Genomic DNA, 144,179 nt, shown 5'->3' with positions numbered 1-144,179 from the left:
GATTGGATAATGGATTGTGGATTTTGAATTATGAATTCACGAAATATACATTTTTGAGAAAGATTCTTCTTTCAAAGAATTAAAAGTAGAAATAGAAATATTGAAGTTTGTCTTTTTGTTTAAAATCACGATTGCTATTTTCAGAATAAAAAAAAAAATCCAATCAAAGAAAACTTTTTCACAGGGATTTTTAAATTTATCTAATAATTGTAGAGATTGTACAATTGAAATTTAATAGCAATAGCTACGTGGAAACTTGCTTCGTTGTTAATGCCGTTCGAAAACATATCGATTGCCGAGTATAAACAAGAGGAAAGCAAACATCTAAAGAACATTTGAAAAAAAAAAAAAAAAATACAACTCAATAATCGTCCAATGAACGAGCTAAAAAAAAATCCGATTAATTAAAAAAAAAAAAAAAAAAAGTAGCGAACCGAAGCTAAAGAAGAGGTGTTCCCAATTGTGAAAACAAAGCGGTGTAAAAAACAGGAATTCCTGGTATAAAAAAAAAAAAAAAATAGCGGCACAAACAACGATCCCTCATCCTTCTCCTCCTCCTCCTCCAAAAAATAAAAATAAAAAAAATTCCAGGAGATAAATCCAACAAACGATCCGAAAAACCTTGCCTCAACGCATCGCGGCGTTTAAAAGGCAACTTTCTCAATCATTCAAAAGCCCCGCAACAACCACCTCTTCCCCTCTAACCTAAAATTTCATGCGGCAACATCTCTAGTATGGAAACTAGCTTTTAGCTCGCGGAAACATTCGTTTCGTTTCGCTTGTGTTTTCGCAACGGCGCAACGCGAAGAATCGTTTTCACTCGGGAGAAGAAGAGGTGGAACGCGATAACAATGGCGGATGATCGATGACAGCGAAGGAAGGAGAAACAAGCGTTGTGGAGGGCTCCCCCCTCCCTGCCTCTTCTCCGTTTGTTTGCGAATAATCCGGCGTCGTGGCGCACCTTTGTACAGAGAATCCGCAAACAGGGCCGCTCTACAAACTGAGGAATTCTGGGTGTGACGCGGAAAATATACACACCTCTCATTAGCGAGACTTGTAAATTATTAAGTTGAGTAATGGGTTCATTTTTTTTTCTCTCTCTCTTTCTCTCCTTTCTTTGTTTCCTTTTGTAATATCGTGAAAATTTTACTTGATTATTCCGATTACGGAATGAATTGTTGTGTTGGAGCGAATAATTTGAAATAGAATTTGAGTTTTTTTTTTTTTTTATATTTGTTTAATCGTTCAAGCATTGTTTTGAAAATATAAGGAATATAGATTATATACGTTCTTTATAAATCTACGGGAAAAATAAATATTATTAGAATTTGTCTACAAGATAATATAAATAATTCGTTTAATTAACGAAAGATAATACAAAATAATATTGTACGCAATTACGTAATTGCACGTATCTTGTTTTCTTCGTCGGCGCAATAAAAGGAGGAGGAGATTAGTGGTTGGAGAATATGTATTTAAAAATTCATGATATCAAGCTTGAAATGGAGACAATAATCCCCTTCCTCGTCCTCGAGGAAAAATACACGGACGAGAGAAAGAGTTTCGGATGGAATTCAGCTGTCTGACTTGTCGTTGACTCGTTAGTGTCACGGGATAATTGGCCGGAGTTATTTAACGGAGCCTCGCTACTGAAATTTTGACTTCACTTATTATTAATGGATGTTATCCATATGTTCTTCGTGTTCCTGTTATTTATTCGAACAAAGTTAATATAGAAGATAAATGGACGAGACACTATACGTTATATGAAGCTAAATAATCTAAATCATTTTAATTATTTTCGTGAATACGTAAATTGATTCCGTCGAGAATATTTCAAGAGATATTTAAACAAATGAATTTGATTTTTTTTTTTCATACATTCTTGAATAAAGAAAGGTTTTGTATTACATCGATCTCGTTTGCATTTGCATTCAAATCAAATAGCACGTTCTACAGATAACGATTGTAATTTATTATTCTTTCTCGACGCTTATATAAATGAAAAAAAAAAAAATTGTAACAGAAATAGGAGAGAAGATATCTTCAATCTTCAAAGATAAAAGATCAAGTTTCGAGACTTGGTGGTACATCGAGGTCGCTGTAAAGCTTTGAAAATATCACAGAAGTTACGCGATGACCCGAGAGAGAAATTGGCGACTAAGGGTTGCTGGGGATATTTCGCGATAAAATGTCGAAAGTTAACGAGTGGCTTTGTCTCTGGGTCCATTACCGTATTAGACGGCCGTACGTTGGTTAAATATACGTCGGTTCCCTGTTTCCCTTATTTCGTGACGTAATGCCACGAGAAATTGGGTGGAACGCGATAGAAAGCAGTTTGTCGATCGATCGCGAAACTTTCGAATTAATTCCTGCTCGAGGACCAGCAATCCGCTGCGACCTCTTTCAAAAGAATCTCGAAAATAGAAAATTTCCTCTCCGTTTGAACGGTTGAAAAATTTCCTTTCCAAACCCGTAAAACCGTATTCTCCACAATCAAGAATATATAAACTCCATCGATCGATTAAATTACTCCAGATTCTAATATTTATCTCGCGAAATAACATTTATCTTACCAATGACGTATACAAAGAACCCATAAAATCAAGAAATCCTTTCCCAAACTTGTGAAAGAAATTCAAAGATCAGAAAAATCGACGATTAACATTGCTACTGCTATTCTTCCAATATTAAAAAAAAAAATTCCCTATACCACTGAATCCAACCCAGGACATATCCAAATGGAAAAGATCCCTTTGCCCAAGCGATTCGTCTCACGGAACAGAAGGGGAGGGGCGAAAGTTGACGACGGAATAATTTATCGTTCCGGATCGAACGTTTCCGGATTCTCTCGAGCCGCAATCGGGCGGCGTCTCCCCTAGGAAAACGAGTTTTCGGCCGGATAAGATCGTTGCCAGTCGCGTTCCATTAAATCACGGCTTGCCCCCGATTGCGCCTCTACTCGCGCTTTCCACTCTACTTGTTCTCCGCATCGTCGTTGCACGCGATTCCGTTCGATCTGTCATCTTAACTGCGCTGGAGAAAGTCTCTCTCTCTCTCTCTCTCTCTTTCTTTTCTCTGGCCCAGGAGGGCGCCACTTGTCCCACCGTGTTCCGCCATCTTATTCCCCGCCAGGGGAAACGAAAAATGGACGAAATGGGGATACGCGCGTAGGCAATTACGCTCGAGCGAGCTCCCGGAATAATTCCGAATTTCGAAGGAAGTTCGACTTAATGGACGATGAAATTCCATCCGCGGTACATCCACCGGTTTTTGAGATATACAATCGGGGGCCGAACTCGAGGCTGCACGCGTGTTTTTGAGCAATGAAATTGGGTGGAGGGGGAAGGAGGGAGGGAAGTTTGCCGATCGTACTTGGTGGAACTAATTGCAGTCGGTTGTTAATGTTCAGGCATCTCTCTATTTCTGAATTTCTTGCTTTGCGAGAAGGGGAGGGATCGTTTGGAATAATAATAAACTAAACAACGCGAGCGTTGTTGTACCTAATCGTGTAAATTTATTTGTGAAAAAGAGAAAATTGAAAGGATGGAGAAGTTTGAATAAAGATGAATAATTTTGGGAATAATGTGGAAGAATTTTTGAATTTGTGAAGTGAAGGATACTTGCTGTTGTAGTTGGAATGTATAATATTTTGTGCATGGGTGATATAAAGAATCGTTTTCAGTCAGTTTTTATTTGATTCGTTAATTTGTTAAATTATATTACGAAGTTTGAAACTCGAAAGAAGTTAAAGCTATATCATAAATTACTTTGGCTTTTCACTTACAACGTATCTTGGAATATATGAATTTATGACGGTTTTACAACAAGTATTACAATATATACTGTACGTATTCATCAAGGGGTTAAAGAATTTTTATAGCTTTTAAGGATAATCCTGTGAAATTTATATCCATAGGGATATAATTTTCAGATATTATACCCTTATTACAAACATACGTCCAACTCGGTGAAAACTTGTTCAATTTGCAATTAGAATTGAACCCAAGCCCCTGCAAAGCGCAGTTCATCCTCATTTTCGTATTTCGTAACAGCAATTTAATCCTTATAAAATTCTCACTCACTTTAACAATTATTCTTTCCTACATCTTCACAATATTTCTACATCATAACATACTCCATCAGCAAAACAGTATTGGACAAAGTATAATAATCCAATAATAATATAATGATATCGCAGCAGGATATATTTGCACGATAAATAACTCGAACGAAATTGTACCGATACAACGGATACAAACAATAGAAACATTTATACATTATTTATCCAATAATTACATTTTCGATAATGTATTATTAATGTATTCGTATTATTCCTCCAAAACGAATCATTCGTCCCGTGCAAAGTAGTAACGCAAGTACTTTCCATCCATCCGCCAAAACGATTCGTACAACCATATACAATAAAATTTCCTCCTCCGGGAAGTATTCGATTCAAAGATAAACGAGCGGAATTAATCCAGCCAAGAACTACTAGCTACTAGCGCAAAACCGTGTATGCAGCACGAAAACCGTCATCCCTCCTCTTTGAAATATTCATTAAATCTTTCATTACTTTGATGAAACAATGTTTCACGCGGCAAGAGACGCGGCCTTCCCTTGATTACAAACGAGTCGGAATGATTTAATAAACGTAATGTCGCTCTAATCCCGCGCAATCACCGCGACCTCGCGTTGGCCCTCGAGGCGCGGTTGTAAAGTAAAAACCGCGTATACGACGGAGGGGGGGAGGGGGAGGGGTATACAGGTCGTTTCGCGGAAAATAACGAAGAAATAATAATAATAATAATAATAATAAGAAAGAAAGAGAGAGAGAAAGAAATTCTTCGATCCGTTCGATCGGAAAACTGTTATTTTCGTGGATCGAGACGTGGCGGCGAAATTATTAACAGACGAGAGATAGAGAGAGATAGATAGATAGATAGAGATAGAGAGAGAGAGAGAGAGAGCGGTTATTTGCGCGACAAATATTTGCGGATCAAATATTTGGCCGAGCTTCGGTGGAAAAGTTAGAAAAATAGTGAAATAAATGGCGTTTTGTGTAAATAGCGGCGTGTAAAAATGGCTCGCCTCCCCCTCCCCTCCCCCATCCCTTTTGTGAGGGAATCGTTTTGCCTTATGTGCTTTTTCGCTCGGTTACAAAGTGGATTCGAACGGTTTCGAATCGGTAATAAATACCGGTTTGCGGCCCACCCGGACAAATAATGGGAAAATATTTGAGTTTCGAGTTAATTAGATGTGTTAATTCGGCCCGCGATGGACGTTGGATGGGATAATGTGAAAGTGGACTTCGATCCCGAAATATGATTTCTAATATGATTTTCCGTACTTGTTTGTTTCTCTTCCATTTGTTTTCGATCGAGAGTGAAAGGATTACGTTCGTGGCGGAATATGGGATCTCTTTGGGTAAATCATCAAATACTTTTCGTTGTTTCTTAATTATTCTTCTTTCTCGAGCTATTATATTACATTAACTTTCGAAATATTTTCCAGATTTAAAGGAAAGGAAGTAAATATCGGGGAAAGAGATATTCCTTAGTTTTTTCGAAATCTTCCCGCCATTTTATTCGTTTCAAAAATCTCGACGATTGAAGCATATATGTCTTTTCGTCTTCTTTCAAGTCACGCAAATTTTCTAAAAAAAAGAAAGATCATCAGAAGTGAATTTCGTGACGCAAAATTTACAATAGAGAATCGTATTTCAAAAGATACGATTTAAAAAAAAAAAAGAAACGAAAAATTTTCGTATTCGACAAATCTAATAATCCCTCGCGCGAAACGATTACGTTAAATCTGATACGCGCTGAACTCGCACGAATTTCCGGATCCATTTAATTTTCCTTTCCTCGCCCCCGTTTTCAACGACGACCTAGAGTCCAATTTCTGGCGACAACCTGGGTCAAGTTGAAGTTGACCCCGATTGATCGAGGCAGAAGCCTCGTCACTGTTTCTACAGTACAACCTTGTGTCGCGGTTACATAATTTATGCAAAAAGCTTGAGCGGCCGTGGACGATTTTGCAACCAGTCAAACCTGTTTCTGAAAACATGAATAGTAATGGGTAAAAGTTTTAACGAAATGCAACAATATACCCTGCGAGAGTTAAGTGTATTAAATTTCGACACGAGAGAACTTGGTTTATTAACAAAATTTTAACAAATGTATAACACATATTCCAGAAGATTTCTATGCGAAATTCTGTTAAATATTTAAGCACGAATGCTTAAAAAGTGTATATTGTAATAAATAGTCATTGTAAATCGTAAGATATTTATTGAAAATAATTGTGCTTTTCGAGAGATGTAAAATGTATAATATATCGAATATATACGGAAACGTGGAAATTTAAATTTCCATTTTTATCGAACAACAGCGCAACAGTAACAAAAATTAAAAATTAAACCAGATAGTATTTAAAAAAAAAAAAAGAAAACAATGTATAATATTTCGAAGAAATTCGCAGACTTAATTAACTCGGAAACCAAATTGATGAACTCTACTCTGCTGCTTGAATTTTTCCGTTTTTAAATAAAAATTCGCGATTCCCTTTTAAAACATTTTAAAAAACATTTTAAATATATATAGATTTATTTGGCCGAAAACAGTTTAACTTCTAATTCTGTACTCTGGAATCGCGAGTCGATGAGCCGGTTTATCGTCTACTTCCGGTTTACGTAACACACTGTCCCAGTTTTATCTTTGGTAGATCGGTTTCGTGCGGAGGCTGTGCGTTAGTTTGGTCTCAGTTGATAGTTCGTGTTCGTGGTCGACCGTGGAAGGATAGGAGGCGACTAGTTTGGTGTGTGCATAGGGATCGATGGGGTTTCGACGGTGTTTGGAAAACGTGGCGCTTAGACGGAGTTGAGAGGGAGTGAAAGGAAGAGGTATTCAAAACAGCGATTAAATAGGTTCTTTAATTCTGTTGTAAGTGCGATACGGTGATGAGAATGAGTTGTATCATAACAATTGTCCAATAACGTTGTGATTAGATGATCCTCTTTCGAGTCGAAAGATTTGTTTAAATATTCTTCGTTGAATCGAGTAAGTATTTACGTTTCTTTAAAGATTAAAAATACTCGAAATGGATCGACGTAATTACAACTTATTACCGTTTAATCTAGAAACAATTTTCAATTTTCAATCTCTGATTTATAAACAATACGAAATGCACGATGTAAAATCGCGTGGAATACAATTGGTTGAGTATAATTATATAAGAATAATCGATGTATGAACGCACGTGTATTTCTTTAGTTACATTTGTACTCGATAATTAGAAATATATTTCTCGACAATGATTTGAACAAGCGAAATAAAGCTTAAAATTGATATTCATAAAGTTGCAGGATACTGAATAGCTTAGATCAATCGATGTTTGGCATACATGTGTATATATGTACTTCTCCTGTTTGTGCTTGACAATCAGGGCCGAGGTATAACATTTGTGTCCGCTAGTAGAAATAGACCAAAATTAACAAATCCCATTCGATATTATGATTTACGTAACACTGATTGACTAAGGATAGTACAAACAGAAAAAAAAAGCGATTAAACTCGAACAATAAGTAGAGAATAAATAATTTTTTGGACGTAGATATATTTGTTAAATATTTTATAATATTTCTTTTCTTCTTCGTATTCGAATATTCGAAATTTTCTTTATATTTGTATTTTCATCAATTATTTATCTCATCACCCGGTACATGATTAGTTTAACCCATCGATGGATTTTACAATGTTGACGTATATATCGTGTATAACATGTTACCATCGAATCCACGAGATTACACGTAACATGTCCTCTGCATTATATTATCCTATCGATCCTAGGGTTCCCTAGATTTTACTTATAGAATAAATGTATATCGGATTAAGTAAACTCTTTCTCCCTACCCACTCCCCCCTTGCCCCTGTGAACGAAAATTGGAATCGAAGCGATAGCTCTTGATCCAGACCGGAAGCAGGCTAAAATTGGTTAAAATTGCTTGAATTACGAAACGTGGTTTCGATCACGATAGACTAAGCTGAACTCGATTAGCGAGTCTAAGTGGAGCATGAACTGGACCCGTGTCCCACTTCACAGTGTTTGAAATTTGCTGATCAATTGAACAGGAAAAATCACGTGTCGGGATATCGAGTGTCGAACATTTAGTTACTACTAGTAAATTTGGTGGTAAATTTAAATTTTCTTTTATATATATATATCTCGTTATTACGAAAAATAATTTCTCTGTTTATTTTTTTCATAGATTTGGAATAAATGGAATGGATCAAACTGAGATAAACTCTTTGTGCAATAATTAACTATCTATTAAAATTAGATAATTTTTTTAAAAGGAAATCGTAAAAGTAAATTTTTTCTTAATCTCGTAAAGTTCAAAATGAATATCTTCTTTAAAATTTTCCATAACATTTGAACATTTAAATGTAGAAATTGGCAAACCAGTAATTCCAAAAAATCAAGTAAAATTTGGAGTTGAGAAAAGTCTTAAGAAGTCTCGAACGAAATCGAAGAAGATCTTCTCTAAAACGTGTTTCAGAAACTTCTTCTAAGGAGTATTCCCAGACAGATCTTCAAAATTTTTCTGAAGAGAGAGGAGCAATTCCTAAATCAAACAAACCTTAAAACTGCCCACGAACCAGGTCGCCTCCAACTTCCGGAACACTCCCAATTCCCATCTGTAATCGAAATATCAATTTATGCTCGTTATAAATCATCCATCCGCTTGATACATTCGAGAGGAAGAAGAAATAAATAAATACACGCATACGAATCTTTTTTTTTTTTTTTTAAAAGAAAAGAAAGAAAAATTGGTTAAAACGTAATTTTAAAATTAAATTCCTTTACGTAATTTTCCTTCATTTCCATATTTTTCAAATATTATTTTAAACATAACATTTCATCAAAAGATGAAAATAGAAAAATTAGATTAGACGCCTTCTAAAAGGATCTTCCTTTCTTTTCTTATAAATGTAATCCCCATTCGTGAAAAATCCTCTCTCTCTTTCTCTCGATTCTCCATTATACCAATTTTTCGAAATAATAATTCCAAAATGAATAGAAATCACTAGATACACATCTATTCTTATTTATTTATTTGCCAACGAAATAACCCATATAATAACAAAACTCGTGAATATATCGTATCGTCCAAGAATGAAATTTTTTTCCAAGATGCAATACGAATTTCATGATAGAAAAGGCGGATCGTGTGTCATCGATTTCTCTTAAATATTCGTCCGTACAATTTGCAATTCCCTTTACGCCCATAATGGCGGAAGGAGGTGAAGGAGGGTGAGTCGGGTTAAAGTTGGAAATTATTTAGGCTGATGCACGATCACGATTTTGATTTGCGGTCGTCGTCGTCCCGACCAGGGGATTTCGGTGCGCTGGCAAAGGCCTCGTGACAGAAAGTCGATAGGAACGTCGCTGAAAATTAATGAGCCAATCGTGTGTACCCCACGCCGCTCGAGTCCCTGGCATAATTAATGATCCCGTTATTTGTAATTTCTTCGGTTCCCATTGAGCCCCTCGTCGCTTTTCCCTGACGCATCCTGCTTCTTCTTCCAGGGAAATGGATCAATTTTGCCTTGATCGAGGGGGAGGGGGTGTTTGGATATAAAACGAAAGGATTGGATAATTACGTCGATTTGACAAATTTTATTTATGGATGTTATTTAATATGAAAAAGAGGGAAGTAAGAAGAAAATCAAGCATTTGAAGGATCGAATTATTTCATGGTGATTTTTGTTGTTGAGTACGAGAAGAGTTTATCAGGGAAGAGTCTTTCGGTATTGGAATTCATTCTCTTTGATACGATTATTTTAATATTTCAGCCTTCGTGAAATGTGATCGTTTTTAATTTTAGAATATATCGAAGGAAGATTGTATATTAATAAAAATTCGAGTCAAAAGGGATTCTATTGTTACGAGTATAATTATTTTGTAATCTGGAACATACATTTTTTTTTTTTTTTTTTTGACAAGTACGATTTACTCAAGTTGAAAATTAGCATGGGATAATGACAGGTTTGTAAAATGTTGAGCTCGAAAGAGCCTAGTAGTTCACCTGTTCACCTCATGAATTGCAAAATTTGAACCGTAACTCTGTTCTAGCGGTTGCACCACGAAAGTATTATTCATCGCCTTTGCTCACCTACATTAAAGTTCGCTGGCCAAAATCCTAACGTCTGCAGACTTTCAAGTAGAAAAGTATCGAAAAAATTCTTTGTTTGTTTAAAGCCTCACGCTCGAGAAAGCTCCACTTTAAATCGCTAGGAATAGATCAACTTTGCTTCTTCCATCGGGTGAGTGAATAAGTTTTTTAGATTTGAATTTTTTCTCTTATGCTTTTGAAATATAATCAAAAAGAATCGATCAAATCCATCCAATTTTCCACTTATGCATTATATTCTTCGATTATAATTTCTTTTTTTCTTTTTCTTCTTTTCGTATCGATTTAATCTCTCGTCTTTTTAGTAGCCCCGCGAAAATTAATGTTAATTAGTGATTATAATTACAAAATATGGAAATTCTATGTATATGCGTGTAATTAATATATAATAATATTCGATTCGAAAATCGAAAGTGAAATTTATATTTATAAATTTATACGAGGATCAATTCTGAAAAGTATAAATCGATGGAAAAATATTATACATATATATCAAGATAATCGTACACGATCTTCTTCCAACAGATATATTAAAAACAAAAATTCTTTTTTCTTTTTTTCTCGAATTTTTTGAAAAGAAAAAAAAAATGGAGGAAATACATCGAGAACCCAAGTAAAATTAAAACAAGAATTATATTATTGTTCCCAAAACAAAATTAATCGCAAGAACATTCAATATATTATCCATTACACTCGAACAAAAATAAAAGAGAGAAAAAAACTACAAAAAAATCTTTCGTTATCGATCATTACCTCGTTCGATGGGGAACAAAGGCACAATTACAAAAGGAAGAATTCGTGCCACATTGTTGTATCCAATGTTGAATCCAGAAGGCCGCCCGCCCCCTGTCACGCGTCGAGGAGCGGTTGGATCGACTTGGACGTGGCCGATTATCGATGATCGGCCACGTCGTGGCCATTGACGCGTGACACACGCGGGTGGAGTCGCATTGTTCTTCGTGCAGGCTGGGAGAGGCCTTAATTACACCGCCGCTCCTCGTATACGTTTGATTTGCGTGGCCGTTACGTTAATTACGCGCGGACAGCTACACGAGTTGAACGACTCGAGCGAGCCCCTCGAATTCCTAACTTATTTTTATCTTATCTTATGTTCTATCGTTAATTTTTATTTCGTTTTTTTTTTCGTGAGGAATTTAGAGAGTAACATTTTTTGAAATAAATTTTGAGAAGTGTAAGAATAAGTTCTATTTTCCTTACTTAATTTTAGTTTACTTAGTTTTATCATTCTATCGTTAATTAATTTTTATTTCGTTTTTTTCTTTTTTCGTGAGGAATTTAGAGAGTAACATTTTTTGAAGTAAATTTTGAGAAGTGTAAGTAATAAGTTCTATTTTCCTTATTTAGTTTTATCATTCTATCGTTAATTAATTTTTATTTCGTTTTTTTCGTGAGGAATTTAGAGAGTAACATTTTTTGAAGTAAATTTTGAGAAGTGTAAGGATAAGTAGTTCTGTTTTCCTAACTTATTTTTATCATTCTATTAATTAATTTTTACTTCGTTTTTTTTTTGTGTGTGAGAAATTTAAAGACATTTCTTGAAGTAAATTTTGAGAAGTGTAAGAATAAATAGTTCTATTTTCATAATTTATTTTTATTCTATCGATAATTAATTTTTTCGTGATTTAGAGAGTAACTTTTTCTAAAGTAAATTTTGAGAAGTATAAGAATAAGTAATTCTGTTTTCATAATTTATTTTTGTCATTCTATCGATAATTAATTTTTACTTCGAATTTTTTCGTGAGGAACTTATTTTAGAGAGTAATACTTCTTAAATTAAGTTTTGAAAAGTGTAAAAGTTGTGAGTAATTCTAGATATAATTTCGATTAAGAACAGATTTTAAATTGAATTTTCCGCCATTTTAGAGATTCGAAGCGTTCCAACCCGGCCACTTGACATCCGTCGCACAAAGTTCTACGCAAAGCTTAACACGGAACAAGCGAAAACGGATGCAGCCCTTAGGGGCGCGAAATCTACGAGAACGAGCCAACCATAGTTGAATCAACGCCCATCCCTTTCTCGTTTTCCCACCATTTTCTCGCGCCAGGATCAACCGCAGTTCATCGTGACATCGCTGTGACCATTTAATGTTCATTATTGTAACGAGTGATCGTTCCGTTCCGTTTCGTTTCGTTTCGTTGATAAATGATCTCGTTGCGGTTTATATTCCTGCCCTCCTTCCACATTTTGCCAAATGAATTCTACGCGAAAATATGCGCCATTGCCGGTTCGTTGTCGTTCCACCCTTCTTTTTCTCCCCCCTCGCCCCGTTAATCGCGCGGCTTTCATTTTGTTCGGCCGTTGTTGGACGGATGGGGCACGTAGTAGTTTTTTAACATTTAGTAGCCTTGAATTTTAATTCCCGGTTATTTCACGGTGGCGCTCCCGTTATTTGTTTTTCCCCCCCTTTTTTTTTTCCTCCTGTTTTTCATCACCCTTCGTTTCGCGCGACGATGGTATTGTTACGGTCGTGTTGACGATACGCGGGGGTGATTCTGATTTGAATATAATGCGGAAGAAATTGAAGGAATTGAAATATGTTGCGGATTGCTGCCCTCGAAATTCAAATTCTTTCTTCTTTTTAATCTTTTCCCGAAATTCTTTCGAGATTCAATCATCTTCGATCAGTGATTCTACTTCTGTATATCTCAATGCGTGAGAAATTTTATTAATTCCCTTCAAAAATTGAAGAAAGATAATTCAAAATTCCAATATTCAAAAAGAAAAAATGCAATGCTCGTCAATTGCATAAAAAAAAAAAATTCAAATTCTTTCTTCCCTTTAATTGTTTCACTAATCACCTCTGATCAGTGATCCTACTTCTGTACATCTCAATGCGAAGGAAATTTTATTAATTCCCTTCAAAAATTGAAAAAAGATAAATTCAATATTCCAATATTCAAAAAAAAAAAAATGCAATGCTCATCAATTGCATAAAAAAAAAAATTCAAATTCTTTCTTCCCTTTAATTGTTTCACTAATCACCTCCGATCAGTGATCCTACTTCTGTACATCTCAATACGAAGGAAATATTATTAATTCCCTTCAAAAATTGAAGAAAGATAAATTCAATATTCCAATATTCAAAAAGAAAAAATAGAAATACTGCAATGTTCATCAATTGCATAAAAAAAAAATTCAAATTCTTTCTTCCCTTTAATCTTTCCCCGAAATTCTTTCGAGATTCAATTGCCTCCGATCAGTGATCCTATTTCTGTACATCTCAATACGAAAGAAATTTTATTAATTCCCCTCAAAAATTGAAGAAAGCATGTTAAACAATTCAAAATTCCAACATTCAAAAAGAAAAAGTACCAATACAATGCTCGTCAGTTTCAAAAAAAAAAAAAAAAGTTTTTGAATATCAATGATATATGTATAACTCACAAAATTCCATAGAATTATTTATCTATTTCCAATTCGTTCAAGGACAAGATCCAATCAGTAAAAAAATCCAGATCGAAGATCGATTCGAAGCATGGAATGGCGTCCACTTCGAAAGGGGAGGAGGGAGGGAGTCGTGGATGAAATCGTTTGGTGGATTTCGCATTCGTGGAAGAGGGACTCGTTTCGCAAACTCGAGTCGAGCCCCAATAATTCAGAGGCAAATTCTATGGTGGTTCTATGGAACCAACTGGTGGCAGGACAAAGGCCGGACAAAAGGGTGACCAGGATTGACCCTGGCGAAACTTCTCTGTCTCCTGGTCCTCTTGCCTGTGCACCATTTCTCGCTCTCCCATTCTTCTCTTTCCGGGTGCAACTGCATGCATCCCTGTCCACTTGGGGAACCAGGGGATGAATGAATGCGTGCAGCTGCGGTTGAATTAAAAAGTGAACGATGGGTGAGGGAACTGTAAGAGTTGAGAGCGGTGAATAAAGATTCTTGAACGAAAGAGCTCGAAAATAGGGAAGGGGAGGGGTTGGATTTTTTATTTTTTTATTTATTTATTTATTTTTTTGTTTAAGAATGATTTACGATATAAAATTGTTTCCAGAGAGTTACGAGATAATTGCAATTCCACTTGGCAAAATTTGCCTATTTTATCGGAAGACGGTGAGAGAAACAAGGTGAGAGAGCAAAATGGCGGTGTACAGAGGCGCTATATTTAAAACCGCACGCAAATTAATGCCTACCAGTTGGCGAGCAATAAAGTGCGGCTTAAGCGAGTTTAGGAAGCTTGTAACCGTGTTCTAACCTATTCACCCTAATTATGGATTCCGTTCCATTGCCTTTTACCTTCCTTTTTTAATCGTTTAACCTCCTACTTCCCTTCAGCTTCGTTTAATTAATATTCCTTCTCCGGTCACGTCGATTCCTTCCCTCCCTCCCTCCCTCTCTCTCTTTCAAAGAGGAAAATTACATTTCCATTACTTTATTTTCAACATTCTCCTTCTTACTTTTTCTTTGGAAAATTCGAAGGGAATAATTTGAATGTTTCTTATCTACTTATTTGTATTTAAAAATTAACAGGAATGATTGTATTGTTTTTTTAAAATTATAAAATACGTAAAATAAATTGGTGTAATAATATTCAAGTTCATTTAAACATTTTGTTACGATATATTTTGTATCTATAATTCCCTTGAATCGAAGTTCTCGTTAATACGTAAAATTGTTCCTGCAAATTTATTATATATATATATATGAAATATATATATATTGCGAGTTGGTGATTCCCTAGTGAATTTTTCTTCAGAGAAAACAATCTTCTTCCTCCTCTTCTTATGCAAATTTACAGAAAAATTTCTGGAAAAATATTTCGCGCGTAACAAACACGATCTTGGTGATATAAAATAAAGCGAAGAGCAGATACAGGTTCGTAAATTACGATTAATCGATTCTGCGGCGAGATTATCGCGATAATTGGACAATGATCGAGCGGTGATTCAGTGGAGCGAAACGTTGCCATTTTTCCTAGCGCAGTCTCTAGTTTTCTCTTCTCGTTTCTCTCTCTCGATTTGAAGTTTTTTTTTTTTTTNTTTTTTTTTTTTTTTCTTTTTCCCTCCCAACATCTGCTTCTCCTTCCTCTCGTCGAGTTAGTTAATTTAAAATGGAATTATGTGCAAACAAAGGTTGTGAAATTTCCGGCAGTGGAAAAAATTTTACGTGAGAAAGCTTTGGATTAAATTGAAATTAGGATCAGAAAACTCTATGGATGTTCGGAAAAAGGAAGAATAAAGATACGAGGATATTTATTTATAAAACAATTATTATTTTACGAAGTAACGATTATTTCAACAAACTCTTAAAAAAAGAAAAATAAATTATTCTCCGATATCACAGTCGATCAAATAATTTTCAGAAATAATTCTCCAACTTCGTCCCTTAATTATCTATACGTGAAACACACCAAAATATTCGACAAGCGGAAATAGAAATATTGATTTATCCGGAAAATTAATATTCTCGAAGGGGGGATTTTATTATGGCGAAACTCTCTCCTAACCAGGATTCGAATTTTTCCCTTTTTACAGACAGGCCATCATGGACGTTGAGGCAGCGCTGCTGGAGAACTCTCCAACACTGTCGACGATCTCGTCGGATTGCACCGACACCACGTATTCGGGGCCGGGCTCGCCCTATTCCCCGGAATCGCCCATCATCGTCACCTCGTCGTCCTACAAGAAAACAAAGGATGACGAGGTCACGCCTAGACCGACACCCAGGCATCCACTACCGCCCAGGAAGCCCAACTTCCGGATACGACCGCCCTATCTCATGATTTGCATCAGCATCATAGAGGTGAGCCTCGAAAATTGATTTACTTTTTCATCCTCCATGAAAACGCTGTAGATTTTTTATCCGTGGATAAATTTACCGATCGAGATCGAGGTGAATATATATATATATATATATCATAAGTTTTTATTTAACATCAGAACCAAATCAAATTTAGTTGTAAAAATTAATTGTGTGCTTTTGGTAAAATATAGTATTTTAGAAGTTATTTTAATCACTTATTCATTTATAATAAATTTAAGTAATAAATATAAATCGGTGGTTCTAATGTATAAATATATATAATCTAATGTATGTAATGTAATTCTAATGTATAAATATGTATAATAATATATTTATACATAAATATGTATAAATATGTATAATGTATAAATCGGTGGTATAATGTATAAAAAATATTGCAATTTATTAAATATTATAAACAAGTATTACTTTATTAAACAAGTAACATTATACGTATTTTACATATATAGATTTCTTTAGGCACATTTGTGCAACATTCAATGTGCTAGTTTTTTTTTGTTAATCTTCAAAAAGAGTTTTGGTAATTTTTAAAACAATTTTTATAACAATGGTATGTAATCCATATAACTACATAAATGGTTTTTTTTTTAAGGATACGAAATTAATGTGTCAAAGAGTAACTAGGAGATTTGAAGTAGGAATAATTACGACAATTAAATTTAATTTGGGAGAGTGGATGTGTTTTTGAATAGTTCGTAAGACTTACAATTGGAGATAGAGTGTGGAAGTTAGTTGTGGGATGTTTTTGAATGGGTTGTAAACTGCAGGTGTAATTTACGAACCGGGATGAGAAAATTAATTTGGACTTGGAAATTGCTTGGAATGATTTATGACTATTGAAGAAATGTATCGAAATTTAATTTAGATGCAAGAGGTAGTTTTCCAACGGTTCGTGTTTCGAAAATTAAATTATGAGAAGGAGATTTTTTTTTTTCTTCTTCTTCGTTTATCGTGTTTTAAAAGGAAATACGTGAAATTAAATATTAATCTTTTGATGGAGTTTAATTTCCAGAAAGCGAACTATTTAAATTCCTTCTGCTTCTTATATCGAGATAAATGGATCCAGAATTTTAAAAGGAATTTCTTCGTCTTAAACGTTTAATCGTTAATAACACTTAAATGTAAAATAATAAGGATATTTTTCGCCTTATATAGCTAGAAAGCTTGTCGTGTCTTCTTTTTTTTTTTTTTTTTATTCTTTAACGTTATTAATATTCAATTAGTAATTGATCATCCAATATCTGTAGATATTTCTTTTAATATATCCTTAAAATAAATTTTTCTCAAAATTGATCATTTCACCTTTTATAAAAGTATATATAAAAATATTCTTTTTCTCCAAATTATTGACATTATCAAATAATCTTATTTACATATAGTTTCGAAACAAAAAAATTCTTCCATCATTCTCTTTCAAAAATCATTTTCGAGATTGCACTCGAAATTACATCGAAAAGCATCGATATATATATATAGCACCTCAAAAAAAAAAAAAAAAAGAAAAAAAACTCGTAATATCATGCAACTAAGGATATCTCGGCTAAGAAATTTCGATTTCGCGTCTGTACCGACTCGTCCAACCTCGAAAAATTTCCCATTAACCGAGCTAATGCGTCGTTGAAGCCTGTTGAAGAGACCGATGTGGAATCCGTCTCAATTATTCGCACGAGTTCACGAAGGAATATCGTCGTGCCGGTAGATTTCAAGAAACTCTGAAAGAAACGAAACGAAACGAAACGAAACGAAACGAAACGAAACGAAACGAGGAAAAAAAGAAAGAAAGAAAAAGGAGAACGAGACGAAGAAGAGGATGAAAGAATGATAAAAAGAGGGAAAAAACAGAGACAGAGAGAGAGAGAGAGAGAGAGAGAGAGAGAGAGAGAGAGAGAGAGAGAGAAGAGGGGAAAAAATGGCGGGAGGCAAGACGTTCCTCCATGCTCTCCTCCTTACATCTTTTCTACCTTTTTCTAGTATATATATATATATATATACACACACTTCTTTCCTTGGACTTTTTCCCTCTGGCTCGATAATAATTCCAGGGGAGCTTATTCGAGCACTTCCGGGGGATCGTCGGCACGAGGAGCGAACGTGGCGGATAAAATGCTACGGGAGGAGTTTAAAGCCGCCAACTTGAATTGCACTCTTCTTTTCTTTTCCACCGGGCAAAGTCTCGTGCAATAAAACAGAAGTTAACGGTGTCGACGGGAGTTAATGAAACGAGAAAGGGGTGTGGAGGAATGGCGGCCACCGAAAGGGGTGGGGAGAGGCGATTCGAAGATCGGATTTCGGGCAGCGATAATCGGGCAGAATTCGAGACGAAACGATTATTTTACCGAGGGATGTTCTTGGAACGATTATTGCCGTTGTTCTGAATTTGCTCTTTCCGAGATTATTGGGGATAGATTTGGATATTGGGAAAATTAAAGATAGGACGAGTGATTCTCGCGTAATTTGGGGGAATTTTTTTTAAACGCCAAAACCTTTTTTCTTTTTTGATTATTATCGTAAACCTGTATATCATTGTCTTTAATTCGAATTTAATCTTTTCAGATTGGATAAAAAAAGACAAGGAACGATTTGGATATTGGAAAAATTATTTTAGAAATTTAAAAATAATGTATATATTACTACAGTACGAATAATTTTAGCAAAATTAATATCGATATTTATTCAAAAGTGTAATAACAAATGTGTATTGTTATCAAAAGGAAAAAAATAAAGTTTCGCAATTCGTCATCTTGAATCTTAACCTTAATTACACACTTTCGTGTGAAGCAAAGAATTTGGCCAAAATCGAGTAAAGTCCATGCTCTTCACGCGATAAAACGGCATTCCAACGATCCGAGGCAACGAAGTAACGGCTCTCTCCGGTAAAAGCGGAGCGGCTGATTCGTCGAAACGGGAGTTGGGATCCAATCGGCGTTCACGTCCAGTTTCGCGCGATGAAACGTGAACGATAACGTGGTGTGCGGGCCTTTAATGAAAACGCTGAGATAGCGGAAACGGCCGCCGAAAAGTCGACTTCCGTTCCGCTGATAATCGCACGCGTGTTTGTGTTCCCGTGTTTTCTTCCAGCATAACGGAACGCGCGATAAATCGGGAACAAAAGTGCAGAACTGTAAATACAGCTCGTTAGAGGAAAAAGAGAGCTCTGATAAATCGGCTCTGAGAACTTTGTGGAAGGAGAAACTCTGGTAAAAGTGGGTTTTTTTAAATCGCGATTGAAAAAGGGCTCAGCGGTTCTCAACTTGCGATATTTCTTCGCTCTTATGGTATTGACGATACCCGTTTTTATCGACTCGGTTTTAATTTCGATACTTACATTTCCTTTCACGCGATAAAATTTTAAAATTTGGAATCCTATTGGTTTGGCTGGAATGAAGTTGGTTATCGCGCTTTTATTCTTGTTTAATGTCTCTTTTATTAAATATACGAAGATTTTTTTTTAAGAAACTTGAATAACGATGAAAAATAAAAAAAGAAAATTTACGAGTCGGTTACAGTAATCGATATCAATCTCGGTTACTGCCGCCATTTTATTTCCTCGGAGCCATGTAATAAAATGCGCTATATTCGAATAGAAAATAAAATTGTTTCTTTGAAATTGTATGTAAGTAAGATATTTTATTACATTTTTTTTATATAGAAATAAAAAATAATTGTAGATCTGTATTCACAGTTGATTAACAAAAGTATTTTATAATAAAATTATAAAATGCATATTTTTAAATATATAACTTCTTTAGATCGAGTTAAACTTTTTTTTCTTGAAATACAAATTGAAATTATAATACATATATTTATACATTATATTTGATATATAATATTTCACGGTATAAATTGAAATTATAATATAATTATCGATAATAATATTATAATTAATGTGGAAATTGTGTTTGAAACAGAATATTTCGGAGAAATTCTATAATAATACAAACTCCATGATATCGATTTCTACGTGTTAACAATCGTGTTCAACAACGAAAAAGCTAGAGCTAGGTAAAATAATTCAATTTCGTCTTTTGATAAAAATATATCTATCTATGTACAGAACAAGTGTAAAATTTTATAGTTGGACAGAGGGGTGAAAAATACTATTCCCAAGTCGTATCCGCTTGTTTCCACGGTATATTCGATAGTTTATGATTTATTTAATGGGAGAAACCATTTTTCTGGTACACGACCAATCCGTATACTTTATCGTTCGTTCCCGAGTGATGCAATATCTCCGGCAACCCTGACCAATAGCCTCTGAAAGTGCATTTTTTCCCCGCCCATCTAAGACTGAATCTTTCTCGTTGGAAATAAAATTTCACGATACGAAACGGAAACGAAACATAGAGAAGAACGCGGAAACTTTCTATTCGATCATCCGCAGTTACTTAAAAGATTGGAGTTGAAATTACGACTTTAAATTCCATGGTTGGATAATACGTTTATACGGGTTAACGTGAAAAGATGGATAATTGTTTCAAAGTTTTTTAAGTTTAAGAAATAAATATAAATGATAAGAAAAATATAATGATAATGATAATATTATTTTACAGGATATTTTTATATCCTATAAAGGTTGGTATATAAAATATTTATTTATTAGGTTATATTAGCAATTTTAGGTTTGGGTTAGATGTAACGAGATGCAGATTGTATCGTTCTATTTTTATCTCGTTTCGTCTAATGCAAACATAATAATTTAATAAAACAACTGATATTCTTTCGTATTAACTTTTTTATTCGTTTTGATTTTTAGAATTGACTCTTCACAGATATGTTAACACTCTGTGCAATATCTATTATTATTACATACATTGCAAGATTACGAATTTAATGAATACAAATCGACGAGTTTAAAGGCTAATAAACAATAAATAATTTCCAAATAATTCGTTCGTGTAACTTCTAGAGGTAATCTATTCGAACGAAATCATTTATAAAATATCCTTTCCATTTATTGAGATGAATAAATTTTCATAGGACATAGGGCACGTCAAAACATCCACGAGAACATCAATACTTTTTTTCCCTCCATTTTTCATTTCTTTTTTTTTTTTTCTCCTTTTTTTTTCAGCTAAAACTGGATCGTTGTCAGAGGCATATAGTTGTCAGGCTAGAAACACCTGTCGTCATCGAACCATTTCTCTCGATTTGACCAGATTCTGATTGGCTGAAATTTTTCGACCGATCCTATCATTGATAATAAAGCCGAAAATTCGTATATACACAGTAAGCATTGAAGCGGATTTGATTAAAAATTATGGAACGGAAGAAAATTTTTCATTATTTAAAATTTTAATTCTTTTTAACAGCTTATTAAAAATCTTCTGTATAAAACGTATAATATAGTGATGGATTATTAAAACGTTATCAAATATTTGCATTCTGTTTCTCAAGAATCTTAGAAGAATCAAAAATATTTATAAAACGATTAAAAAAATGTTTGGTTTCTGAATATATAAATTAAAGGGATAAGTGTGAAAAAAGACCAAATATAATAAACCAAATATAAGTACATAAATACATCTCAGGACATTGTTCAGTTATTTATAATCAAGAAAAATTATTAAAAAAATTGATCCGATAAATAGCTTAAAGAAATAAATATATAGAAGATAAATATAAAACAGGTAAGTATAATAAATTTAGAAATTAGAATTAATTAAAATGATTAAAAAATGTTTTGTTCTTGAAAATATAATATCAAAATAAAGTAAATATAAAGGTGAAAATAAAGGTAAGTATATTAAAGTCTAAAAATTTGATACCACTTCCTTTTTAGTTACATTCTCCTATAAAAAATCAATTTGAAAAAACTTAGTCAGATTTTCGATTTCGTATTAGGAGAATATAATAAGGAGATGGAAAAATTTTTTGACAAATTTTAAATTTAGCAATTTTTGGCCAAAAATACGATTTTGTATTAGGAGAACATAAGTTAAAAGGAGATCTTTTTCCAAGAATTTTTCCAAGAATTTTAGCAGTTCCTGGAAATAACATCAAATTCCTAGAACTTCTATAATTCTTGGAAATAACACAATATTCTTGGAATTATCGAAACTCTTGAGCGAACGAAATTTACAATTAATTTTTCGTCTTTGTTTTAGAAGAACATAAGTTAATAGAAGATTGCTCACACTAATTTAAACACCATGAGAATTAGACCGATCAGCAACATGATTCTCAAGAAGATTTATTCATCAGCAGCCCTTACATCAATGAGATTCAGCATCTTCAAGTTGAAAATGAAGTGCCAAGACAACATACAATCAGGACCAACCAACATATATATAAATGTGATATAGTTATATAAATATAAATTATATATGTAATGTAATGTAAAATAATTGTATATGTAATGTAAATTTAATATTTAATAAACATATACTGTACATATATTTCCTATTTTTTTTTAATTTCTTCCTTCATTTTCCTATTCCTAAAAAATTTCTCGTCCAAATTTGCGACTTTTGAACAGGAGAATATGATATGCAAGGAAGTGGCACGAAAAAATTTCAACAGAGACCAATTTCTTAAAGTTTCTCGTCCAAATTTCCGACTTTTGAACAGGAGAATATGATACGCAAGGAGGTGGCACGAAAAATTTTTCGACAGAGACCAATTTCTTAAAGTTTCTCGCCCAAATTTCCGACTTTTGAACAGGAGAATATGATACGCAAGGAGGTGGCACGAAAAATTTTTCGACAGAGACCAATTTCTTAAAGTTTCTCGCCCAAATTTCCGACTTTTGAACAGGAGAATATGATACGCAAGGAGGTGGCACGAAAAATTTTTCGACAGAGACCAATTTCTTAAAGTTTCTCGTCCAAATTTCCGACTTTTGATTGAAATATTTATGTTATTATGATTATTTTTTGAATTTGTAAAATTATTCTAATTGATATTTCAAATTATTGTAAAGAAATTAATCTTATGATGTAAAGGAATTTTTAATAATTTATGTGGGATTTTTTTTTAAAGCTGTAATATATGGATTATTTTTTGATTTTAACAGGAAAAAGGGAATATGGAATTTATAATGGTAGAGGATGAATTGATAGGTATAAAATATAAAATAACATATAAAAAGAAAAATGAAAAGCTTTATTATATAAATGCTTGTACATATAGTAGTATACATACATCTATACATATAAATATACTTCTAGATAAAATCAATATTCATATGTATAATATTTTATGATTTAAAATAAATATACATATGATGAAATTTTTCTTATAAAAATTTTATAATAAAATGATATTTTATTAATTGAACAATTTACAATATACTTAATAATTATTAGCATTTAGACACGAATATATTTAAGAATAAAATTCGAATAATCAAAGTTATACATTAGAGTAATTTTCATTCTTAATAATTTTTCAGAGTTTTATTCTCAAACATATTCGTGCTATTACAATTAAAATACAAAATCTTATTACATATTCTTATTCTTACATTCTAATATATATTATATATACATATATACATATTCTTAATTATTTCTTAATTACTTATATTCTAATTGGCTTCACTTCATCTGAATTCGCATCACAGGTGATTTCTCGATAATGCAGCGTCTTTTCTCTCGCACGATGTGTCAATTATCATTCATAATAACACGAAGGGATATTCAGATCGTTCATTATTTAAAGGCTGACAACGGCGGTGGTTTATTCGGCATTAAACAAGCAGTTTTGATTAATTACCATTTTGCTCGCTCGAATTTCCATACGGGAATGGAATTAATTATTCGCTAGATTGTTCATCGATAATGCGCATTCGAATTTTTAACTCCTTTGCACGGGGGATGGGTATTTTCATCCAGAAACGCATTAACGTTCTTGTTTCTCGTGGTAATGGCAATAATTTGCAAATAATTTCGTCGATAAAAATGTTCGCGACACATTTTTCTTCCTTTTTTTTTTTTTTTTTTTTCTAATAGGCAACCAGTTGAAGATTTGTGCTTTTTCCATTACTGCTGTGCTCTCCTTTGATGCACGTTTGAGCAAATAAGTGACGATTATTCGACGATATTTATGATAAATTAATTAATTTTACATGCTGTATAATATTGATGAAATGAAATAGTGTATTGGATTATTGGAACAATAATTTGCAAGCTAGTTTGAATATTAATTAGATACGAATCCATCTATTGTATCAGAAACAAATTAAAATGTTTAATTTATACGTAAAATTATTAAATTGATTTAAACATCTTTCATAAATTCACAATAATGTAAAATTCCTTTACTTAGCACCATCCAACATCCTGCAATCATTATACAATTAAATTTTAAAAAAAAAATACAATACAATTGTAAATATGAACATTCAATACATATTAAATACTTACCCCTAAAAATATTTTTCTTGCCAGGAACAAATATTTAAATACAGTCATACAACTTTTTCTCTACAATCCTTATTCCTTTAACATATCATCACATCTATGGTAATAACAAATCCATCGAAAATATTTCGTTAAATTCCCAATACTGCCAGATAAATATTCAATGTAATATGTACTGTGTACTATGTACTGTGTACTGTAAAGAAACTAAAACACAAAGCGTTTCTTTAAAAAAGTCAAAAAACTCACCTTGCACGATTCACCATTTATCGGTGAATTATATTCATGGTACGCCAGAACACGAGGCAATGAAATCGCATTCTGGATGACGACAGATAGCCGTACACTGTCTGGGAGACGAAGCGATGCTGCGCAGGTGGTTGGTCTACGACCCCCGTCAGAGGGTGCAAGGATGGAGGTTCGCCTCGTATATGCTGCTGCACTCGAACGCGCTTCACCTTGCGTTGAACGTGGTCATCCAGCTGGTGCTGGCCACCCCTCTCGAGGTGAGTTAATCAGACTAATTGCCTACCTTTGGCTGGCCACCCTTTACGGCGACCTCCCGCAATGTGTATCCTTCGGTAGACCGATCGATCCGTGTCCATTGAATTCAAAAATGATTTCCTTCTTTGAAATTTCTTTTTCCTTATTTTACGATATTAGCTAGATTAAAAACGCCGTCAGGATTTGCGTGGATTTTCCAATGGACCCTAAATTATTATGGACTTTTATAAATTATAATAAAGATTTATTTATATAGATACTTACGTCTCTCTTTGTAAAATCTGTATAAATTTTTATTGTTCTTGAATTTATTATAACGTAAAATTGGAATTTTTGATAATTTATAATAATTCTTACATTAATTTCTTTCGATATCCTTCAATTTTTCTTTTCAACATCTTTGGCCAAAGTTCTTTTAATTGAAATTTTTATGGAAAGACGAAAAATTCTATTTTTATTTGTATTAGCGAAGCATTCTCTGTTAAACTATTTATTACAAGAAATTCTTCTAATGGCATGGAAAATGTATGGGAGGAAAGAAATTATCGATGATCATAGGTGGAACAAGGTCGAATAGGAGTGGCAACCATCTATTTAGGAGGTGGCGTTTGCGGAGCACTCGGGGCATCTCTTCTTCAGCCAAGCCTCTTCTTGGTTGGTGCTTCGGCAGGTGTATATGCCTTACTTACCAGCCATCTTGCACACCTTTATTTGGTAAGTTACAAAAAATATTGCTAATTACCATTATGATATTGTGAAACATGCTTCATTGAGCATCTCCTCAAAATTGTAAAATTATCATTATATATGTAACAAATTTCTTTTCCTTTCTATTATTGATTTTAAAAGTATTTTCAATTTAATTTTCTCTTTTATTGCTGGAAATCCTCTTTTAAAACGTTCCTCCAAGACATTCATCATTCAATTCAAGCGTTTCTCCAAATTTTTCCAGAAGAATTTTTCTGGAATAAAAAATTTAAAAAATTATTAATTTTACTTAATTTAATTAATTTCTTAAAAACTTCCTTAATAATCTCAATCCAATTTCATCGTTCGTTTATTCATCACAACTCATAAACCATTGAACAACAAAATTCATCTATGTATTCCATCTCTAATTTCCAGTGTCACGGAGAGCTCCGTTATGCCGGCTGGCGGCTAGGCGCGGTACTACTCTTAGCCAGTGCGGACGTTGCTTCACTGCCAATCCCAGCCCTTCTGGGTTGCGGTCGAGTCGGTTGGGCCGCGCATGTAGCTGGTGCACTGGCAGGACCTCTTCTGGGGCTGGCTGTGTTCCCAAATCAGAGCAAAAAGGACGCAAGGGGACGACGATTCGTCAGATTCGTTCGCCTCTTATCCGCCATCAGCGTGATGCTCCTCGTCGTAGGCGCCATCTTGGGCAACATCTACCTGATCGCTCTTCCACAACTGAGAAAACCATCCTGACAGAGGATCGAGCTGCTCGTCAAGCTCTGCAGACGATCCTTCCTTATCGTCAAGATCAGGGAAGCCGCCGAGAGCGTTTTCGAGTAGGTTCTCGCCAATCTTATCTCTTTGGAATGGGAATATTTGCCACGTTATTTGGACCCAGGGAGAAAATTGGAATCGTGTGAAATTGTGAGAAGAAGGATTCGAGGATGAAATCTGAGATGTGGATCTTTGAATTTTGAAAATTCTTGGAAATATTGTGGATTATTAATAAATAAGGAAATTTTTTACAAGGTGTGGATCGGTTGGAAGTGACATGGTGCTGATAGTTTGGAAATGATTAAGAAGAAAGATTTCGGAATTGAATGGAGTAAGGAATTAATTTATAAATTGAACTTGGAAGAAATCTTGGAAGAATAAAAGATATTGAAAAGAGTTGTATAACTTGAACTTTGAGAATAAACAGTAACGAACAAACGATGTGCATTTAATTATAAAAAGAAAAGACATTCTGAAAAATTAGAAGAGACACGAAGAAAAGATAGTGTCTCTGAAAAATCCATTGATTTTTACTGCTTACAAAAAAAACTGCCACAAGAGAACCATCCATCAACCAAACAATTTCTCCCTCTCGAAAGAAGATAGTAATAAAAATGGAAAAAACAAGATCAATCGATCAACCAGAAAAAAAAGAGAAAAGAGAAGAGACATGAGAGGAACCTAAACGATTCTTACCGAAAAAAAAGGAAACAAAAGAAAATTGGCTGGTAGAATTCCAGGTAGCTCGATTGAAGTTTCTTTGAATGTATCGACAGGAATGATCGAGAATCCTCTTTTCGAGAGAACCACAACATCATCGTGTCCACGTTTTTAGAATATCTCCTTTAGAAGATCTAACTCTTTTCATCTTTACTTTGTGATGTATTTTCGATTTGAAAAGAGAAATCTATGTTGGCCAAACTGTCTCTAATAGTGAGATTACGGTGATTTGTGACGGTGTTTTTTCAAACTTTGACGAATCGTCGTCGTTCAAACGATGAATGGACATTTACAAACCGCAAAAATTGTTTGCTGGACCGCGATTATTTTGTCAATATGATCGATAAAGATGATTTTGATAGATAAAAATGGTGACTGAAGAAGTTTGATTATGTTTGACGATATTTATGTGTACTTCTGGTGTATGAAAAGAAGGAATTGAAATAACTCGATCGATATGGAACTGTGCAATGATTTGATCTATTTAATTGTTCAGTGAATGGACAGAGAAATAAGTGCAGAAGTTAAAGAAACTGGATTATTTGAAAAAATGGATTTGGTATTCTGGCCAAAAGTTTGGAATTACCAAGTGTCCCTTAAGAAATTGAAAAAGAGAATCGACTTAGAAATTTTATTATATGAAAATTTTTCAAAAGCCTTTAAAGAAATAAAGAAAATTACTATTGATACACGTAATTACACAATTTTCAATTTAATTCAACGTAGGAGAGTGATTTTAAATTTTTGGCCTTAACTTTCGATGACTGATGAAAAAGGATTTTGAAAGCAAAAGTTAAATTCTTGAAGAATCCTCTAATGGATCCACGTGCTTCTTTGCTGAGCATTCGAAGAAAAGTTAAAAGTTTCTTCTTTTTCAAACGAAGGAAGTGTTAAAAAAAAGTGTCGAGAAAATCGAAGAAATTAGTATGTTTAATACTGATCGTACTAGAATTGTTGAGTGACAAAAAAGAGAGAGATCAAAGATTTGAGACTTTGTTTGAAAAAATGTTTTCTCGTGAATAAGTGGATGATGAAGACTGATATGACAAAGTTGGAAGAACGTTAAATGGTCAGAATGATTTTGTTGTTGAATCGAAACGTTCGGAACAATGACAGGAAAGAATTGATAGCGAACGATGTCGATCGACGAGATAATTGTTGAAGTGACGAGTGTACAATCGACTAGCAGTAAGCCTGAAATCCGTTGATTGGTAAAATATCGCTAGGCCGTTGTCCCTGATTGTGTGAAAACCGATGAACAGAAGAGATATAATAATTATATTTTTTTTTTCCAAATTTTTTATAATTTATTTCATTCAATAATTTTCCTCATTTTCTAATATCTTTCCATTATTGAAAAATTATTATTCCAATTAAAAAATAACTATTGTTATCAATTAATATACTTAATCTATATACAATATTTATATAAAGATTATTAACATTTTATAATTTTAATATAATTCTTAATATTTTTATTAACTTCTTTAAAAAGAATTTTAATACCTTAGCAATTTTTAAATTTGATTTCTCCTTCTCAATTAAAACAATCTGTACATAACATTCAACTATAGATATAAATATTAACAAACATTTTCTTAATTCCATATATCATATTTAAATACAGTTCAATTTTATTATAATTTTTAATATTCTTAAATTTTTTTAAAAACTTCTTAAATTATCATATTAAAAAAGAAAACGAACTTCGGTTCATTCGATTTTTCCACAAATTCAGGAACATTAATTAATAAGAACGTTCTAAAATAATTCTTCGCTATAGACTACCAATTAAAATAGGGATAAGTATTCGGTATTTAATGACGGCTGCAAACGATAAATTCCCCTCGTCGCTCGTTCCTTTCCTCCAACTGATCCCATGGATGAAATCTGGCAAAAATTGGACGAGAAATGCATTTTCAGAATCGACACAACGATGCTTTCTTGGTCGAGGTGGATGGTCGTTGACATCGAGGACGTCGTTGTCGTCGAAGATGACGCGTGAGAACGACCTGATTTCCTTCTGAAAAATCGTACGACTATCTTTTATCAATTTTATGCGTCTCGTATAACACTTTTAGTATTATATAGTTCAATTTTTGCATAGTTGAATGGATTTTATGAATCGTTTCGATTCGAATTTCGATTTACGTGTATTGGAAATTTTAATATTTTTATTAAATTTAATTCGACTGAGAATATCGTACGATTTTTGGATATTTGATATCTAATCTTTTGCGTTCTGATTCTTTATCGATTTATATCAAGTCATGATAAGAGTGATTTTATAATTTAAAAATTAGTTAAAATTTGGAAAAAGTCTTATATTTAAAATATAGGATGAAAATTTCTATTCCAAAAATGTCGATGCCTAAATTTTGTATTTCTATAAATTAAGAAATGACTTTTTTCTAAAAAGTACAAAAACGAAGCCAATATCTCTGAAAAAGGGATCAAAATTAATTTTAAAACACTGCCAATATTCCGTCCTTTTACAATACAGGCTTAAACACAATTCCAATAAAGAAGGTAGACAGAAAGAATTTTTCCACTATTGTATCATCAAATTTTTATATCTTCGTATCTTATTATTATAAATATCCTTTACATTGAATTTTTCCTTTATTATTTACCAATTTTTCCAATTTCCATATTCCATACATATCTTTTATATTGTTTTCTTTATATATAACGTTCTTCTTTCACGGAATATTCTCCATTTTCATATTTTAAAAGTTACTATTATATATATATATATATATATACATACATATTTTTCCTTCCAGATATAGAATTTTTCCTTTCTCACACGATATTGTTACACGTCCATGTCTCTCTTCGCATGCAGAATTTTTCATTAAACCAAACCTTCTGATTTTCATGTAATTTATCATCATGAATATTTTAATCGGAAGGACAAGATTCATTTTTATTTTTCGATCCAAAAATTTTTGTGAAATTCAAATTCATGACACGCGCATCCCCCCTCTATCCAATATAAAGAATAAGAAAGAGAAAAGGTAAGGGAATGAAAAGAAGGATGAGTGAAAAGAAAGAAAAATGGCGTGTCGTCCAGGGCCTGCTAATGGACTCATTAGTAAGGCTCCCCAGGAGAGATTCTTGCCCGAGACGTGGTGGAGGTGAAATTCACGCTCCACTGGCGTCTCGGAGGACATATTCGCATGAACAGGATGATTAGGCGAGAACTTGTGAGAATTGCTGTGTTGCTACGAATTCCACTGGTGGTGAATGCGGGAGGGCCACCGCAATGGAATTTCTCAATTGAGCATCTAAACTTCCACCGTTTCAAAAGTTCGTAGTTTCTGGTGGTGGCTCGTTTGGAAAGATTTTTATTTCAATTCTTAATCTAATTCCATCTTAATGTAAATGAAATGAATTGAAAAAATATAATTGTTAAATTAACAATTCTTTTCACCAATTCTTTTTTCATCCCCTGCAATGTAAAATGATATAAATATAACACGACATTAATCGAACAAGGATCGAAAGATAAATGTCGCACTGATCCTATTTCCTAGGATATCACCAACTTAAAATAAAATATCTTAATCAAAATTTCAATCGAATTTCCATCCCAAATTAAAATAAATAATATCGAATAAAGAGCAAGAGCGCAAAGGGTTGTTGCATTCAGAGATCGTTCTGTTAATTCCACAAAATCACTCGTATTATTCGGATCCAATGGAAGAAACATCGAAAGGGATGGAATTTAATCGAAGTAAATCGAAAAATTTTCCAAGGGCGGGGGAAAAGCGAGGTGTTGGCGTACACAAACGTGGCTGGAATTTCGATCGCGATCTCTTTCCACCCTCTAATCGTGCATCCCTTCTGTCCACGCCAAATAAGAGAAAGAGAGAAAGACGAGAATGAATAGGAGAAGGAAGGAGGAGGAGGAGGAGGAATTAAAGTTCTGCGTCGCCTGCACCCTCTTCTATTTACGACGTCACACCTTTAGTTCTAAGCTGAAAGTGTCTTTTCCGCGATTCTCGCTCCGAACGATTTCGATGAGAATTTAACCCCTTGCCTCGTGATATCGGGTCACGTTCGCGGACCAAGGAAGGAATTATGATTTTACCTCGATAAAGGAAAGAAGTTGGATGTTAGGATTATATTGAAGAATGGAACGCTTAAAAGAAGGCCTTTTTTTGTTGTGAAATATTATATTGTTTATGAGTATTTTTTTTTTTTTTTTGTATTAAAAATTTAGATTTGTTGCTGTTGGATTTAGAAGATAAAAGATGTTTCAGAGTAGAGAAAGAAATTTGGTGATACGATTTTGAGGTTGAATGATGAAAACTCGAAAAGTTAAACGGAAAATATATACAAATTAGATTACAAGGGGTTAAGTAAAAAAGAAAGGATCGTAAGGCAAGGGATTGAAGGACACTTAAGATTGCATTTTAATTGGTCAAAGTGATCCTCGATAATTTTTGTTTTCTTTTGAATAAAAGTTATGTAATATTTTTTTGTTTTGTTTATTAGAAAACAAGGACATTTGTTGTTCTAACGTCAGTGCAATGTACGATAATGCAATTGTACAGTGATAAGAAAATAAGAGTTAAGAGTAGATAGAATAAAATTATTGATGTTATATAGAGGCTTGGAAAGAAACGATTTCCGATTATCTGTCGAAAAATAAATTGTTACGTTTGATGAAATGGAATTTTTGAATTGGCGATCGAATGATTGTTGTACAATGAAAGAAAGTAATTAAGTATCGTGATGTAAATCGGTTGATCGATTAATGTGTATGCGTGATAAAAGAGAAAAGAGAGAGAGAGAGAGAGAAATATCAATAGATACAAAAGAGGAAAAATTATTATCTTTAGAAATTCGAATCTTTTAATAAGAATATTTAATATTCAGTTAATTACCAATTAACATGTGATAAGAGAAATAAGAAAATAATATAATTGAATGATCCAATTTTTAATTAACGAATGTTGGTTGTAAACCAATTATCGTGCAATGGAAGAATGAATTAAAGATAGAACTTGAGGATTGGGAGCTGAGAAATGCTATATAAAAAAAAAACGCTTTTTCTTGGATTCCTTTCTCAAGATTCTTCAAAATCTCGAATCGCAGATTCTCGAGAATTTTCAGCAAACGAAACGAAGAATCTCGATAATTTTGAAAAATGAAAAAGAAAAAAAAAATCGGAAGTCGATGAATGCGTGCGAAAGATTTTTCGTATAGAAAAAAAAATTTTAATCAATAACTAATTTTAGTTTAGATAATTTTGGTAGATGCTCTATTAAGAATTTACGAATGCATGAATCTTTTGAATATTGAGGAAGTATGAATGGTGAAAAAAGAAATCCGAGTGGGTGAAGAATTTTTTCCAAAGAGCCAACAATTTAAAAGATTGTCTCCTTGGTTGAATCGCGACGAAGGCATTAACCATGGCTGCCAAATACAAGAAAAGAATACATTTACAATTGTACGTACGAGTTAATCGATAGGTAGGAAAGTAGCGCCGTATCGTGTTCCGATTACTCACAAATCTTGGAAAAAACTTTTTCGTTTAATTTTTTGACAATAAATCGTCAAACGATTTTTTTTTTTTTTTACAAAAAAAGGCTTTGTCAGACAATAAGAACTATCTATCTAAAATTTTGATTTTTCTTCGTCGAGAAAATTACTTTTTGAACGAGGAAAGAAAAAGAAAGATTTTTAGAAATGAAGTAATTCTTATGTAAGATGAATTCTAAAAGTACAATTTGTAAATTTTCAAGAAAAAAATGTAATCAAAGAAAAATTCTTTTTTTTTAAATAAATTCAAATTTCTCGAGAAGAAGGGGAATAATTAAAAATTTTAGAATTAAAGATCAACATTTAAAAATAAAAATATCTTTCTTACCTCTGATATTTCTAAATCGATTTGTGGGGAATTTGAACGAAAAAAAAAAAATGTGTTCTCTCCGGCAATTTAGTCGATCATCGTACCTACTTGTTTTAAACAATATTAATACACAATTACAAAGTTACATATATATATATATATATATACACACATATACATACATCTACCAAAAACACGTGGCGAACTGGCTGTGATTATGTTAGTGTTACGAACTCAATAAAATATAATATCGTCGACACGATTAATAATAATGATGAACACGGATATATCTGTAAATACCGACTAATTGAATATAAATATAAATACGATTATATACGCTGTGATTTGATCACGGGCCATATTTAAATGGAGGGTTTGTCACCTCTCCAACTGTGTATCAAAACAATCGATTGCCTGCAATAAAGTCGAAATCATACCATGGTTTCTGTAATCCCATTGCCTTTTACCTTTAACAAACGCATATGGAACCTCGACCAATTTCATGGTTAATTTCTTATCATTGAATAAATTGATATCGAAATTAATCTACCATTCATCTCGCAATTGAGCGATTAATCCTTCCATCTATGATTCTAAAATTTTTATATATTATCCAAGTTTCGATTTTGATAATAAAATTGTAATTTGGAAGTTTAAATTAACAGCAGATATGTCAAATAATTCGAAAATTATCTTAATGAAAATTTAAAAAATTTTTAATCTCGAATAGAACAACGACTCCAAGAAGAAAAGTTAAAGAAGAATCAACGAAAAGGTAAGATTTTTATATGTAAAAAATCACAGGAGAAAAAAATATGGTAAGTTGTATTTTTTTAATTTTTATAAAGTATAAGATAAGAAAAATAATAAAAATCAATTATTATATATTTCATAATTCATTTTCCAAATTTTTAAACTATAAACAATTTTTATGATACACGAATCCTTATTCCACAAAGATTTCATAAACGAACTTTTATTCCGATTCATTCTCTCCTAAAACACGAAAAAAAAGGAGTGACAAAAAAATAATAACCAGCATGAATTTCGTAAACGTTTATTACGACAATCGTACAATAAAACGTATAATACAAGCCTCTGTGCGGCATTCAGCGCGAATTTACGGCCTTGCTAACGCGATACAGAAACGATTACGCTTACCCGTGATCCATTTCCGGCACGGTGTCCCCCTACAACTCTTAAAACGAGAAAGAAAAACGAGAAAAAACGAAAGGGACGGAAAAAGAGGAAAGAGAAGATGTTTCGCCGAGGAATCGTTCTAATTCGATTACAATATTAACTTATTCTCCATTGATTACGTTAAGATTAATTACTGGCTACGCTTACGATCTAAATAATAGCAAATGTGATCATAGCACCACGTTGTAAGAATCACAATATTATAATTAATTATATTTACGCAGTATACGGGATCTGGTTGATAAAAAAAAAAATAACATACAAGATTAAGTGAATCTATGGAGGACGCGATGCCACTGATAACATTATGAAATTGGAAATTGAAATAAATAAAATTATTTAGCAATTGTTCCGAGATGCAAATTTTCCTATTCGAATTTTTATCGAAGGAATAGAGGATGAATTTATTTAAATCGACTTTAGAGTTTCGAATACATCAGTTAGTAAGATTGATATAGCATCCTTTCAGAAATAATTATATCTATCACCTTAAAACACGTTAAATTCTATTAAAATTATGAAAACTTTAAATCGCTATAACTTTGAAGATAATGATTTCAGATCAATAACGAAAGATCATTAGAAACGTGGAACCTTGCCCTTTAAAATGCTTTTTAATTTATCTCGATACGACTTTTGGTTCCCGAGATATCATCGTGTAAAGAAAAAGGTAATTTTCAATCTTCTGTTATCTCCATCTTTGTCTCTTACTCGGAACTCTCGTTCACGCCTCGTCTCACTGACCTATCCCAAACTCCAAACAAATAATAGATGCGATTCCTGGAAAAAATATAGGTCACTGTGCCACAAACACATTCGTAAGCTTTACACTGGCTTAAATACAAATATTATGGATACTTTGAGTTCTTATATCTCGGCAACCGATCGAGATATTTGGATGAATCAAAAAGCAAATTCAATGGCACGATTTCCTCTATTTTTTGAGTGCGTTTTGATAATAAAATTTTTAATTTCTTCTCATACTTTTTATATAAATATTTCACTAAATATTTATCTAAAGTCACAGATCTTTGATGAAATGTAGATCTTCTTATTCTTGTAATATAAAATATATAGGGACGTAATTTAAGTTTTTTACAATATAATATTTTCCATGTGAAATATTTAAATACGTTTTATTTATTTTCGATAAAAATTTGTAATTCAAAAAAAAATTGTAACGATGTTATTTTATGAAATATTACAAAATGAAGAATCCACAGAATCTCATGAACGGCTTAATAGCTTTATCGTGCGCCACTTAATCAAATGAACTAAATCGCGCGAATAAATCAAAACGAAACACGGGCCAATAGCAGGTTAATTCCTAAAGTAGAGGGACGGAGCTCGAGGTGGCAATTTCTGCCTTTATCCACTTATTTCTACGGAGCATGGAACTGCTATCCTTCACAATTACATCCTGATCGATCTTTGCAAATCTTGTGGATTTTTTCCAGACAACCAAAAGCTTAATAAGAATTAACGGTGAAAAAATGTTCCATCCTCTTTCATTCTTTGAAGGAATTTTTGCAATAAAATATAATTGAAAAATCATTTTCTCTGAATCCTCAATAATAATTGATAGAAATACTTTTTCACAATCGAAATGTTAATTGGAATATTGATAAAGAAAAATCTATAAGAGATTGAAGATTTTGTAATAATATTTAACTATATTTAACTAACTATATTGTTATAAGATAATTAATTAATGCTGATGTATAATTGTTTGCGTGCACGAGACCAAATTTCCACGCACAAATCCTAATTAAGAATATTTTACTTGGAAATATTATGATTGCATAGTTTTGAAATTATAACGATAGTGGAAGAGAAATTTAGAATCTCGGAACGTGCTTGAAATCTTGTCAACTGCTTAAGAATTTCCTTCATGGCATCACCCTCCAACAAGCTAATTCGCTGAACGAAATAGATTCGAGGAATTAACACATTCACTTTACTCGATCTAAATATAAAGCCTTCTTTTGTTTGATAAATATGGTCGTAAAAATTAATAAAAAAAAAATAATAATAAAGTAAAATGAAAAGCAAATAAATTGCAATACCATTAATCAAATTTAAATTTAAGATTGGAATTTAATTCAAAAAATTAAATAAAAACATGATACCCAATCGTATAATTTAAATGATAAATGATGCAAGTGTCAGAAAAAAAAATTTTTATTTTTTTTAAGAGGAAAAATGATACAATCTTTTTTCAAATATGAGTTCAGAAAATTCTATATACTATTTGCGTTTATCATATTTTTTATTAATTATTAATGTTATTCTATTATAAATTATAGTTTTGAAATATACAAATTTTTCTATTAAAATTCATCTCAATATTTTTCAATTAATAAAATATTTTGTCGCTTATATAAGTTTTTCTTTAATTCCTTTAATAATTTCCTGTTTACTGAAAATCTTTTTTTTTATCCGACACTTACATAATTTACCATTTCAACACAATAATCATAAAAGATTATTCCAAACTTATTATTTCACTTACCTTCTTCCAATTTTATTTCTTCCAATTCCAAAATTCTTTCAAAGTATTAATCAACACATTAGAATTATAATACAATATATCAGCACTCTACCTAAGGATCCATTCAATTCTAAATCGTTAGAGATCGTCAATCAATTATCTCAAGATTTTCCTCCGGAAACGCATCGAGCATCAGTGAATCTATTAACTCGAACGAACCTAATTGCAAGGAAAACAGGTTGCCCGAGCACGGGCAACCTCGATCAACACTTGAGCTGCTTACACTGCACCCCAATCTCCGTGCACCTGCACTCCAAACAAGGTCCAGACAGCTCGGTGATGATCCTCCCAACACGGTACATTCTTCCATAGATATTACATCCAGCCAGTTTCAACAGACTCGTCACCGACATTGGAATCTCGTTCTCTATAATTTTCGTTACACTCTCTGTGAAATCTTCCATCTTTTCACTGGCCTTGGAAGACTTCTTTTCCTCTTCTGGTTTCTGATTGATAATGGTAGTCGACCTACTAGTCGTCGATATTTCTTTTGCCTTTGTATCCTTGCTATTGTGATCGTTAGGATCCTCCAGATCTAGATCAGATTCAGAAGATCTGCTGGTAGTAGAATAAAATTTAGAATCGTTCACTTTTACAGATATTTCTCCAAGTTTAGCATCGGTTGAAATGTTAATATCATCAATTTTGGAAACATTCGATTTGACAAAAGTAGACTTTGTTGCATTCATACAGGGAAGCGTATCATTTTCTTGTTTCTTGATAGTGTGATCTATCATCAGAGAGCCAATTCTTTGAGGAATTGTCTCAGAAATGTGATTCAAAGTCTGATCAGCTTCTTTAAGATTGTAATTTGATGAAATCTCTTGTTGTACGAGACCTTCTGGACTTAAATTGTATTTATTTTTGGAGATCAATCTGTTTGGATCTTCTTCCGGTCTGTAAGGTGGACGCAGAAGAGGAAATTTATTTATGAAATCGAAATTAGGTTGCAGAGGCTTCATTTCTCCAATCAGAGATGGCAGATCAGGAGCTGGTTCGGTCTTAATCACATCGCGAAACGGATCTGGTGATACTATTGGCTGATGAAGTGAAGGTGCTGTAGCATCTGCTCGGTCTAACACTACCGTCGGTGATTCGTCTGCCTCCACTGAAATTATTTTGAAATTTTAAAGTGAAGATGACATAATTGATGGCATAATGTTTGATATACACTTTTGTATTTAATACAATTTGAATTACTTTGCAAAGTATGATTCAATATCAATTGATTTCATAAATGTTTTTAATCAATTTAACATTTCTAAATTTTAAATATACAATAAATTATATTCCACTTTGCATATTTATATACAATATCTTACTAGGAAATATGTTCAACTTAAAAATTTTAAGAAATGTTTAAAGATATATAACAATAATCTTCAAATTGAAATTTAATATTAAAATTTTGCTGCTTTCTTTTTAAATAATCATATAAAGTTTCTCATACCGCAGACGATTTTTCCGCAACACGTCTCGTCGGTGTTGATCCTCCTACATCCGATCTTGAGGAGCGGACATTTTTCCGAGGAACACATCACCTCGCCTAGGTAGCACATGCAAATCACGCAGATACTGCTGCTCGGCAAAATCTCTCCGTGACGGTACTCCATATTCTCGAAGAGACAGTTGTTGGCTGAGATTTATGAAACAAAAGCATAAAATTTTGTTGATCTTGCAAGCTTCGAAAATTCTTTGAATTTTATTTCTTTGAATTTTAATTCTTTTGAATTTTAAATTTAGCTTGAAATTATAATTTAGCAATCTATAACTATAAAAATTTTTGTCTACTTATACTATGTATTTAATTTTGATATGATATCATGAAGAGTTGACAATGCATCTAACGATGTGAAAATATGGTGTAATAAAGAAATATTGAATTTAAGGAAAAAATGGAAAGAAATATATTCGTTACCATCGCTTTTACGATGAGGATTCGTGATTGGTGCCGGAACCACAGTGACGCCTGTTCCGATTTCCAGATTCAAGTCGGTAGAATGGTAAGAAGGGTCGAAATAGGGCGGTTCTCTTGGTACGAATCCACCTTAAATAAGAAAAATAAATTAAGTTAAAAAAATAATATTAATTCTAATATCACAAATTTCAAATCAATTATTTATACACATAATAATTAAACCAACAAATGATATATTGATTATGAAATTATTAAATGATTTATTAAATGATAATGATACATTGTATTGCAAAAAAGATTATATAAACCTTACATGTATTTCCAATTATTTTGTAATACAATAAAAATAAAAAAGAAATAGAAACAAAAATTTTATAAAATAATGAGTTAAAAGATTATTATTATTAAGAACTTTTTGCTTCTCAATCAAGAAATTTATAAGAAAACCAATGGAACCTTAAAAAAACAATAAATAAGGAAAAAGAAAAATATATAAAAGCGAGATTTCTCGAGGATGTCACCTAACGAGAAATCTTGGTTTACGAAAGGGCGTAAAACGCGAACGAGCGGCTGCTGAATGTATCAGTGGAACGAGTTTAAAATACGACCTACCTTCAGTCTCCACAGGCGGGCTGAATCTGTTTTCCTGAGTGGCGATATCGTAAAATCCTGAGGTGTCTGTGGGCCGTAGCTCTGGAGGAACCACTACCGAACCGGAAGGATATCCGGTGACCGAGGATGGAACTGCCTTGTCTTTTACAAGCGCATCTGCCGCCACGAATGGAATTATCCTGCATTCAAATGCATAAATTCGATATTTCTCATTTTCTTCAGAATTCATTTGTTAACCTTATTTCTTGCAATTTCAAAGTTCGTTCGTTGTTTTCTTATACAAGATTAATAATATGAAAATATTTGCTATTTTTAAGTTAATATTTTCATATATTTTACATTTATCTTTCTAAATCATTTATTCATTTATTATTTCTAAATGATTTTTAAATGCTAATTCAGAGAAATTACGTATTTGGAAATCTTTTTACGAATCAATGGCAATTGAATAATAACATAATAAATTGAGTCGATATATTTATGTTCATAAGCAAGCACGATTTCTTTTCAATCTTATCAAAGTACTTCGAGATAGGTATTTTTAATTAAATGATTATCACTTCACTTTCATTACATCACTTTCACTATAAAACTTATCTCCAAGGAATAAAGAAAAATCCTAAGCAATCCAAGATAACAACTTAACCTAAATCTAACTTAATATAAAATTCTAAATTTCTAAATTTCTATAAAATATTTCAATTCTCTTTGAATTACCATCAATTTTTTTTCTTTTAATAAGAAAATAATTATTAATAAAATTTCAAATAATTAAAAAATAAATTTTGAATAAATTTTAAAAGTTTCTCAATCCAATTTACTTCTATATTTCCAGCAACATAATCAACCGCATAGTATTTACCTTACCTGACATTCGGTAACGATGGTGGCAATGTTGGCTCGCTGTAGTCGTAATCATAATCCTCGCCCTTTTCACGGTGAGTGATGTTCAGGATAGCCTCAACGTCCGGCGGAATCGACCTAATCGGGTTGATCGTCACACCCTGTATATGACTGACCGAGACGTTCGTTTTCACAGTCACGTTCATCACCAGGATATCGTCTGGCATTAACACGGTGGATGATGTTCTGGTGGCTGTCCCTTTGCCCATCGATTCCGTGGTCTCCACCGTTTCCGCCTAATGGCAACAGGTTATGTAGTTCAGCCTCGACTTGTGAATTGATATCGACTGGTCGGATAAACTCGATGTTAATTGATCGATGGCGAGGTTACGAGTGTAAAGTCAAAGATGAATGATGTGTTTAATGTTGTGAAAGATCGATCTTTTTCTATTTTATTCCCTTATTTATTTTTAAGTAGTTAGTTGTTAGTTATTTTTATTATAATTTTTTAATATTTAGATCAATGTTTACTAAACTTTTTTCTTACAAATATGTAAAAATGATTTAGATTATGGAAAATAGAAAAAAATTATTTCTTATCCATTCTTATTGACTCTTTTTGCTTTTATACTTTGTTATTTTTGTTAGATGATTTTTATCCTAAATAATCGTAATTAATTATAATGAAAATCAGAAACTTTCTTTGAAAAAGGTAAAAGACGAATGAAGCCTTATTTCTTTGAAGCATTAATTTGTAATTTTTTTGTAACATTTTGGAAGATTTTATTTTCAAAAAAATCTAATTTCTTACGAAATTTTTATATCTTCTTATAAAAATTATACTTAATAAAAATTTATATTCAATTCTTTATATCAGAAAACAATTCTTATGTTTTCTTGATAGATATAATGAGTTAGTAATAAATACATATTATAACATATTATAAATATTCAAATCTAAAATCATGATTTTTGTATTATATAATATTAAATAATCATATATCCCATAACAGTATAGACTTTTCAATTCAATTGCACTAATTAAAATCATATCATCTCCTCACAATGAAATACAAATTATCTACAAGAACAACATTTTCCAAGCGATTGAGCCAAGAGAATCTCGTCCGTATCCTCTTGAGAATCCTCGATTTATTTGTAATCCTCGAGCAATTTGTTTGCACACTAACCGTCGAGTTGGCGTGCTCGAAATCCTGCTCGAAATCTCCGCTCGTCGTCGATGTCGTATTCTTGTTCCTCACAGTCACGTTGTGCATCTTCTCTTCCTCCAATTCCTGCACTTTCGTCACTGTATCGTTTGCATTCGCTTCTGGTAACAAGGTGGTCAATTCAGTAGTCGTAGTTGTGATCGTAGTGGTCGTTGTGTCGTCCGTCGACGACAGATCTTCGATCACAGTGATCGTTGTCGATTCGACGATACTGTTCGTCGAGAAAATCGTTGATGAATCGTTCAGATCGTCATCCCTGATCGACGAAGTTGAATCCATAGTAGTCGAATCGATAACTGTCGTTGACTGCAAAATGACGTGTAACTGATTTTGAAATTTTTATTTGGAAGATTTAATGATTGATATGTAATTTTTAAATTAATATATTGAATTTTGATGAATACAAAATGATTGAATTGATTGCAAATGATATATAATTGATTTTGAAATTTTCATTCGGAAGATTTAATTATTAATATATAATAATTTAAAATTGGGAGAAAAAAGATTTAATATAAAGATTTGTTGGAATTAAATTTTTAAAATTGAAATAAAATTATAAAAGATTTTTGTCAAATTGACTTTAGATTAATAAATGATAACATAAAACAGTCTTAAAAAATCTAAAGGATATATTTTCTTATCTATAAAGCGCATATTTCATGAAATTTTCAATTCAAAAATTACCTCAACAGCAGCAGGAGTGGTAGTGGCAATTTCTGGGTTAGATTTCACGTAGTCTACTGTCTCGAGGATCTCATTGTCCATGATGTCTGTCTCGAAAGTGGACGGCCAGGACGTGGAATCGGTCACTATTGAAGATTCCTCCACGAGTTCCTTCGTACTGGAATCGATCCGTTCCTCGACCACTCGATGACCTCGTCCCTCCACCGGAGGATTTGTTATTTGATCGACTGCCGGCTATTTGGAATATTTATCATTATTATAGATTTCATTCATTTAGATTTATGATAGATAATCGAAAATAGTTAATACTTGAGATACATGATTTAATCATTAATTTATTAATTTATCAATGAGTTATTAAATTATTGTAATTAAATAATTAATAGACTAAAGATATTTAAGTTTATATTTTTATTACTACAATTAAAAAAGTGATATCTAAATGAATGTTTGATTCATTTTTTATAAATATCGTAATGTATTTTTAAAAAATTAGAAATTTTATTAATCCTATCTATTATTAAAATCAAGCATTATAAATATCATGAAATTGAGAAAAATTTAAAAAGAATTAAAATTCAACATTATAATTACCATCTTCCTTCGAATCTTATTAATACATTAACAATCATAATATAACTTCTTTACCACAATATCGAAACTTCAAATATCAAAATTTCCAATTACAAATTAATTCCGTCAAATATAATAAAAAAATGATAATCGATAATATTTCATATTAGAGACATGATCAAGTTTATTTTAAATAGATCATGTAATAACGAGACTCGGTTCTACTTGTCGTCCATTGTCATAAAAGACGACCAGTTTCGTTCGCGCCCTCTGTCGCGTGATTTACAAGCCTAGTGGAATTTAATTAATGCAAACCCGCCGGAATGGGTGCCATGTCAGTTAGATGTTTAACTTAGTTAGTTGAGGAACGCAACGCGATGCATTCCTCGTACATAGATACGGGTACTCAACCGATCAGTCCTGTTCCTCGTATTTGTTACTCAGCTGTTACTGTTCGAAACAATTATACGGTCATTTGTCTCGACGATTTTGTCGCTTAATGTTCGACGCTTTGGGAACTGTTCGTGATACTGGAAGATGGATTAGCCCAATCTAGGACTTCTTGCGCTCAAATATTTATAATTAAAAGGATATTATAGTCATAATTAAAACGTGCATTAAAACGTGTGTTAAAATTTGCGAGACGTTAATTGGACAAAGAGAAAAAGAAGATAATGATGTTTTGATAATTTTATTTTAATTTCTATTTAATCTTAACTTAATTTAATTTTACACGATTTTATTTTGATCATTTTTGGTAATTTTTATTATTTTAATCTTTCTCGAATATTATATTGCGAATAAAAAAAATTCTACATGGAAATTTACCTAAACTGTAGATTTATGATAAAATGAAATGATAATATTGACTGTTAGAAAAGATAATAAAAATTCAGAATCGAAATAAATTTAAAAATGTTATTTTAATCTCTTTGCATTCGCAATATCGACTTTATGAATGAGATATTAAAATATAAATATAGAATTATGTAAATATTGTATAATATTCAATATTTATATACACATTTTAAATATTTTACATTTACATTACTGAACATTATTAAAAATATTATTAAAAATAAAAATTTTAAAAATCTTTCTTGAAATTAAACATATTCAATAACAATAAAATAAAAAAATATCCCTATGATATTATTTAATAAATAAAACAAAATCTTTTACTCATCTAGTGTTTTTTTTTTTTTTTAATAAAAGATAACCTTAAATTATCTTATCTAAAATAGTTCATTCAAAAGAAAGATTTAAAAATTTAACTCAACTATAATATAGTAAAAAGAAATATAAAAATGTAATAAAGAAAAATGTAACAAAACTAGAATATTTTACTAAAAGGATTTAAAATTGAAAAATAAATGAGAAACGTACAAAGAAATTGGTCTCCTTGCGAAACTTGGCGTAGTCCTTGCTGATGAACGCGTACGAGGCGTAGTTCTGGGTGGCCTTAACCTCGATGCTACCGCCTTGAACGTTTAATCTGTCAGTTTCTTATGGCATTCGGGCTAAAACACCTAGGTGGTAATCAGGGTTGTGAAAGAGCACAGGGTTTTTGCTAGACGCCCCATCCGGCTTGTGTGTTTCCGCCTTTTCTTTTACCGACTTGCCCTAACAAGGAGAACCGAAAGGAAATTGGAACGATCGTTTGCCTCCTGTGCTCCTGCTTAAAGTCGGATCGATGGAAACGGTACGAGATTTTTTGAGACTAATAAGATTTCTTCCTTCCTTATAAAGTTTATAAACTAAAGTTTATAAACGATAAATATTTATCTCGTTTTAATCTTATGAAAATTTATAATTTATAATTTTGTTTTAATAAATAACTATTCTATTATTATACATGATGACTTTTGGAAAAACAAAAAAATGTTGGAATTACTAAAGGAATTATTCGCTATTAAAATATATAAAAATTTTAAAGAAGAATAAATTTTAAAGAAGATTTCTTCTTTAGTTAGTTTCCGAGATTCGGACTAGTGATAAATATTTATTTCGAATATAACTTTTTCAGAATCATTTCAGAGTCGAATTGAAATTTTTTCTTTCCTATGTAATTTTAAATTATATGTATACTATTAATATTTCATAATTAAGAAAAATTTTATTTTAAAGAATATTAGAGAAGGAAAAATTTTAAAAAATTAGGAGAGGTTGAGATAAAAATTCCAATCCTTACGGGAACCACGAAATCACCGAGGATATTATCCTTTTTACGGAATCCGGATACTCAACGGAGCATTCAAATTTAATGATTTTCCACGCGATTCCACGCTTCCTGCGCGATTTCCTAATTCAATCCAACTTCCGCTATGCCATGACATTTTCAATCTTACGAGATTAGAACTGAAATTTTTTTTCTTAGTAAAAATTTAATTCCTTTTAGAAAATTCGTTTTCGAAATAAAATCTTTGTGTAAATCTTGAATTTCGTCCTCTCGAAAATGTACTAATAATACGATACGATTCGATTCGAAAATAATAAAAAAAAAATATTGAAAGCTTTTCATATTTTTTCATTCAGTGACCCGTTAGCCATCGCAGATTCTCATTCAGCATCCTAACTTGATCCAAAACTTATTCGTTTATGCCCTCGATTCCCCCGTTAAAAAATTCATTCAATACCTCTGGAGAAATCCTCCAACTTCAACTTCAATATCTTCGTCGTAACAAACCATCGATTTCATATTCTATCTTCGCATACTTTTACTGAAACTTCGAATTTCAATTCTGAAGATACCAATAATAGCTAGATATCAATCTCAATGAGTAGAATCTCAATTAATTAGAAACAGATTTAATTTATATATTTAATTATAGAGAAATGTTTTCATTACTTTTTCAATATTAAATAATTCAAAACTGTTTGAAAATAATTTCTATAACAACGTGATAATTAAAAAAAATAATTGTATTTAATAATTTATCATTCTTTTGCAATTCTTAAACTTTATGCCTCGAAGAAAATCTATGATATATAAAATATTCAAAATACGTAGTAAGCTAATTAAAACAAAATCAAACTGAATAAATGATCCTTGATCCTTTAGATCTTTTTTAAACTCTTTGTTAAAATTCTTTATAATATCTACCTATTTTATTTACAGTTGCATCACCCACTAAATTATTGACAACTCGATATTCACAGTATTTAAGAAAATTTCTACAATTTCGATCCTTATGTTAAATTTCAAAAAAAGTTTTGTATTAAATATCGATAACAAAATAATTCAACATTCCAATTCGTACAATCGGCCAAAAACAAATTTCAACAATCGCCTATACCCATCATTATCTATCGCAAAATTCGCGATACCATCGACAAGAGACGAATAATTGAATACGAGATTCTACGGCGAGAATATAATCGAGCACGAGGCGGAAAACACACAATCCAAGGGTGGGCCAAGTCGGGTGAAAGGCGAAATCGTGGCAACCCTGATGCGAAGGCATTGCGACTCACTGCAGTTGTAGGTGGACGGACAGCAGTGTCCCTCGCGTACGATCGGGCTGCAGCCTTGAAGAGGAGGCGCGCAAGCGAGGGGAACGCAGCGTATCGCGCCCATGGCGCAGAAACAGTTGTCACAGGCGGCCTTCCACTCGATGTCCCGTACCATCTCGCCCTCCTCGTACATCCTCGATCCCACACGGCATCCTACGGAATGGAAATTCGGTCAGTTCTAAAGATTCAACCCTTTCTTCGCTCGAGTAACTTGATATCTTTAAACAGAATAATTCTAGAGATTTAATTCTTTACAGGATGATCAATATCTTTGCACAAGATAATCTTAAATTAATTTTAAAGGGGAATGAACGAGGAATATCTTCATAGTGTCCGATTTATCGATCGGTATAAGCGTAGGGATTATTCATTATTAGTTACTTTTTGTCGACTAGTTACCCTAGTTATTTTATCTTATTATCATCTGTTGATAAAAAAGGATGTATATATAAAGTTAAAATAAATGTACTTCAATATGTCCCAAATATATATTCTATTTCTTCGTTGCTCCATACATTTTCAAAAGCCCTGATAATCCATTAATTTAACTTTCCAATCGTATCTTCGACTCGAGTACGAACGAAACAACTTTCTTGGCAATATAATCTGCGAAATCTGTTCTCCGGAAATCGTCATAAACCAATGGAAGCCAATTTCCCCGCGACCTCACTATTCGAATCGAGGAATAAAAAGGCCGAGGAACTCGATCGATTCTTCCTCGATTCTATCTCGAAAACGTCACTTCGAGGACGTTATTAGACGATTACTACATCATTCCGTCGATCGGTGACGCAAAGGGAACAATGGAGCCCGTTGCTCGATCGTTATTCAATGTTTTCACGATGGACTTCCGGTTGGCGGTGACTCGAAGCGAGGTGGAAGGCCACTTTCGTGGATAGTTTCCGGGAAACTGGCGCGTGGGATTAAGTCAGCGGTCGGAGAGGACTTCTAATGGGGTGGAAACGAGGCTTTAGAGGGAGGTTTAAGTTTCAAGTGGTCATGTGTAACCGGCCATTAAATGGACAATCAACGTCTGAGAATGTTGGTCTCTTGATAGACAACGAAAAGTTTGGTTTGATCGATTAAAGTGATATATATTATTAACGAAAGAACAATAATTGCATAAATGTTCTATTCTAATTTTTCCCTCCTTTTTTATTCCTTTCTTTTTTTTTTTTTTTATTTAAACTTTTTCTCTCAACACATAAAAATGCGAAACTTCAACATCCTTAAAACTTACAGCGTCTTAAAAATTACTTTTACTTTTTTTCTTTTTTACACGAATATTCCTCGCTATTAGAAAAATAATCGTACAATCTCGATTTTTTTCGTGCCATCTCAATGCATACGTATACGTAGCGCGCGTAGGTGTTGAAAGGAATCGTTTTAATGCAATAAAAGCACGGTGTGCACGTCGACGGTACGTTATCCCGTGACATTCCCTCGCTTCGGAAAGATTTCCACGGAGGCAGGGGCCGTCGTTCCTCCGCTCGTTCACTTAACGCCCAGTTTCATTCAATTTTACGACGGCGGCCCCTTTTCTTCCGTGGAAATGAGAAATCATGTTCCCCGGCAAATCTGACGCGTGAAACGGCGACGTCGAGCATTTGTTTTACTTCCGTGAATTTTCGTTTTCGACGCTACCCCCGAGTTACTTAGAACTGACGTTTTTATCTCCCAACTTTTCTTTTCCTTTTTTTTTTTTTTTTTTTTTTTTTTTAAATTCTTTTCACGCATCTTTAAAGACTTTGATATAAATGTATTTTTCTAATTCTACGATTTTTCCACGATTGTTTCTTAATCGAAAAAATTATAATCTATTTGTATAATTGATGATGCAATTGGCTTATTTTTTTTTTTTTTTTTTGGAAGATAAATTCGTAAGTAATACTGTGAAGTTGATGATAATTTTCAAAATAAACTTTAATTATTGATTTATTTGTTACGATTCAAATACGAAAACAAATAATTTAGAAATAAATCTAAATTATTTTTATACTTTAATCAAACGATTCAATATATATTCAGTAAAAGGGCACAATATTTTCATTGTTTTTCGAAATTTTTAAAATATTCCATTCCATAAAAAAAATATTAAATTACGGAACACATTCGTAAAAGTAAAAGTAAAAACAAAAATTCAGAATTTTCAACAAAAATTTTGAAATTGATAATATTAAAGTACAGTACAGTAACCAATAAATAAAAATACCCAAAAAAATTGATCGGTTTCCTTGATATACGACTATGTGCGTAGCATGATAAATTTTTTAAAAAACTTTCGATTAAAAGCAAAAAAAAAAAAAAAATAACGCGTAGCGTATCGAGCAGAAAAAAAAAAGAAAGAAAGAAAGAAAGAAAGGGATTCTTAAAAGATGCTTTGTAAGGATAATTAGATGGTACTCGGCGCGCGATAAAGCCGAGCACAATTTAAAAGGATTAAAGTTCGCCATGCAGCTGATTTTGTGCCGCGATGCGATTTTTTCTCATAAGCCGAGCTTAAATTTAAACTCGGCCAGCAAGGGTGGAAGGGAAAGAGGGCTTCTTCCAAAGCGGCTGATACAGCGACCGAGGCAAACTTTCCTTTTTATCGCGTTCAACTTTTCGTCGCAACTTTCACCGGATAGAGACGGCCCCGCGTCCGTATGCCTCTCGAGGAACGAGCGAATAGGAACTGAGCGAATATATACACGCGAACAATCGTTAACCTCCGCGTCGAAATATAAACATTGGGAGAATTGATTTGGAGAAACTTTGAAGGAAATTTATTATTTATTACATAATTCGATTTTTATTTCGCATTTTACATTTCGATTCTATTTTTCTTTTCTTTCTCTTTTTCTTTTTTTAAGAGCCATATTTCCAAATTAAAAAATTCAATATTAATTTTTATATCTCTTACAGAAACCATACTCCTAAATTTAAATATTTAACTATTATTATATTTTTTATTTGTTTATATTTTCCTCAATATATTTCATTACAATTAATATATATTTATTCGACTATTCGAATCAATTTTACCTCAAAATCTTCGTAAAATCTTTCGTATTTGTAAATTATAAAATATTTTATTTTATCATTAAATATTTGATATCTGATAAAAAAACCTTACAAAGCAAAGATTCATCCTCAAAGAACAAAAAATAAATAAATAAAATTTTATTCATTTTACTCACCATTCCCCGTGATCGGCGCCAATGTCGACGAATGGAGATCTTAAAAAGATAAAAAAAAAGAAAAGGAAAGAAAAAGAAACAGAGGAGGATACAGAGTCCAGTATACGAATTATCATTCCGCGGATCGATAGAATTGGTACTCACGGGTGCAATTGTAGGCAACAGGGCAGCAAGAGTGCGGGGCGTAGAGCGGGGTGCATCCCGGCAGGGGCAGGAGACACTTCGGTCTGATGCATCTTCTCGCGCCAGAAATGCAGTAGCAGTACTCGCATCTACGTGAGCCCATCATAGCCGAGCCTGGCCCGTATCTCACGCCTTCGTGCAGGCAACCTGATTGTTAACACGAACGACCGTCAGCCCGGTTGAATCTTTTAACTACGAGCGTTCTCGGACGTGGTCTGCTTTGAAAGTTGCCTGCTTTACTTTTTCAGATGTGTACACATGGGCCTCGGAAAAGGAAGGAAGAAAGAAAGAACGAAGAAGTATCGGAGAATGCGGAGATGATCGAGAAAGTGTGTTTTAAGAATTCGTAACATTTGTTTGGGATGTGGATATAGTAGAAGGAAAATATTGTGTGCGTAGAAAATATAGGGAAGGATTTGAGAATAACGAAAAAAGGCCAAAGATATTTTAGAGTTATTTAAGAATATGTAAAAGTACTTGGAATTATTGGAGTTATATTGGAATTAAGGATTTTTAATATATTTGGAGATTCAACTGTTTGAAATTTTGAATTATTTCAAAACTTTTTAAAAGCTCAGAAAAAAAAGAAAAGAAAAGAAAAGAAGGAAAGAAAGTTTCCTAAAGATTTTTTTTAAAAGGGTTAATGATTAGAATCGGTAGCAATAAGTTTGTAATAGCAAAAATTGAATCTCGTGTGGTTTAACGACAATTATCCTAAATCACAGGCCATTATAATAGGAACTCTGAATCATATGTTATAGAAGCGATAATTTTCAACTCGTAAACTGTAATACTAACGAAGTAGAGGGTAATAACAGTACCTAGCAACCCTTAAATGGTAGGACCGCGGTGGCATATCGTAGATTATGATAACAACGACCAAAGTGTAAACCATAGTTGTGCTCGTGGTCATAAAGCACAACAAGTCATTCTCACCCCGATAAATTTCGTAAAAAATAGGTATTATGTTAGATATTACGTTACTTTTTCGAGGACGTAACGACGATCCTGATATCCTTATCGCGATAATTCGATGCGAATTTTCAATTATTACACTCCGTTGCCGCAACAACATGTCGGAACAACAATAACCATCAATGTTGATCGTTATCATCGAATTTCCTCTGAATTCACTCTGTCTTCACGGTTTCACGACAATTACCTCGAAAACGAGGATTCTGGTAATCCTCATCCTCCTCATCTTGCTCCACGTGAGCGTTAGATCTTCGTGGCATGCTCACGGTTTCACCTGAAAAAATATATTTTATTTTGAATTATAATTTAATTCGACAAAAATTGTTACGAATAATTAACAATGTGTGATTGAAACAATGTTACATTCAACTAATATGTAATATCATTCAAAGTAAATTATATAACATTTTAAGAAAACATTATATAATTTAATTACGTACATTCACTTGCATCACAATATTAGAAAAATAATTAGCAATTCTTTAATTTTATCGAATATTGAATTATTGCAACTAAACCGTTTTATTTTTTTTTTTTTTTTTTTTTTTTTTTTCATAGTCGTACTAACCTGTCTCGCTGCAAACTAATTCCGCGCAACAGACGTTCTCTTCCGGGGAGCGGACGGTACATCCGGTGGGTGGTGGATTTGGTAATCGTGGACAAACTCGAAGACGACATCTGAGCGCCCCCTCGTTGCACCTGCACTGCAAACAGGGTTCGGACGTGACCACAGACGTGCCCTCCTCGTATCTGCGACCCTCGTATCTGCACCCTGCAACAGACCATCTCGTTCCAGTTAATAAATTATTCTGTGATATGACGCATATAATAAGAGTGTTTCTTGAAATATTTTTTGAAATAAACATCCCCTTTTTGTAATAATCGAAAAGATAATTTCCTTTTCCTGAATTTTAATTAAAATTTGTGGAATGTAATAAGAATTTTATTTTGTAGAATATAATAATTGTCAAATAAATTGCAATCCTTTCCCTCGTTTTCTTTTAAATGTCAAAAATGTGAATATGTAGACTATATTTATTTGAAAAAAAAAATAAATTTTTGCTGATAAAATTTTCTTAGACAAGTAATCGCAAATACAAAAATTGGGAATTGCCAGGGAAGGAAAGTAAAAGTGGTTATTATAATTTGTTGAATGAATGAAATTTTATAAATTGTAAATAATATTCGATAAATAAATGAATTGTGATAAATTTCGTTTATTTAATTTTTATCGAAACCTTTTCAATTTTATTCCGTTTGGAGATATTTTAATTTCATTTAAAATGTGAAAAATAAATACGATTATTTGTTCGATTGTATTTTACAACAGAAAAATTTGCGTGTATATATTTTTAATCTTAACATTCAAAGTTATTAATATAACAATATTTATATTTCAAATAAAAACTTTTATCAAAAAAAATTCTTTATAAAAATAATGACACGAACACTTTATCTTATCGATTACGACGTACAAATAATATTTAATATTAAAATTCATGAACGAAAATGAAGATTATTCTCTACCTCGAAATGGAAGAACGATCGTGTATTTTACGAATCGATAGTTTGATATTATCAATTCATAGAGAAAGATAAGAAAAAATAGAATATTCAATCCTCAAATATTACTCTTATTTAAGGAGGAAATAATATATTTTTAAATTCATAAATTGCAATATTTTCAACGAGAAGGAAAAAAAAAAACTTTGGAACAAGTTTGAAAGAAAAATTGGCCATTCGAAATGCAAAAACAATTCAAAATTCTAGATTTCCATCAACTATTTTTTTCTTTTTTTTTTTTTTTTTTTTTCTAATCCACTGCCCCGATTCGATTTTGAATGACTCATTTTGTCGGATTTTCCACACGAATTTTCGATCGTACCGCGGCAAAATCTCGCTTTCAAAACCTATTCCACCAAGTGAATAGGATTATGTGAAATCACTGCGGAACAATTTGTAATGGAGCTGTACACGCTAGAATAACACGATCATGAAATAACCCCTGACTGGATCGCAACGATTTTTTCGTTTGAAAAAAAATTGTTATCTTTGTTTGACGCTTGAAGCCAAAAAAAAAAAAAGGGAGGAAATAGAGAAAAATAAAAAAATATATATACATATGTGAAAATACGTGAAATGGACGTGCGATAAATTAATTTTCGAGAGATACGAGGGATATTTTTAGTTTAACCTAATGTGCTTGAGAGGAGGGATAATAGGATTTAAGAGTGAAGATGGAAATGAATGTTTATCACGCAAACTGTGAAATTGGCTTGTTTATGGAAGCGAGATTATCAAATGTGATTGTAAATTGATATTAATTCGATATTATCGAGAAATAGGAGAAGGAATATAAATTAATGTCGAATGAGTTTATTTTGTTTTATGCGTTTGAATGATTTAAATTACCAACAAGAAGATTTAATAATGAATACAAACGGATATAAAGATATTACACAGAAACACATATAGAATATAGATATTAAAAAAGGAATATGAATGAATCGGATTTAAGAAAAAATAAAATCACATTACGTTTTAAAATTTAATCACCAGATGCACCAAGCGTCTGACAATAGTCGACTGTTTCTACTTAAAAAGATCTAAATACGAGATCTATGACTTGCGATAGAATGCGTAAAATAATAACTTTTTACTTTACTTTTAGAAAAGATACATTTAACAATATTATTCTTCTACCAGTACTTTTGTCCATCTTAAACGAAATAAAACTTTTCCTTCGTCCAATATTCACACATTACGATCGGTCAAAAATATTTTATTGAAATCGATAAAAAGTTAATCTAATCGACTCTATAAAGTGACAGATATACTACTATTACGTTGTATCAATTTCCTTCGAACAAACAACGTGGAAGGAAGGAAGAAACAGAGTCGTATCATCGATTTTTTTGCGGCCAAATAATGGAACCTCGCAATTTCTCCCTTACATGCACGACGAGACCGCGAAAACAAGCGGAAAGTTGACGAAGCGACTACGAGAAGAATTAGAGTGCTATTAGTCGAAAGAACTGGTAAGACTCAAAGGGGAAAGGGCGCTTTATTGTTGACTCAGCGGAAAAAGGAAGCCAAGTTGGCTTGGTGGTGGTGCAAAACCGGAAGAGAGCCAGAGGAACGGGCGTGTCTCGCCGAGAAAGATTCTATCCTGGGGAAGGGGAGTCAAATTTGTTGGGTGGAACTTCCGTTCAGTTGATTCTTTTAACATTCTCTCCAACGTTCTAATAATACGAAAAAAAAAAAAAAAAAAAAAGAACTACACGCTACTTCGTCGTATACACCAATCTTAGAATTTTGTTTACTTTTTCCATTGCCGCGTTAGATCAGTGGTTCTCAACCACGTTAACATTTACGGAAAAAAAATTCGCTCGACTCGATTCAAATTTTTAACGAATCCCTTCCATTCCTCGCAAAGACAAAAAAAAAAAAAAGAATCTCGACTCGAAAAATCCTAAACAAACCACCCTCGAATCACCCACGACACGTCGTGAGAAATTCAAATTCTGTAAATATCGAAAATATAGAAGCGTGACGAGAAGCGCGTTTCTTTTTTCCAAATTTCAAAATGCTCGAAAAAAAAAGGAGACGAAGGAATCCTCGAGTCGAGGATCGGAACCTTGACGCTCGGCGTCAATTAGGGGGGCGGAGCCCGGCCTTGAGAGTCACTGCACCGCGATGCACACGCACTGCACCGAGCGCAACGGTGCACTCGTGCACATTGGAGCGGCGTGTGCATACTACAGCTATGAATGGAGCGAACTCTGCCCTCGCCCCTCTCCCCAACCCCCTCCTCCTCCTCCACCTCCTTTCTCTCGTTGCCTTCACGGTTTCCCTCCGACCCTCCCGCCGTTTCGTTCAACCTTTCTCCTTCCACGAACCACGTGAACGGATCCTGGCCGCGGGCTAAACAACGTTTACACGCGTGTACAACGTGACGTTTTCACACACGCGAACGGACCAAGGCTGCGCCCGGTGACCTTTGTCTTCGATGCAAGGTGATGGTCGCCGATGAGGCTAACAGACTACACGAGATCTGCACTCCTCGAGTGTATATCGATGCACTCGTGAATCCATGAAAAATATTTCGATCGACACTTGTTGTTGAATGGAGGTAAGATAATAAAGATGAAATTTAAGCGATATTTTTTTCCATCTTGTATTTTGGCTTTAATCATACGTGTTCCAGGAATTTTATACTATGTAGATTCTTCGATTTTTTTTGGTAATTTTTTTGCTGGATGAAGGAGGATGGATGAATAATAGTTATTGAGAGACAAATCTATTTAGAGAGAAAGTGGAAAGGATGGATTCAATGCATCGAATGTCATCGCAATGCCTACTTCATAACTCGTGAGAGACTTGTAATAAAAATTTGACAGATCTTTGTGTATCTCGATTCTAATAGCTAATATCAAGGATTAATATCGTGATATTTCTAATCAGCAATTAAAATGTTGCAATAGTTATGAAAGTGTAATGAATTTTCGCAGGATGAATAATGTTTGAATAATGGATGGAAGACAAAGGGTAACAGGAATTTTCGTAAACCGTATGATATCTTATATCATTATATCCTCTAACGATCCTCCTTGGTATAAATTATACTTGTCTGTAAGAATTTAATATTTTTAATCGTCACTGTGTGTCGAGACTCGAGCCATGAGAAGATTATGATTGAATAGATTACGGGATTCTCTTTTTTTTCCCAGACAAGATACAGGAAGTAATACTGATCGAATAACTGAACAATTATAACAGTTCTCTTCTTCTTAATATATTCACTCCTTTCTTCTGTTTGTGTAGGCAAATATATGTAGAGTTTCAATGATTTAAAGAATCTGAAAGATTTTTGGATTAATTTAAACAAAAATAAATACTCTGGTATTTAGAAATTTCCTCTCGAAATCTTTGAATTAATCGATTAGAGATCCTCGAGAAAGAGATCATTGTTGGAAAATTTAAAAAGTAGAAAAATAATCGGAGATTCTTCTCGAAAAGAAAAGAAAAAAAAGCGTGTTATACATCTTTTCAAAAGTCCTCTTAACTGAAGATTCATCCTAGAAAAATTACTTTTTTTTATGAAAGAAAAAAAAATGTACTGCCTTTGTAAAAAAGATTCACCTTTTTTTAAACAATGCTCGAAGTCCCAATGCTAGACTTTCCTTTCCTCGAATCCTTATAGAGTCGATTCCTTTGAGAAATGCCATCAAAGAAGAGGATATCGGCAAACTCGAGGGCAAACCTTTATTGCATTAAATTTAACAGGTATTCCATAACCAATATCATTATCGAGTAATGCACCATATACTTGTTATGCTTATACTTCGACCAACCTTATAACCAAAATTTCGTTTGCATAAATATTTCTTAGAAAAAAAATAATAGAATCAACAACCAAAAAAAAAAAAAATTAATTTTTCAAAAAGCCATCCAATCCATCCATCTTGAACAATAATAATACGAAATCAGCATTAAACATTCATATCAAATCTCTGAAAATCTTCTTCTTCTATATGGAAAATTAATTACTTTTAAAATTTCCAACTTTGAAACTTTCATCGTTTCAAAGATGTGTATAAAATATTATTCGAAAACTCCAAAAATCGATCTCGAACGAGGGGAGAGAGGATAACGAGTATAATGGAGTAATAAAGATTCGGCGAAGAGGAAGATCGCGGAGGTGGCTCGAGAGGGCGCGTTTTTAATTAAAACATGGCGGTCGAAGATGGCCGATCGGCCGGTTATTAATCGGGCACGATCACGCGATATTTCCTCGCGATACGTCCGCCGAATTTATCGTCGCGCCACGGCTGATTTATCAGCTGGAATCCGATTTATCAGCGCGACGCAGAGATCCTCGCGATCCAGACGCGGATTGGTCAATCTGCTCGATGCACCGCGACGCCAACCCAATTTTTTTCTCTCTCTCTCTCTCTCTTCTCTTCGTTATTTTTTTTTTTTTTTTTTTTTTGCTTCCATCCATCTCTCGTTTTTGTTTTTAAAAGAACACACGACTGACTGCAGTGATGTTTCGTCTCAGATTGAGAACAGAGAATTGTCGATTTTGAATACGTTGAGTGCATTTTATATAATATTTTTCATTTGGATATGGAATTATTTTCTTTGAATTCGAATCGTTGAACGAGTTCGAGGATATTGTGACGAGTGTTGCATGCATCTTTTTGTTCAAAATTGTGAAAAGATATTCTGAAACAACGTGCGATGTTATTTTAGATTTCGAATAATGGCGAAGAGGTTTTACATATTTAATATGTTATAAAAATATTGGAAATTCCATTTTTATTAGGAAATTTTGAATATTGAAGTGTGATAATCGTTATTTAAAGTAATAATCAATTATTTCTTTATCTTTTTGATTAAATTCTCTAAAAAGAGTTTAATTGAAAAATTTATTCTAAACGTCATTTCCAATTAAATTTTCAATTAGATAGTTCGAAATGTTGTACTTTAATTCCCATTATATTTTTTGATATTTCGTCCTTAAATATTTTTTACTAATAGTCAAAATTTTATCTATTAAATCATTAATTTAATTAAAAGGAATTGTTTGCATAAATATTTACGCGAAAGATATTGCCATTCATCGCTTTATTTCGTCGAAATCGAAGGATTCGATCGTTGCTTCAATTTCCAATGAAATGTCGAGCAAGTTAACTTCTTCGTTCTTGCTAGATTTGGCCAATCGAATCGCGGACTTCCGGTATCGCCGGAAGCGCAGGGACTCGTCCACCATCTTTCGATTTCCATCGTATTAAACAAACTGGAAAACAGATATTGATTATTATTTATCCTATTTTCCAACGTTTTTCGAGTTAAATTTATTCTCCATGTTTGGGATTATTTTACATGTAAAAACGATACAGATACAAACTCGTTAAAATTAATTTTCCGTTTCAAAATTTTTATTCTTCGTGGTTAGAGAATTCTGGTCAAATATTTCTGAGAATATTCTAAAGAAATTTCGTTCATTCAAATTCACTTTATAATCGCATGAATCTTTGTTGTCATATTATATACATTCTTTCTTTCTATTATTATATCATATATATCAACTACAATCACATACAACTACAATATCTAAATTCTAAGACAGATTATGAAAGTTGTCGAAAAAAAAGATTCGACAAAAAATTAAGATCGCTTAATAAAAACATCATTTTGAATATGGACACTTGTGCAGCATTAAAATTTTAAACTTGAATTTCAAAGAACAAATTTAATTTCAATGCAAAAATACCAAACGACCAATGGAAAAAAAAACGTTCTCTCTTATAAACTCGCAACACGCACAGCTAAATCAAAAAGAGTTCGCGCGAAAGGACAAAAAAGAAAAAAAAAAAAANAAAAAAAAGAAAAAAAAAAAAAAAGAATCCAAACTTTTTCACTACGCTCTTAATATTATTTCCACTCCGTTTTTGTAATTGTTCCATCGTGTTTCCACACGCGGGAAAATATTTCATCGAGGAAACGAGATGGCGGATAATTCCGACAGAAATGTTTAACCAGCCTTCTCCCCTTGTTATTTATTAACGTTTTTAACCTCCCCCACTCCTCCACCCCTCCATCCCCCAGTCCGGCCAATTCGAGTTCGAGCCCTCGAAAGTGATGTAATTTCACACAAGTGATGATTTATCCGAGCGTGGAAAGTCGGTGATTTATCGAAATATTCACAATTAAAATTTTCAAGTGGAAAGCGAAAAGTGGAAAATTTAATCGATACCTTTGCCTTTGCCTTTCTCTTCGAGCGCCGTTTTGAACGTTGATAACGATATTAAAAAAAAGAAAATTGCTCATTCCATTTTTTCGAAGGAAGAGTTGTGAATGGGGAAGGTATGATTTTAAAATAATTTTCATCACTGTAATTTAATCGAGAAATATGCTATCTTACTCAAATCAAAATAAATTACACGGGAGTGTAATATTTTTAAAATAGGATTCGTGAATTGAAACTCGACGAGAAAAAAACCTAATATAAACATTAAATATTTTCTATATAAGATAATTTTCTGAATATAACTATGATACGTATAACAAATATCCATATTCAAAATGATGTTTTGAACGATATATTTTAATGTTATTAAAATTGATGAGTTTATCTTCGTTGATTAATCAATAAGTGAAACAAACCTTTTATGGTACGCAAAATGATACCGGGAAATCATAAAGAAAGTATCATTATCGTGTAATAAATTAAATTAAATAACAATTACATTGTACGTGTATGAACTTTACATGGAACTCTCTCTTATCATAATGAAATTCGAATGGTCGACCTGGGTTTTCATTTTCCGTTAGAGAATATTAAATATAAAGTATCTATGGATTATCTCGTTATCTTTCAAATCTGATTAATGAAATGCACGTTAAAAAAAGGAACACTTTGTCATTTTAATCTCAAAAAAAAAAAAAAAAAAAAAGAATTCGCAGAGAACTAATGGAGAATCCGAGGAATAAGTGAAATAATTTACAGAAGGGATTATTCTCTTTTTATTATTATAAGAGAGTATATATCTTCTCTCAAATCTTATGAAATACAAAGATACTTTTAAAAATTTATTTTAAGTTAATGAATAATTTTAATTTCAAAAAATGAAAGATTGGGAAAAAGAAGAATTTGAACGTGGCGCCGTTTTATTCGAATATCGATTAGAAGATCGAGATAGGAATGATAACACTACGTGTATTTCGATTCAATAAATGATCGATCGTTTCAATCTATTAAACGAATTCTGTCCTTTTTTAACTTATTAAGATTGCTGATATTTTTATAAAAATTTGAGTATAAATATAAATTACGTGTTGCAAAATAATAGATATTAATTAAAAAAAAAAAATTAGAATCGCAAAACTAGGAAATCCGATGGGATCAAAGTGATTTTTTAAACATCCCTTGTAAACGAAAATTTCATACGTCAATAGATATTATTTGCCATTTTTTGTGCCATTTCAAAGGCGTTTGAATATTTTCCAATATCGAGAGCAACAGGTGATCGATCTCTAATGGTCGTTTTTGAGACATAAAAATACACATCTAGGAGGAGCAAATGGAACCATCAACTGGTCCTGATGGTTAAAAGAAAATACTGTCGATGCTTTCAGCTTTTGTAAACCGTGTCCTTTTCGAACAGAAATTTCGATGTTTTGAAAGTTATTACGAAAATCATAAAAAAAAAAAAAAAAAAAAAAATACGAAGTAGTAAAATACACGTAATATTTTTTCGGACATCGAAAAATTATCCTAACATTTATTCCCAATAACGAAAAGAAAAAATAACTCTCGAGTGTATATTTCTTGGATACTGCGTTGAGAATGAAAAACTCTCCACAAATGGAGAAATGGAATTGGAAATAATTATCCAAAAAGTTTTACTCTTAAATATATATTCTTCACGTCCAAAAGCCTCAAGTCGATGGCAGTCGAGGATAAAAGAAAATATGGTCCACGCGTGAAATTCGGGTGAAATTCGATTGTTGAAATGCATTGTATATTCCGTAATTATCGCAACGTCCCTTTCTGAATAATATAACCAAGGCCAAAGGACGAAACAGCGTATTCGATATTGATCCATAAATTAACGATGCAACGTAAGCTTTTGGAAATGCTTAGCTTGCGTGACACCAATGAAATCCAATATCGTTAATCTAATTCGATTCAAAATTTTCAAACTTGATATTATTCCCTCGTCTAGAAATTTTTTGTAAATAATTTTAAAAATTTATTAATCTACACATTATTCGCATACACACACGCGTGGAAATATAATTTTTATAAAATAATCAAGATTATCCTTTTATATTAATAATACACCCGATCACCGAAATCGAAAACTGAGCCAATTTGTTTTTCCAAAATTTATTAAATCAATATCAATCATTAGAGAGCTTCTATTATCGAATTAAATGATAAACAGGACGATATAACAAATCGAAAAAATGACAAACGAAATTCAAATTCGATCGATTTCATCATCATTATAGTCAAAAGAAAAAAATATTCTCAATGTTGAGGAGGATCTATATACACCACACCCATTGTTATACATTTAACCATCCTTTCTTCCTTACCCTCCTCCCTTCGAAAATCGAAAATCGTGCTCGTCCCCGCAACTTTATTATCCCGTTTAATATGATTATTCTGCAACATACGTCTCTATTAACAATCTCTATCATACATTAATATCGATTCTAAGCGGGCGGTAATCGCAATTACAGCTACAAAATCCGACAAACAGAGGGGAGGAGGGGTTAGAGCCGCGTTAATATCGAATTACCGTGAATAATTTTCTCCCCCGGTGATATTGACATCGATACGTTGTGATCAAAGTTAATAGTTTAATCACTTCGTAGTTAGAACTCGCTGCAATATAATCGAGGTATATCCTCTGGTATCTCTGTTTTCCATTCCTCGATATTACCGCTGAATTTCATATATGTATGTATATATATATATATATATATATACATATATACACGCCGTCACGATAGCATCTCTCTGATAGCCGCTGAAAATTCCCCGTTAAAATCGTCGCGACCGTTTATACACTCCGTTGAATTAATTGGCCGCGGCGGTCGAGCGTCGAATCGGGGGTGGGGGGACGGGTTTTGTAAGTAAATCGGCCGGTTTGTAAAATTTATCGTCGATGTACCGGTTTATCAACATCGGTTAAGAGCATCGATTGGATCCAAGCATTTGGAAACAATTCGTTCGTACGAAGAAGAAGAAGAGGAAGAAGAAGAAGAGGAAGAAGAAGAAGAACAAGCGAGAAGGGATCTGATAATTAAATATAATTCTGGGAATAGGATATTTTGGAACGTATATTGAATATACAATACCTTGTTTCGATTCGTGAAGATATGCGAAAGAAATAAGATGTTTTGTATTATAAAAAAGGAATTTTTGAAAGAAATTTACTTTTCGATTATTAAATATCCCCTTAAATATATCCAAAATGTCTTTAAATGACATTTCAACAAATTTGAAATTTCCAATTATTAAAATTCAAATAGAAAGAAGCAAAGAATATTGTCTTAAAGAACGCTCGACTACTCGAGTCAAATTATATTCTTAAACGCTATCCACGTTTTGATAAATGAAACAACAACAACCACAATAAAAAGGAAAATATAATTGCAACGTTTCTACTTGTTGTGCAACTTGAATTGGATGAAAAAACGGACAACGGACGGTAAAATGCTGTCGATGACAGCGTAAAAAAAAGGAGGAGGAGAAGGGGGAGGAGAGGGCCATCAAGCTCTGAGTAAAAAAAAAAAAAAAAAAAAAAAACGGGAATCGACACGCAGGGAGGACCGATTCGAAAAATACGCGGCCGGGATAAAACGCGGATCGGACACTGACAAATCGGGCGTTGTTGGGGAGGCGATGAGGCGTCCTTAATCAAGCTGGATAAATACGAGACGCACGCCTCGGGGATAACGGGACCACTTCCTGTCTGGAGGAAAGGAGATGGAGGGAAAGGGACGCCGAAAATGGCACCTCCGCGACGGGCGGTCGATTAAACTCCTCGTACGACACTGATGTTTCTCGATTTTTGACTCGTGTGGAAGATTCGGAATAATCTGTTTTCTTTTTTCTTGCGATTGGAATGAAGAATTGTTTTTAAATTATTGAAGGAAGGGTTTAAATTTTCTTACCTTTTTCGATCGAATGGCAGTTTGGATAATGATGATTATTAGAAATTGGACGATTCGTTCGAAAGGGAAATTGAAATTGATTAGTTTCAAATTGTACAATGATTTCTCTGATTAACAGTTTTTTCATAACACGGATATCCATTCGATCGGAATCATCTTTGGTTGATTTGTTCCATTTAACGAATATATTTTACTCCAACAATATCTATAATTGTAGAAGAAAAGTGAAAAGATAGAAAATAGTGCGATACTTAATTCGAAATACGCTTTGGGCTTTGATGGTCGCCTTATTAATTCACGTGAACAAGTTTTAATTACTCTGTATTTAATTACAAGGTAAAAGAATGAGAAAAGTGAAAAAAATTCCCAGGGTTTAATTTCAAACCCTTTTCATTCCCAATCTTTTAATTCCATCTCGAGCGTAACTGTAATCTAGCAACTTGTAATTAGGTATACCTTTCTTTCCCTGCTAACATGTAAAGGGATATTAACTTGCACGATAATATTATCAAACTGATAATATTCTTATTCAGTAAGGATATTAGAATCGCGAATATATCCCGACTTTTCATTTATTCTTTTGATATATACCGATTAATGTCTGATTAATATGACGCTCGTGTAACGAACGTTTCGAGATGACGATAATAAAAAATGAGACAAGACTGTTCTAAATTTTAAAAAGAAAAAAAATTTGGAAATTAATTTTCTTACTTATTAATTCCTTTTCTTTTTTTTCTAATTAAAATCTAGATGATACATAAAATAGAAATGAGAACGTACGAAAATTTATTTCTACGATAACGTAAGTCGTTTGATCGAAGGGAACGAAAAAAAAAAAAAAAAGAAAAAAAAGAAAGAAAATTTCGAAACGTTTCGTCCCAGATTTGAAAGGATCGAAACGTCCATTGCTATCGAGCTTTGCTATACACGGGATAAAGATTCGTGAGATATCTCCAATTTTTTTTCTTTATCCTGGCAGGACTGAAATCGAAGCTATCCAATGTGCAAGACACTATCTACCGTCGATTTCACGAATTAAACTCTTGCGATCATCTTGCGAGGGAGAAGAAAATTTAACCTATATTTTTCTTTCTTCTTCTTCACTTTTAATTAATTTGACTTTGAAATTAATAAAATAAAAAAAAATTGGGACTTACGAAAAGAATTTCTCGTTTAAATGATATCTTATCTTACTTTATAATTTCTTTAAGAAAAAAAGGAAAATAGGAAAAAGTAGCAATTTTGTTACCCTAAATATCCCTAGAATCCCTAGAATCCAATAGAAAATAGTAGATTCGAAAATCTTGTCTCTTTTATTAAAATTGGAAATCGAAATGTGATTTTTTGAATGAAATTCGTCCCACGAATCCTAATTCGTAACTGAAGCTGAAGTTTCTTAACTCGAAACTCGGCTAACTCGTTCAATTTTAAACAGAACCGAAACCCATTCCGGAGATAATTGGAAATTTCACTTATCAGCCGATCCTTCAATTAACGACGATGAAATTCTAATTCGTGGATCCATTATCGATATCATACATATATATAATCAAAAAAGAATACAACTGTGAGAGACGTGAGTATTCAATGAATTTTCTTCTGGATATTTTTATAATACATTCTCCTCCACACTTCTCCCCTTCCGTTTCGTATTTTAATTTCCTGAATCTCTCTCCCAAGATTTCTTTTTGCAAAAGGGAAAAGAGGGAGAGGGGAAATGCAATAAGACGTCGATTTTAAAAAATTAAACGGACGAAGTAAGAAGATTATTAAGTTAAATATTAAGCAAAGCTGATGATAAGCAAGCTTTTCACTCCGTACGATTATCTCACGTTAATCACTTATAATTATATTTTTATAACAAACGTGGAAATATAATATATTTCTTAATGAATCAGAAGTCTTGGTTAATAATACGATATAAACGATACAAATGAAATTCGTTATGAGAGAAATTCGTGGAGAGGAACAAGAAAGATTCATCATTTTTATATGATATTACGTTTGCTAGAGATGGGCTATCAACTTTAATCGCGCGATCAAGAAATAATTATGACAGAAATTCGTGAAAGATGAAAGATAATTTGAAAATAATAAAAAATTATCTCGAAAAAAAGAAAACTTTCCAAACCATTGAACGAAATTCAATTTTTATAAAACAAAAGCCTGATCCTGATGATTGAAAAGTTTATTTTATTCGAAATATTAATTATTTCGAATTAGAAGTTCCAAGAATAGTTAGAATGGTATTTAAACTTAAACACGATTAAAATTCAAAGTTGGGGGAATCGAATTGCATTTCGAGCATACTTCGAATTTGAACGAATTGCGTGGATCGCCATTTCTATTTTCACTGAAAAAAAAAAAAAAACCTCGAAAGCTTCGAGTAGTCCTAATCCAATAACCCAAACTACAGTATTTCAATCGGGAAAAATTTTAAAAACCAAAAATATCTGACGAAACGCTACCAAAACACAAATTAACGACATATATATATATATATAACCCCTATCGCATTTCACTCGATCAATAGACATCGAAATTCCCTTATCCTTTCCAATCTTCCCTAAAAAAAAAAAAAAAATAAAAAAATAAAAAACAAAAAATTCGAAAAAAAGTGATTAAAAGCTTGGATGATACCTAGGACCCTAAATCCTAATCCCAGCGACCTATATTCGAAGCATAGAAAAAAAAAAAATAAAATTAAGAGGAAACTCAACTCGAATTCGTTGAAAAAAAATATCTTCCCCTGTTGGAACGTCGAAAAATCGAAAATAAATGGAAGAAGAAGAATCGATCGTAGAATCGACCCGTTCGCATTTTCCATCCACCAATTTGGGAATCTTCGAATCGTTGCTGTTAATTCCGATGCCGATCTCCACGGATCGTTGCCCCGTTGTCTAAAAGCGTCGGGGTTTCGCGGTTGGAGGAAGGGGGCGCGCGTGTAATTGCCGGCCAAGCGGGGATCACCGCGATTACCATAGTTTTCCCATAAACTAATACACGGCCGCGTATTACGAAATATTTTCCGCGGTTGGAAACCGCGGTCACGATAAGCGTGAAACTGGCTAACGAAACCACGATCGATCGATGGATGTCAGCTGGATCGGGGGGGAGATTAATACGAGGATCATCGAGAGTTCGATCTTCGATCGATTTTGATTGGACGAGGTGGATCGAGGTGGATGATAATTAATTTCTGAGCTTTTGAGGGTTTGATTGATAACGGGGGGAGGGGGAGATGAGATTTGGTAGGCCGGTTGTCTTTCGTGAAGATGGATCGTGGTTTTTGCTCCTTGGAAGTGGAACGAAGTTGAAACGAAGAGGGGAATGGGAAGAAAAAGTTTTTTTTTCTTTTTGACGAAATTAATTTTTGACGAAGAAGAAGAAGAAGAAGAAGAAGAAGAATCGTTTGTGAGAAATATTGAGGATCGAGATTAATTGGCGATTAATCTTCGAGTGAATGAATGGAGATTAATTAACAAGTAATTAGAGGGATTTAGGCAATGTTTGTCTATCTTTTGAGAAGATGGATTATGGTTGGAGGGGGGTGGGAGGGAGGATAGTGTTGAGAGAGGAGAATTTGAGAAGTTGAGAAGCGATACGTAAGGAAAAGTTTTAATGATGTTGGAAATGATACGTTGTGATAAAAGTGTGAGCAATTTAGATAAAATTGATACAAAGGAGGATAAAAAAAAAAAATTGAAAGTTGATGTATAAGCTCCTGTGATTGAAAAGATGATACAAAGAAGGTAAGACAAAGTAGTTAAGAAAGTAAGATATAAAGAGCGTAGTTTTTGAAAAATAAATGTGCGATGGGAGGAGAAAAAAAAGTTTTCAAAGTTCAAGTAGTTGAGATTAAAAGTGCGATGATGATGAAAAATGTTTTTTGAGATAAAGTTACTTTCAAGAAAATGCTTCTGAGGGGGGGAGAAGTGATCCATGGTTGAAAATTCGTATCAACTACTTCCCCTCAAATTTCCTCCTTCCTTTCATTTTACAAAAACGATAACGAAACACAATAAACGAAATGAGAAAAAAATGAGAAGAAACATCCAAAACTTTGGAATCAATCTTTTTCAATTATTCAAAAATCCAGAAATTTTATTTAAAAACGAAGAATCTTCTAATTTGACTTCTCTTAAAATTCCAATTCCAATGGAAATACACGTAATGATTTAACAAAACTCTTATATATCTCATATACGTTCTCCCCCTATAATACCGAAATCTAATCCAATTTCTCCAACAAAATCTTGATCGAACACGAAACGAAAATTTCAGAGAAGGGAAACATTCGCAAAAAAAAAAAAATTCTCGAAAAAAAAATCCCGACGAAGCAAATTCCACGCCAATGGGGCACGTACGCGGCTACACCTTTCGTAGCCCATCCCACGAGTCACTTTCGAAGGTGTATATACGAGCAACCGGCGATGAATGGACCGGAACAGGTTCTGAATCTTATGCAATGATAAACGGGCGACCCCTCGGCCACACTCGGCACACCTGGGCCGTGGGGCCCCTCTCGAGGGAAAAGGTGTACGCGTGTCGAGGCTAACGCTCGATGGGTCCTCCGCCGAACGAACATCCACGTGAATTAATCGATCAAATAATCGTTTCCGGGAATACGGACGTTGCGGGAATTCACTGCTATTTTTTAATCCCCTCCACTTCCGGCTTAAGCGATTGCTTAAAGAAAAGAAAAATTGTCGGCAACGGTGTTCTTAATTTTGTTAATTTACGAAAGTAATTTCGAATCAATGTCGACTCGTGCGTTTGTAGGAATATTTTTTGAAGGAAATCGGATAATTAATGCGAATAAAAAATTAGTTTTGTCGAACGAACGATTTTTCTTTTTATCATTCCGAAACGAAATTTAATAAATTATTAGTGAATTTCATGCGGTTGATTTATGTATTTGTTTTAAATTTAATCGAATATTAAATATGAAAATGTTCGATTCGATATTGGGAATATTTTTAAATTTCAATTTTTGAGACACGCGTGTGGGGACACGGTGCAATTGCTAATAATTGGGAATATTGAATAATTAAATATCTCGTGAGTGATATATTTAACGATAATGTATGAATACAATTTAATTTATTTGCATATTTAACTATCGATTATTAATAGCATCCTCTAATTCGATCTTCATCATGAGTACGATGATTGTTGAGCAAGTTAATAAATTGATATGTTGATAATATAATTTTGATAATATGATGATTGACAAGCCGAAACGTGTTGATAATTTGAATATACAGGAAACACGATACAAATTGTAGCAGTGTAACAATATATAAATCGTTACATTGAAAATAGAATCTTTTTTTTTTTTTCACGCTTACGATTGCGATTGTTTTAAAAAATTCCAATATTATATATAAATATAATTCCATAAATATATATAAATATAATTCATAATATATATATAAATATAATCCCATAAATATTAAATATAATAATATTATATATAAATATAATTCCAAAAAGGAATCGATATAAAATTCAATACCGATATTAATACAGAAAAATACGGAATATATGAACCAATCCCCCCTCTCTGCTGCGCAAAAAAAGATACTCAAAAATCCAAGAAATATAATATAGAACACTAACGAAAAATATCGTTGCCACGATCCTCTCATCGTCCCCAAGAAAATGCATATAGAAAAATTAATCGAAACGATTGAAAAATCCCCTCCCCTCGTTCTAAGCCAAAAGCCTAAGCGAAAAAAACGAGAAGAGGGGGATATAAAAAATGAGATAAAAAGCAGACACCAGTCCAATATATAGGCGGAGCAAAAACAAAAAGATCCGCGATAATCCCATCGACGAGCGTTTGGACGGAACATTTGACGGCCGAGGCAGTTACCTGTTAAAGGTATAACGCTTTCCACGATGGAAAAAAAGAAAAAGAGAAGAGAGAAAAAAAAAAAAAAAAGAAAAAAGGCGATGGAAAAGCGGGCGGAAACAAAGTGCGTCCTCCGTATCAATGGGCGGAAGCTGTGGAGCCGGGCATCGACGCGCGTCCCTACCCTCCCTCCCTCCTCCCCTCCCCCTGCCCGCCACTGTCAATAAAGCTTCGCCCAATATTTTCATCTTTGCGCCACCGCTACGTGTCACTGTCGTCTCGCTGTCTAACGCGATATATCTTTATCACCGATTTTACGACGCGCTCGTCGAGCGGAAACGTGTTTATTAAAAAAAAAAAAAGAAAAAAAAAAGAGGAAGAGGGAGGAAGCGACAGACGGAAAACATGCATTAATTTTAGCGAACCTGGTGTACCAATATCGAGCTTTCCTCGGCGAGAATTATTTCCTCCGTATGGACGCGATATTTCTTTGGAAATTTCTAATTGGAAATGTGACTCGAGATAATCTGTCTCAGGTATAATACGTAATATAATTACGTAAAAAAAGAAAGAAGTCGGTGGTAAAATTCTTGTTGCAAGTGATTCGAAAAAAAATAAATAAATTTGAGACTGGACAGGAGTGCAGTTTTTCCAGCGAGCATCCATTGGTGGATTCGATATTATTCGATATTATATTCGGAAACGTGGAAGCAAAATTTGGAACGGACGTGACCGGTCGCCGCTACCTTCGACCCCCTCCCCCGATAGACAGTTGACTGATTTGTAAACTGAATAATTCATGACGCGAATAATTAGGCGTTTTATGCCTGCCGCGGCCGCTAAAGCGATTCAATTCGCGTTTGGTTATCGTTTCCCTTCGAGAGGTATGTATCAGGGTCGATGAACCTTTGGATGGAAGAGTGGTGAACTTTGAATGAAAAGAAGTTCGAACCAGAGAGATGGTCGAATTTCTTTTATAGATACTTTTGATAATTTTTAATAATTTTAATAATTTTTTTAAAATATATAATAAATTCTATATTTTCAACGGACAGCACAGAAAAATCGTAACGAATTTTACCAAAGGTATTACAAATCCGAAACGAGTTAAAATAATTCTTACACGTGCTACGTGTAAATAATCTCTCGAAGGAATCAAGCTCAACGAGAAATCTTTGCTCGACTATTCAATTACCTTCTCGACTACACGATATTACGTGCACCAAGGGTAACCCATTACCCTCTCCACGTCCAACCCTCCTTTAACAACCGAACTTTTCAATCCGCCCAATCCTCCGATTCCCCCCCTCGATAATATCGGCCTTCTAACAATCTCAAACTTAACGTGCAATTAAATCCACCTTAAAACGAGAAGTAAGAACCGGAGCGAGGAGGGAAAGAGAGAAGGAAAGAAAGATGGAAAAGGAGGGAAATAAATATCAAGAAACGTAGAAAAATAAAACTCCGCCCAACTTACAAATTACAGATGTACATCGAAGAAACTTTAAACTTGGCCGAACAGTTTCGATTGGCCATCCTTCTTTCTTTTTCTTTTTACCTTGTCCGTCCACGCCTGTGTAAGTATATACGTGTGTGTATGTGTATATGTATATATATACCTGTGAGAGGAGGAGGAGGAGGAGGAGAAGGGTTGGGTCGAACGAAGTTGGAACGGAAGGAACTTTGGCCTCGCGAGTCCCATCCAGCAACCCGAAAATTATGGCCACCTTCCATTGTGGTAATTCAAAAGATGGTGGTGATTTGTTGTTGAAGAGAAATCGTTGCGCTCGAACTTAATTTACAGCGTGGTGGTACCCGGTGCCGGCAGGAATTAAAGCGTCCAGCACGAAATCGTGATGGTTTCCAAGGGAGGGGAGGGGAGTTGGAACAAACACTTGGAACGAGGCGGAAATGCCTTCGTTCCTCCATCTTTTAATACAATCGCACCTTTCTTCCTCGCGAATCATTCTCTTTAATTATTAATTTATCATTCTTTCGATTTGGTGTATATATATATTTATATTTTTCTATCGGATTAATTCTTGTTTGAACTTCTCTCGTTTCTCAATTCTTTTTAAATTCTATATGGCGTATATATTCTTATAGCATCTTCGAGATATCCAATTAATTTTTATTTCGTATTTTTCCCTCTTCTTAATTTCTTAATGGGAAGCAGTGAATCTTCCTACGATACGAACTCTTTTTTATATCCCGTTTCTTGTTTCTGTTTGTCTTCGATTAAATGTAATTATACTTTTTTAATTTTTTTAATAAGGATTCCAAGTGAATTCGAATTACGAAACTTTCATTTATCTTCGTGATATCGAATTTTACTATCAATCTTTCGGTCTGATTATCAGTGGAAAAAATTAAATGGCCCATACAAAAAGGATTTCGATGGAGTAAGCAGAGATAGGAGAGATACGTTCATTAAAGGGGTAATTAGAAGAAAAATATTTTCTTCTCGAGGAGGAGGAATTAAAGTTTCCCTTTGCTAGTTTCCGAGATTTTTAAGGCTCGTTCAACTTGCGATTAAAAACTTTGTTTAATCGCGTGTTATGCACGTAGCAGATCTTGCATTTTGAACTTTACGATAATAATGCCGTATAAAATGATAAAAGATAATCAATTGCCTTCTTAATAATTCAAATTCCATCGAGAATTTTGATTACTTTTATCACCAATAAAAAACTAGAAAAATAGAAAATAAATTAAAAAAAAAAAAAAAAGGAACTGATCGACTAAGTTCAAGTGATAAAATTTCCAACTTTGGCTTCGCCAAATTTCTCGAAGAGGGAAAATCGGGTAAAATAACTTTTAAAAAAATAATTCAGCAGCAGAATTTTTGCTTACCGACGAGAAGAAGATTACACACAGAAATGATTCGCCGCGGGTAAATATCCCTCCGTTATCTTCCGACTCGAAGAGAAAGAATCGGAAGGGAAACACGAGGAAGAAAATCGTTCACCCTCGATATAACCGGGCAAATCTCGCGTTTTATGGAATATCGATCAGATTTCTCCTCTTCGTTTGTTGTTTCCTCCCGCAACCGTTCATCGGTTTGATTTCCTTCCCTTTCCTCTTCCACGCCACGGAAGAAATCCGTGAATAAGCAAGAACGGTTTGTTTAAAGGGCGAAGGGAAATCAAGTATACGTATTTCGGCCAATGTTTGCGGGCAAACACGATCCTTTATGCGCATTCTCGAATTATTTTGCGGGGCCATTGCGCGCACGCACACACGCGTATGGAATATTACACGCGGAAACACGTGCTTTATCGCGAGAAAGAATAAGAATTCGACATAAGAATTTCCTTTAAATCGATTAATCGGATAATTTAATTCTGTCAACGCTCGATGTAATTAATTATTCAAACTATTTACCTAAAAATACCGATGTTGTATAATACAGAACTGACTAAAATTAATATATTAAATCAGAATCTCGTGTCAACGATCCCTCTTCCTCCAAATATTACCACAAGTTCGAATAAAGTTGTTTCACTTCACTGTAAAATAGATATAAATACGTGTTAATAAAAGATGGCGGGTTAAATATTTCGTTTCTCGAAGAGGGTGAAAATGGTGGGTCGAGAGAGAGAGATTGGATGGATCATCGCGCGGAATGTTTTCAAGCGAATGTCCACCGGTTTCCCTCTGTCCACACACTCCGCTTCCCACGTTCCCCGCTTCGTGTAAAACCCCTTTTCGTTCTTGTTGACTCAGGTCAGACCTTAAGGTCTTTGAAATTATACGACCGACGATACGGCGAACAGTGTCGTGACTATTCACCAAGTGTGTGACCACCTTGGCCTCCGAGCAACCAGAAGAATTCCGCTCACGGCCGGATCGTGGATCGTTTGATCGGCACAAATGTTACGTAATATGCCCCTTCCCCTCCAACAAACTGGCCCCACGACTTTCGTTTGGATAACAGCCCGTTGTTCTGATCGTGTTTCTCCTCGTCGATATATCTTTGATCCCCCTCTTCTTTCTTTTTTTCGTACAATCTCGAGAGGATTGTTTGTACGCTCTTTGAACGCTCTTTCTTAACATCAGGGCCGGAAGATGGAACGCTCGAAAATAATATGTGGGATATTTTTTTTTTTTTTTGTTTCGTTCAGATTTTTATAAAAGTTTTGCGTAATAAATTGTGAAATGAAATGAAACGAAGGATTTATGATCTGTAAATAATCTATCAATAATCGATGAACAATCGTTGAGAAATTTAGATAGGGTTATTGGATTGGATTGGAAGGAGGGGGGAGGTTTTTTGGGCAATTTTTCAAAATGGTGCGGAAAGGGATGGGAAAAATGATAAGGACGATATTGACCCAATGAATATAGCGAGGCAGATCCTTCATACCTAGGTGTGCTCGGCAAGCCACGTTTCGTGAATACCAAATTAACACCTAGTTAACTTCCGACGAAGAAAGTCGTTTGCATGTTGCACACGAACCACCATTCTCGCGTGCGTGCAATTTCATACCGGCCAACAACGGTTATGACTTCATTCCATCCCCTGAATCTCGATTTCGAGATCCATCTTTATTCATTCGGAATTAAATATATATTAATTTAAAGAATAATTTATCTTTGAAATTGGCGATGCTTTCGATTTTTTTTTTTTCTTCTTTCTAACGAAACATAAAAATTTTCATCGTTTCCAATTTTTTTTCTATTTTTTTTTTTTTTTTTTTTTTTGTTTTGTTTTCATCAAGCAATCATTTTTTAACGAGAGATTTTTTAATACATCCAGTTTTTAGTTATTGAAGAGATTTTGACATTTTCGATAAAGCAGCCATTAACCAAGGGCTTAAACGGAACTAAAACAAACTTGTCGATGTTTTTAATTTTCGATATTTCCATCCTGGCTTTCAAAAAAAAAAAAAAAAAAAAAGAAAGAAAGAAAAAAATTTGAAAGGCATTTGATTATTTTCAACGAAGCTCAATAATTTTCAAAAAGAAAAAGAAAAAAAAGATACTCGAAAGAGACGCGATAATTTTCATCACGTTTGAAACGAAAACTCGGAAGATTTCCGCCGTCTCCAATTTTTACCTACATCGAAAACCGTGTCAGTCAGCTAAGTGCTTGTCTAAATAGCATAACTCTCTGGGAAGCAGAACAAAGGCTTGCCTCCGCGAGCAACTAATTTTCAAGGAATCCGCCGAGTGGAATCAGAGTCCTTTGACGATCATAAGAGTAGACTCGTAATTAAACGCAATGCAAATCTTCCCCTAAACGTTTCCCCGCCGTCTTAACGACCGCCAAGAACCTCTTCGAGGAACAGGAAGACGACGACGACGAGGAACGAGGAACGAGAAGAGTGGTCGATGACAATTACAGTTGGCCCAATTTTTTAAATCCAGTGGAACGGTGGATCTCTCTTCGATCAATCGATCGAGCAAGAGGGATTAATGCGATTGTCGATAAATAAGAACACTTCCTTATTCGTTCTTTGGTTCTTGTACGAGGGGAAGGTTCATCTTGTACAGGGGGGGAAGGGACATCGTTAATCGAAGATGGATAATTAACTTCGCCGCCCACCTCGTCGTCGAACGATCAAACAAGATTCTTTGATTTAAGATATGTTGTTCAACGGTTGATTAAATATCGTCGAGAGGTAATTGTAATTGAATAGATGTGTTTTCGAATTACGTTTACCTGGAATAAATAAAGTTTGCAATTAGTTCGAGATTAAGCATGTATTCCTTTTTTGCATTATATGCCAATCAGACGAGCACAAAGGAATTGTGAATATAATTGGGAATAAATCGAATAGCCTCGAAGGTTTATTTACGAGAAAAAAAATTGTAAATAGTTTAAAAATAGATATTCGTTTTATCCTCACGTAAATGTAATTTTAAAGTTTCGAAACGAATGATTTACTTCCGATTACAGGATAAATAATTTTAGGGAACTATAAAGTGGATCCTCCCTGCAGAATAATCTAGAAATATCAATTTGATCCACGATGTCACGGATGCAAATTTAATCAATGACAAACGATAATCCCCGAGGATTTATATATATTATATCATTTATCGTCAAAATTGTTCATAACCGTAACCGTTGTATGTCAAGCAATATTAATAGACGATAATCTTACGATGCTTCGTTCGAAAGTTAATCGAATCTCGTAAAAAAAAAAAAAAATAAAAAATCCTATAAAGAACGACTCAACGATTGAAATCAATTCAATCAACTAAAAAAATCAAATTAACTAAAAAAAGAAAATTTCGAATTTTTCCGATTTTCCATTTTCAATGCTCCACAATCCAATTGTCATAGGCCAAGGAGGCGAACCGATTTAATTGACTCGCCGACCGATTCGTCGCCGATTGAATCTTAATCACGGCCGTCTTCTTGACGGAAACCGACAGATTTATAAATAGTCCATCTGCGTTTTCACGTTACACAGGGCGAATTTAAAGAAGGCGGTCGCCTTTAATACGCATCAGGTTAATTGGATCGGTCGGCTTGGATTTTATATTCCGGTAAACGAGAGGGATTCACGCGGAAACGAGCGGAAAAACGGCCGATTTCGGATCGATTTCGATCGGGTGCTCGTCTCGCAACGAATCGAAACCCAGTCAGTACCCGTTTCGATATTTTACGATGCAGATTATATATAACGATAACGGCGATTTTACGTAAACTTTTATCGTAAAATCGACAAATCTTCGTTACTTGGACTTCGAAGTGTTTATACATTTGATTTTTCCACTATCGAATTTTCTATCTACATACTTATCGTATAATATTTATTTGTTTCGGGAACGAGGAGGGGATGAAATTTAGATCAAAACTGTTCCAATCTAAAAATCTTTCCTTTATAAACTATCCCATCGATTTAGTTCCTTATAAATGGATTATATGATTAAAAGAATGGAAAAATTCCCAGGAGGAAATAAATTTCATACGGAAGGGATGAAATCGAGGATGAGAATCGAAAAGTGTATATATATACCGTTATTAAAATTACACTTCCACCAGAGACATCTATCTTCTATATTCCTATAACATTAAATTATACTTTTACACAAAACTTTCAAAAACATTTGAAGATCGATACCTTCGAATCCCTTCGAATCTCTGCAAGTTTTAAATAAATTCCATCTCCGCCCCCCAAAATATTCTTCGATATTCTATCATCCAGAGATTTTTTCAAATTAAATATAATATAAAACCCCCGAATACTCGCTGAGGGAGAAGAGAGGGGGGGCAAGGGAAAGCAGATTTGTACAAGCTGATCGATCGTCGCGACACAGGCGGACGGTTAAAACGTTGGACGAGTCCGGTTTAATGATTCATAAAGCTTTGATCACGTTAATTGCGCACGATCGAATGGGCCGGAAGCCGTTTACGTGACGTTAGGCGTTTTCGACGTTGAAAATTAATTCGGCGGGGAGGGTTCCGATCGCGCGCAACCGGAATACATTTAATTATTAATTCGTAGGCGCGTGTTGACGGTCGAGCCGATACGTAGATAATTAATATAATAATTAATAGAGGCGAAACGTGTTACAAATTTAGCGAATCGCACAATCGGATGATGGACGCGTTGTCTACGATTATGCTTTTCCTATGAACGCGACTATTCCGTTCTATCCCGAATTGCGAACGAAAATTTCGTATCGGTTTTTTAATTCGAAGAAATGGAACACAGGAGTGAAAAAAACGAGTGGAAACGAATATTTGTTACGTTAATTTTTATGCTTATTAATCGATCGATAATTTGTGCCTATATATATAATCTGTAAATATTAAGAAACAAGAGACGATAATTTTAGGTTAGGATTAATTTTTAAGATTACTAGCTCTAAGCTCTAAGCTCTACTTCTAGCTCTAAATCGTTCTAATTTACTCCTAATCCAACTGAAAGACTCAAGACTAAAAAGACTTTAGCATATGTTTAACTCTCATAAAAGGATACGTCTCATAAAAATGTAACATTTCAACAAATCTTCTTAAAAATAATCAACAATGCTGAGAGAAATATTCGTCACGGAAAGAGTTAAACGATTGAAAGAAAAATTCGTGTGGGAAATCATCGGAATACATGGAGTGAAAGAAGAACCGTGCGAGATTCTCAAGGTGGAGGGTGAACAACGCGAGTTCGGATCGACGCCTATGAGAGCCGACATCGACTGGTATTTAGTCAGAGAGGTGGACAAGAACCGAGCTCATTCACGACTGTGTGACGAGGAGGTTTGAGGCCGCGGAGAACACAGAGGAGACACGACTTTGTACTAGTTTTTCCAGGCCGACCCTCCACTAGCTGCCATTATTATGTGTTCTCGGTACGGGTAATTAGCCTGGGCGCAGCAGGCATATACCGGGTGTCCGTGGAGCACCAGGAAATCACCGCGATTTCCACGCTTCCTTTTTTTTCTTTTCCTCATCTTTTTTTCTTCTTCTTTTTTTCGTTGTCGTCTGTATGTACGTTCGTTGCACGCCAGACACCGCTGTAATGACACCGGTTACCTCTGTGGAATTTTCACAGCTCATTTCGTTCCGAAGAGGGGAGGGGAATGCAAGATCGTTTGGGGATCGTGATGATTCGTCATCCTGAACGATGAAATTCTCGATCCCGATATTTTGTAATTTGAGCAACGTCGTTTGAACAGCGTCGTTTGAGAGGCGTCGGCCTTGATTTGTTGATTCGATGCACCGTGTAATCTGTTATTATCGATGATTTCGAATTCTGACATGAAAGAAATTAATAGATCCCGAATTAAGGGACGATACGAGGTCTCTTAAAAAAAGGGTACAATAGATATCCTTAAATTTTAATTAATTCGTAAAAAAATCTATTTTACAATCTCGATTTAAAATCATTTCAATTTCAAACGAACCGACACCACCTCCGTGCTACCCGTTTCCTCCTCTACGATTCCAATTAATAGCGCCTCGTTTCAATTGCAAAGCTCCAAAGATTCGATTCCGGTTAGACGGGTTAACAACGAAACGGCCGCGATGGAACGTGGCCAAAAGCTGGCAAGATGACAGGCAGTGTTCGGCCTAGTGTTCGATTAAAATTTAATCTGGCATGAATGAGCCGTGGAAAGGCCGAAGCCGGCGGCTTTCGATTCAATATTTGCGTCATAGAGGCCGCGAAACCGGCCCCGGCTACTTTTCTTTCTCGTGAAAATGGACAATTTCCATTCCACCGATCCCGGATGTTGGGTGACGGCCGCCAACAGATCGAGAAAAGTGAAAAGGGACTCCTTTCAAATTGTTAATTATCGTTGAGAACCAGTTCAAAAGTTGGAGTTATTAATTGGAACACGCTCGAACGGGACCAAGGACGCCATTATTCTTTCTTTCTTTTTTCTTTTTTCTTCTTTCCTCTCCGCAGTCTTATTCCGACTGTTTCCGTTCAAACGAATTGGCGCGAGTCATTTCATATTATTATCTTGGCTCGCGTCAGCGATGTTATTTGGAGCGAAAAATTGTCAGATAAGCGTTCGGGAACGGCCTCGAAAAGGGGTGCGTATTATCGATACGTATCGTTAAACGTTTGCGATAAGAAGAGGGATAAACGATACGCGAAAGTCGAACTTGAAAAGGATCACTTATTGGGACCAGTATTCTTTCATTGCTTTTGAAGATAATATTCACTTTCGTCTCTATTCCTCCGTCAAAAAATCCTCCAAAAAGGATTCTTTCGAGTCAAAAATCTCCTCCACTTAACCAACTCTCCTCCCTCGACAACCGTTTTTCTTACTCGCCGATTATTTAACTTAATCTTAATCCATACGTTTCCATCCAAGGATCCCTTTTCTTATCTCCTCAAGTACTCGCCGATTATTTAACTTAATCTTAATCCATACGTTTCCACAGAATTGTTCTAGGGAGGAGAAACTGACCAAGGATTCTTTTTATCAAATACTTGTCGATTATTTAACTTAATCTTAATCCATACATTTCCACAGAATTGTTCTAGGGAAGAGAAACTGACCAAGGATCCCTTTTCTTATCAAATACTTGTCGATTATTTAACTTAATCTTAATCCATATATTTCCACAGGATTGTTCTAAGAAGAGAAAACTGGCCAAGGATCCCTTTTCTTATCTTCTCAAATACTACAAATTACTTAACTTAATCTCAATCCATACATTTCCACAGGATTGTTCTAGAGAGGGGAAACTGACCAAGGATCCCTTTTCTTATCAAATACTTGTCGATTATTTAACTTAATCTTAATCCATATATTTCCACAGGATTGTTCTAAGAAGAGAAAACTGGCCAAGGATCCCTTTTCTTATCTCCTCAAATACTACAAATTATTTAACTTAATCTCAATCCATACATTTCCACAGGATTGTTCTAGAGAGGGGAAACTGACCAAGGATCCCTCTTCTTATCTCCTCAAATACTACAAATTATTTAACTTAATTTTAATCCATACATTTCCACAGGATTGTTCTAAGAAGAGAAAACTGGCCAAGGATCCCTTTTCTTATCTCCTCAAATACTACAAATTATTTAACTTAATCTCAATCCATACATTTCCACAAGATTGTTCTAAGAAGAGCAAACTGACCAAGAATCTTTCCACAGGATTGTTCTAGGAGGGGGAGAACTGGCCAAGGATCCCTTTTCTTATCAAATACTTGTCGATTATTTAACTTAATCTCAATCCATACATTTCCACAGGATTGTTCTAGGAGAGAGGGAACTGACCAAAGGTCCCCTTTTTATTCGAGGTTAAGCAGAAAAACCGGGTCAAGGGGATTCTGAACGAAAAAGGGTTCGGTTCGTATTATATGCTTTGTCTTGTGCGACACGGATTGCAAGAAACGGCGGTCGTCTGGCTGCATTAGCGCCACAAGTGCCCTCTATCGAAGAACCGTGACAAGGAGAAGAGTACGTTAATTAAGATGGAAAGCTCGTTTTCGACGCCAGCTGGCCAACTCGAAAATTCTCTTCACCTAAGGGCTGAGAACGATGGCGTTCGAACGTTATCTTATAGAGAGTAGATTTTATGTATGCTTAAATGCTTTTTTTGGTGATCTGCATTTTGAAGGGTGAGTTTCTTTTTCAGCTTTTGACTTTTCTCGACTTCGAGAGGATTTTTCGCTTTTATGGGGGTGGTTGTAAATTGTAATCTTTCGTCAAGTAAGGAACAAATGGTGGAGGAAGAAGGTTTGAATATTCCTGCTATTTCTGAGAGAAGTTTACTTTGTCTCTGAATTCTACTGTTTGTCTTGTAGTGGGTTGATATATATCTTTTAAGGGGATTGAACTGATTTAACCTTCTGTAGGGAAATCGAGTCTTTAATTGAATAGAATGAAACGTTTATTTTTGAATCTCTTTCAAGCGAATTTTTATATTTCTTTTTTCTTATCTCGAAAAAATACTTTTAAATGATCGAATCGAGGGAGGGGGAGGAACATCGAGGAACATGAAGCAAACGTTTAATCGATGTCCCTTTTTAAAAATATACATTTGCATAATAAACATTTACAATGAAAAAATTTCAAATCTTTTTTGAATAGTTCATAGCCGAGGAATTAGATTTCTCTATATTAGAGTTGAAAAAAAAGAAACGAAGTTGAACTATGAATGGATAACTATGAATGGATGAATGAAAACTAGACTAACCAGACAAAAAAAAAAACAAGAAAAGAAAAGAAAAGAAAAGAAAAGAAATTTCAAAAGTTTCAAACAATTTTCCGATTTGATTCTCGCGAGAAAGATTGACTTTTCTACGTATACGATTGCTCAACGGTTGGAAACTTGTAAATTTCCAAAGTGTGAAGAGAATTTTAATACGACTTCTTTTAAAGTCAAACCTGTCGGAAACGTTGCAAGAACTATGAGGGGTAAATGGAGCATACGAATCGGTGGAAAGAGGAGGAGGAGGAGGAGGAGGAGGAGAGAAGGGTGGATCGTCGCAGAAGCTGGAAGATCGATGGAGAAAACGGAGATGAGCACGTGCCACGATACACGACCTCTCTAATTATCCCGAATGTCGACATAATTTATCTCACGGTGTCCATTAAAACTTCTTGGGCTTGCAGAAAAGGAAGTTAAAGAGGGAGATGGAAAAACTGCTGAACCCGGTGAAAAAGATTTTACGTTTAGATATCGACAATTTCAAAATGATCGAGGCAAATTTCTACCATACTTCGATTTTCTTAATCAATTTGATTCAAACAAATTGTTTCACACGAGTATCGATCACCTAAAAAATATCCATAAACAAAGACTGCATCTATTCCATCTGATAAATCGAAAGATCGTGATCCTCCTCGAAACAAGGCAAATATCTCCTCCGCTAATACCCCTCCCCCTCCTCCTACAAGAAGAACTTTATCTCGTGAAATCAATCAGCCATTCCTTCGCCACGAATAAAATCCACCTTAAAAACTAACTGGTGCGAAACATCCGGCGGAATCTTCTCGGATCGCGGAAATATATCTCGCGGGAGCCAGATGTTTGGGCTGCATACGCCATCTCCAATAAACCGGAATAGGTTCCATATCGGTGGACCAGCCGCGTATCCGCCATTTGGCGTTGAATCGGTTTGGAAAGTGGAAAGAAGGCTATCCTGCTACAGTTTTCCGACCAAGAAATGATATATAGACCCCGGCCTGGCTTGGACGTAGCATGTAAGATTCATTCGCCATCGAATTCGACCGAATATTCGAGGGAGAAAAAGAGAAGGAGAGAGAGAGAGAGATGGACCGAAGATCTAATTCGATCGATCGATCGAGAGAGAGAGAGAGAGAGAAAGAGAGAGAGAGNGAGAGAGAGAGAGAGAGAGAGAGAGAGAGAGAGAGAGAGAGAGAGAGAGAGAGAGATAATTGGACGGAAAAACGTGGCGTGGAATCTCGCGAAAGATCGAGTGGAGCCTGATGGATTTCGGTGGATGACGGGTGATGTTTAAAAAAAGAAAGGAAAAAAAAAATATCTACGATTCTGATGGAGGACTTCTTTGAAAAGAGGACTTCTCGTTTTGAAAAGAGGAGGATTTCTCTTTGAATCAATTAATCGGTGGTGATTGGTCGTATTCTCAATTTTTTTCCTTCCTCGAAGGAAAGTTGATTTTTTTTAAAATTTCGATGGATGTACAACGGTTGTGATTCTGGTGAAAATTAATTCCGGATGTTTCTTGCTATACTCGCGATGGCACACATAGATCGGCAGGACAATGGAACGCAAGAGATCGAGATGTCGAACCGATATGAAAACGTGTGATCTTCTATATCGAAAGAATGAAGAAATGCCAATGGCAAAAAATCGATTCCTCTCCTTGATCTTCAAAAAGATCTCTTCCAACGATCCAACAATGTATATTAAAAACTCATTGTTGAAGCTTCTCGAGTTGCTCGGTTCAACAATGATCCATCGAACGATTTTCAATTGATTATTAAACATCCAACAAAACATTCAAACAACAATCCCTTATCTTTCGATTAAAATCGAAAAGTTTCGCAATGTTTTCCCCCGAGGACAGAACGCATTCCTCGAGACAATCCAACACGGTCGAAAGTCAAACAATCAATCGATTTCCAACAACCCATAACTTGACCTGACGATAATTTACAAAATTCCATTCGTTGTTCCTCCGTTTTATACATATATATATATATATTCCTCCATTTACACGAGCCCGCCCCTCGAGCCTGCGAACGCCTTGAAATATTATTTCTCGCCGCGAAGAAGTTTGAAACGAGCGAGGCCGCGAGTTAGACTCGGTCCCGAGACAATAATTCCGGAAGGGGGACAAACGTGCAGGGCGAGATACAGCTAAAGTTCTTAGGGCATTCACGTATAAGGCGGCCGAAAGCGTGCGGTCTGCTCGTAAGGTAACGTAAACTCCTTTCGGCTGGACCCAGTGCAAACTACTTCTTGGTCGTTCGCGATGCTTAACTGCACGCGGTGTCTCTCTGTTCGATCGTTATTGGAGGCGAAAGTTCGAGGAGGTAGTGTGTACACACGAGGAGAAAGAAAGATGCGTCCATTCGCATCGGTTATTTGAATAAATTTCCATTAATTAATAATAATCGTCGATTGGTTGTTGGAACAGGGAAAATGGATTAAATTTAAGCGTTACTTATGGATATATAATTATTGATAACATTGAAATTTTATTGCGCTCGAATGTTGCAGAAAGTTAAACGTATTAGATCGTGTCGAGATGCGAATTATTGATAATGTTGAAAACTTTACGGATGTTTAATAATTTATACGTGAATAAAAAAAATATAGAAATGAAATTCTTTGTAGGTAATCGGTTGAATTAATTGAATTAGAATTGAGTATCTTCTTAATTCGATTAATATAGATTCATATCATTAAATGAGAGATACATTAAATAAAAAAAAGAAAAAAGACTTCCTGATATTACCTTGTTGCTTATCTTCGAAAAACGGATTTGAAAAACAACGGACTCGAAGCAAATTATCTGCGCGTTAAAAACTTCCTCCTCCTCCTCGTTCAAAAGGAACACGTTCAAGTCGAAAGTGGGACAAAAAATATTGGGCTTGAATCTCGAGATACAATCTCGAACATCATTATCGAAGTAGGCGAGGAACAAACTACTCTGCTCAAAAGCGTATCTTTCTCTGCCGCACAAAGCGACTTCCGTTCGCCAGATTAGATATCCAACGCTTGGACCACCCTGCCGGTCAGGTAGTAGGCACTCGAAACGGGCCACGTTTCCATGCGAAAAGAAAAAAGAAAAAAGAATTCGAACACGATCGATCATGATCGATCGATCGTTCCGCGAATGGTTAACGTAATCGTGCCGGTACGTTAACCCTGATCCGGTGGAATTGCGCAATAGACGATCCACGGATCGAACAATGCCGCGTTTCGAATGCTCCCACGACGACGACGACGCGCATGTGTGTACGCGTGCTTTCGTTTCTGACATCTGTCGATGATACCGATCATCGGACTTTCTTCTTCGAAAGAATCGATCGATATAACACCTCGAACAATGGCATCGCGTCTCTTTGTTTCTCATTTCCTTTTTTTCCTTTCTTTCTTTTTTTTCATCACGGCTTGATCGCTAACGATAAACCGTAATGAAGGAGGAAGTATTACTTCCCTCGTTACGGATCCGCCGCGTTTTAATTAATCCTTCGAAACGCGATAAAGAATTCGCAAGTATGAAATATGTTACGTATATATATATATATATATATATATGTTCTTGAGAGAAAAATGTTTTCGAGACGATTGAGCAATTCTCTTTGATCAAAGTATTATTAAATCATAGATTAAAGTTTGGCGATAAAACGGAATTTTTTGAATATAATTCTTAAACTCGAAATTATTAAAGAAATTGACGTTTCCATTGGATTGGAAGATCGATCGATTGTATGTTGCGAGGCGGATAACGAAATTTGTTGGGGGAGGGGGGAAAAAAAGAAGAAAAAAAGAAAACCACTCACCAGGTTTGATCTGTTGAGGTTTGGCCCTGGTCCACGAGATCTCGACGAGCAGGAGGACAGCGAGGATTCCTCCCAGGCTGCCCAGAATCATCCTGTTCTTGCTGCCGGCCGACATCCACCCGCGAAGATAGATTTTCTGAATGATCACGACACCACGATTCCCTCGGTCGTCGATCGAGAAAAAAGAGGAAGCACGTTATTGACGTCGGCCTCGACTTCACGCCTGTGGCCGTGTACGTTACCACGTCGAGGACGAGGACGAGGTAAACGTGCAACTCGAAGCAGGGAACTGTGGCCTCCGTTAGAATGGCTACGAGACCAAGCGAGGATCGAGTGAGTGAGGATGGACTGACAGACGTGCGGGCGTACGCACGAGTCAATGAAGTGAGTGGTACTCACCCGTAGGAGCCCTCACCTTACCCAACCCAGACCTCGTCCCCTCGCCTCCTCTCCCTTTTACCTTGCCTCCCTTCTTTCCTCTTCTTCTTCTTCTTCTTCTTCTTCCTCTTCTTCTTCCTCTTCTTCTTCTTCTTCTTCTTCTTCTTCTTCTTCTTCTTCCTCCACTTCGCGATACCCGTTTCCTTTACTCCGGCAGACTCCTCTCTTCCTCGTCCGCTGAACGATTCGCCGTTCCATTTCTTCTTTTCTCATCTCATCTCCGCCTCCTTGACCCTCTTCCTTCCTCCATCCGCTCTCTGCTCCACACGCATTTTTTTTTTTTTTTTTCCCTCTTCCTTTCCACTCTTCGCGTGCATACTATTTTCCGCGAGATTGGAATGTCAATTTTCTCGTTTCTTGCACGCCTTATACATTCCTTATTTATCTTCTTCGTTCGACTACGTTAGCGCCCAACCACCGACTTCCTCGCGCCTTCTTCTCCACCTTTCATTTCATTTTAACCGATCGCTCAGCGTATGTTTAAACGCTGAGTTCCTCTTCTTCCTTACTGCCTCACTGTCGGTAAGCGTATGATTTTCTCCACGTGGTTCGTAAAGAAGTTGTTTCAGATCGATCTTTTACTTGTATTATTCACGATTCTATTCGATTGGTTTAAATCAGATCGTCGAAACATGCGAGGGAAATATGTGACTTTTTGGTTGGATTGAATTTGAACGAAGCAATATTTGAAAAATGAAAGTAATCGAGCAGTATGACAAAGTGGCGTTTATCGTGACGTTCAACGTGTATTATCGTTGACTCACTCGATTAATTTAAAATTCTAATAAAGCATTTCCTTCTTATTATTTGTAAAACATGTCATATTGTTAAAATTTTTCTTCTGATGAATCTCAATATTTTTTCCTTCCATTATTTTATCATTTAAAATTTATTTAAACACTTGTTTAAAATAAAAGAATCATATTGCTAAGCAAAAATTATCCAGATTTATTCTGTCTCTCCATTCTCCAATTTTCTTCGTCGTTAAGCAAGCATCGTTGCCGAATTTATTCCTTCTCTCCCGGATATGATGCACTTGCTCACCTCTCGGGCCACTACCTCCTTTTGTTCACCTCCGAACCTTTTCTTTTTCTTATCATCCTACGTTCGTTTCCTCCTCGTCCAGCGGACGCTTAAACGCACTCTGCCCTCCTCGGTATGGCCAGCCTCCTCCGCCTCTCACTGCGGTGTCCTCTTCCTGCTTTTCGTTTTTCTTCTCCCCCGCCTCTCGAACCCCAGCCTGTGTCCCTTCTCTCCTTATCTTCAGCCACCTCCGCGTAGGATGCATCTTCCTCTGTCCCTTTGCAAACATACTTCTAGGTGCGAGGATGCGTTCTCTGTGACGTAAGAAGTCAGGTTGAAGAAGTTTTAAAATTTGCTGCATTATTGGATTACCACTTGTTAATGCTTTTTTATTCGTGTACTTTTTATTTATGAATTATTACGAAAATTCTCTTCACGATTAATTAAAATTTTCTTCCATATATTATTTAAGTAATGACTTTTAGTGTTTTTCGTTAGCCTCTTTGAAAAATACGATTGAGTAATTGTGATAATTGATCCATGATGGTAAAATATAGAGTTCTTTGATTATTTTCTATAATTATTGGAATATTTTAAGTTTTTTAATGTAAAAGAAAAATTGCTCATAATATATATATATATAGATAATATTTATATTATGAAATTAAATTTAGCACATTTAATTATATTGCCAGTGACACTTTAAATTAAGGAAACAATTAAAATCTTCGTTATTTTATTGCAATCTTTATGTTGCGCAACTCAAACTCAATTCATTGCTCGAAGATATGAATAGACGTTTGTTGTCTTCTTCCCACAGGTTCTTACTTTTTCTTTCCTTTCCTCGTCTCTTTCACTCTCTCGGCCTGTCTCTATGGTTTCTTTTTTAATTCATTCCTCTCGACCACGACTATCGGTGTACTGGGAAACATCTGAAAAGATGAGTTTCGCCCGGTGTCCCCCTTCTATGCAAACATCTCGGTTATTTGTACGGTATTTCCGCATCTCAATGGAGAACGTTATTCCGTTTCAAAATCATTTTACTTGGTAATACGATTTTCTGTTTATTCTCTGTTTTCTTTCGCGTATGAAATTGCGCATGAAATTTCACGTTTCTTCCCAAATAGATCTCGAAATTTTCCTTTTTCATTGTTCATCTTCCTCTTCTCCAATAATATTCTTAAATGATTCAACGTGGTCGTATCCGCCATTTTAATTAATTTTTAAGATATATGTTTTGACGCGAAATCTTGGCTTCTCATAATACATGACACGGCACACGATGCTCAGGAAATATTACCATTATTAAAGCGTAACTGGAACAACCTCTGACCAGGTTTTAAGTCATGTAGCAAAATGTATAATCGAGGAACGAGAGAACACAAACGGGCAACTGGTGGTTGATGAAAAATATCCTTGATCTATGTAACGTCTTTTATAAAATCTAGTCCTCTTCTGGAAATCTGAGCACTTATGCTTCTTTCCCACGTAACTCCTTTCGTTAACAATTTTGAGAATTCACTTCTTCAGCTTTCACACGTTAGATTCGATCCGTATAATCTAGATATTCAAAGATAAATCGTAAAATTAATCTTATATTTATATTTCATTACGTACTCTATTCTATTTTACACTTTTCTATGTATAAATGCTAAAGATTTATAGAAAGGATAAATATAATTTTACTAATAAATATTCATAAGTAAACCAGATTATATAATGGCATAAATTATGATGAATGGCTAAATATACTTGGCTATCAATATTATTATGTATATAGTAATTAATTTATTACTATTTGCCTTTGAACCATTCATCCTTACTTGCCATTAATAAAAATAATTCCCACTATGAATATTGCTTTAATAAATTTTATTATAATTCTCAAATCAATTAGAATGAAAATAAGATATTTTAAATTCTAATGAAATTTAAATGAAACAAATTATCTTCTCACTGATACTAAAATATTAGGACATATTGTAAAAAGCTACAAGTTATCATTAAACTTTATCATTAGAGTTCGTCCACGCCTTTTAATTTATAATAGTTTGGTTTATTTTTAATTTAAGTAAATAATTAAGTTAATAAAATTTTACTTTCTCATAATTGTAAAATGTCTTAGTATTTATACAAATTTAAAAATATATAATAAAGTAAAAATAATATAAAATAGAAATAAAATAAAAAGATATTTACCATTATTATCAAAATTATCCAATTATCACGCTTAAGAGAGTTCAGAAATCTTAATACAATCTACTCGTGGTCAATATCATTACTCCTCAAAAACTTGTATCTTTATTCTGTGTCCCTTATCTCTTCCATCTAGGATTTCCATAGCAGAGACAAGGCAGTTCCCTCGTCGGTACCACGGAAACGAAAGCCAATGAGATTCAACTTTGATCAGATCCTCTGCCAAGTGATCTCTATTACGCAATCTCTGCTATCGTGCTAGTCCCATGAAATTTTCTGACGGTGCAGCCACGATGTGCTTCATCGCCCAAGGCTCCGACAGGAATCGCGTGGAACCTGCCCAGGATCAAAGCTGATTCCTCCTATGCCTTCCGCGACGATAAACCGAAACAGGAGGTTAACGACGTCTTCTGAAGGGATATTGTGGTCCAAGAACTTTACGATCTGATGGCTAATCTCTGATTAAAGGGAAAGAAGCTTTAATTATAATGGAGAAGAAATTAAATTCTTGAAATTTGAAGTTGAGTAATTTAAATTAAACAATATATATATTGTTAAAAATATTAAACTTACCTTAATTTGTTAAAGACAATTATATGTAAATTTCCAATATTTTTTCACATGATTTTTTTTTTAAAATATTCTATAATTATATTATATGTATATTTTAAGAAATAAAAATAATAAACAATTATCAATATCATTTACATCCATACTCCATTATATCCATATTCCTTAACAATTTCTATCTATTATTATTTAATTAAGTAATTAGAATTTAATAGTAATTCCTAATGAAATCATCAAAATTTTTCAAACATCACCAATTTTTTAACAATAATTTCATTTAACATCTCTCTCTATCAAGCATAAAATTATTACAGTTATAAATTTAATATTTCAATACCAACGTTACTGACTTCACTTTAACAAGTAGAATCAAACACTCTCCGGGTGGCAGAAGCAAACCGATCGGGTCTGTAAATAATTCAATCTCTGAGCTACAATCTACAGCACTGTTCTTCGAAATGGCGTGAAAAACTTGCTCACGCCTTGTTCCTTGTTCATCGAAAAAAAAAGAAAAAAGAAAGAAGAACTGCGGCTGAATCGGTGAACGAACATAGGGACGCACTTTCGATTAAGCTTTGATACTACTACCGTGGGTTTCGTGTCGATCCGGAAAAAGTGTGTAACAGGGCCAACAAGAAAATCGAATCAATGATTACTTGTGCACACGGGACACGAACAAAAGCGTGCCATGGACAAGTCTATTTGTGTTTCTTCGACGAATCTGGGCAACTAGAGACGCACGCACATTTACTATTGAGACTCGATGACGAGCGAAGAAATGCGCGCGAGACTCGTGCAACGATCAAACAGCATCGAAGAACAATCCTTTCATTTTTATTCGCCATCGAGCAGATGGAACTCTACGCTTTCCACGCGGAAAGCTCAAAGAAAGGAAACGACTTTTACGAATACGCGTGGATTTTATTGGAGCAATTCTCTCGAAGAAGACAGTCCTTCGAATATTGATGCAAAGGAAATTCGATTGTGATCGGGTTCTTCTAGGAAATTCCTACATTTCTCTTTCCCTTTTTGTTTGGGTCGTTGAGTAATTTTGAAACCTGAAAATTGAACAATTTTATTTTCGTTTGTAAGTGGTAATTTCTTTGAAATGTATACGTTTCTTTTTTACTTACTATTCCCTGAATTCCTCTACTCCATCCATTTTATCTTTCATTTATTTAATATCTCTTAGAAAGAAAGGGAAAGAAATAATAATAAAGAAATAGTAATTCTCAATGACAACACCATAGCTTACGTATTGTAACTGCACAATCTTGATTTTGCTTGCTTTTTTTCTTCCCATTCTCTTTTCCACCCATTGTTGGCCGTGTGTCGAATTTTGCATTTACGAAACTACAAAAAGGTATTCCGACTGACTCCGCTCAATTTGCGAATACCATTCCCTTTGAAGTTTCTCTTTCCGTAGGACAATCCCATTGAAAATCGCTGTCTGTTGGTGAAAAGCTCGTGAAATGTCAAAAGTGCAGAACCAAAAGCACGTGGCGTTACTCGAAATTTCAGTTCGTCAAAAGTGAATACATTTTATTCTCTTTCATTTTCTATTTTTTTTTTTTTTTTTTTTTTTTTATATTCTTTCTCCTCCATTTTTTCATATTTTTATCATTCAATTATAAATACTCCAACTCAATTTCAATTTTTTAATCCACCAAAAAGTCGGATTTAAAGGATAATCTTTCTTCTTTAGCGTTTAAGTAATTAAGTTTAGCCTAATTTTCGTGGCAACAAGATTTCTGCAAGATCACGGGGAATCAAAGAGCAATTTAATGAAAATAGAAAAGTTTCGCTGTAGTGTGACCAACTTTGTTGATAATGTTAACACGTAGTAGTTTAGAAACTTCAATTTCGTGAAGCTTTTTTCAGAATCAGGTAATTAGGTTCTTGACCATGGCGTCAAGTTGGGTATTTTCCACTGAATAAAACTAATTGTGAAATTCACGGTGAAGAAAACTTCACTTTACAATCTTGACTGAAAACTCACCGAGAACTTTTTTTTCCTTTAAACTTAAAAATGTCTACTAAAGACATAAAAAATTAAAAGACTATCTAACAAATGAATATTCCTTTGAAATACATATGTAGAATTCCATTAAAATGATATTTTAATCAATTTCGATTATCACAACTCTCGTTCTAATCTACTTTATACAAATGAGAAGACTCGATGATAACTACATGAATTGCTTGTTTTCCAACAATTTCGTTACACTTATAATTACACTTACAATTATTCTCATCCTTGCAAGAATCAATCTTCTACACCCTAAATCTGAGTAGTACTCCAAATCGCCGATTCAAAGTCAGGATGCGTGCGATCGGTCGCCACCTGCTTTCTCGATCTCTCCCGGACCTACGGCAAAACAATCGATCGAAGTCGCTAATTTATATTCGCGCCAGCTCACCACCGGAGGGAATACAGTTAATCGAGTCTATCGTTAATTGAACGAACGCAATTCCTGCTGGCCGCGCAAGCGACAGATCCGATAGACAAACAGATAGACAGGACAGTTTGTTCGGTACGTTTGTTGGTTCGTAGCCGTGTCTACGTAGATGGCTAATTGTGACGTCCATACGAGAGAGTGAAGAGATCGTTACGTCGTCCATCACCCATTTATGGCCGCAGAGCCACCTGCCTCTCCCATGGTTTCGCATGAAGATAGAGCCGTTTCGAACGAAAGCCGACCTCCTGTGAGTATCGAGTATTTTGTAACGAGGATTCAACAGGCAGGATCAATTTCTTCCTTTCCTCTCCTTTTTCTACATGGATCGGACACACCACGTGTGTATTCTCCTTTTTTCAGGTTTCGTCGAACGTTCGCCGCCACACGACGAAGATGATCGATGGGATCCACGCGAACGATCGACAAGACAAGGATCCTAGGACGAGATAGATCCAAACAGGGATGATCGTTTATTGATGACTTCGTCGAGTGCCTCTGAAGCTGCTCTTGAATTGATAATACTTGAGAATTAACGCGGCTGAGGGCGAAAGTTTAAGGAGCCGTGAATGATGGTTTAAAGTTTCCATGGGAAATTTGAGGAACCTGAAATCAAAAGATGTGAATGGTTAGAAAATTATTGCGATGAGAGTTATGTATATTTTTGATAAATAAATACCATTAAGATCTTGATCATTCAATTTCTTACGATTGTATCCTTATTTGTATAATATTCATGTGAAAATATTACATTTCATAAAATTGGAAATTCTTTTGATAATGATCATATCTAGATGATTTTCATATTAGGCAGAGTGTTCTGAAAGTATAAATAGCCAAATTGTATGTATCTTAGTTACTTTGTAAAACGTATTTTATCAATTTTCATATTCTTTTCACATTCTAAATACGATTTATCTATTTCGATTAGATGAATTTCTTAAGACATCTGTTTGCTTCTTCATACAGCTAGTTCCTACAGACGTTCCGGTCTAATTGCATCGCACATATTTCATCTCCAAGACAAATATCTCTTCACGAGCCGTGTAATCAAGCAGAGAGGCTGTGCCTTTTCTATTTGCCCTTTTAATCTGCGACCTGTCTCTCCGATTTCGATCATCAACCATATCAACCAACATATATCATCCGTGACAAATATTTTCTTCTGATTCACGTAGAATCTTCGTACGTCTTTGTTTTCCCATCTCCGTTTTCTCTCTTCTCGAAATATTTATTATAATTTATAGAGTAACAGAACAGTAATAATATTTTAAATAATTTAATAAAGAAATATTTAATTATTCTAAAATAATTAAACTTCTTTCCTTGATTAAATTTCAAAAGTTTAAATTATGATTTCAATCTCTTAATAATGTTTGCATTTATATTGTTTTACAAATACATTTTAAATACATCTCACGGATTCGTATACTGGCCAACCATTCGACAGAAGAGTTAATCCGGTGAAATAATCACGGTATGATTACGATAATCTCCAATCACATATGTTCGTAAGTGAGTTTCCTGGTACTAGAACGCATTAAATACAGACACGATTATTATTATATATCGTAGTTTTCGTTATGTATTGCGTTTTGCATTATTCGATCTCTAATGCACTCTAAATCCAATCCACTATAAACTAATTGTAATGTCATGGTTGATCAATTCTATTAAAATTCAATCATTATTACAATCCTACAAGGAAGAGATAATAGGAAATCTTAAAAGGATTTTTTATTCTACTAGATTGTTTTTATAGTATCAATAAAGTATAAATTCTTTTAAACTATAAATTATAAATTATCAACCGATGAGATTTAACTTCTCATACAACGAGAATGATGAAAAAATTTGTGTGAATAATCGATCGAAATGTATTTTTTTTCACGTGGAATCGAAAGCAAAGATAGGGGATGAACGCAAGAAATAAAGTGAAATCACAAAATCGGAGATGAGAAAACAAGCGTGCGAGCTTACTTATCAAAACGATACAATTACGACGCGGTAGTCGCCGGTTTTACATAATGCATATCGAGTTACAAAGTAATGTTCAGAGCACGCACCGCGGTGGCACTAATTTCCGTGAATCAACAGCGCCAGGAAGCTCTTCTTGCACAGCCGCTTGAAAAATAACCGCGTAGTCACATCGGTGATTAGTGATGGGACTGATCGCAAAATCATTCAACATAAGCGTTCAGACAAGCAGTTTGCAGTAATTTTCAAGTCTTCGTTGTTAAAATTCCAAAATTTCCGTTCTTTCATATTTCAAAAATTTTCTATGCATTCTTATATATCTATATCTAAATTCATATTTCTACTTCTGAAATTTCTTTTCTGAATTTCCATACTTTTATACTGATATATTTCCTATTTCTGAACGTATCTTCGATTCATATGTCTAATCTATATTTTCATAATTTTCTTTCTTCTAACTTCTTCCTAACTTGGTTTCATCTATAATAACAATCGTTATATATTTCTTCTTCAGTTTTATGTCATAATATCTCATCAAAGTATTGCTTTCATTTAAATAACGATACTATACTTACTTATGATTTAAACAATAATATATAGTTTGTTTGACCGGATTTTCGATACGATACGTGAGAGTATTAATCCCATCACTATCGTCGATGATCGGCAACCGCACGGCAGGCGGTCGGCTTCTTTCCCGCAGCTCCTTCCAGGGCGACTCTCGATCCATGTTTCATGAGGCTCCTCATGCTCGAACTAGAGAAAGGGCCGGCCACGTACAAGCACTTACAAGCCGAGGGAGGCAGGCCGCTGCTCTGAATCACAGGTACCTAGGCGATTCTTTGTGATCGATACACTCGCGACACTACGGCGCCACCCTTACCTTTTTCTTCTCGCGATTATAATTGTCTTTATCCACAAAGAGTGGGGAAGCTCCTTACAAACGTTCCATGAAATGATCTTGATTGAAATCGCTAACTTCATTTGTGTCGATATTAAATAGTGTTGAACGAAAGTTATAGGGAACCCTTGTTAGCGAGATAAGGCGATTACTATATGCTGAAGTTCATTTAAACGAAAGGTTTCATTATAAAGTTTGAAGCCGATGTAACATATAGGAAGATTTTCATTGATCAAATTATTAATCTTAGTTGTACAAGTGGTATAGTTTTCTTGTAAAGCAATAAAATTCTGAAACTAAAGAAAGATAAAAATTACTGATTAATTAAATATAAAAAATTATTGATTAACTGATAATTTAATAATAGTTGTTAATAATTTTTAATTTATTTTTTTATGAGATATGATTCATATTCATAATTTTATATCAGATATAAAAATATAATATTTATGTTTGCTTTAATAATTTCATTATTTCATGGATTGAATTTCTCTTTTACTATATTATTAAAAATTTACTAATAAAAAATTTGGAAATAAATCTATTTATATATTTTTACAATATATTAAAATAAATTTTAGATAGATTTACATAATATATAGATTTACATGAATTCATTTACATTTCAAACTAAAAGAATGAAAGATTATTACAAAGATTATTATAAATTTTACAATTTTTTATCATTTTTTATCATTTTAAACTATTTTCTCTTTTTCTCAAGTTGAGAAAAGATACGAAATTAGATCGAATCGAATTGGATACAAGCATACCTGGATAAAAGAAAAATTCAAACACGAAATGTGCGTGCACATTTTCAATGGTCGCAATGAATAATGGACAGACGGAACATTTCGTCGGGAATGTCATGCAGGCCGAATTCGTAGAAGAGAATCATCTTGTACACGCGTCTACTGCGAAATACAGTTGCAGAGGCAATATAATCTCAAAGATTTCAGGGAATCATCGATGAATTCGACGAAATCTCCTTTGCGGTGAACAGCGAAAGGGTTGGCATGACTTACGTTCGCCACGTGTCCTGACGCGTGTTTGCGAATGCAATCTATAAGCTCGCTTGTCTTAACCGATCGACCATCGATTTGCTTAAATAACAAATTGTAAATTGTTATCACCCACTGAGTTCTTGGTAAATCGAATCAGGATAGAATGAAATTACCCGAGATCTTGGTATTTGCTTAACGAATTGCATATTATATATATATATAAATATATATATAATATTTTATATCAAAAAATTTATTTCAATTTTTTGTATCTTTTAATTTTTTTATTCAAATTAAAATATTGCTATTTACCTCACATTTGATCCAATTGAAATTGAGAGAATTAGAATCACGACATTTTCCAAAATGTCTGCTGTTAATTCTAATCTGTAATAATCTAACATGGCATCTTCATTAAAGTTATTTTCCGACATTTGTTTGTAAAATATATAAATATAAATAAAGTATATTTTTAAGTTACGAAAATGCCAATATTGAAGAAAAATTAATACAAATACATTTCGAGCAGAAAAAAGAAACTATCAGTAGCACATCGCGTGAAGCAAGAATGAAAAATTCGTCTGACAGGAAATCGATGATGCGTTGTTACAACTGATGCATTCTTCGATTCTCAATACAGCGTTATGCGATGAAATTTAAACGAAATAAATTTAAACAGGATCAGGAACTGATGTTCACATAAATATGGGGTTAGGGTTCGTCAAGTAAAAATTCACATTAATCCATGGCTCACTATTCACTTAATATGTGTTAAATTTTTTATTTTTCGTTAAGTTTTCTCCATTATTTTTTCTTTATGCACTTTTCGCTTTATTTTTCTTTTCATATCTTGTTATTTATCGTAATGGCATATGACTAAACAAATTGTTCACGAACAATATTGTGAGAAATGTTTGTAGTTGTGTCTTTGACAGATTTAAAATGACTTGAATAGTACATTTCATTTACTGCACTTTATATTTCTTCCATCAAATTTTTTTTTCATTCTTGCCTAATTTATATTTATTATTTCTTATTCATATCACCTTTACTAGATTTGAAAAATTAGTTTTTTAGAATTTTTAAGTTTTAATTCTTTATTATTTTTTGTTCCTTCGATTTAATTTAATAGAAAACTAATTTAACAGAAATGTGGCGTCATCTGGTATATAAAAAAGTAATTATTTAATTTTGTTGTTAAAATCATTGTCCTCTTTATCCTTAAACTTAATATTAAAATATTATAATGAATTTTTATTTATATTAAGATATATAACAAATTTATTTAAAAATAAAAAAAAATATTCATTTTATTTAGCTTTTAAAATAAATAATTCTTAAATCATAAATTAAATTATGATAATGATAATCGAGATATGATACGCATGACATGATCGAGATAGCACAATCGATTAGCAACTATATCTACATATATATATATGACTGTTTTTCTAACCTCAAAGTAACGCATGAGTTGCATGCGTTAAAAGAAATTGGAGTGTCAAAATCTAATATTGGAAAAAGGAAATGAGCGATGCCGAACTTCAGGAAGAGGAAAGAGAAGTACTTCTTTCGATATATGATGGAGATCCAGCTTTTAAACAGTTGACACCTATTACATTTCAGTATAAGGTTTGTCCTTCGTAAAAATATAAAAAATGTTTCATTATATATTTATTTATTTTTTTATATTGTGAAATATAATAACTTAATTTTAAAATTAATCAATATTCGTGATTGAATTATATTTATTCGAGCTTTATTAAAATCATGGTTTTTAAATTAAAATATTTTTTTAACTTTATATATATATATATATGTGTGTATATAATATTGATTTTATATACAGTATGGAGAGGACAATGATATGAAATCATTTCTATTGGAAATTTCATGGGGCACAACATATCCATCAGAAAGACCTACTATTAATATGAATACCTTTTATAACAAGCATATGTAAGTCCAATCATGTTGTTCTTTGACTATCCTTGCATTCTGTTGCTTTTATTAAAGGTGAATGATTGGAATACAGTGTGCAAGAAGTAAAAGATAAAGTGGTTCAACATCTGAAAGCAGAGGCTGATCAATGGTTAGGAAGTGCTATGACTTACACATTATTTCAATCTGTACAAGAACATTTTACTGAACTAATATCAGCACAACCAGATACTGTTGTTGATTTAAACTCACAAATTAACCAACTTAAAATAGCAGATGAACATCAAAAGGTAAGAAATAATTATATCAAATTATAAATTTATTTAAAATACATATATAAGAAAATCAATATGTTACGTCAAGCTGGAAGAAACAACAAAGAAGCCAAAGAAGGAACATCTAACTAAAGCTCAAAAGCGCAGACAATGGAATAAAGCAGATGGAAAAGGAGAAAAACCACGAGGATGGGATTGGGTGGATATAGTAAAACATTTATCACAGACTGGCCCTAAACAAGAGCAAGAGTCATAGTTTAACTTCATTGAAATATTTGTACAGGTTAAAGGCGTATTATATTTTTATAAATTATTGGAAATAAACTGGTTTCCATATAGATTTTTACTAATAATATAATCACCTGTGATAAAAATTTGTAAGAAAATATTTATAAATAATTTTATCTCATTTCCAACAAATAGTTACAAGATATGCAAATAAAATTGCTTAAATAATTAACAATTATAAAATTTTATCAAGATAAATAATAAGGAACAACAATATTTTAATTTCCAATGTTCATGCTGTTTTTTTTACCAGTTTATAATTTTTTATAAAAATCTCCACCCTGCTACTGGTAATAAATTAGTTTCCGTTTTCCATCCTAAAAAATTAATATAAAAAATTATATAAATAAAAGAAATTCTAAACTTTTATCATATAATAGCAAAATTATTTACCTTTATTTTCAAGATCACTAATAAATGCTTTAAATTCATTAGAAATCAATAAATTTGTAGCATAAATACTCTCTATGGCTTTTGATGATTGTATGCCATTGTTTGTAGTTGAATATTTTTTATTAAGTACATAAAGTCGCATCAAGGGATACGACAAATCACTTACTTCGGGTTTTAAGAAAATATCCTAAAAAAACATAATGTTAGAAATATAAATATACAAATGTATTTATATGACTTACTTACAAGTGGCACTTTCAAAGACATACAAATAAACAAGCCGCAAAGACAAGCATGAAAATATGCTTCCAAAACATCGTATGGTTGCGCGTCTTTTTTAAGGCATATAAAAATAGTTTTATTTTGTACATCAATCGAAATCAAATATTTTCTATCTAAAAAGAGTTTCAATGAAAGCTCAGTGTCACTTGTTAAAATTAAATCTTTTTTTATAAGAGCTGCAAGAGAGACACCTATTTTTATATTAAATCCACATATGTTCATTGCTGCAAAAAAAATTATTAATAGAAGTAATAATCTGTATCAATTTAATGTTTTAAATTGAACTCAAACATTTCTTACTAGATTTTGTTAATAATAATACTGATTCCTTTTTGTTAACTTCTTCTGGTTTTGGAATGACTTCATTCGAAATATAACTTTTTACTATCAAAGCTAAACGATCTTCATTTAAAGAATTTAAGCATAATGCTTTTACCGCCGAATAATTTGCATAAAGATGTATTATCACGAGGAAGAGATAAAGTTCCATTATATATCTACATGCAGATATATAGATACATGCTATAGATACATTAACAATATTGCTAACATGTTTCTTATAAAATTAAATTCACTTATTACAAAAACAATAAATATTTGTAATAAAATACTTACTGGCCATTGTGAAAAATTGAAAGTATTAAAATACCAACAAAAGATGCTATTAAATTTACACATGTTTCTTGACTTCCATCTTTAGCTGATACATCTGCCAAATTATTTTGTAATGCCTATAATATACAATTCAGTATTATAATTAAATAAATCTTTTTTTAAATTTTTTTTACCTGATGTTGCGTAAGTGCTGCTCTTGTTGCTCCGCCAGCAACACCAACAATTGATTTCATTGCTGTAGAAATACATAATATTCCAAGAGAATAAGAAGAAAAATAAGGTAAAAGTAATTCTAATCCCATTGCTAAATCATTAAGAATATCAGCAAAAAGTCTCCATTTTTTACATTGTCCATCTAAATCTGTCCTAATAAATGAATAATAAATGTTATTTTTATAAAGATTAATTACAAGTATTATATTCATTTATATGATTTTTATTTACCCATTCCACCATGCAAATATAATTCGACCAACCATTCCAGTCCCATCTTTTAATATCCATGTTATTGCTGCTGCTAATGGAGTTGCTGCAGCTTCACCTACACCTACTCCTTGCATAATAGAATGTGTTGTGAGAGTTCCCATTATGGTACTTGCAAATGCCTACCACAAATTAAAAAATAATAATACAGATTAATTTCATTTAAAAACAATACTTTCATTCATAATATTGCAAATAGATTTTATATCTTTCTATGTAAACTAACCTGAACTGTATCCCATATTTGATAAGAAGTATAATCGGGATGAACGCTATCAGGAAATCCTTGAGGTAAAAATACTTCTTTTATAATCGATATTAAACCGGAATAAAAAGACTTCGTTCTAGTTGTGTCTGATAACAGTTCAGTTATCGATTGCTCGTCTGTAGAAGTTAAGCGATAGGTTAGGTAAACTAATAGTAATGTTTATTATGTCAGAATACAGATACCTTTTGATTTGACGAAAAATCTATCTTTCTCACTCCCGTAGGCCTCAGTGAATAATAATCGCTCATGCATTTCGAAGTGCACTGAGGTTACTTTGGTTTAATTTGAATGTACCGTATGATAACATATGCACTTTTATTAACGATCATAGTCGCTGTTATATCCGCGCGCGATTACACTTGCACTACAGATGCACTAAAATTCCCTAATATTTTACGAAAAATATATCACGAAAATTTCATAATTAAATATTTTTCAAAAAAGGATTCACTAATATACAAAAATATGTGAAAAAAGACGACGAAAATAGAGTTCTCTTTTCTTTTTTTTCTTTTAACAAGAGAATATATGATATTTCAATTTAGAAATTTTATAAAATGGAAAATTTCTGTTTACTTATTCAAATATTTTTCATATTTTTATTTTTATAATTTTTCTATGATATTGCATTGCGCATTTGAAAAAATTAAAGAAGCATCTTCAATTATTTCATTTAATTCGTTTATGCATGCATCCAATCTTCTTTTTACATTTTTTGCATCAAATTTTGAATTCTTTAATAAATTAACTTTTTGTATTTTATTATGGAAATCTGAAATGAAATGGTTTCCACGAACTTCTGCGCCACCACCCATTCGATTTATTGAATATTTGAAAAGTTCACTTTCATCTTCCATATTGTCTACTAAATTTATTTTGTACTTATTGTTAGTCAATTCATTTTTCATTTTCGATTCAATTTTATTTTCTTGCGATTTTTCAGATTCAATTCCAATTAATTTACATGTGTAATTAACTTTTGCACATGTTATATTGTTTTCACTATTTGTCAAATCTTCTAACTGATATTTTTCGTCATTCTTTTGTTCTTTTGTATTTGTTAATTTTGTTATATTTACATCAGAATCTAAAGTTACAAAAAGATTAGTTTTCGATGAAAATTCTATTTTCTTATTTGGTTTTAAAACATTGTTATCCTTCATATATGATTCTATCTTGAAAAAATTTAAAAAAGATCGTTTCCTTTTACGATCCATTGTTAAGTCACACTGAGTTCCCTGAGAAATTTTCATCTTCCTTTCTTTTTCCATGTTTTCAAAAACAAACTCTGAATCTCTTACTTGTAATTTTTCACTTGTTAAAAGATTATTTAAATCTGTTATATAATTAGGTGCTTTATCATCAATTTTTTTATATTTTGTTTTATAATTATTTAATAAATTATTTTTTAAAAAACTTGCAAGAATATCTGATCTTTTTGAAAAAATAACTTTATCAAATTTTATATTACTTTGAGAAGTGTTAAAATCATTTTCAAAACTGAAAGACATGTTGCAAGCATTTTCAGTTTTTTTAAATAATTTCCTTTTTTTATCATAATTGACATTTTTTAAAGCACTGATTTCGTCTCGTAATTGTAGAATTTTATGATTTACAATAGTTATAATTTTCGCAATATCATTTAAATTGATTTCTTCATCTTGGACGTGACAACAACAACGATTTGTCGTTGATTGTTTTACATGTATTGACATTTCTATTAATATTTTTATATAACAGCATATTATATATTCAAAAGAAAATGCTTACAATAATAATGTATTTTGCCTTGTGAAGTGAAAAAAATTAATTTCTTCTTCTATGTTACATTAAGTGTTTACATTATTTCACGATGAAATTATAGGTTATGTTTGTGACATTACAATGAAGTAAATTCAGATTGGCGCGAAGTTCATCTGTTCTTGTATTTTAATTAAATACTAAAATAGATATGTATATATTTTTGGAATTGACAAATATGTTACATATTTTATGAAGTATAATATGTCCGAAAAATATGTGAAGGAAATTTTTGAGAAGCTTGATGAAATTGAGAAATTACATGCAAAACTGCGCAGTTTGGTGCCACGCGTAAAAAATAATGAATTAGAAATCACGGAAAACAAACAATCTGTTGCGAAAGAAACGAAAGAGAATAAACATTTACCAGAACAAAAAACTATCAATTTAAAATCAAGGATAAGAAAGTTATTCGGTAAAAAAACGAAACCTCAATTAATAAAATATTTTAAAAAGTTTAAAAATAATTCTAGCAATAAATGGAAAGAATTAAAAAATCGTTTAGCAACTCTAAACGAACCTGAAGTTATATTGGGTAAAAATTAATTACTCGTTTTGTAAAAGTAGATATACTTCATTTACTATAATTGTTTTTATTAAAATTTTCAGTAAGCAGAGCTTCTCAAGTATCAGATGGTGATATATCAAAATTAATTTCAGAAGAAAAATCTCCAAAAAAAAAGAGAAAATTATTTAAGAAAAAAAAATCGGCACCGCAAGATTTTCCAGATCAAGTTTTAAAACACTTAGGTTATTTTTATGATTCTAATCCAATTTTAAATGACTATATAGTATCAATGCATGATCATGGTTTAGGTAAAAATACACCTCATAAAGTGCAGAAAAAGGCACTTGTCCAAGACGAGGATACTGAAACATTAAAAATTGTTTCATCTGCAAGGAAAATCCCAACGACTCCCGATGGATTAAAATGGTCTTCATTACTCCGTCACAACCCGTCCCCATAAATTATCAGGAAAATATATTGACGTTCAATTAGAAATACAATACATATTTCTTTGATGAATTCTAAGATTAATGAAATAATATATTATGAATAATATATAAGCACCGTCATAAGAACTTAATTATAATAAGAAAAATAAGGCGTATGAAGTATGAAACATAGAATGCAATAAGAAGATTGATATTCCATAATTTTTTTTATATATATATATAAATATAATTTTTATTTTATTCATTTAAACTTATTTTGACACATCAAATATCATTTCGTAGTACTGTACTGTACTGCCATCTGAACCAGGATCGAGAATAAATATTTCCATGTGGTAGTACTCGAAGCAGCCCAATGAGAAAGAAACGGAAATGTTTGAAAGAAACCTTAGAGTACGTGGGCTGGCAGATGGGGGCACCGGAAAGGCGGATTCTACCGGAAGTCACGAAAGTTCAAACATAACATTACGATTACGAATAAATTTTTCGTTTTTAATTTATATCGAAATGAATCAAGTTTATTTATAAGATAGAAAAAAATATTCATATTTTAACATTAATTTTTATATCGAAACTTTTCATTTGTGCTTAATATTTTTTTAATTTAATTCTCTAATACTTTTTTCTTTTTCTTGCTGTTCTTTTTTTGTTATTGATACATTCTAATTTCAAAAATTAAAAAAAATATTAAAAATAATTTATGACTGTACATAATTTTAAAGTATTTTATAATACAATTGCAAATTCAATCTTGTTTGATGTACAATGACTAATCGATTTCAATGACAATCAGGTAAATTTAGATGTTGTTCCGTGATTTGCACGGATTCATATTGTATTGAAGACTATTGGAAATTTGACAAAAAAATTGAACTCATAATGTCATTTTCTACGATGTAAAAACTGGAACTCTGACTTGCGTATATTACATTTTTGTTTGAAGCAATGAACAATCAGCATTGGTAATGGTGTTTAACGGTTTTTCCTAGGAAAAAAAATGTTTTCAAGTATAAATGCAAGCGTTATAAATATTTATGTATATTAATAAACAAATAATCCTTTTTTAGGTAAAATCAATAAATTGAGTAATTTTTTGATTCTTTTTTAAGTTAAATTTAAAAAACTACTATGTTTTTATGTGTAATATTACCAATTATTTGTAAACATCCAATAATCAATGAATTGAATATTATTATTCTAAGAATAAGATTGAAACAAGGTAATAATAGAATAACTAGAATATTTAATAATAATTAGAATATTTCAAATATTCTTTTTTATTTATTAAAAAAATTTTTTATTAATAAAAAATTTGTAAATATTCCATGATATTCATTGTTATTGGACAAGTTCTAATTTGAAACTTGAAGATGTCTCAAAGTATATCACGATATCAGGAGGATAACAGAGCTTCGGTCCTAAAAACAAGAAATATCGATAAACAAACCGGTTACACTTAAACGAATCAGGTAAAAGTGCGAATAAACGAGCGTATGAAGAACGTGCCGCTGCCGTTCCTCATGTTCCTTCCTAGGCCCAGTGCTCGTTTTCCAGTCAACGACTTTGTCGGATGTGTTGCACATACGTGCACTGTTGCATACGGGAAATATGGCGTACCGCATACACGCACGTGGGTCGCGAAGGTGGGGCTATGCCTTGCAAGCTATTCCTGGAGTCGCAAGTAGCATAACAACACAGCCCTATACGACGCTATGTACTTATGTTTCGTTGCGGCCGAGAGATGGGGTGGTGGATTGATAACGCAACGACATCTTGAAATTCCTTGCTCTACTCTTCAGAAAATGTGATTCATGGAAACAATCTCCATATTCGTTTTCATTAATCGTCGATTTTAATTAGACGAAGAGAGAAAGGTATTTGTCGAGCCTAGGTTGAATATCCTATTAGTCAATCGTTTCGTCACTAATTTAAAGCGCACTTGATAATTCTAAGAATTACCATCACTGTTTCATTGGCTATTTATGGTGTGAATGGAAGGATAAGCAATTTTCCTTCAAGAATTTCGGTATCGAGCAAATGGACTACGTATATTTTAAACCTATATGATATTCATATCTGAACCTTTCTCAAGTAAAACAAAAAAGATTAGAACGTATGAATACCAAGTCTACGAATAAATTGAATAATTGTTTATAATGTGTTTACTAAATAGAAAGTTATTGTTAATGCATGGTAATGCATAATGAACAACTTATGGGATATTTCTAAGCACTTGACACAGCATTTCGAGGAATTTGAAAATCGCGAAACAACAGATTCACGAAGGGAAATTAATTTCATCGGCAAGGGGCACGCGACTTCTCGAGTCACACGGTATTCCTCTCTTTTCTCTTCTTTCCTCTATCGTCCTTTGCCCCGTCCCCACCATTCCACAGTTTTGTAATGCCTCTCTGTCTCTGGCACTTCCTGTGTTCCGCCACGTTCACCTGACTGCCGGCACCTGCCTTCATAACTATCTAGGTGTACACAGCGTATAGAAGCAAAGCGTGTATTCTATGGGACTTTAGTTTCTCCGCTCGTTTCATCGGCCACGGTGTACTCTCTGGCTTGTGCCTACTAGCGCACACATTCCACCTGGAAACACGTCGAGTTCGCTACACGCAGTCGATGTTACGCTGTCGTTCACCACGGCCGGACTATCGGAGCTTTTCCTCTCCCGTTGATAACAGTCACGCCTCGAACCGGCGAACCTGCGCCCGATCATTAGTGTCCTCCGCGACCACCGATAGTTCAATTTCTCCAGGATTACCATTGGAATCGAAAGGTTCGATTATTATAAATAATTCTATTTCTTCTTTCTTTGATATTTCTCTTTATTACCTCTTCTGATACCTGTGTCTTTGTAGAATTTTTCCAAAGAATAATCGAAGGGACCTATTACCTAGATTTTGAATAATAATAGGTATTGAAGGTCTATCGCGATCCTCGAAATCCATTGTGATCTTTCTTGAAAGGAAGCATAGTTCGGATCTATATTTGAATTTCTATTGGAATAGAATTTCTGTTGGATCATTGTTATTGATATTGTTTAATAAGCGACGTTTTTATTTTTCATGTTCTGATTGAGAAGAAGGAAGAATAGATTGTGGAACGTTTCAACAAGGATGGCATAGAAGATTTGAAATAGCTGAGGGAGCGTGCCGAACGATCCTTTTCCATTTTACGAGCCGAGATCTCAACTCGATATTCGCGAATTCTTGCGATAGTGAAGGATTTGTTTAGTGTAATAATTCGTTTCTCGAAGCCGAAAGGTGAATCTTCACTGTAAAGTGAACTGTTTGCATGTGCAGCTGATTCCTTTATCAGCTCAGTTGGCTTCAGTGCTTTATAATGTCATCTGGATTTCGTAGCCGGTGAGTAATTCTTGTATTGTAAGTTTCTTAATAAAACCAATATTCTGATTTTTCTATTATTACATCTATGGTAGATTAAAATTAAAAATTTTAAAAAAATTTTTCTCTCACATAATTATCGATTAAAATCGATAGATTTTATATCTCTTTTTCATTACTATTTTTGTTTTCTAATATTTGAAAAATTATTAATTGCAAGTAAGAACTGTTACCTTAGGATTTAAAGATATTAGAGAGTGCCATAAAACATTCACGATCGATAGAGGTGATTATTGATGGAAAATCCCAGACTCCTGATTTGAAAAACAAATTTCGGATATTACTAGTCAGGACAGGTAGAAAAACCTATTGAAACAATGGGCTCGTGCGTTTCTTCTCATAGGCGGCTGTAATGGCGTTCCTCTTGGCGTGAATACGCACGTGTTCCGGCCGCGTTCCAAGAGCGAGCAATTTCGATTCTTCCATAGCTTTCCCACAACGATCCTCTTCTTGAAACTTTATTCGCTTGAAATAACTCCAGAGGAAATTCTAAACACGTTAAAGTATTATTATCATAATAATTCTTATTTCTTCTCTCGTCAAGTGAAAGAAAGTGAAGAAACTATTTTTACTTTCAGAAACTTATTTCTTTTAATTCATAACCATTCTTCGATTCAATCTAATTCTCTTTTTTTTTACAATAAACGAGCCTTCATTTCTATATACATTCCATTCTCAACATTGATTTTATTCCATTCTTTTATTCGACAAGAAATTTTAATATCGTCAATTAAAATTATTCGAATTGTACGCGTACCAATATTCGATCTTATTAATTGCCGACTAATAATTGTTAAATTGCATCGATCGATTTAATGCATAGTATCGTAACAAGGATGCATACTGATATATAAACTGGAACGGTGAATTATTAATTCGAAACAATCCGATTGACGAGGGAGAATAATGAGGCCGCATGCATCAACCGTTCTCCCGACTGTTTACTTATTGCCGCGTGTGCTATTACAAAGGAACTCGGTATCTACCTTCGTTTCTCGGCTACTGGCTGCTAAGTGGCTCGTTTCAATGGAAAATACGCCGCTAATAAACGTTAATTTAATCGTATCGAATGTAATAGGTATCCGTTATTAACAACTTTTTATTAACAAGGATTTTAGTTTCGATCATTTTACAATTTTCAATTCATATATGGATTCTGAAGAGGAAGTAGAATTCTCGATTGAAATCCCTTTCATAATTTCGAGAATCGAATTTTTTTTAATTTAATTCATTAATTTGAAATTAATTCTACAAATATGAAAAATAATTTTATTTAATAGATTTTTTTGATTTTTTTGATTAATCTTGTATCATCAAAAACTCTACATTAATTAATTTTTCTTGAATCATAAGTTGTTTTAATTAATCACAAAATTTAAAGATGATTCAAGAATATTTGCATAATTTTAATTAAAACCTTATTTTCTTCGCAACGCTGTTTTTCTCTAAAGTAAAATTTTGTATTCCTACGAATATACAATCGATATGATTTCGATGAATGGAGAAAGAAAGAAGAAAAATTAATAAGAATAATATTAAAGTGTGGGATGGCAAGAGTGCATCCGATGACATTTTCCTCGTGGCACGTTCACGCCTATCTGGTGGCAGAATCGCGCGCGTGCATACGAACGCTTCGTTACATTCTCGAAGACAACCTCGAGGCCAGGATCTCCGACTTTCTCTCATCTCCGTGCATCCATCTTAGGTGTGCGGTTGCATATGCACGGAATGCTGCTGCTGACCGATAAATACCCGTGACGATCAAAGCGATCAAAGATTGATCGATTACCCAGTCTCTTTTTATGGCGCCTTCTAAATGTTTCCACGAATGGTATTCGATTCGATTTAAATTGCTTCTGAAATTTTAGGAATGTTGAATTTTTCATCCTTTCTTTATTATGTGAATGCATAATAAATCGTATCAAAGTCTATTTTATCCTCTTTCCTTTGAATTCTAATTTGAATATTTTAGTTAGATTTAGCTTCTTTGGGACGAAAAAATTTCAGAGTTAACTCCGATTCAAGATCCCCAAAAATCGTAGGAGTTTTTAAAATATTCTAGAATAAGAAAATGTTACATTAGTAAAAGTAAAAAGAGCGATAATTTAATTCGATAAAATAAGAATTCTATTTTTTTAAACTTATTAGCGAATTTAAGTTGCTAAACCTTATAAGAATTCTTCGTGTTACGTTTAACCGAGTTTCAACATACCTGCTTAAGGTGAATGAATTAGTATGAAAGGGAGAACACCGAATTCCAGCGCATACTTGTACATATATGCGAATAGGAGAAGGGTCTGTAATTCCAAGTACCACCTGCTCCGATCGTAGATTCAACATCGCATATCCTATTTTATTTCTTTTTCATTTCGAATATTCCGATTCTTTGGAATTCTTTAAGAAAAAAAAATATTCTCTGGAAAAGATTAATAACAATTTTAAATTACGTTAATTTTGAATAACATTAAAATCGATGTACCTCGAGATATTCATAAGATATATCTGATTATTAAATTAATCAATTTTTAAACATTTTATTTAAAAAACACTTTGAAGAATATAAAGACGACATTATGAGTACTTCTTCATCTTTTTTTTCATTTGGGCGACATTTAACAGACCTTGGGCGAGTTTATGCAAAATTGGAAATCACCGTGAATACTAAAACTGCTTGGAGACGTGTTACTCTCATCGCTAGTCCCCGATGCATCGTGGCTGCAGCTGCCCGCTCTGTGTGACAGCTGCAGCTTTTTACTCACTGCACTGGTTACTCTGGTTTCCATGTGCGGAAGACGTCGGACACGTTGTATGTAGTATGATCGTGCTGGTCGCACGCCACTGGCCGATAAAAAGACCGTGGAAAAAGAGAGGGAAACGACGCAATATGATATCCTATTACACATATAAATTATAACAATATATAATTACCGTAGACAACTTTTTGATTCTCCAGCCATGTCGATTGATCTTAAGGATTGGTTACTTGTATGGAAATGATCAAATAAATTTCCACGTAATTTGTGTTTACGAATTTCATCGTGCACATTGATGCGTTATTTGTGGATCTTTTAGAAAATAATAACGCGAGAAAGCGTATTAATTCCATGCGTTGTTTGCAACTCGTAGTCCTTGAAGCTGTGTATTTCGATAAAGGTATTTAATATTTCGATATTTCATGTAGTGAGCGACGTATCACGATATTCTATATCCTGTTTATTGCAAATTAGTTGGAATCGAAAGATAAAGTTTCATTGTAGGACATGTATATTGAATACTTGTTAATGAGAAAGATATGTTAAAATAGAATTTTGTTGAAACAAAATTGATTTCTTGTTTTGATTATAAATTAAGATTTTTGTATGTTCCATTGTCATTATATTATCATAATATTGTAATAACAATATTTTAATAATTATAATATTCTCCAGTAATTATCTCAATTTTCTATAACTTTTCAAATTTTAATTTTATGAAATTATATATGTCTTATATATGTTAATGATCCTGTGATCAGATTGCGACAAAAGTAAATTTATTCGATAATTTCATTTAATAGACAATGGGCATTGTTAATTGTTATATAAGATAATCATTCGACGATATGAATGTTGATTCATAATAATTACCATAGTACCAATTCATTCCAAATTTGAACAGACACATTATCCAAAAATCTTCTTATCAAAGTTTTTGAACTTATTCACATTATCTCATTATTATTCATATTATCAATTCAACGAATACAACATTTCACATAACAGCACTCAATCAAAGCAGTGAACAGTATTTAAAATCTTCTATGTTAAATTATTCGCAAATTCACTTCAAAAAGAATAATCGAATTCTGGATAATTTTGAACAGCACCCAGAAACGTGTACCAAAGCTCGACATGGGTATGAGAGACATCTGGCCAGTGATCCATCCGAAAATGCACCAGATGCAGGTGCATCCTCGATCCGTGCAAGCGGCGCGTTTCTCTGTGATTTCATCGTTATTTTGTCCAGTCGAGTTGAGTTCGAAAGGTTTCTTTCCACGTTGGAAATTGGAGGTGATTTCACAGTTGAGGCGAACAGATGTTGTGCACGCTTTCGAAGATGTTCAACGTCTGAGAATATCATTGATTCAGATTTCGCTTTTCCTTCTACGTAAAATTGAATTGCTCGTGGAAATGTTATAATCAGTTATCTAGATCGAGATACTGATAGTTTAGATCGATGGAAAAAAGGAAACGGAATGGCGGTCGAATATTCATGATCCTTAATTACACGTTGGTAGATGAAGATCGAAATAAGAGAAAGATGTCGTGTGATGATAAATTGTTGACTGATTCTTTTGTGATGTTAGGTAAATTGAGGGAAATACTTGCTGAAATTTCCTGTTGAGAATTATAGAAGGTGAATTTGTACCATCTTTTAGTTGTTGTGTAACTTTTTTTAATTCTTCTATCCATGTCTGTGCATCACTAGAAAATTTAATTTTAAATGAGTAATAAAGAAAAAAAGATATGATAAAAATAAATGACCGAAAAAAATCGAAAAAAAAATTTTATAGAATTGAATAAAAGCAATAAAATGGAAAAATCAAAAAAAAAATTTAAAGATTAGAATTAATAGATGGAGGATTGAAAAATGAAGAATAAATAAAATTATGAATTGATTAAAGAATTTTTTAATTTTTCCATGTATATATAATCTTAGATAATAAAATTACCTGATTTCTCAAATTAAAATTCATATCCAACATAATTGAATTTAATTTTAATTTAATTTAATTTAACATAATTTAACTTCTTAAATTATACATGGTGGAAAAATTAAAAAAAGCAAATTAAGTTCATTACCCATGAATGGTAGAAATTTATGTAATAACTTATGCGTGCCCTCGTAAAACAAGCAACGAATAAACAGAATGTATTTTCCTTCTGAAAAAATAGTCAAAGAAATAATATAACTGCGTTTCTCGTTTCGCTCGCCGAGTGAACGACGTGAATTCGAATTAACCGTTGTTTTATGCGAATAGCTGACGCACTTGCAGCACGAATGGATATATTCGAGAAGGTTGGTTGGAGGTTGAGACACAAGATGAACTGGTGCCTATCCTTTCACTTGGCCGTTTTGTGATACGAACCTCCCTACTTGCGAATGGTACTTAAACGTGTGTGCGTCCGTTTATCCTTAAGGCCGATTACACAACCAAGCGAATACAGGGTGTCCCGTTTGCTCGGAATTCCTGCCACTTTCCCGATATGGGATCTAACATCTCAAGGATTTTGCTCGTTGCAACGTTATCTCGAACTGGAGAAATTTTCATTGATGAAACCTTAAAAAGAGAAATATCGAGGTTTTTAAAGAAAGATCAAATTTGTAATTTTATTAGAATCATTCAATTATTCTAATTTTTGATTGTTTTGAATCTTTTGATTGAAAAATTAGAACATTTATGATATTTATTAACAGTTTAATTATATACTCGAGATTCATGAGATGTTTGGATATATTAGAGAAAGAGAATTTTTGATTCTTCTACTTCTTCGTTGTTTAAATAACAAATAAACCACCCTATATATATTTTCAGTTAAAGTTCATCAAACCCGTAACAACTTTCATCATCCTCTTTCACAAAATATTCACTCGAATACTGACAAACATACCGATGATAATAAACATCGAAAAAACTTTTTAGGTTAGGATTTTGTCGAATTGGAAACAAAGAGTTCTGACAAATTAGGACAATGCAAGTTCCCAGAGACGCTCAAGGTAATGGAAAATCATTATATAGTAGCTCCATGAACTAACGACTTTCTTAAATATATTGCTTAAAGGCAAGAAGATGCACTTAAAGCCATTTGTTGAGAATTCGCCTGTAAGTTGTCAGTACTGCTTTCGTGTTAATAGCTCAAGTGGAATGCATAGATTCCATGGACAAACTTGAAACTTTGTGTGGATGTCACATTGAGATTTATTTCTCGTATGCGAGAAAAGAAGATCGAAAAATTTTGAAGAATTATCGACTCAACGAAATATTAGATTATCCAATTGGAAAAGGATGAGTTTCATAACAACTACCGTGTGATGAGCCGGTTACAATGTAATTGCGCCGGATAACCGGCCAATCTCTTGAAACCGGTCGTAATAGTTTCGACTTCCGGTTTCCCGCCGGATCAACCGAATCACTATAGCTTTTGTCAATAATGAATTAATGAAAAACATCATCTTGAATTCGAGTATTGGATCGTGTAAAAATTTAATTATCTATCTTCTTATTACACTTATTTTTTGCATTGTATCAATTTGATATCAAGAGATAAATTAAATTGAAAAAAAAAATAAATAAAATTAATAAGTAATGAAACTCAATAAATCCAAAAAATAATATATTTCGAAGTATGTAATGAATTCGAAGTAACAGGAAGTTTCAGAAGTAACTGGAAGCAATTGATAAATTGAAATCGATTTATTTCAAAAAACTGATAAATTCAGAAATGTCTTGCCTCGAAATTATTTAATGAATTCAAGATGATTTAACTTCAGAGTAATAAATTTGAATGGTATTACGAATTGCAAAAATTGAGGTTAATTAACGCTCATTATGATATATTTTATAATTATTAATTAAGGTTAAGACGTTAAATTTAGAAGTGGAAATGATCTCTAAATTATTAGTAGCTAAATGATTTAATTAATTTCGAAAGAGATCTAAACGTTTATTTTTATTTTAACAATTAAATAAATTATTATTAATATCTTGATATAATCATATTGAATTTCGTATTCATTTTTATTGATCGTTTTCCAATGCGATTTCAGATTTAACCTTTTCTCCAAAATACTTAAGTTAATTAAAGCCATTTAACAAGAAAATTCGATCGAACTGAATAAGAATGAATCTCTTTGCATTTAAGTAGCCTATTAATTCCTTAGTTCAAACGAAAAAAATAATTGATATACCAAAATAAACTTTTGCTAATTGTTTCGATAAACTATTTTAATAATACTTTAATCTGCACAATATATATATATACTGTCTATTTCATTTCCATATATCTTTCTAAGAATTAACTTTTCAATTTGGCTGTCATAAAAATCAATATTATCACAATTTATTCCTCATACATTCATAAAAATCTCCTCTAAAAATAGAAAATATTCATTTAAAGATTTTCTGATCATTTAAAGAGTCAGGAAACACCATTCACAAGAACTTACACATTATACGAAAGAATATTCAAATATAAAAACCGTATTCAAATATAAAAATCTCAATAAAAATTTCTTATAGACGATGTGTCAATGTGACGTAACAATACCAATCTATTATTATTCCCCATAAATACCGGAGAACACGAAACAAAGAATAAATCTTCCGTACCTGCAATTAACGACGAGAATATTTATGTTCCTCCGTCATTATACACGTACACCATCGAGTCGCGAAGAACCCTCGGGATACACGTGATACGTGACTACGTATACTCATCCAGGACCACGAGATTTCCCCTTCCAGGTGTCTGAAAGGGAGCAGATGTGCACGTGGACGCAGGAAGTTTAGTTTTACAGAAGGAGCAGCTGACCTACACCGCGCATTCCTCGTGCAAGAGGATGGTCTCGGTGGTTGGCTTCGAAAAAGGGGGTTGATTGCCCCGTGGAGCTAGGTACGGCCTAGATATACACCCACATGTTGGCGCGGAAAGGAAAGGGGGCCCCCTATTTGAGAAACCACTTTATTAATGTGCACGTTCATTTCCTCAATGCATACTTTTATTTCATGTTTTAAGGGATGCTTATTTGACATGGGAAATAAGCTCCCTTTTTTCTTTTTTTTCTAAATCGTTTGTGAGAATATTGTTGTTTCCTTTAAAATCGAAAATTTACGATTATTTTTATTTTTCATTTTTTTTTCATTGGTTGCTGTAGATTTTTGAAATGAATTGTATATTTGCTTTTATTTGTATTGCTTTTATATGTATTATATATGAAATAATATATACGTGAGTCGTCTTTGATTAAACTTTTCAAACGAAATGTTTTTTTTCACTTTTCATTATAAACATATTAAGAAAAATTCAAAATTATATGATGCTTTCGTTTATACGAAATATAACATGTGTTATTATGAATTAATATATTAAAAAATTAAAAGAAAATTAAGAATCCATCATTATAAATTCTTATTATATAATATGCTTCTTATCTTATAAAGTTTATAAGTTATTGATTATCTTATTTCCAAACATTCTTATTTATTGTCAATATCCAAAACATTAATATCATTATCATCACATATCATTAGAAGCGTGCATATATAATTTTTTTTCCACCTTAAATTAAATAAATTCTTTTAAATTCCAAATTTTCTGCCATTATTATCTGAAAAATATAACCAAGCTGGAGAAAAAAAATAGAAAAATTTTTCAAAGAATTTCCTCCAGGAAATTCACAAGATTAAAGCTAAAACTAAAGAATTAAATCAATGGTCTCTATAAGATAGTTTTTACCTCAATTTTGGAATGGACCGGAATGAGAACACGAGGCAGAAGTTAGACCATGAGAACGAGGTAATGGCATACGAGAGGAGAAGGTGGCAGAGGTGGGTGAAGAGGATGAGGAGGAGGCAGAAAAGCTGCCGGTCAGATTGTGAGCCAAGCGAGGAGGGTTGCAGCTGCTGTGACAGCTGCAGACTTCCCAATATTATTCGCTGGGCCGCTCCTATCCTCCGAATGGTCCCTCACGTAGCTTCTCCAGGTGCTGCTCGCATCGGCGCCTCGAAAAATCCTTCTTTGTTCGAGCTGAATGCTCTATGTGTTGTCTGCCCTGTTCAATATCGATCTGGGATGAATTTTTATTGATTTCATGTATTATATTGTGATGTGAAGAAAATTTATTTTTATTCCTGAAGCATGTATTAAAAATTATTTTCTGAAGAGATATTATACTTCATCTTTCTGTATGTTTGTATCAAGGAATTTTTTATTATTTGAAGTTTATGTAGAAAATGGAATATATTAAAAATTTGTTTTATTTGTTTTTTTGAGATGTTTTGCAATATATGTTATGTGTGAGGAATATTGATTAGGAATTTCAAAGCAAGATTGATTTTCCATTGAATATTTATATTTAAATTTTTTAATAAATATATAATATTTAATGTGAAATAATTTTATTCACCTCAAAAATTACTTCATTATCGATTATCAATCGATTGCAATACAAAAAAAATTTATTTTTCTCCTTAAAGAGACATTCGTTCTCTTTTAACTCATAATTCACAATTTTTTTTTAAACATTTTAAAATATTCCTTTCTATATAATTATCTCTATTAATATTATTTTTGATTCCAAGTTGATTAGTTTTAAAATATATATACATACATCAGTTATAAAAAACATATTCAGTGCACGAATTATTGCGTAACCATCAACATATTCAGGTCGGTAGCTCGACCTTTCCCCAGTATGTACCTGTGCCGGATGCAAAACTGGACTAAACGTCAAGGAAACGTATGCTTACTACTGAACCTACGTAATCGCGATTTCCCTCGTGATTACAAAAACGTACACTAGAAATCCATGGAAAAATCATGAAACTGTCAGTTTCAAACCTGTTGACGATAAAAAGAACTATTATGATTTCGAACTTACAATATGGATTGTAGTTTGATAACTTGTAACATGTTTGACAACTTTCTACTTTGTTTTTTATTTAGAAAAACGATGGTGAATCATTAAATTCTCATTCGAATCGCTCCATTTCCGTTTATCGACATGTAATCGAGTTGGTTTAGAATAGATCGAGATGATAAAAAGATGCCGATGAGAGGACGGTTTTTCTGAGTTCCGGTTGCATTGAGATATTCTGTATGCTGGCGGTTCTGATAAGTCAGCATCTGGTCTGGAAATCGGAGAAACTGGTTATTAAGGATATCGGATCCCTTGACACGAGAAACGTTACGCACCAATTACATTAGTGTTCGATATTTCATCGCAAAAGTGGCCTGAATGATATTGTTGGAAAATGCAACGGTCTGCACTATATTTCTTCATATTAGATCCAAATAGAAAACGAATAATTTTTCATGAAAATTTTCTTTTGATTCAGGATATCTTGTTTTTTTATAATGAAATATTTGATTTTGTAATTTATAATTCATGTACACATATGGAAGTTCTTTTCAATTATCCTTATGTAGCTAGAAAAAAAATCTTAAAATATATATATAGAATGTATATGTGTATAGAAAAAAAATTAGGATTTCATAAAATAATACTACCTTGAAATTTCTTTAAAAAATAATTTCTTATATCTCTTATCATTAATATAACTTTGTAATATGATCGATCATCGATATCTAAAATGATTCATCTTTTATTTAATATATTATACACTTTAATATATTATATCTATATCATATTTTTTCTAAAATAATTCTTTAAACTCTGTATGAAATAAAATGGAATAAAATATTTCAGAAATTCAAATTGAAATCTGTAGAAAGTGATGTCGATGACAACCATTGAAACTCATGTAAGTTTACTCTTAAGAAAGAATGATTTTGATCTAGAGAGAAAAAAGAGGGGAGAGACACCTGCCCTATGTATAAGAAGGGACGAAAAGGTGCGTGATCGTGAATATCATGTCTGTGAAATTATATGTCCTTAGGGAATTAATACAACCTGACATAGCGCACCTGTTGCGAATTTTAAATAAAAGAATCCTTGTATTCGAATTTCAAACCATCACTATCATCCTTCCTCTTCTCGATGTTTCTTTTTTTCTGTAAAGACGAGAACTACAAATAAAAATGAAACAATAAATGCAAATGTAGTTTGCTAGTAGAATATTACAATTAATAAAAAATAAATTCCATAAGAAATTGATTTGAATTTTTTGCGAAGAAAATTAATAATAATGCAATCATATCTTGTCTAGTTAAATTGATAAGTTTCTTGAACTTTTTCTGAATTTCTTAATACAATATTAAAGCTTCTCATTTAAAAAAAAAACAACCTATTTTGAATTATAATATTATTGTTATTTAAAATTTATATAATTTTACTAAATTATTAATTATAGAATTTATCCTAATAATTTAGTAATTCATTTTGAATTATTTTTACAAGATATCAAATATCAAAATTTTCTAATTTATCATTTTTATAGATACATATACATTGTTCATACATATATAAAAATAAAACAATGAATGAACAACGACGTTCACGATAATACTTCGTTATCCAAGGTGAACAATGCTATTTATATGAGCTAGTCGAAGGCTTTAAATAGGAATCCTTACAATCGACTTCAACTATCCCTGACATAGCTCGTAGTAATAACGTTTCTCTCGATCCGTTTCGATTTTTAAAATAGATTTCATTGTCTTCGACATCGTGATTGCATCAAATTACAGATTGTCATGGCAAAAAATTGGATTATTCGCAAGAACATATGTTAAACTATAATTAAACTATAATTAATATCGATTTAAAAAGTTATTTGAACAAAACGTGCTTCGAATTTGATGTGAATTGGTCCCCTAAAGGTTCAAAATATATCAGGCAGAGAAAAATGACATACCCATTTATCTGATGGTCAGTTGGAATTTCTGGTCAAGGAAAATAGGGAACAGATGTGAACTCTTGAACTATGCGGGTTGAATTAAAAATTCTACGTTCTACGAATCTTTTGAATGCCCATAATGGATATGAACTCAAAGGGTAAAGCCATTGGTCGAAATTGTGTCGCTTAGACAAGATATGATGATGAAGAAACTGATTAAAAATTCGGAAGAGAATCTATATCAAATACTTTTAGATCTGATAATATTTCTCAAATCTGATAATATTAATCAGAACAAAATGATATTTATAGATATATGAATTTTTTATCTTTACTTTTGAACAATCATTATAAAAATTCGAAAAAAGAAAAAATTCAGAAAAATTCGAGAACGATATATTTCAATTGCCAAAGATTTTTTGTCTGTGATGAATTCAGAATAAATCAACTAACTGTTTCTCTTTCTTTTTTTTAAATCGTTTATTTTTATGTTCCACTTATTCTGCTAATTCTCCACTGCATTCCATATGGCATAATTGTCTTTCATTTAACTATCACCATCTATAAACATAAAGAGATTATATATAAATCTGCTCTGTTTTCGATTGTCCTGGCAAAATAATGTCTCACCAAGATCGAAGGCGGAGCTTCGCGGATGTTCCTTGTTAGAACGCTGGGGTACCGGTTTGTATAGTTGGCCAGAAGGCTCGATTCCGGTCTGGTGGGGGGAAGGTCGAAGAAGGCCGCAGCTGGCTAGATCCTGTCCGCGTACATACAGCTGAACGCGGTTGAATGTAAGGAACATGCCTTGCCAGTTGGGCCTTACAATGTCGTTTTCCTCCCCTCCACTGTGACGGACCTGCAGTTGGCAACACGAGTATGTCTTTACCGATCATGAGTCGCTATCGGACAAATTCTTTGTCTTGGAAAGGGCGTCAGTAAAAGTACCGCTTTGATAGCGATCACTTCGACTACCTGATTCCAATCAACACATCAATAGTCTTGATTAGTTGTTGGAGTGTCTATTGTAAAGGGAACATAGATAATTTTTCTTCAAACACATTTACTTGGATCTTTGAAATGATTTGGCCTCGATATTCACTTAACCTCTATTAAAATATTTAATCAAACATTAGTTAACCTTAAAAATAGTAAATTTTGATGTTTTTTTAAAATTAGTTTTTCTATCACTCTTTGTTTATTTGATTTATATAATTATTAATTTCATTAAAATGAAATATTTATATGTTTGGATATGTTTGGACTATATATGTTATGGAGAAATTAAAAAAAAAATAATTAGAATAAAAGATATTGAATTCTATTATTTTTAATCATACCTTAATGTAAAATCGTTTCATATCATTTATTATATATATTAAACGCGAATCCTAGGTAACCTTAAACGATTTCTAAACCGCGATCCATGAAGTCAGCGGCGATTGTACTTGTGCCACATATCCGATAATCTCTTTCACACGTTCCTTCATTCACCGTCTTTCCCTGGTCACTGTCCTTGTCTCATCAACACCATTAAACTTCTCTCGTTCTTCCCTTTTTCTTCGTTCATCTAAAATAAAGAAGAAACAAGAAGGCAACGTATTACTTTGACGAAAAAAAGTTTATATCTCTTGAAAATTATACCGTGGTTGCGTTCGTCTTACGATATCATTTTATACAGTCTCGCTTCCTCTTATAATACGAACCACCCCATTAGCCATTTTCCACTATGCTCGTCTTTGTTTCGCACGTGTTGCTTCTCGCTTTCTATCGTATCTACCAATCAGCGCGCTTGGTCCAGCGGGCATGACGCGACCGTTCCACAGAGAGGACCGACCGACCGGACTGCGAACAGTCTGTCAGTAAACTTCGTAGCGTGCGTTGCTAGCGCGCGTGCTAGCAGACCGTTTCCATGCGTGTCACGACACGGATACACGCCAGCCGATCTCTCGAACTGCTTATTAATATTTATAAGCGGTTGGTTAACGCTTCAAAGTGAATTCATAGTTTGTGAAGATCAGGCTACAGAAGATTTGCGTCTGAACAAATGCCAACATCGAATTCTCTCCTTATTTCTTGTGTTTTGCCAATTTTTTAAACAATCGCGAGTGCCAGAACGCGTATTGAACTCACTGAATTAGATATACATACAGATAGTAATATTACTGTATATTATATCGGTGAAATTTTGAAAAAGAAGAAAAGATGGTGCGTGGTCTGTCGCAGTGGACGAAAACCTTGAGCTTCCCTGCGAGGGTGTCCCCCCAGAGGCCTGCCAAGGAGTCGAAAGGGTTTCATGTGAGCCCCAGTGCTAGTCCCACATCGCCACCCAGCCCGATCAACGACAACATGGACAAGGCGCCGATTATTACCGATGAGGTTAGAATCTCACATTTTTTATTCTAACATGCTTATCGTGCTTAATGGTAGTGTTTTCGAAATTTAATCTATATTAATGATGATTGATTTCATAAGAGAGAAAAATAATGCTAGATTGTGTAATTCTTTATATGTGTAAACATAAGTGTGTTTTAGTTTCTGCAAAGTGCAATAACCTCATTCAAAGAAATATACAAATTTAATTTTATATATTGTTTAATTTATAAATGATCTCAGTTAGGCATGCCAACTTCCACGTAGGTCATTCCTCGAATATACTGGAGCAGCGTTTCAAGTTTATCGTCATACGTGTTTCAGATAACGGTCTGTTGCTATACGCTTCAAGCAACCATGGTTTAATCGTCAGTTATGTGCTGCATTTCAGTTCTTGCATTTGCACTTGTAGTGGCCTATACGTTTGTTTACTTTCACATTGATACTTCACATATTGATAGTTCATTGAAAAAAAGTATTACTAAATAAACGCGACATTAATTTATATTACTTCTAATTGAGATTTATCTTCCAATCATATTTATTTAAAATTACTATAAAAACATATATTTTTTAATTTTTAGAAAATAACAAATTTTACTTGCGTTCATCATTCGTTACATTCAATTTCATAACCATGTCGAACAGCCATGTAATTTAATCTTCATGCGAATAAAGGGAAACCGCAGAATGGGGGAAATCTATTATTGGACAAAACGGAAACAGAGGGTTGCGTTTCGATATCATTTACAACAGCACCATTCATGATTCTATATCGTTATTGGCATAGATTCAGTTTTCTACCTATACACGCCTTTGTTAATATATTACATATTAGTTCTCTTATTAAATACATACCTTTGTAACCATTTGATATCGATTTGTGAACACTTTTGTCAGAAACAAAACATTGTATAAGTTTGAATACTGAAAAGGGAGAATTTTCGTATTCATTCTTTGAGTGCAGTCAAGCAATTCAATGCAAAACTAAATTATCCTTATGACAGCTTTAATAATAACGTAGTCTAATAATTATTTTTTGAATATATGCTTCTTAACTGATATTTAATATTTTCTTTTAATATTCTTTTTTTTTTGCAAATTAATATGGCTACATTATCTATAAATTTTAATTGTATAATAACACCACTAATTACAGTGAATAGAGTAATTTTTCGTTAAAACAATTCCATGGGTAAAAAAAATCATGAAACATAACAGGCAAATGTTTCAATAGGATCGTAGATGAAACTACATAACCTTTTCGCCATCTTTCTATCATGTCGACTGAATGATCGATTTATCTCGATAGCTAGAAATATATCGTTACATTGCTTGCATCAAACTTTTTTGAATCTGACTTCAGGATCGATTGTCTCTTTATTATCGATTTATTATCGATTAGATGATTATATCGATTACGATGTGAATTTATCAATATCGAATTTAAAATATAATGTCGTTTCTCTTGAGATTATTCCTTATATTTTTTAAATTGTTCAAGGAATTGTTTTAAAAATTGTATTAAAAATTGTCAAATTATTCATATATATTTAGGATCGCTTCAAATATTTGATTTATTATATTTTTGATCCTTTATTCTTTATGTGTTTGTATAACAAAATAAATGGAATTTATTCATGGGTAAACAAGGGATTGCTGGAAGTCACTTGACATTGTCACCGTCATCCCTCTGCCATATCGACCGTGTATTTAAGGAATCGAGTTCATCTTTTTTGCGGTCGGTTTAATCGTTCTAGCCCCCTCAACAACGCGTTGCCAACACACGTGCACGTCATTTATGATTCTCTTTATACAAACATATTTGCGAACGATTGTACACAATGATTGGGAGTGCCAAGTTTCCGCAAGGGGTGATTGGGGATATTCGTTTGTGTAAACACAACTTCAGAAGATGACAATGGCTTGACTGCAGCCGCTTGACGGCACGTGCCTTATGTTAAAAGCGAGTTTCTTTTTTTCACAAACTAATTCGTGTTATTGATGTGTCTAACCACATCAAATTAATAATCGTATTTAAAATAATAATTAGCATAATTGCTAATATTGCATTTATATATAAATAGTTTATGAACTGTTATGGCAAAATTAGGTTAGAAAGAAAAATCGTATTTTAACTTGGAAACATCTTTACTAGAAAAACGATCTGTTTCTAGATATTACTAAACAAGTATGTGCATATTACATAGACTAGTTTCAAGTATCATAGACAACTTGATGAATAAATCAAAGAAAACAAACTTATTCGCAGAATTTATTTGTTTTCACAGAAATATGCACATTTGAAGAAACTTTAAATATGTAAATATATTTAATCTTTTATTATAAAGAAATTCAATTTATTCGAAACAAATGAAAAAAAATAAGATAATAATATTTTTGTTTTTGTTATGATATGAACAACTTAGGATCGATAAAAATTAAAAAAATTGTTCGATTTCGATAAAATATGTCATATAACTTTTACTTAATACCACAAAACTAAATTGAAACTGTGAATGCGTAGAAATCTCGCGATAATGGACAAAAGTTTAGCCTCGTAACAGAAAACGCAAAGTCGCGGTTAAAGACGTTCAAGCGTTCTCGGGCTATATAAAATAAAGCGACAGCAAGAGCTGCCAGTGTCGATGAAGGTGGAGGCAAGAAAAGGACCGATGAAGACTGGTCCAAAGGCGGGGAAAGGCGACGGCGGAAGCGTGGGAACCGAGCGTAACAGATGGCCTCGGCTGCTTCCGAACCCGCTCGGCCTCTTTCGTGCACCTTCGTAGCATCGGATTTGCTTTCCGTTCTCGCGCGTTTCGTACGTTCTATGTATCGATGCAATTCGATTCTCGCAAAAATTTAGATAATTAGATTCGATAATTTTCTTGTGAAATATCATTGTTAGTATATAATATTTAGATTTATTATTATAGTAAATCTTTTTTAATTTTAAACAAGATAATCGAAAAAATTGCAAAATGTTCAAGAAATCGATAAAATGAATATTTTAATTTTCGAAGAAGAAAATATTAATTGACACGTAGGTTGCAAAACATTTTTACTGCCATCATGAGATAAAGAAATAAATAATATTAAAAGAAACAAAATTACATAATAAACTTACGAAGTGTATATCATTCGATTGACAGCGAAGAATAGATTGAGAGGTTAACAATGATGCAAAACAAAAATTATAGAAGAATTAATAGAAGATATTAGCTGGCAACTTTAGTGCTTAACTCAATATTGTGCACCGGTAAAATCTCAGGAAGCATTCAGACATATTACATGTTTGAATGCATCATATTGTATTAATAATAAAATCGAATGCACATATATATCTGAATAAAGGTACTAAAAGTCCATTTATTATAAATATAATAGGTAAATAATTTAATTTATATCAAGTATAATTATATATATCAAGTATTTTTTATAATTCAGTAAAATGCAAGTATTAACATGATAGACAGTAATAATAAAATTATTTTTAGTAATCTGAATTCCAATGAGTTTAACCAATTTGTCACGAAATTTCGCGAGTTATAAACTGATGACAATACAGGAAATTGTCGAAGGAAATATAAATACATAATCTTCAGGAAATAATGCTTATGTAGAAATCGTCACATCATTTTAGTTATCACCATGATTCTGTGACCTATGGGATCATTAAAACATTTTAATGAAGAGTGATATTATCACAGTTTAATGAAGAATGATATATATATATATATATATATATATAAACGCATTACAAGAAACTCTCTATTACTTTTCATGTTTGCATTCTAGTAACTGTCAGAAATAATTGAGCTCTTGTTTTAGAGTATAAAAAAGCTTTAAGAATTTGAAAAAACGAATTATAGTGAGGACTATCATCATTCTATTTTCTCAATTATTTAATTGCAAATTATTTTACAAACCAATCATATTGATTTCTTCATTACTTTTTACAGGACAATTGGCTTTGGATAATTCCTAAAAATATGACTAAATTAGTTGTCTGTGAGAACTATCTCTAATTAGTTTTTATTAAGTTACATATGAACAGTGACTCTTATTTAGGAATGTAAGATAACGAAAATACTTACAAGTCGCTGTAATTACTTCGTGTTAATTTAAAAACAATCCCCGTCTCCCTTCTCATAGAGGCCACCGCCTTCTTTGCGACCGGAAGTTGCCATGGTGCCTCTTTCTTCCAGTATTGTTCTCTCTACGCATTCCATTGTAATGAACAACTTCTATCTTTTTCTCTCTTTCTGATACTGCATGATTTAAGAAAATAGATATATAAGACAATCAATGATAGAAATTACGTTTAACAGAGTTCTTGAAGTGTGACCATTAGTTTTTTTCCTTGGATACTTTTGAAGCGTTCCATCGGTATTGTTACTGAAGTTCCGTAATCCATTTCGTTTTTATCTTTTTAATTGGGAAACAATTTATATCTCTTAAACACGTAATATTTATTCACAGTTCAAGAATTTCTAATTTCTTTAAATATTGATAATAAATAACAAGAAATCTATCTTGATGATTGTCAGTGATTAATATTAATAGCAACTATTATTGTGCTTATTTACGTAATGATTGGACTGTCTTTGGTATCTTTTGATTGCATTATTATTACGAATACATTTATTTATTTTGTTAAGATTATGGGTAAAAATACAATGATCATGGATTCTGATATAACATCACAGAGAATGAGCCGTATTTGGTCAAAATTTAAAAGTTTGTAGATTCCTGTGACTAGATAAGATACCAGAAAAACGTGCTCGAAAGATAAAAGGCTATCGGTAGCGCTTTTACTTGGAATTCTATCGCTCCAGTCGTCTTCTTAAATATAACATCCAAATGGAATTTGTACACAAAAATATATCTAAATCGGTCATTTATAAATATATATTTTGAATATGATTTGAAAAAATCATTAATCATTATTTTTGAAAAAAATTCCAGAAACAATCATATATTTTACTTAATTCTTAATTACATTGTTTTTAAATGTAATTGCTCGTTTGAATATGTATAAATACATATTTTAATTGTATCTTCGAATAAAATTAATTTTTGATTTTTTAGAATGTTTTAAACGAGATACAACTACCAAAACTGTTTGAAATTAAAATGGCCTTGTTGAAATTCTAAAATTATGCTCGTTCATGGGTCGTGAACTTTTCTTGGAACCCTTAAATTTTATGTTACGATTCTTTGGTGTTCATTCCATGAGAAAGGAATGTTCTATTTTTCCAATGTCAAGAAAAATCTTCAACGATAGAGAAATGAAAGTTTTCTCTTTCCATCGACTTTTCTCGCTTCGGTGAAAAAACCGGTGAACCTGATCTTAATTAACAATCCATTGTGTGATTAATCCATGCAAAATCTGTGTGTGAAATTCATGGATCACGAAGATTACCACTAGAAAATCGTTGAATGCCATCCCACGATCTCTAATTTATAGGATTTGAAGTGTACGGACGAGCTCGGATGGATCATGAGCTCTCTGTAACCGACCGGAAGTTTTCCTTTCGCACGCGATCATCTTGTCTTCCTCCGGCTAGAATGATCGATCCGCAAATAGCGATTCTACGACGGGAAACTCGAAATCAAGCGAACAACCTGTAATTATTGAACTTAACGTGCATTTCAATCATGTAAAATAATGGTTTGATACAAACTGTATATACAATAGTCGAAAAATCGATTTTTAATTCGTTGATACGTAATTTCGATCATTCATAATAAAGTACTATGTGCATTAATTATCAGACGTGATATGTTTAGAATAAATGAAGGCTACGTTTTTAAATGAATATGGGATGATATTTCTATATTTTTTTAAATGAAAAATTTAATAAAAATTTAAATAATGATATCAATGGATTAAAAGATTATAAAAAAAAAATGATCGAAATTATAAATTCTGTGAACTAGGTTTGTTGAGGAATTTTAGCGAGTTTGAAACAAATTAACAAGCGTAGCGATTCGAGAGATATGATATGTTAATATTTAGTCATCGAGTTGTCAAGGTCGCATGGTTTCGAGTTGACGAAAAAAAAATGAGATTCACCCGTTGGATTCGAATACGTAACCATCATGTTCGTGCATCGCTAATATCAGTGGAAGATTTTTCGAATACCGGACACTCTCGTCAGACTGCTTTCCGTTTCATTAAAATACTGTGCGTTCCTTGTCTGATGTATCAGTTCTAGAAGAATCGAATTTTATAAATGTATTTTTAAATATTATTTGCATTTTAAAAAATATCTACTGACGATATAATAATTATCATTCGTTTCTTTTCAGAATCTTATTAATTTTTTTATCTATCCATTTCAAAATGAAGATAATTTTGTGTAAAATTCTGAAGATCTTGAATGCATGAAACATTTAAAAAGAATATTAAAAAAGTTGAGGTATACACATCGAATTCTTAAATAAATTCAATTCGATTTCCTATTTACCTGTGTTAAAATGGTTATTTAACGATTTTCCTCGTTTCTAGAAAATTTTCACACGGCAGACCGAGTTAGAAAATTCCTGCGGGACCGCATAACGCAGAGATGATCATCGTCCTCGAGAATAAGTGGAACGTACGCGAAGATTGTGTCCGTTATTTCGCTGTGACGTCACAACGACTTGTAACCGCTGTAAGAACGCTATGGAGAGAAACTACCCGTGATGTCAGCCTCGCGATGCTTCGTGTCGGTATTCTAATTTGCTTGTTCAAGCATTATAATGTTTCGTGGAATCAGATGCATGAATTCATTTGGATTCATCGTTATTCAATCAGAGGAACCGTTTTTAAACATTTAATCGTTTGACTTGACAAGTAGTTGGCGTTAATAAAATAATGAGATTAATGATAATGATAATAAATCTTTTATACCGTGGCTTATGCTATATTTTTGAAAAAAACCTCTTTAAAAGATATAATTTTTTGATAAAGATATCTATTGATAAAATGAGATTAATAGATTTATTTATATTTATTAATTTATATTCTTCTCACTTGCAATTAGAGGAATTAGAAATCCAATTATTTATGATTTGATAGATTAACAAATTATTAAGATTAATAAGATTATTAAATATCGTATCTTGAGATTTAAAACTTGGTTGGAAGTTTTTGATTAAATAATTGGTATTTATATTCCTGTTTTGTGAGGAATTTGAAATATTCAAATATAGTTGTATGCCACGAATATTCAAATCTTTCATGAATGAGACTTTTAATTGTTTTAAAACTGAGAATTTACTATATTTATATATATTTGAATTAACTTATAAGTTGTTGAATGAAGCGACATTTGTTTCAATGTAAATATTTAAATTTGAATTCAATGTATATTTAAATATGTCAAATTCATACGATTAAAACATGAAATTCCAATCGTTACATCGATCTTTGATATTTGCGAAGACGCATCATTTTATTATCAAACTTTCAAACTTATGTAACATTATACTTTCGGTAATACAATTTTCTGTTGCCGCTTAGTTTCCCAAGAGAAAGCACCGTCTCGTTTTGACGGTATTACGGAACTTGCGCAACGCGAGATCGTTGCCCGCCGTTGGCTTAATTGGCCGCTCTTTGTTTTAATTAATTCGTCGCCTGGCTTCCTTTCGATTGTTCCAAACTCTATCTAATGGTACACGCTTCACCTATTCTACGAAGTCACGTTATTATCTTTCTAATTAAACATAATCCATCATCGCCAGAAGGATATACTTATCAGTTGCCATTTATATTCATCACAAAGAATAATCTTTCCGACGCAAAACATTTATTTCAAAAGAAATTATATTTTATATATGTAATATTTTTTATATTTATTTTCTTCTTTCTTTTTTATCTCAAAAAGAAATAAATCTTGGATTCAACGTCCCAACTTATATAATTACATCAAAATTATAAAATTTCATTATTTTACATGCAATTAACATAATTTTTTTCTTTAATAAATTTAATTATTGTATATTCCAAAATTTTAATGCATGTCTAATCTATTTTCAGTTCACAAATCATATTAAATCTCAAAAATTTGAATTTATATATAAAACTGTGTAAGTATCCAATCATATCTCTGAAAAAAAAACAACTTTTTAACTATAAATAATCGAAACTCGAATTTCAACATACCATATACAGAGAAAGATTTTCCATTTTAGGACGAAAAGTCGTAGACAAATGAACAAAGGCTATAAAGTAGAAGACCGGAGTGAAATGAAGTCTCGATCACGACTAGTGTAAGTGTATTTTTCCCGGTATTATGGCGTGGTTGGTTCTTATTTCTTTGTGTTCTTCCTTTTTTTTTTTTTCGCAATCTCGAAACTGAAGAGGTAGGTCTGTCTCTTCCATTCTCGGTGGTGTTTATATCGCGCCGGCGGTGGCTGGTTGCGTTAGGTTCCTCGACCTTGCCGGTCGTGCAGGTTTCAACTTGCAGGCACCTACAGACATCTATACTGGGTGTACCTGCGTGAAAACGTCTGATTCGAAGCTGAATGTATTATATATCGGCACACGATATCTGAAAGATGAAAGCTATATTAGCATCAAATTAATGATTAAGAGGATTGAATAATTATTGATTGAGTATTGTGGTTTATTTAATTTCTAATACTTATAATCTTGATAAATTTTTGCATGATGAATTTTTCTGTGAATCTAAAGTTTTAGCAATGAACAATTTTTGAAAGACTTTATGTCCTTTTATTACGTCCATTATGTCTCTTGAGGACAAAAATTTCTTCCAGTGGAAATGATTATTAAAAGTTCCTTGTAATAGTTTCTTTTTTCTTTTTTTTTTTTTGGAAAACTATTGTATGATCACGCAAATTGAGGAATCCTGAAAATCATAGAATCATTAGTATTAAGATGCAGAAAGTAATTTTAAAGAGATCAAAAATATTTAAGAAGTATCATCTAAGTGTTGGCATCCAAATGGATGAAATTCTATGTTAATTCATTTAAAAATAATACTAATTTTTGATTGTATCGTTGTCTAATAATTTATTGCAAAGGAATTAGATAACTTCGAATAATGATTTATTAAAAATCGTATCATATATTAATAGTAGAACCAATAATTATTTCCATGCACGACGTAACGCGTTAAATTTATTCCAGTTCTCTCGCCTCCTGCATGGTTCTCGGTACGGGTTCACCTCCTGCATCAGGGTTATTATTGAACCTCGCTATTTCCGAAAACCGTCACGACTTCTTCGTCGACTGCCATGGTCGATGGTTCTTCCTGGAACCAGAAACATGGCATAAAAATTCTAAAAAGATTTGTATGCCGCCTCCCATATGCTGTACCCATACCTCCTTTGTAATGGGGAAAGTCTTCCACGGACGGATTTAGATTTATTAGACAGTTGTTACACACCGTCCATCCACCGTTTGTTTTCCCGTGTATTTTCAGCCATTTTATCGCTTATCCACTTCGAACATGTTCTGCATGATCTTCTAAAGTGTTCTTATAGCCTACTTTAATCTACTTTAAATTTTGATTTAGTTAGGAATTAATTTAAACTCACACGTTACAATATTGAAAAAAATGTAACGTTAAAATTCAATATCATTTTATGATATCTTGTACTTGTGAATATAATTTAGAAAGAAAAAATATTCTTATTCTTTTCTCTCCTCTTTAGATTTTATATATTTATCATTTATATAAAAATATAATGTTATTCTGCATATCAATTTTTAATATTATAACATTACTTATTTAATATTCTATAAAATATTCTAATTTTATTCTTAAATTGAATAGTTATTTGCTTTGAAAACAAATTTTCATTAAATCTAAATTAGATTTGTAAAAATCTCAACGTAAAAAATCTAAGTTAGCAGAAGTTCTTAGCAGTATCTTATGCAATATTATGACATCATTGTACGATATTGACAACTAGAAAATAAATAATAATGTTAAAATAGAAAATTACAACGACGTAAGAAAAATATGTAGCATTTGAATTATTATTTATTAATTAAATCCAAACTAAATTCAAAAGAAATTTAAAGACATAAAATGATAGTCATTGATGGAATTGTTCACTATGGCACTAATGGGATTCTCATTTAGCATACAAACAATGAAAGCTTGTGTTTATCGATACAGTCTATCATTTAATTTAAACAGCATCATAAGAATCACTGAAGCGAAATTACCAGCAGCCACTTAATAATTAAGGATTAAGTAACCGATTATATTGTTCCATAGTCATTTCAAATTTTTAATGTTATTTTCATGTATGTAATACATGTTTCCGGAGAAAGTTATCTATACGAACTAGACCTAGTAAACTTTATCAATCGACTGGATATTATCTGATTTACGAGTATCGAGTACTTGTAATGACAGAATTTTTATTTCTAAATTCAATATTGCACTGTTGTTTGTAAGTACTCAATATCAATTTTATCGCATTTTATCGTTACATTGTTTAAAAAAATTATCCTGTGTTCGAAGATCTGTAACTTTACAATTTTAACTAGCGTTATCAAGAACAAATAGATTTTTACACAAATAGAGATTATAGTGCTAATTCTTTGTTTGAAATGTATTACGTATATCGTAGTTTTCGAGTTATGATGAAAGAACTTTGAGTTTTATTCTTCATGGAATTGAATATTGTAAAAGAAAAAGGGAATTATTTGTTGATTATTATTGACACTATTTTGCTTACATTTTAAATTATGTTATATTTCAAAAACCTAATAAATTTTATTATTGAATGTAAAAATTGTAAATAGAATATGAGGAAAAAAATAATTATTCATTATTATTCATTATCATTATAAACACTATTGAAGAGTTTAAGGAATTTGATTTATGTACAGATACAATTTAATTCTATTTCGAATAAATCTTAAATGATATAACATGATATATAGGATAATTATAAAATTTTAAGATAATATTCTACTCTTTATATTTTAAAATAAATATAGAATATCTAATATTTTAAATAATAAATTGTATCTCCAACCAAATTTCTTAAAAACTTTTAAAGACTTACGATAAAAAGATCCATTATCTCGATCTTTATCATTATTATCTCTCGATTGTAAAACAGCCAAGAAAAGATTTCGTACGAAACCGTATATCTGAAGAATTCCTAACAAAATGAAATGTAGGATCAGAAATCGCCGGTTTAGAGATGCGTGGTTGAAAATTGATTACCATATTTCACCAGTGGATGGAATGTCAAACGACTTGTTTATTGGGCATGAGAGGTGCACACTCGTAGATAGGAGTGCCTGGTAACAACTACCTGTTACCCAATTAATCGCTACCCACGTTCTTCGTTGGATGAACACCAAAACAGTTCGACGATCCACTCGTTCAGATTCAAAAAGATTGAAGATGATTATTCCACGATCCATCGTTCCTCTGTTTCTCAGGAACAAACACGAAATTGTCATGGTTTTGTAAAGTTTCGTTAATTGATCTACTTTCGCTTCGTCGAGTCGAGTCGAAACGATTTGATAGACTGTAATTTTTTGAGCGGAAAGATGGCTATTTGCATTGGAAATTGGAGGAAACAATGGATAAGATCGTTGTTCTCTTTGTGTGTTGCAGAATTTCCAGGATCTGGAAGCAGAAAAGGCAATAATGGGATCCATTGTGTACTGTATACATCATAAGGACGGGTGCAAGTGGTCGGACGAACTTCGGAAATTAAAGGTAATTTGTATTATTTTTTGTCTTTTTTCAAATTTTGGAAGTTTAAAAGAAAGAAAAAATTGATCAGAATCAATTGTTTAAAAAGTAATTGTTATCAAAATATTTTATGCCAGATACAAATATGCATTTTCAATTTTAATAATCATGTACGATTGTAATAATTAAAATATGAAATTTATGATAATGAGAATTAAGATTCTATTGTTCTTTGTAAAAAATATTAAAAATTTCCCAACTATACAAATATGGTTCCAAAATTGTTTAATTATGCATTTCTGATCTTTAAGCGACCTTGCATTGATAGGTCGTTGAACTGGTCTCGGCACTGTTACGACTCCCACGCGTTTTAAGGATAACTCGTGTCGGCCTTCCGGTCATTTATAAGAACAATTATCATCTCTTCTTCTATTATCATTATCAAACTCTGCATGACCTCTCGATAAATTGCGAGTTAAAAATACTCTATAAGTGGAAAATAGTCGCTATAAATGGCTTTGTACTTGTTGATATGAATAATAATGAGAAAATTCCATTGTTAAAAGAATCCTGTAAGAAGCTATTATAAAATATCATTTAACTTAAAAATTGATTTTGAACAATTAAATCCTTACCATCCTTTTTCTGACTTTTATCTATATTAATAAATCGAAACATTTTATTTTAAAATTAGCCCAAAATCTTGAAAATTAATTCGATAATGTTAAAAAATTAAAATTTAAATAGTGATAAAACTTCTTATATATTCACTGATTCATCTTTCAATGCTCGATGCTTTTTTTAATTTTATAAATGTTATTGCTATTCCTTCAATCTTCGGTATACGGTTCGTTCACCCAAGTTTACTTCTGATTGTCGCAACACGAGCGTAGATAGATCCAAAGGTTCGATCGAAGTAAAAGGAATGCACCGTTCAAGTTGCGCCTAATGTAAAAATCGCATTATATCCTGTTTAGGCTCACCTGAATACCTGCAAACACGACGCAGTCCCCTGCAGCAATAAATGTGGCGCGATGATTCCGCGTGTACTGATGGAGGACCATTTGAAATACACTTGTGCCCAGCGGCGAGCACGCTGCGACTTCTGTGCCAAAGAATTCACCGGTCACACGCTCGAGGTAACCGTCGCTGCATTAATTAAAAGAATCGCGATCGAGTGCCAGACAATATTAACTGTATTATAGTGGGAACGGATGGTTAGAAATGAAAGCATATGAATTCAAATAAAATTTTTCAAATTCTTTTTCCTTTTTTTTTTTTTTTTCTTTCGTTTCAATAGAATGCATAGATATTATTGCTTTTCCATCGAGTACTTGTATAGGTTATAATTGGAAATTTAATTTGATTTAATTTGGAGATATGTCAGTATTATTTTTTTTATTTTTTATTACTTTATACGATAACTTGGTATCGTGATGAAATTTAATAAGATTGATGATGTAACTGATAGTTCTATTTCTTCTTGTTTGTATACAGAAACACACAGGAACGTGTGGCTACGAGCCGCTCTATTGCGAGAATAAATGCGGTATGAAGGTACAACGAAGGCACCTCAGTCAGCATAAGTTGGGCGAATGTGCGAAAAGATTGGTGGCGTGTCGTTATTGTAACAAAGAGTTCGTTTTTGACACTCTTGGTGCTCATCACGCTAAGTGTGGTCGTTTTCCAGTCGCTTGTCCACATCGTTGTGAAACTGCAGTTTTACCAAGAGAAGATCTTGAAGTCCATTTGAAAGATCATTGCACTACACATCTCTTATCTTGTACTTTCAAAGATGCTGGTTGCCGTTTTAAGGTATTACATTTTGTTTAATAATTTAAATTATTTTTGTATTTCCGTTTTTTGTTTAGATTAGTGTAAAATAACATTACCCATTGTTACAGGGAAACAGATTCTCGTTGGACAAACATCTGGAAGAATCAGCAAAGATGCATTTAAGTTTGATGTGCAGTGTGGTAACCAAACAGCAGCACCAAATAACCAGTTTGAAATCTGCTATTAGTAAACTATCGTTAAACTATACAGGCACGCTTATATGGAAAATCACGGATTACAGTGCTAAAATGTCCGAAGCGAAAGCTAAGGAAGGAATGGAACTTGTCAGTCCTCCCTTTTACACTAGTCAATATGGTTACAAGCTACAGGTAGATAATATTTAACGTTCTAAATCATTTTTCTTTAGTTAAAGCTTGCAATATTATTGAATTTAAAATAATTATTTATAATAATTGTATTAATTGTATAAAATGTTCAATATTTTAGGCGTCAGTTTTCTTAAACGGAAACGGAACCGGCGAAGGAAGTCATATTTCAATATACATAAAGATTCTTCCCGGAGAATATGACGCTCTGTTGCGATGGCCATTTTCCCATAGCGTGTCTTTTACCATATTCGATCAAACTGTAGTCGCAGAAAAAGCGTGCAATATTGTAGAAAGTTTTATACCAGATCCAACATGGAAGAACTTTCAGAGGCCCAGTCGTGAACCTGATTCCCTTGGTTTTGGTTTTCCTCGATTTGTTTCTCATGAAATGGTAAAGAAACGACATTTTGTCAAGGATAACACCATGTTCATCCGAGTAAAGGTTGACCCTAGTAAAATAGTAGCCGTTTGAAAGAATGAATTTTTTTACGAGAATCGTATTTTTTAATACGTTGTATCATATTATCTCAATCGCTATCGTTCCACTTAGTACTGTTACGTTACACACGCGTGCACATGTGTTTTTCAATGTGGTTTATACGCATTTTCTATTTTTACATGTATTGTCAGTCCAGTAAACGATTAATGGTACTTGATATTTATTAATTGTATACTTGATGTGATAGGCAGAAGTACTTTATATACAAAGCACGTGGTACTTACGTCATTGCACTGATAGTATACTATGTATAGTGAAACTGTCAGAATATACATGAAACATTTAGGAAACAATAGTAAGTAATGAAATGAAATACTTGAAGGATATGAATTGGGAAATTTTGAATTTCAATTATCTTTATTTCTTTATGAATATTTATACGTAATTTCAGAAATTTGAATAAGAAATGTATCATGAATAGGCGATCTTATAATTATTTAGATGTAATATTAGTTAATTATTGATTGAGCATTTTTATATCAAATTTTAAAATTTCATCTTTCAATTATAACATCGAATTTTTACTTTGTTACGATTCCCAGTTATTTTCATCTTTCATTTCATAATAAGTTTCCACGTTCTTTATTGAATATTTCGATTTACAAACTTAACATTAGATTGAAGTTTTGACTGATATTAAAGCAAAATAATTTTTTCCAATTGATTAGCTTGACCAATGATCAATGTTAAGTTTGCTAAAACGAAAACTCTACTTTAAGAATTCAAATCAAAGATTATTAAAGGACTGTGTATTATAAGTTTAAGGGATGTAAATATTGTGAAGAAAAAAAAAAATGATCATAGCGCCGAAAAAATACGATATAATTAATCGAAGCGACAAATTTTACCGATGTAAATACGAATTTACACACATTAGTGATAATGAGAAATTGTGATTGAGATGCTAGTGACTGTATGTAATGATCTAAGATATAAGAAATAATAAAACTATTACATTCATATATTACATATAAATGAATTGTTTTATTGTCCATTTCCTTTTTTTTTTCATATGAGATCAATGAAAATATATTATAAATACATTATAAATATATATATATAAATATATATATATATATATATATATATACACACACATATATATATATATATAAAATATAATTTACGTTCTAAAAAATAATATTACAATATGTAAAAAAGAAAATATTCAATGTTTATTATACCTTATTTAAATGTTGTTGAAGTTGTGTTGATTTTCCAATCTGAGAAAATAATTTACTTAATGAATAACAAAATAAATCTAGTAATAAAATTATTTTTTTGCGAAAGATACTTACAGTTTGAATTCTCATCACTTGATCAAGAGCATGTGGAAGTAACGGACGCACACTATTGATTTCCATAGCAGTTAAATGATCTAATTTTGCATGCATTCCATCACTTTTAAGGAATGCATCTATAGATGTACGAAGCTTTGACATTCTTATGTCCCACAAATCCTAAAAAATATTATAATATATTAATATTAAAAAAAATATAAATAATTATAATTTGTCTTACTTTCACTGCTGTTCTTATTTTATCTGCTTCGTGTATATCATCACTTGCAGCACTTAATAAAAGTTGCGTTTCATCCACATAATGATTACTAGGCATTTTTGTAAATAATCTAAATAATAAATAACGATAAATTTTTTATTTTAAGGAGTAATTTACTAAAAAAAAAAAAAAAGAAAAAATGAAATCTTTACTTACTTTGATAATTTTTCTTCTTCCTTCGCTTCATTTAAACTTTCGGCATCCATCCATTCTTGATTAATAATTCGACACTTTTGCTGTTGTTTTAAATTCACAGCCAACCAAATCGGAATTTTGACAGGTAAACCAGCTCGAAAAGGACCTACCGAGCCAGAAATCAAATGAATTGTGTCAAAACTAAAATTGGGTACAATAGTGACTAATTCTTTTTCACCAAGAAATTCTACTTCACTTGGATCCATTATTTAATATTTATTTTTTATAATAAACAATGTTTACTACAATAATTTTAATATATTCTCACTACATAACTTACGACGCATGCGACTCTAAGAATTTTACTTGCTGTACTAACTTTTGGAGGGAAATGATATTAGGAACGCCATCTATTGTTAACTACAGTAACTTTAAAGGGAACACAAGCAATATCAAATATATGCTGATTTACATAAAATATACAGGATATATAATAATTCGATGACCAATATCAATATCATCGAATTGTTATAAAAATCAATATTTTAAGAAAACTTTTCTTTTTATATATAACAGACGGTTGACTTTAATTTTTGAAATATTTGCAAAAATTTTACGAAATATGTATAAAGTATGCTCTATAATATATGTAAAATTATACATATATTAAAGATTTTCTACACATAAAAAAAATTTAATATATACGAGTAAAATGATAAATATATATATAAAATATAATGTATAAATAAATACCTGATGAAAAGGAAATATAAAAAATAGATGAGCATTTATTTCTCGAACGTATAATTTTGCCGAAGTTAGACAAGGAGACCGAATAGTGAGACAAGGACAGAGATAGGATAAAAATGTGACAATCAGCGCCATCTCTGGAGTGCCGCAAATGAAACACAATATAAATAAAGAGAGTAAATAATAAAAGAAGGATAGAGATAGAGTTAGAATTAACTTCTGGCGCCATCTCTCGAGTGCTTTTTTAAACAGGCATTTTTAACAACCAAAAGATGGCGCTAAATGTCAATTCCTATCCTACCGTATCATACCTTTGTAAAAGTGTATTTGATATTCAAGAGATGGCGCTAGAAGTCAATTCCTATCCTATTTTATAACACCTTCGTAAAACTGTTTTTTGCCACTCAAGAGATGGCGCTGATAGTCTTTGTCTGCATTTAAACCTATTCGTTGCAACGATACCGATAGTTTTGCATCTCTGCATTTCACCATACGTTCGTTAGATGGCTGTATCTACGATGATTCTTAAAAGGGCGCGAACAATTTAAATTCATTTCCTCTTTCTTTCTTTAGAAAGAAGCTTAAATATATATATACATAAAAATATAAAAATTTTTTTTATCAACCGTAAATTTTATTTCATAGACAAATTAATTCGCATTAATTGGAAATCAATCGTTCCTTCGGTGTTATTATTTTGTTTCTTCCGATATCATGGCACACTTAGAAACATGTTGGCGAAACAATTGCAACATTGCACCTGGTAACGAGATCCGTTAGTCGCCATAATTTGGACATACCGGGCGCCCAATGTAGGCGTTACAAAAATTTCCAGTAATACACCAATAGGAATAACAATGTTTTCCCGGGCCGCCAAATCCATCGTGAAAACCATCGGTCAGCGAAAATATCCCGCTGGTGAAGAGAACATCAAGGTATAACATTTATTTTGAGAAAACAAGAAATTTCTCAAGGATACGAATCCCCCTCCGTTATCATCCTTCCCCTTTTCGAATTCCCATTCGCGATTTCATATTTTTTAACAATCTCGAAAATGAAAAGCGCGATCTCTTTATTAATATCAAAATGTATCTAGCCTTTCCTTATCATTTTTTTTTTTTTATCACTAATGCAGCTGGCATTGATCGGAGGGGCAGGGGAGATAGGCAGATCTTTGTCGCAAATGCTGAAACAAAGCTCTAAGCTGGATGTCCTTGCACTATATGACGTGGCCGCGTTGAATAAGAGATTTTCAACTCCGATTGAGATTAATAAATTTTGTGACGCTAAAATCACAAATACCGCGGTAAGATTCCTCTATTCAGTAAGAGGAATATATATACATATATATTATATATAATATATATGTATATATATGTGTAATCCTTTTTTTTACTTATATAATCTTTAACAAAATCTTTTAATTCGAATTTCGGAACAGAATTCGCGGATGTTAACGATGCTGGAGAAATCAAGAACAAACAAAGGTGACTATCGTCTGTCGAACGTGAACGAGGTAATTGAAAAAAAAAATCTCTATTAATTAATACGTTTGATAAGATACACGTACACGGACATAGATTGAAAATATATTTCGTATTATAAGAAGAATCTGAGCGAGGATTTCGTTAACATTCACCGATTGCCGACCGCCGAAGAATGCGCCACCAATCGATATTCTAAAACAGCAGAGCAACCGCAGGTAAGAGTGTTTTGTTAATGTGTATTCCCAACACAATCTTTTATCGATATGTATTTCATTCAAAAAACAAAGAATGGAATATTACTACGTTAACACGTTCTCTTTGTCGTCCACTGTTTTTTTCCCAGATCGGATATTTTTAATAAAAAAAAAATACCAAAAATCTCTTGGATAATATCAGTGTTATCTGGTAATAATAAAACGAAACGAAAATTTAAGAAAAATTAATTCTCGACGATCGTAAATTTCGATCGTGAAAAATCATGAAAAAAGAAAAATCTATACATAAATTATAAATTATAATTGTCGATTGATCGATTTATTATAAATAACTTGTAATTTATTACAAACTTACTTAAATTAATTTTGTCAAAATTGATCATAACCTAAATCATAACCTAAAAAAAGCAGTTTGTCAATTCGAGAACGCGTTAACGAGAAACACCACATTAATTATTACAATTCTGATCAATTCAAATGATGAAAAATATTCGGATGCGAAAAACGAGATCGATTTTTTTTCGCGTGTATCGATTAAAGATATATATATATATATCGATGAGTTGTATATAAACTCGATGGCGCGTCTCGTCGACTTGTTACCGCGTCGATGATCATAGGATGAGGAGGAGGAGGATAGGGATGAGAAGCTGACGAGGCTGCGCAAAGGTTATAATTTCGCTGCGACTTCCGGACTTTATTATATACCGGACAAACAACAATCACTCTTTACACATCGAATATGAAATGATCGGTGGAAGATTGGAAAATTTAAAAAAAAAAGAGAAAAAAAAAAGAGAGAGAAAAGCAACCTCTCTCTCCCTCTCTCTCTCTCTCTCTCTCTCTCTCTCTCTCTCTCTCTCTCTCTCTCTCTCTCTCTCGACGAGAGGAGATAATTTCCTTTTTTTTCCCTTCTTCTTCTTCTTCTTCTTCTTCTTCTTCTTTTTTCTTTATTCTTTATCTGAAAGATCAAAAGACAAGGTAATAAACAGTAGCGTGGATCAAAGAGTTCGTTCCTCTGTTGGGGAACGGAAGTTAGTAGCTTAGGAGCAGGTGTAATTCGCGAAGAGAAAGCAACGGAAGGGATTGCTTTCGCCTCAAATCGTTATTCGAATCCTACGTGGCATTCGGATCACGTACGTGCTCACACGTCGCGCGCCTCTTTTTTTGCAATATATACCTCCCCCCAGAAAATGCATGACGAGAGACGATGGACGGGCTTTGAACGCGTTAAACCTGCCAAATAAACGTCCCAACTATTTTTTTCTTTTTTTTTTCCTTTTTTTTTTTTTTTTTTTTTCCCTCCTCCATCTGGTTATACCAGCGACGAGTCTTCCTTTCATTAACCCTTTCGCTGCTAAAACTCGTAACTAAATCGACTATATATTTCTCATTTCTCAAATATTTGTTGTTATCATTATCATTACACGCAAATGATAAATCCCTTGTTTGAAACGATTGTTCGATCGATTAATCAATCTTCGTGTAACGTACAAATAACGTCCAATTATTTTTCAAAAATTTTATTCTTCTAACAGAGTAAGAACATCTGTAACATCATACATATATATATGTATATATGTTTTCTTGAAAAAGATAATAATAGAAACGCATTTGCGAATTACTTACTTCTATTCCTGGTCCAATTTTAATACCCATTTGCCTCTTGTCTTAGTTAATCTGTCGAGCCATGTCATGAGATTCATTGCAATAAAATTGAACCTGTTGAAATTGAGACATAGAATTATCACACGATATATAGCAGCTAAAGGGCGAATTAAAAAAAAAAAAAAAAAAAAAAATGCTAGAAAACTAGTTGAAGTGATCCAAAGGAAAAAAAAAGAAAAAAAAAAGAAACTAATTTTTAAGACAAAATTTTCATCACTGCGAAAGGGTTAATACACAATAATTCACATCTTCTATCCCCTCCTCTATCTCGAGGAAATCGATTTATTTTGCCGTCTCGAGGCCGCCACAAACGGCCGAGCGGAGAAAGCTAAAGAGTAAAAGAAAGCAAAAGAAAGAAAGAAAGAAAGAAAGAAAAAAAAAAAAAAAAAAAAAAAAAAAAAAAAAAAAAAAAAAAAAAAAAAAAAGAAATATGAACGACCTTCGTCTCTCCGTCTGTTCTCAGGGGAACTACGCGTATGCTAGAGAGCTGCAAGGTCCTCGAATTCTCGCCGAGATGGGCCCTGCTACGTTCCCGCACGGTGGCCGGATCTTTTCCGAGATTTATAACCAGATCCCCGATTTCGCGGTCGGCGCGAAGAATCGCTTCAACGAGAGCCACGTCGGTGCACCGACTCGACGATGGTACTCGAACGTCACTTTGTCGAACGGTGTCGCAAACGACTTCGTGTTGGAAACGTCGATACCCGAGTTGCTCCCGTATTTCGAGCCTCGACCGGCCTCGAAAGGGAAAGTGGCGGCGAGAAACAATCCCGCGGCGTTAATCGAGAAAGCGGAGAGGAAGGGGCACGCGAGGAAGAAGGAAGCGAAACAATTGAACGTGGTCACGTCCGAGCAATTGGTGAAGAAGAAATTGGTGTGCAAGGACGGGGAGAGCCGGGGCGTGGGGGCCGCCTGTGGGCAGAAGATGGGGGAGAAGAGGAGGGGGGGCCAGGCGAGAAAGTGCAACGAGCTGAATATTCTGCAGAAGACGATCAACACGTTGGCAACGTGCGAGAGGCAATCCCAGTTGGGAAGGCCTAGGCAGACGAGGTCGAAGAATTGGACGATACCTGCCGCTTTGTCCGACAAGAAGCCCAAGATGCTGTACGGTTTGGTCAGGCAAAGGAGGAAACCTCTCACCAACTTCTTCACCAGATTCTTCGACGTTCGTGAGAACGAGATCGCCATGGACGAGTATTGCAACAACACCAGCATCGCTGCCAGCGGCAACGGTAACAACAACGGCAACAACAACAACAACAACAACAACAAAATGGTCGCTGGTTGCTTCAAGATGGACAACCTCGCTTCCTCCGTCGGGAACAACGACAGGCCTCTGTTGAAGAGGCGGGGCGATCAATCGAAATTATGCAAAGCGTTCTTCCAGAATCAAAGGTTGGACGCGTCCACCTCGATGAGCGAGGTGACGCCCGAATTGGAGGAGAGCAGTAGTCGGGATAAGAGCACGAAGGGAGCCGAGGAAGCGGAAGAGTCGATCACCGTCGACCAATTGGACGACAATTTGAAACTGATCGACGAGAGGGGGGGGGTGACGTCGAGCTACGAGGGATCCGAGAACGACGCGGTGAGCGTGTTCGAGTCCCAGACCCAGAGCCCAAGGAAAATCTCCTCCCAGATCGCCCTTTTCCTCGAGAATTTGAACGTCAACAGGAAAAAGTCTCGATCCCTCGCCAGCCTCACCTCGTACAACCTCGACTCGTTGTTCGCCGATCCCTGGGAAACGAAATCTCCGTCCCAAATCCCCCCAACGAGCCCCGGGGGGGACGAGTTCGATCGGATCACGTCCGTGTTCTCGTCGAGCGAAAACGAGCTCAGATTGATCGCCTCGATGGATTTGTTCAGCGAGAGTAACGCGATCCCCGACGACAACAACAGCAACAGCAACAACTACATCTACAACAACAACTACTACAACAACAACAACAACAACAAGAGATTCTCGAGCACGAGGACGAGCAAGAAATACGGGAGGAAGAGCAAGAACGCGGGGCGGAAGCAGAGGGAGTTGCTGTGCAAGAAGCAGGACGTTATGCAAAAGAGGTGTCAATCGACGTGTGGGAACGCGAACGACGATCCTTGCATCCCGTTGAGGAACGAGCAACACGGGAAACCGTGCAAAGCGTACCAGGAACCGTTCCCGGACGACGACCCCTGCGAGCAATTCTACAACGAGGATATTCACGGCCCGTTGTGCAAGAAGAAGAAGAAGAGGGACACGTGCGCGAAGAAGGAGAAGAAGTGCAAGGCGCCCAGGAAGGAGGAGACCAAGTGCGAGCGGAGGAGGGAGGAGACCAAGTGCGAGCCGAGGAAGGAGAAGAAGTGCGACAACGGGAAGAAGAAGGAGGAGGACAAGTGCAAGTGCCCGCCCGTGTTCAGGGCGCCTGGTTGCCCCCCCAAGGATTCGGGCGACAAGGGCAGTCACAGGAAATATTCCACCCTCATCTCGAAAATCAACGTTTACGATGATTTCAAGGGTATCCTGAGCGTCGACCTATTGAAGGATATCGTGGCCAAGTCCGAGCACAATTATCAAGATAAGATGATGAACAAGATCGGCCTGTTGAACACGAGCTTGTTCAACGTGCCGAGTTCGTATTACGCCGAAAACTTGCGAACGTGATCTCCTCTTTTAATTTTTTATTATTGTTATTATTATTATTGTTATCTTAATTTCATTTATTTTTAGTAGTTTCAATCCCGAGTTATTTGAACATTTGAATTGAGGATGATTTTCGCCAGAATATATATATATATATAATATATATATATATATATATATAATATATATATATATATTTTTTTTCTTTTTTTTCTTTTATGGCGCGAGCTTATACATCGTACGATTAGGAACGGGGAAATTTATGAAATTTATCGGAATATCGGAACGTGTTTATTTTTTAATCGTTTATTTTTCCATTCTATTCCGAAGTTTCGAATATCGCGGAAAAATTCACGGAAATCATTAGGGATTAGATATTTTTAACCGTTTGTCTCTGAACATCTCGATATTGGATACAATATGATATTTTTATGTTATTATGATGATATGTGAATCGTTTGTTGAATAAATGTGTTTCTTCAAGTTCAATTTTCCTCTTCTCTTTTCCCTTTTTTTAACCCTCTTTCAATTCTATCCACTACCCCTTTCTTTCTGCGATAATACAGTTAGAAAATAGCAGAAAAGAAAAGAAAAGAAAAGAAAAGAAAAAATCCATCTCTGTGTTTTTAATTTTAATTCCAGCTGAAGGCTACGCCAGAAACCCTGATCAGGCAACAGCATCGTATCGAAATCGACGTAAGTCCTTATAAAAATAAATTTTCAGATTACAGTTACAGTTAAACTTAAACGAACTTTAACAATCGCCTCTCTCGATAATCGATCGCGATTACCCCCGATCACGATAATCGATCGAGCAGCGCGTGAAATCGTTACTCGTCGCTATGGCTCCACCTCCCTTCTGCCTCTTCCTCATCTCCAAAATTTTACCGTGAAATAATTAAAAAAAAAAAAAAAAAAAAAAAAAAAAAAAATAAAAAGAAATCAGTCAAAAATGTCGGATCATCCTCTCTCCCCGCAGAGGACGAGCACATCTCCGCTCGGAATCGATGGATCGATCGTGCAAGTCTCGGACCGAAGGAACAGGGGCCCTTTGTCGATCATCTCTTCTGACCGGAAGGTATTCACGTTTACATCGATCAAAGATCACGGCGTTTCATGGATCATCGGCAACGCCGTGAAGGATCAAATTGGCCACGATGGAAATATGACGAAACGGGAAATCGTGTTATTCGAAGAAGGTGACAGAATTCGTAATGACGATTATTTTCCTCAAGGAGAGGACTACGAAGACGAGATTGGCTTTGATAACAGGCAACCTCTGAAAGATTATCCGAACAAAAGGCGTTCGAAGGAGGAAGAATTGGACATGCTTCCGATAAATCCTAAGGGCGATACCCTAAAAAAGCCTTTGACGGATCGCTTCGAATCATCGAACAACGCTTGAGGAAAATTGGTTGAGAAATGATCGAACGTCGTTCAACACGTTGTCGATCGTTTAATTTTAAGTTTAAACTTATTATCTATTAATTTATCTAATTTAAGTTTGTCACTGGAAATTATGTAGTTAAAAATTTCGTTCATTAATTATATACTCGTGTATCTTACCCCTTTTTTTTCGTATACATATATACCCTCGCTCGATACCAAGATCACAGAAAGAGAATCTTTCTCCGTCGCGAATTTCACTTTGCGATCGTGATCCATCGCCATCTCCATCGAGAAAACGATCGCTTCCCCATTGCTATTTTCTCATCCTTGTCCATTTATTATATCGTCGATTAACCCCCGTTGGTGAAGGAGGGAGGTGGACCAGAGGTAAGGCGTTGCACGATTGAGATTGGAGGAGAGAGAAAAAAAAAAAAAAAAAAAAAAAAAAAATTGAGAGACCTGAGAGAGATCTAAAACAAAAAAAAAAAAAAAAAAAAAAAAAAAAAAAAAAAAAAACGAAAATAAAAACAAAACAAAAAAAAAAAAACAAAAAAATCAACGCGTGAATATGAATATGTATCCAGGGTGTAGGAAAAATAAGGGAGCTACGATTGGGCGATCCTGATTGTGGCGAGGGTCCACCCGATTGGCACGATCAGAAGAGCCCTTGCCATCCACCAGAGGGCCCCTGTACACCCATGGAACCACCGGGCTATCCCTCGAAACCGAAGCCGGAGAGGAAGCCGTTTTGCGTAAAATGTCCACCAAAGAAACCGTGCAAAAAAAAGAGAGTTTAGAGAGATTAAAGTGTTTGTCAGGTGTCTCGCACACCAAGAGACAGAGGGTACGTGGAGATAGCGGCAGATGCAGCGGGCAAAACGATCCCCTCTATCGATCGAAAATCTCTATTGTTCGTGTCGTAGGCGAAACACGATCGAATCATCCCGTTCCTGAGGCCGTCCTTCAAGTTCTCCATCGCGACGATTGGTAATTTCCGAGCTAAAAGCCCGTACTGCCTGGGATCCTCCTTTCTCCATGGCTGGAATTTGGCGTCTTTTTCGAGGACACATTTCTACGATAACTTCGCCTTCGCGAGAAACTTTAGCACTGTTCTCGCGCCGTGGGAGCCAGGAACAACAGTTTGTCTGTCGAAAGAATTGTCGAGATATCTGCGACAAGAGCAAACGAGGTTGTTTCAAAAGGACGCGATCCTTATGAGGCCAAAGGAGAAGAAACCATGCGTGCCATGCGATAAACGTCCACCTCAATCGAAAGTGCCTTGCAAACGACCGTATCAACGAGAAAAGCCTTGTCTACCGACGGAGAAGTGTATACCACCCCTTCCACCATGTTGTCGTAAACGACCCGTGAACCCAAAGTGTCCCGTCCAACCACCATCTCCGTGTCCGCCTCCTTGCCCGATGCCATGCCCGAATGTCGTGGAAAAACCTCCACAGATCAAAATATGCTAT

General features: G+C 33.3%; 8 protein-coding genes and 5 long non-coding RNA genes across 27 annotated transcripts in view; 4 read left to right on the top strand and 9 right to left on the bottom strand.

The window, feature by feature from the left end:
* Nucleotides 1-26,688, top strand: part of LOC122712646 (protein rhomboid) — a 149,174-nt gene extending 122,486 nt beyond the window's left edge. For 2 of the 3 annotated variants that reach the window (XM_043932449.1, XM_043932448.1), the window contains exons 2-5: nucleotides 15,690-15,957; nucleotides 24,674-24,844; nucleotides 25,401-25,556; nucleotides 25,968-26,688. In XM_043932449.1, coding sequence (XP_043788384.1) covers nucleotides 15,700-15,957; nucleotides 24,674-24,844; nucleotides 25,401-25,556; nucleotides 25,968-26,288 — 906 coding nt within the window. In that variant the 5' untranslated portion in view covers nucleotides 15,690-15,699 and the 3' untranslated portion in view covers nucleotides 26,289-26,688. Of the gene's footprint in view, nucleotides 1-6,782; nucleotides 6,905-15,689; nucleotides 15,958-24,673; nucleotides 24,845-25,400; nucleotides 25,557-25,967 lie in introns of those variants that run through there. The other variant, XM_043932447.1, reaches the window with a different exon arrangement.
* Nucleotides 26,689-36,483: 9,795 nt separating this feature from the next.
* LOC122712665 lies at nucleotides 36,484-83,698 on the bottom strand. Its single transcript, XM_043932472.1, has 14 exons — nucleotides 83,329-83,698; nucleotides 50,924-51,127; nucleotides 50,543-50,629; nucleotides 49,342-49,527; nucleotides 49,198-49,236; nucleotides 45,980-46,171; nucleotides 43,892-43,986; nucleotides 41,933-42,166; nucleotides 41,207-41,551; nucleotides 40,041-40,312; nucleotides 39,174-39,352; nucleotides 38,562-38,690; nucleotides 38,094-38,279; nucleotides 36,484-37,751 (listed from the first exon to the last, which is right to left on the bottom strand). Exons 1-14 carry the CDS (start codon nucleotides 83,441-83,443, stop codon nucleotides 36,847-36,849), a joined length of 3,168 nt encoding a protein of 1,055 aa, XP_043788407.1. The 5' UTR covers nucleotides 83,444-83,698; the 3' UTR covers nucleotides 36,484-36,846.
* An 11,661-nt stretch (nucleotides 83,699-95,359) lies between these two features.
* LOC122712635 (RWD domain-containing protein 4) lies at nucleotides 95,360-96,395 on the top strand. The gene is made up of 4 exons (XM_043932435.1): nucleotides 95,360-95,525; nucleotides 95,743-95,852; nucleotides 95,929-96,124; nucleotides 96,198-96,395. The coding sequence occupies exons 1-4, from the start codon at nucleotides 95,421-95,423 to the stop codon at nucleotides 96,363-96,365; spliced, it is 579 nt and encodes a 192-aa protein (XP_043788370.1). The 5' UTR covers nucleotides 95,360-95,420; the 3' UTR covers nucleotides 96,366-96,395.
* Nucleotides 96,330-98,919, bottom strand: LOC122712634 (RUS family member 1). Its single transcript, XM_043932434.1, has 9 exons — nucleotides 98,621-98,919; nucleotides 98,397-98,554; nucleotides 98,132-98,292; nucleotides 97,861-98,053; nucleotides 97,688-97,803; nucleotides 97,373-97,569; nucleotides 97,037-97,296; nucleotides 96,791-96,977; nucleotides 96,330-96,714 (listed from the first exon to the last, which is right to left on the bottom strand). Exons 1-9 carry the CDS (start codon nucleotides 98,688-98,690, stop codon nucleotides 96,662-96,664), a joined length of 1,395 nt encoding a protein of 464 aa, XP_043788369.1. The 5' UTR covers nucleotides 98,691-98,919; the 3' UTR covers nucleotides 96,330-96,661.
* Nucleotides 98,920-99,043: 124 nt separating this feature from the next.
* LOC122712622 lies at nucleotides 99,044-100,153 on the bottom strand. The gene has a single exon (XM_043932415.1). The coding sequence runs from the start codon at nucleotides 100,151-100,153 to the stop codon at nucleotides 99,044-99,046; it is 1,110 nt and encodes a 369-aa protein (XP_043788350.1).
* A 5-nt stretch (nucleotides 100,154-100,158) lies between these two features.
* LOC122712649 lies at nucleotides 100,159-101,786 on the top strand. 2 transcript variants are annotated; one of them, XM_043932454.1, is made up of 3 exons: nucleotides 100,159-100,773; nucleotides 100,848-100,988; nucleotides 101,055-101,786. In XM_043932454.1, exons 1-3 carry the CDS (start codon nucleotides 100,431-100,433, stop codon nucleotides 101,204-101,206), a joined length of 636 nt encoding a protein of 211 aa, XP_043788389.1. In that variant the 5' UTR covers nucleotides 100,159-100,430; the 3' UTR covers nucleotides 101,207-101,786. The 2 variants fall into 2 exon arrangements, with proteins under 2 accessions (XP_043788389.1, XP_043788388.1); XM_043932453.1 differs by having other exon boundaries at nucleotides 100,160-100,773; nucleotides 100,848-101,786.
* A 4,143-nt stretch (nucleotides 101,787-105,929) lies between these two features.
* On the bottom strand, nucleotides 105,930-107,524 carry LOC122712677. The gene is made up of 3 exons (XR_006346385.1): nucleotides 107,088-107,524; nucleotides 106,821-107,024; nucleotides 105,930-106,666 (listed from the first exon to the last, which is right to left on the bottom strand). It is a non-coding gene; the product is annotated as an uncharacterized LOC122712677 (long non-coding RNA).
* Nucleotides 107,525-108,295: 771 nt separating this feature from the next.
* On the bottom strand, nucleotides 108,296-112,523 carry LOC122712669. 2 transcript variants are annotated; one of them, XR_006346380.1, is made up of 4 exons: nucleotides 111,978-112,523; nucleotides 109,638-109,928; nucleotides 109,450-109,530; nucleotides 108,296-109,071 (listed from the first exon to the last, which is right to left on the bottom strand). It is a non-coding gene; the product is annotated as an uncharacterized LOC122712669 (long non-coding RNA). The 2 variants fall into 2 exon arrangements; XR_006346379.1 differs by lacking the exon at nucleotides 111,978-112,523 and adding an exon at nucleotides 110,079-110,212.
* Nucleotides 112,524-113,933: 1,410 nt separating this feature from the next.
* On the bottom strand, nucleotides 113,934-114,735 carry LOC122712682. 2 transcript variants are annotated; one of them, XR_006346386.1, is made up of 3 exons: nucleotides 114,562-114,735; nucleotides 114,248-114,497; nucleotides 113,934-114,165 (listed from the first exon to the last, which is right to left on the bottom strand). It is a non-coding gene; the product is annotated as an uncharacterized LOC122712682 (long non-coding RNA). The 2 variants fall into 2 exon arrangements; XR_006346387.1 differs by having other exon boundaries at nucleotides 113,934-114,207; nucleotides 114,297-114,497.
* A 1,448-nt stretch (nucleotides 114,736-116,183) lies between these two features.
* Nucleotides 116,184-119,869, bottom strand: LOC122712717. The gene is made up of 5 exons (XR_006346404.1): nucleotides 119,397-119,869; nucleotides 117,872-118,119; nucleotides 117,506-117,735; nucleotides 116,796-117,024; nucleotides 116,184-116,726 (listed from the first exon to the last, which is right to left on the bottom strand). It is a non-coding gene; the product is annotated as an uncharacterized LOC122712717 (long non-coding RNA).
* On the top strand, nucleotides 118,058-133,305 carry LOC122712715 (TNF receptor-associated factor 4). Of its 3 annotated transcripts, XM_043932531.1 has the most exons (8): nucleotides 124,687-124,779; nucleotides 124,854-124,963; nucleotides 125,053-125,251; nucleotides 130,139-130,243; nucleotides 131,197-131,358; nucleotides 131,717-132,034; nucleotides 132,124-132,384; nucleotides 132,503-133,305. In XM_043932531.1, exons 3-8 carry the CDS (start codon nucleotides 125,111-125,113, stop codon nucleotides 132,854-132,856), a joined length of 1,341 nt encoding a protein of 446 aa, XP_043788466.1. In that variant the 5' UTR covers nucleotides 124,687-124,779; nucleotides 124,854-124,963; nucleotides 125,053-125,110; the 3' UTR covers nucleotides 132,857-133,305. The 3 variants fall into 3 exon arrangements, with proteins under 3 accessions (XP_043788465.1, XP_043788466.1, XP_043788467.1); XM_043932530.1 differs by lacking the exons at nucleotides 124,687-124,779; nucleotides 124,854-124,963; nucleotides 125,053-125,251 and adding an exon at nucleotides 118,058-118,544; XM_043932532.1 differs by lacking the exons at nucleotides 124,687-124,779; nucleotides 124,854-124,963; nucleotides 125,053-125,251 and adding an exon at nucleotides 129,730-129,792.
* LOC122712718 lies at nucleotides 126,493-128,145 on the bottom strand. Of its 2 annotated transcripts, XR_006346406.1 has the most exons (4): nucleotides 127,873-128,145; nucleotides 127,172-127,801; nucleotides 126,691-127,078; nucleotides 126,493-126,634 (listed from the first exon to the last, which is right to left on the bottom strand). It is a non-coding gene; the product is annotated as an uncharacterized LOC122712718 (long non-coding RNA). The 2 variants fall into 2 exon arrangements; XR_006346405.1 differs by having other exon boundaries at nucleotides 126,691-127,801.
* Nucleotides 129,543-134,930, bottom strand: LOC122712716 (probable DNA replication complex GINS protein PSF2). Of its 7 annotated transcripts, none has more exons than XR_006346403.1 (6): nucleotides 134,600-134,912; nucleotides 134,405-134,513; nucleotides 134,182-134,343; nucleotides 134,068-134,106; nucleotides 129,740-130,150; nucleotides 129,543-129,674 (listed from the first exon to the last, which is right to left on the bottom strand). XR_006346403.1 is itself a non-coding variant. In XM_043932538.1 (6 exons), the coding sequence occupies exons 1-6, from the start codon at nucleotides 134,842-134,844 to the stop codon at nucleotides 130,076-130,078; spliced, it is 558 nt and encodes a 185-aa protein (XP_043788473.1). In that variant the 5' UTR covers nucleotides 134,845-134,868; the 3' UTR covers nucleotides 129,727-130,075. The 7 variants fall into 7 exon arrangements, 6 of the variants coding, with proteins under 6 accessions (XP_043788473.1, XP_043788474.1, XP_043788468.1 ...); XM_043932538.1 differs by lacking the exon at nucleotides 129,543-129,674 and having other exon boundaries at nucleotides 129,727-130,150; nucleotides 134,600-134,744; nucleotides 134,817-134,868; XM_043932539.1 differs by lacking the exon at nucleotides 129,543-129,674 and adding an exon at nucleotides 134,919-134,930 and having other exon boundaries at nucleotides 129,731-130,150; nucleotides 134,600-134,744.
* Nucleotides 134,931-144,179: the final 9,249 nt, after the last annotated feature.

This window comes from Apis laboriosa, unplaced genomic scaffold, assembly GCF_014066325.1.
Source record: "Apis laboriosa isolate Shangri-la unplaced genomic scaffold, ASM1406632v1 scaffold204_cov149, whole genome shotgun sequence".
NCBI classification, from domain to species: domain Eukaryota; kingdom Metazoa; phylum Arthropoda; class Insecta; order Hymenoptera; family Apidae; genus Apis; species Apis laboriosa.
This window is presented reverse-complemented; position numbering and strand designations above follow the sequence as displayed.

Excerpts from the sequence above, each read along its gene's own strand:
- LOC122712622 (XM_043932415.1), bottom strand. The coding sequence starts at position 100,153 with ATGTCAATACATGTAAAACAATCAACGACAAATCGTTGTTGTTGTCAC.
- LOC122712715 (XM_043932530.1), top strand. The coding sequence starts at position 118,371 with ATGGTGCGTGGTCTGTCGCAGTGGACGAAAACCTTGAGCTTCCCTGCG. Across the intron at positions 118,545-130,138 it reads CGCCGATTATTACCGATGAG|AATTTCCAGGATCTGGAAGC; the intron begins GTTAGAATCTCA and ends TGTGTGTTGCAG. Across the intron at positions 131,359-131,716 it reads TCACCGGTCACACGCTCGAG|AAACACACAGGAACGTGTGG; the intron begins GTAACCGTCGCT and ends GTTTGTATACAG.
- LOC122712634 (XM_043932434.1), bottom strand. The coding sequence starts at position 98,690 with ATGCATGAGCGATTATTATTCACTGAGGCCTACGGGAGTGAGAAAGAT. Across the intron at positions 98,293-98,396 it reads AAATATGGGATACAGTTCAG|GCATTTGCAAGTACCATAAT; the intron begins GTTAGTTTACAT and ends AATTTGTGGTAG. Across the intron at positions 96,978-97,036 it reads TGTCTTTGAAAGTGCCACTT|GATATTTTCTTAAAACCCGA; the intron begins GTAAGTAAGTCA and ends ATGTTTTTTTAG.
- LOC122712649 (XM_043932453.1), top strand. The coding sequence starts at position 100,431 with ATGAAGTATAATATGTCCGAAAAATATGTGAAGGAAATTTTTGAGAAG. Across the intron at positions 100,774-100,847 it reads CGAACCTGAAGTTATATTGG|TAAGCAGAGCTTCTCAAGTA; the intron begins GTAAAAATTAAT and ends TAAAATTTTCAG.
- LOC122712665 (XM_043932472.1), bottom strand. The coding sequence starts at position 83,443 with ATGTCGGCCGGCAGCAAGAACAGGATGATTCTGGGCAGCCTGGGAGGA. Across the intron at positions 41,552-41,932 it reads CCACTCCTGCTGCTGTTGAG|TCAACGACAGTTATCGATTC; the intron begins GTAATTTTTGAA and ends GTCATTTTGCAG. Across the intron at positions 38,691-39,173 it reads CCCGCCTGTGGAGACTGAAG|GTGGATTCGTACCAAGAGAA; the intron begins GTAGGTCGTATT and ends TTCTTATTTAAG.
- LOC122712635 (XM_043932435.1), top strand. The coding sequence starts at position 95,421 with ATGAGCGATGCCGAACTTCAGGAAGAGGAAAGAGAAGTACTTCTTTCG. Across the intron at positions 95,526-95,742 it reads CTATTACATTTCAGTATAAG|TATGGAGAGGACAATGATAT; the intron begins GTTTGTCCTTCG and ends TTTTATATACAG. Across the intron at positions 95,853-95,928 it reads ACCTTTTATAACAAGCATAT|TGTGCAAGAAGTAAAAGATA; the intron begins GTAAGTCCAATC and ends ATTGGAATACAG.
- LOC122712716 (XM_043932533.1), bottom strand. The coding sequence starts at position 134,844 with ATGGATCCAAGTGAAGTAGAATTTCTTGGTGAAAAAGAATTAGTCACT. Across the intron at positions 134,107-134,181 it reads AAGTGATGAGAATTCAAACT|ATTGGAAAATCAACACAACT; the intron begins GTAAGTATCTTT and ends TTATTTTCTCAG. Across the intron at positions 130,151-134,067 it reads TTCAACAACATTTAAATAAG|ATCCTGGAAATTCTGCAACA; the intron begins GTATAATAAACA and ends TTCTGCTTCCAG.